Source organism: Moschus berezovskii, chromosome 17 (genome assembly GCF_049115385.1).
Source record: "Moschus berezovskii isolate FMDL1 chromosome 17, NW_MosBer_1.0, whole genome shotgun sequence".
In the NCBI taxonomy this organism is placed as follows: Eukaryota; Metazoa; Chordata; class Mammalia; order Artiodactyla; family Moschidae; genus Moschus; species Moschus berezovskii.
The window spans coordinates 62,791,308-62,935,486 of record NC_142476.1 but is presented as its reverse complement, the minus strand read 5'-3'; the positions used below and the strand labels follow the sequence as shown (position 1 = coordinate 62,935,486).

The window sequence follows — 144,179 nt, the reverse complement described above, 5'->3', positions numbered from 1 at the left end:
AGTAGTGGCTCCTGCAACCTGTCAGTGTAAACTGGACAGTCAGCTCGGCTGAGAAGGTTTCCCAGAAAATTTCTGCCCTGGGTCAGCCAGGGCGCCATTCAGATTCTGTTCTGGTTTCCCATTTGACAGAGCAGCCCCCAAAGTAGGAGGGCAGGCTTGACCATGGGCTCGTTTATACCGTCACACCCTGGTATCTACAGCTCCGGTGCTCATCAGCCCATCAGGCCGAGCTGAATGGTGCCAGGAGCCCTCACATAGAGTCCAATGAGGTGGGCTGAAGCCCCAGCCCCACCGCTTCCGAGGCTGGTCCCTCCTCTCTGAGTCTTAGTGGTGGGGAGAGCTAGAGATCGGTGAGTCATCGTCACCTGCCCCTCCCTCCACTGATGATGAGTCCCCTTTAAGGGAGAGGGACTAAAAAATGCCTCCCTGGTCACCTCCCTTTCCCTGCTTTCAAGATTTGAGAAAGGCAGAACACACCCGAAGTTTCTTTGACAAGCTGTTATTAGATTTCCTTTGTCAATTTCAAGTCTGTAAAGCAGACAGCAGTAGTAACTGTCATTTAGACAGGCTTTTTGCTTTTAGGATGCTGCTACCCCTATTATCTCATTTGAAACAGTCACATGATTCTATAAGAATAAATACTTATTCTATAAGTATTCTATAAGTAAGGGGGAAGGATCTGCAGTTCATGCGCGTGTGTGTGCTCAGTTGTGTTGGACTCTTTGGGCAAGAATACTGGAGTGGGTTGCCAATTCTTTCTCCAGGGGATCTTCCCAACCCAGGGACTGAACCAGGGTCTCTTGCATCTCTGCACTGGTAGGCGGGTTCCTTACCACTGTGCCACCTGGGAAACCCTGGAGCTTTACCTGGTCCCAGGTAATTGTGATGTTGCTTCACTTGTGTACTCATTGAATCTTTGCAGCTTCACACCTGGTCATTTGGACACCCTGATACTTGGCATCAGGAGCCCAATTTGTCAGATGAAGAAAATAAGATTCAGGGAGCTTAAGTGTTCTTGCTTGCTTCACTAATGGCCCTTTTTTGGTTGTTGGTTTTTGTTGTTTCAAAGAGGCAGATATAAATTAATTAGTGCTAAATGAAAGCAGCCTGCCCATGGCCACCCTGTGGACTCCTTGATCCCTGTGGTTCCGACCTGAAGCTGGGCAAGTGGGAAGAATCACTTATAGAAACAGTTTGTAAATAATTTCAGAGGAATTGCACCGTGTACTTGAATCTCTTGAAGGGCATCAAGGAGGATCCTATGTTTAATTCCCAACCAATCCTTCAGCGGCTGTTTCCTTGCCTCCCTAATTCCCTCCCAGATTCTCCTGGACTCCACGTTCAACACTCCCTTCCCAATCTTTGCTCTCACCCAGCTCAGGTGTCTTTTGCTCCCCTTTTCTCTTCTCTGTTTTGTATTCTTCTTGTCATTTACTTTTAAATTTTATACCTGCTGTAAGAGGTCTCTCAGACTTAGATTTATGGCATGTGTAACTGTGCATACATCAAAAGGAAAATAAAAATGCAAAAAACTCTTTAAGATACGTTTCAGGCATTGGGACTTCCCTGGTGGCACAGTGGTTAAGATCCCCTGCTTCCACTTCAGGGGTCATGGGTTCAATCCCTGACCAGGAAACTAAGACCCCACGTGCCTCATGGTGTGGCTAAAAAATAAATAAAAATTTGAGGAATAAAAGAGATATGTTCCAGGCAATGACAACTATGTCATCATTGCCACCTGCTAACAGCAGTTGTAGGACATTCCAGTGTCAGAATTAAACCCCTGTGACCCACCACCTTGCTGAAGACACAGAATCATTCCTGACACTATTGGAAGCCTCTGTGTTCACGTCTCCATCCTTCCCACCTCAGAAACAGGCATTCTACTGGATTTTGTGTTTATCATCCCGTCCTTTTCCCTACAGTTTTACCAAATATGTAGCCTACACAATGCATTGTTTGGTCTTGTTTTTGATCTGCTTCAAATTATATATATTCTTCTGTGACTTGCTGTTTCATTTCATTTTAAAACAACCCCAAGATATCATTCCGATACCACATACACAATTCACCCATTTAAAGTGTACATTTTTAGGAGACCCTGTTTTAAGCCCTGTTTTGGGAAGATCCCTGGGGAAGGGAATGGCTACCCACTCCAGTATTCTTGCCTGGAGAATTCCATGGACAGGGGAGCCTGGCGAGCTACTGTCCATGGTGTCGCAAGAATTGGTCAAGACTGAGCAACTAACACTTTTGCTTTTAAAAATAATAATTTTTAGTATATTCAAAGAAATATGCATCCATCACCACAATCAGTTTTAGAGTATTTTCATCAGCTCAGAATTAAGCTCTAGTTATCACTTTCCTTTCTCCCCAGCCCCAGCCTCAGCCCTAAGCAACCACTAATCTACTTTTGTCTCTAAGACAGAAAAAACACAGGATTTGCTTATTCTGGCCTTTCACATGAATGGAGTCATATAACATGAAGTCTTTCATAACTGACTTCTTTCACTTAGTGTGATGTTTCCAACATGCATCCATATCGTGGCAGTATCTCATTCCTTTTTACCACAAAATAATATTCCATGGTATGGATAAGCCACATTTTAAAAATCTATTTGTCCAGCGAAGAAGACTTGCTTTTTCAAATTGAAAATCATCCTGGAAGAAATGGACAGATTCTTAGAAAAGTTCACTCTTCCAAGACTGAACCAGGAAGAAACAGAAAGTATTAACAACCAATTACAAGCAATGAAATTGACTCTGTGATCAAAAATCTCCCCAAAAAACAAAAGCCCAGGACCAGATGGCTTCACAGGAGAATTCTATCAAACATTTAGAGAAGAGTTAATGCCTCTCCTTCTAAAACTCTTTCAAAAAATTGCAGAGGAAGGAACACTTCCAAACTCATCCCACGAGGCCACCATCACTCTGATACCAAAACCAGACAAAGACACACAGAAAAGAAAACTACAGGCCAATATCACTGATGAACACAGATGCAAAAATCCTCAACAGAATTTTAGCAAACAGGATTCAGCAACAAATCAAAAAGTTCATACACCATGATCAATTTGGGTTTATTCCAGGGATGCAAGGATTCTTCAATATACAAAAATCAATCAATGTGACATACTATATTAACAAATTGAAAGATAAAAACCATATGATAATCTCAATAGATGCAGAAAAAGCCTTTGACAAAATTCAGCATCCATTTATGATTAAGACTCTTCAAAAAATGGGCATAGAAGGAAGCTACCTCAACATATTAAAGGCCATATATGATAAGCCTACAGAAAACATTATTCTCAATGGTGAAAAACTGAAAGCATTCCCCCTAAGATCAGGAACAAGATAAGGGTGGCCACTTTCACCACTATTATTCAACATAGTCCTGGAAGTCCTAGCTACAGCAATCAGAGAAGAAAAAGAAATAATAGGAATCCAGATCAGAAAAGAAGTAAAGCGCTCACTGTTTGCAGATGACATGATACTGTACGCAGAAAACCCTAAAGATAGTATCAGAAAATTACAGGAGCTAATCAGTGAATTTAGCAAAGTTGCAGGATACAAAATCAATCCACAGAAATCACTTGAATTTCTATATACTAACAATGAAAAGTCAGAAAGACAAATTAAGGAATCAATCTCATTCTCCACTGCAACAAAAAGAATTAAATATGAGTTGACTCACTGGAAAAGACTCTGATGCTGGGAAAGGTTGGGGGCAGGAGGAGAAGGGGATGGTGGAGAATGAGATGGCTGGATGGCATCACCGACTCTGCGGACATGAGTTTGAGTGAACTCCGGGGGTTGGTGATGGACAGGGAAGCCTGGCGTGCTGTGATTCATGGGGTCGTGGAGAGTCGGACACGACTGAGCGACTGAACTGAACTGAACTGAACTGAAGGAGACAAAAGAACTGTACACAGAAATTATAAGACACTAATGAAAGAAATCAAAGACAACATAAACAGATGGAGAGATATTCCATGTTCCTGGGTAGGAAGAATCAATATTGTGAAAATGACTATACTACCAAATGTAATCTACAGATTCAATGTAATCCCTATCAAATTACCAATGGCATTTTTTACAGAACTAGAACCAAAAGTTTCACAATTCGTAAGGAAACACAAAAGACCATGAAAAGCCAAAGCAGTCTTGAGAAAGAACAATAGAGCTGGAGGAATCAAGCTTCCTGACTTCAGATTATACTACAAAGCTACAGTCATCAAGACAGTATGGCACTGGCACAAAAACAGAAATATAGACCAATGGAATAAGATAGAAAACCCAGAAATAAACCCATGCACTTATGGGTACCTTATTTTTGACAAAGGAGGCAAGAACATACAATGGGGCAAAGATAGCCTCTTCAATAAATGGTTCTGGGAAAACTGGACAGCTAAATGTAAAAGAACGAAATTAGAACACTTCCTAACACCATACACAAAGATAAACTCAAAATGGATTAAAAGACCTAAATGTAAGACCAGAAACTATAAAACTCTTAGAGGAAAACATAGGCAGAACACTCAATGACATAAATCAAAGCAAGATCCTCTATGACCCACCTCCTAGAGTAATGGAAATAAAAACAAAAATAAACAAGTGGGAGCTGATTAAACTTAAAAGCTTTTGCACAGCAAAGAAAACTATAAGCAAGGTGAAAAGACAACCCTCAGAATGGGAGAAAATAATAGAAAATGAAACAACTGACAAAAGATTAATTTCTAAAATATACAATCAGCTCATACAACTCAATGCCAGAAAAACAAACAATGCAATCAAAAAGTGGGAAAAAGACTTAAACAGATATTTCTCCAAAGAAGACATACATATGGCTAACAAACACATGAAAAGATGCTCAAAATCTCTCATTATTAGAGAAACGCAAATCAAAACTGCAATGAGATATCACCTCACACTGGTCAGAATGGCCCTCATTAAAAAGTCTACAAACAAATGCTGGAGAAGATGTGGAGAAAAGGGAATGCTCTTGCACTGTTGGTGAGAATGTAAATTGATACAGTCACTATGGAAGACAGTATGGAGATTCCTTAAAAAACTGGGAATAAAACCACCATATGACCCAGCAATGATCTCCTAGGCATATACCTTGAGGAAACCAAAATTGAAAAAGACACATGTATCCCATTGTTCATTGCAGCACTATTTACAATAGTTAGAACATGGAAGCAGCCTAGATGTCCACCAACAGATGAATGGATAAAGAAGTTGTGGTACATATACACAATGGAATATTACTCAGCCGTAAAATGGAATGCTTTTGAGTCAGTTCTGATAAGGTGGATGAACCTAGGACCTATTATACAGACTGAAGTGAGTCAGAGAGAAGAGAGAAAGATAAATATCGTATTCTAATGCACATATATGGAATCTAGAAAACTGGTATTGAAGAATTTATTTACAGGGAAGGGATGGAGTAACAGACATAGAGAATAGACTTATGGACATGGGGAGAGGGAAGGAGAGGGTGAGATGTATGGAAAGAGTAACATGGAAACTTACATTACTATATGTAAAATAGATAGCCAATGGGAACTTGCTGTATGGCTCAGGAAACTCAGACAGGGGCTCGATATCAACCTATAGGGGTGGGATGGGGTGGGAGAAGGGAGGGAGGTTCAAAAGGGACAGGATATGTGTATACCTATGGCTGATTCCAACCTAGATAATATATTAAAAAGCAGAGACATTACTTTGCCAGCAAAGGTCTATCTAGTAAAGGCTATGGTTTTTCCAGTGGTCATGTATGGATGTGAGAGTTGGACAGTGAAGAAAGCTGAGCGCCGAAGAATTGATGCTTTTGAACTGTGGTGCTGGAGAAGACTCTTGAGAGTCCCTTGGACTCCAAGAAGATCCAACCAGTCCATCCTAAAGGAGATCAATCCTGGGTGTTCATTGGAAGGACTGATGCTAAAGCTGAAACTCCAATACTTTGGCCACCTCATGCGATGAGTTGACTCACTGGAAAAGACTCTGATGCTGGGAGGGATTGGGGGCAGGAGGAGAAGGGGATGACCGAGAATGAGATGGCTGGATGGCATCACCGACTCGATGGACATGAGTTTGAGTGAACCCCGGGAGTTGGTGATGGACAAGGAGGCCTGGAGTGCTGTGATTCATGGGGTCGCAAAGTGTTGGACACGACTGAGCGACTGAACTGAACTGATGGCTGATTCATGTTGAGGTTTGACAGAAAACAACAAAATTCTGTAAAGCAATTATCCTTCAATAAAAAATAAATTTAAAAATTTGAACATCATGTGTTCAATATTTTTATTTTTTATTGAAGGATAATTGCTTTTGTTTTCATGTGTTCAATTTTTTAAATTTATTTTTTATTGAAGGATAATTGCTTTACAGAATTTTGTTGTTTTCTGTCAAAGCTCAACATGTGTGGGGCTTCCCTGGTGGCTCAGAGGTTAAAGCGTCTGCCTCCAGTGCGGGAGACCCGGGTTCGATCCCTGGGTTGGGAAGATCCCCTGGAGAAGGAAACGGTAACCCACTCCAGTATTCTTGCCTGGAGAATCCAATGGACGGAGAAGCCTGGTAGGCTTCACATCATGTGAGACTTGTCCACACAAATGTGTAAAGCTGCTATTAATTTCCACTGTAGCCTATATTCTCTGTGCATTAGATGGACATTGAAGCTCTTCTCAGTGCTTTGCTATTACAGATTATTTTGCTATAAAGATTCTTGTGGTTTCTCCTGGGGCACATATGTGAAGGTTTCTCCAGGGTATAATCCCAGGAGTGGAACTGTAGCAGACAGAACCTTCCATGGGCTTCCCTGGTAGCTCATCTGGTAAATAATCTGCCTGCAATGCAGGAGACCCTGGTTCAGTTCCTGGGTTGGAAAGATCTCCTGGAGGAGGGCATGGCAACACACTCGAGTATTCTTGCCAGGAGAATCCCATAGACAGAGGAGCTTAGTGGGCTATAGTCCATGGGGTTGCAAAGAATCGGACATGACTGAGCAACTAAGCCTACAGCACAGAACCTTCCATAATGATGGAAACGTTTGATTCTCAGTGACTGGTTGCCACATGTGACTTCTGAACACTCAAAATGTGGTTTGTGCAACTGAGCAGTTGAATTTTAAACTTTATCTAAGTTTCATTCATTTAGATTTAAATAGCCATTGATGGCTCGTGACTGCTGTATTGGAGGAGCAGCTGTCTAGATAGACTTCTTCCTTCTATTGCCAGCAAAGGCTGCTGGTTCTTCCTTCCTGCCCTGAATATCCTGAGGGAACATGAGTTCTGTTCTTGCTAAATCTGTGGGTTGAATGTCTAGGTTCAGGGACTTTCACAGAGAAGCAAAGGAAGAGGAGGGAGAGGAGGGGTCACGTGGTGGGCTACGACCTTCAGGCTGTGACTTGCAGCCCTAGCCCTGGGGAATCAAAGCCAGGAAGGAGTTGAGGCCAGGTGGACACTCCTGTGGTTCTGCTGAGCAGGGGTGCTGGGGTGGGCTCCGCTTCACGTTGGACTTTGGGGTCTCAGACACGGCCAACATCACAGAATCCATTCTGAGGGCACACTAGACTGTGGAACATGGGATTTCAAACAGAAGACAGCATCCCATTGCTTGTTATATAGTTAAGCTGGGATGAGAGAGTGGGAATCGGTTCTTCAGGGACACTTGTTTGAGCCCTGGTCTCCTCTTTGGCCTCCTGCTCTGGAGTCAGAGGTCACTGTGTCCTTGGTCTCAGATGTCACAGTACCGAGATCTCCAGCCCTAACTGCCATATGTGTCTCCCTGATGGCTTCTGGGTCACTCTTTCCACTACCTTAGCCATGACGTCACTTCTGTATTGTGTTCTGGGAATACTGTTTGGGTCTGAAGTTCCTAAGAAAGAGCTAACCTTGATGGATCTCTCTTCTTTTAAAAAAATTTCTTGGAGTACATTTGACTTACAATGTTGTGTCAGTTTCTTCAGTACAGTAAAGTGAATCAGTTATACACATACACATATCCACTCTTCTTCAGATTCTTTTCCCATATAGGTTATTACAATTAATGAGTATTGGTGGAAACGTAAATTGCTATAAAATTACAATATGATCCAGCAATCCAACTCCTGGCATGCAATTGGAGAAAACCATAACTTGAAATATCAATAACCTCAGATATGCAGATGACACCACCCTTCTGGCAGAAAGTGAAGAGGAACTAAAAAGCCCCTTGATGAAAGTGAAGGAGGAGAGTGAAAAAGTTGGCCTAAAACTCAACATTCAGAAAACAAAGATCATGGCATCTGGTCCCATCACTTCATGGGAAATAGATGGGGAAACAGTGGAAACAGTGTCAGACTTTATTTTTGGGGGGCTCCAAAATCGCTGCAATTAAAAGATGCTTACTCCTTGGAAGGAAAGTTATGACCAACCTAGACAGCATATTAAAAAGCAGAGACATTACTTTGCCAAGAAAGGTCCGTCTAGTCAAGGGTATGGTTTTTCCCGTGGTCATGTATGGATGTGAGAGTTGGATTGTGAAGAAAGCTGAGCGCCGAAGAATTGATGCTTTTGAACTGTGGTGTTGGAGAAGACTCTTGAGAGTCCCTTGGACTCCAAGAAGATCCAACCAGTCCATCCTAAAGGAGATCAATCCTGGGTGTTCATTGGAAGGACTGATGCTGAAGCTGAAACTCCAATACTTTGGCTACCTCATGCGAAGAGTTGACTCACTGGAAAAGACCCTGATGCTGGGAGGGATTGGGGGTAGGAGGAGAAGGGATGACAGAGGATGAGATGGCTGGATGGCACCACTGACTCGATGGACATGGGTTTGAGTAATCTCCAGGAGTTGGTGATGGACAGGGAGGCCTGGCGTGCTGCCATTCATGGGGTCGCAAAGAGTCAGACACGACTGAGCGACTGAACTGAACTGATAACTTGAAAGGATACTTGCACCCCAATGTTCATTCCAGCACTGTTTATAATAGCCAGGACACAGAAGCAACCCGATAGATCTCTTTCTTGCAGAACTTGCAGCCTCCTCGTGATTGTGTGACGTCCCTGATGCCTCTGTGGAGGGACCATGGTGGCTGCCCTGTGAGGGGGTGGCTGTGTTCTCTTTCTCCTGGGCTGCTGTAGCCTTTTTTCCTTTTGTCCCCTTAAGTGGGTCCACAGCTGGCTACAGGCTGGAGGGAAGATGATTTGAGGGTTGACTTGTCCCTTTCTTCCTCTTTCTTTCTTTACAGTGTTGTGTTAGTTTCATGGATATAACAGAGTGACTCAGTTACATATATATGTATATATATAAATTTTTTTCTTTTTCATATTCTTTTCCACTGTGTTTGTTACAAGACACTGAGTATAGTTCCCAGTGCTAAACGCCTGCTCCCTCTCACATCACCCGCCCTGTCCTGGGGACAAAAGATTCTCCTCCTCACAGGAGTTCTGTCCATCCCCCACCTCTCCTTTCCTTCTAAGCCTGTGGCTGTCAAGAGGAGTGGCTTGTGGTCACTATACAGACACAGTTATCCATATGTCATAGCAACTCTTGCTGATCTGGATCAATGGCCCTCAAACACAGGTGTTCTTTTTTTATTTTAATCTTTTTTTTTTTAATTTTGGACATGTATATAATGCTTTGTTTATATTTACTTATTTTTTTTGGCTGCATTGGATCTTTCATTGCGCTGTAAGGATTTTCTCTAGTTGCGGAGGGGGTGGGTGGCTCCTCTCTAGTTGCAGTGCGTAGGCTTCTCGTTGCAATGGCTTCTCTTTTTGGGGAGCACAAGCTCTAGGCACACGGGCTTCAGTAGTTGCACACAAGGGCTCATTAATTGTGGCTTGGGGGCCCTGGAGTATGTGGGCTTCAGTGGTTGCAGCTCGTGGGCTCTAGAGCTCTGGCTCAGTAATTGTGGCGCCCAGGCTTAATTGCTCCACGGAATAAACACCGCTGTTCTGCATCACTTTCCTCTGACAGCGTGGCCTCAGCTCCTCCCTGGACATGTTGGTCACGCCCACTGCATGACCATGTTCATCCTCTGCAGCCCTGGGGGACCTGCAGGGATACACACCTCTTATCCCTCAGATTCCAACAGCTGCTCTCCAGGGCAGGGTATAGACCAACCCCTGTCCCTGCATCCTCTCCCCGCACCACCCTCACCCCTCCACACACAAGGCCTCCACCACAGCCCACCCTTGAAGGGCAAGTGGATATTTTTCCTTCTCTTTCTGCAGACTGACTTAACCTCTCTCTTCCTGTCTGCCTCCTCTCCCGGGGCCTCTCTGGGCTTTCTTTGGCCCCCTCTCAGATTCCTTCTGCACCTCAGCAAGTCTTGGGTTAGACCTTTCATGGAGGATAATGATTTCAGTTAGCCATCCCAGGGCTTTCTCTGGGGCTTGGGGAGGGGGTTCAGTGAGGATTCCCTAATTTCTGTGGGAATTTATTCAAACTCAGGCGCCTTTGATTTCAACTGGTGGTCTCCTCATTGCCCTCACTGCCCCTGTACTCAGGGAGCCCTGCGGTGTGCTCAGCGCCGGGCAGAGAGGGAAGAAAGGGAGACCGAGTTTGAGGGAAAAAAATGGATCATTCCTGATCTTGAGAACTTGTAGTCTAACTGGGAACCCTCGATGAACACACAATAAAAGAATACAAATAAGAGTTACCTTTCTGTTTGTTTAGCACTTAGTGGTTTGCTGGGTATATCCATGTGATGCAGCTTGTCTCAGCCATTCCCCAGGATGTGCCCCTAACAGCCCAAGCACGGGACAACAGAGGATGGCGATTTGTTCTCAGGGGTCTGTGGTGTAGCTACATGTGGCCCGTGTGCAGCTTTGAAATCTCTCGGAAGTCTGGTATCATCTTAAATCATCTGGAGATTTCTCAATCCATTCCATACTAAGCCTGTGTTGACACCAATATAAAAACAACATGCTGACTGATTGTCCTTAGAGTGAAACAGAGGCACCCATTGATCCTGCCATTGGAGAGACAGGGACACCCCCAACTAACTTCAGCCCAACCTGGGGGATGCTCCCTGCTGTTGAGACTTGAGGGAGATAGGGCTGGTGATCTCCACCCTTGGGGCTCCCTGGGTGAAGTGTGATCCCTCTCTTGTAAACAGATGGGAGGGATCAGCCCAGTTTCCTGGCTCAGAAGTGGTGGGGCTGTGACTTCATTCCAGCTCTTTGGACTCTCCTGATCTGAGGCTCTTTGCACGTGCAACCGGCCTGAACAGCAGCGAGCTAGAGGTACAAAGCAAGAGCAGTCTTCTCTCTGCCTAGCAGTGGGGGTGCAGCAGGGGAATTTTTTTTTTCCCTGAGAGATGGGCAGTAAGTGACTTTTTCTTCCATGGTTAGAGCAGGTTGCAAAGACAAAGAACAAGCCCTCAGTAATTTAGTTTTGATCATCTTGAGAGTTGCCAGTGGACATTTAAAAAAAATAATTTTATAATTTATTTTTTCTGTGGCTGTGCTGGATCAGTTTTGAGTTTTCCAGCTGGCACAGTGGCAAAGAATCTGTCTGCCAAAGCAGGAGACCCAGAGATTCGGGATACATCCCTGAGTCAGACAGATCCCCTGGAGGGGAAAATGGCAACCCACTCCAGTGTTCTTGCCTGGAAAACTGTGCTGGGTCTTTGTTGCTTTTGTGGGCCTTTCTCTAGTTGTGGCGAGTGGGGGCTACTCTCTAGTGGTGCAAAAGCTTTTCATTGCGATGACTTCTCTTGTTTCAGAGCATGGGCTCCAGGGCACAAGGACTTCAGCAGTTTCAGCTCCTGGCTCTAAGGCACAGGCTCAATAGTTGTGGCACAGGGATTTAGTTGCTCTGAGGCCTGTGGGATCTTCCCATACCAGGGATTGAACCCATGTCTCCTGCATCGGCAGGCGATTTCTTTACCACTGAGCCACCAGGGGAGTCTACCAGTGGAACATTTGGAGGCTCAAGTGATAGCTGCAGGAGGGCATTCTTTTTCACTTCCCTCCCACCAACTCTGGTCTCCTGATTTTTATCCATTCTAGTTAACCCCCAGCCTCTGAAACACAATACAGCCCTGGGAGAGCCTTCTGTAGGGCCCCCAGCCTGTGGGCCCTAATGCCCCAGCTACACTGTCTGGATCCCACAACTGCCTCAGGTATGCTTCCAAGGTGAGGATTTGTACAGGGCCTTTGTACATCCTCTGCTTAGTCCACCCACCCAACTGACCATCACTCTCCATACCCTCTGTAAAATGTAGTCACCCACACACCATCAGCACCCTGCACAGTTTTGCTTCTGTGAGGGGAACTGCTGACTGAAACCATCCACCCTGGCCAGGCACCACTAACTATTTGCCAGAGTTGTCTTACCATAGGAGGTCCATGGAACTAACAAGCCACCATCAACTCGAAGAATTCAGAAAAGGTCAAAAGGAGATGCCAGCTCATCTGTCCTCCCAGAATCCTTCTTGCTGGAATCCATCTTGGCCAAGCAATGGGTGCACCACCAGGAAGGACCTTGAACCAGAATGATCAACCAGAGACAATTCAGAAGCTAATCCCGTCACCGAGACAGCAAGTCATGCGGCAGAGCAGTTCTTGTGGGTTCCCTTATCCTGCTGCTCCCCACCCAGACGCCCCTTCCCAATAAATTCTCTTGTTTTGTCAGCACATATGTCTCCTTGGATATTTCATTTCCAAGTATTAGGCAAGAGCCCACTTTCAGGCCCTGTAAAGGCCTTCCGGCAACCCTTTCATAGTTGACATGTAATTTTACTCAGGATTAGTTGTGCCCAAACCTGATTGTGACTTGTTGTGGCACTTTGCTTTTTTTCAATCACTAAGTCCTGTCCTACTCTTTGCAACCTCATGAACTGCAGTACACCGGCCTTCCCTGTCCTTCACAGTCTCCCAGAGTTTGCTCAAACTCAAATTCATGTCCATTGAATCAGTGATGCCATCCAACCATCTCATCCTCTGTTGTCCCCTTCTCCTCCTGCCCTCAATCTTTCTCAGCATCAGGGTCTTTTCGAATGAGTTGTCTCTTCACATCAGTTGGCCAAAGTATTGGAGCTTTAGTTTCAGTATCAGTCCTTTCAATGAATATTCAGAATTGATTTCCTTTAGGATTGACTGGTTTTGATCTCCTTGCAGTCCAAGGGACTCTCAAGAGTCTTCTCCAGAACCACATAATTATGGAATCTGATTATTATGTAAACTGATAAAACCTAAGTGCAAAAGATTTTCTTGGAAAATTAACCTAAATGCTTTGAAAGGATTTAATAAAGGCAAATCATATGAAACAATTTTAGATGGAGATGAGAAAAAAGATAGGGGGAAAGATATTGAAGAGCCAGGATTCTGAACTCAGATAGCCTCACAAGCATCTTTACCACTTCCCCTCACTTTAAAGAAGTGGAGACTGGAAATCCTCAGGGATGAATTACAGATATGTTTCCTGTGGGAAAGAAGACTCAGAACTCTCAAAGGCAGATCTACAAACACTGCCTTGACTCCATGGTAAAAAAAAAAAAGGAGGAATATTTTCGTGATTTACATAAAAATAAAATGTTTAAGGACAATTCATTTTAAGTAATTTCACTCTTTGACTGTTTTGATTAACACACTGGCTTCCAGGGTTGAGTGTGTTGGATGAGAGAGCTCTGATTCACTGCAGTTATGGGAGGATGTAGGGGTGCTGACTTGCCAGATCCCTGGACTTCAGAGAGTGACTTGCATGGGAGCCTGTGGAATCAGTGGTGCTATGACTAAGTCTTAAAGGAAGCTCAGCTCTGGGGGCCACGATTCTCATAGAGCCACCTTCCTTTCCTTCCTGCTTCTCATTGTGCAGGGTCTACTCCCACCTGCGCATGAGGAGCATCAAAGCAGGGACTAGGGATGGTTTTGCTCCCCGCTGCTCTCCATAGTGCTAGATTCTCAGCTAACATTGGCCCATGAATGAACACGTGAAAGGGTCTCAGGAACACCAGAGAAGTTCCTAGGTTACCTGTGCGTGTGTTTTAAGAAGGGCTTAATTTTTTTTTTCTTTAAGAGCAGTTTTAGGTGCACAGCAAAATGAGAGAAAGGTACAGAGAGTTCCCATATATGTCTGCTGCCCCATAGGCTTAGCCACCTCCCACCTCTTTGTCAATATCCCCCGCAGAGTGGTACATTTGTTGCAAACAACTGTTGGACCTACATAGACACATCATCGTGACCCAAAGTCCATAGTTTACATTAAGGTTCAGTCTTGGTTTTGTATATCCTATGGGTTTGAACCAATGTATAGTGACAGACACCCATCTGTATGGCATCATAAAGACTATTTTCACTGCCCTAAAAATTCTCTGTACTCTGTCTCTTACTGCTCCTAACCCCTGACCACTACTGGTCTTACTGTCTCCACAGTTTTGCCTTTCCCAGAATGTCAGTGAGTTCGAATCATATAGCATGTAGCCTTTTCAGATTGGCTCGTTAAAGTTCCTTTGTGTCCTTTCACAGCTCGATAGCCCCTTTTTTTTAAGTGTTGAATAATATTCCATTCTCTGGATGTTTATTTATGCATTCGCCTGCTGAAGGGCATCTTTGTTGCTTCCAGGTTTTGACAATTATAAATAAAGCAGTTTTACAGTGCTATAAACAATGTGCAAGTTTTTGTATGGGCATAAGTTTTCAACTCATTTGGGTAAATACCAAGGAGTGCAATTGCTAGATCATATGGTAAGAGTATGTTTAGTTTTGTAAGAAGCTGCCAAGCCGTCTTCCAAAGTGGCTGTACCACTTTGCATTTCCACCAGCGATGAATGAGATCATTCCTGTTGTTTTTATATTCTCACCAGCATTTGGTGTTGTCAGAGTTTCAGATATTGGCCCTTCTAATAGGTGTGTAGTGCTGTCCCATTATTGGTTTAATTTATACTTCCTTGATGGCATGTGAGGTAGAACATCTTTTAATACTCTCCTTTGCCATCTGTCTATTTTCTATGGTGAGGTATGCTTGTGCATGCAAAGTCTCTTCAGTTGTGTCCAATTCTTTTCAACCCTATAGACTGTAGCCTGCCAGGCTCCTCTGTCCATGGGATTCTCCAGGCAAGAATACTGGAGTGGGTTGCCATGCCCTCCTCCATGGGATCTTCCCGATCCAGAGACTGAACCCTTGTCTCTTGTATCTCCTGCATTTGCGGGGCAGATTCTTTACCACGAGGGCCACCTAGCCATAGGAAACTTTGTACAGTATGTAAATCAAAGAGCACAGTGCCTGGACACAGGAAATGTTTAGGAATCCAATAGATCTTGGTTTGCATTATCTCCCCATCTACTGGCTATGTGACTTTGGGTAAGTTACTGACTCTCAGTATAAATCTTAGTTTTTCACCTGCAAAATGGGAAAAACAGTAACAGTCTCACAGGATTATTGTGAGAAATAAATTTGAAAATTTAAATCACTTAGGGTAGAGCAGAGCTTCTCAACCTGGGCACTGTTAACATTTTGGGCCAGTTAATTCTGTATTGAGGGGGCAGTGCTGGGCATTCCCGGATGTTCAGCAGCACCCCTAAGCTTTACATAGTCAGTGCTAGAGAACCCCTCCACAGTGGTGAAAGCCGAAAATGTCCCCTGAACTTCCCTGGTGGTCAGGTGGGAACCCACCTGCTGATGCAGGGGACATGGGTTCGATCCCTGGGTTGGGAAGATCCCATATGCTGTGGGGCCACTAAACTGGTGCACGACGACTATGGAGCCCAGGAGCCACAACTACTGAAGCCTGGGCGCCCTCGAGCCCGTGTCCCGCAGCAAGAGACGCCCCCGCAATGAGAAGCCCACGCCCCACAGCTAGGGAGTAACTCCCCGCTCTCCACAACTAGAGAAAAGCCTGTGCAGCAACGAAGACCCAGTGCAGCCAAACAGAAAATAAATAAATAAAAACTTTTTAAAAGGACTCATTTTGGACTCACAGAAAGTGCTCAATAGACAGTAGCTATTATTATTTGCTGAATGAGTGGGCTGTTTAGGAGGAAAGTGGAGCGTGGTGCTTAAGCGCATGGGGTGCGGCCTCAGACTCTCTTGAGTTCTGATCCCAACTGTACCACCTACCAGCTCTGAGACCTCAAGCACATTATTTAACGTCTCTATGCCTCTGCTTCTCATCTGTAAAAGAGGGAAAATGTTATCTACTTTGTTGGGCTACTGTAAGAATTAGATGAGATTATCCGGATCCAGCATTTAGAATAGAGTCTGTCATATTGTAAGCCTCAGTGATAAGAAGAATCAGGATAATCACTATTCTTATTTACTATCTCTGAACAAGCAGTTGGGAATCAGAGTGTGAACACTGCTTGGGCATACAGTCCTCAGCCAGCCACCCAAAAATGAGGCATTTTACTCTCAATCCCAGCGCTGCAGGAAGTCTGTCCAGCTTGCCTCTTGTCTCAGTAGCTTCTCAGGGGCTTGCCCATGTCAAGTAATCGGTCACTGCATTTAGAAGGAGTCCATGTCATGGGCAGAATTTGCCCATACTGTTGTTTCCATCCTGCCTGGTCAGCCCTCTGCAGACGTAGTGCATGGGCAGAGGGCAGTCCGGTCCTCTAGACTTCCTGTATAGAGGTGCTTGAGGCCAGACATATGGCCAAAGAGGCCAGGATTCCATGGTTAATAATAAAGATGGGAGCACTAAATTTCCTTTGCAGGGTACTGACCTAGGCTCTATACACATGCTGGGAACTTGAACTCCTGTACCTCATCGTCACACAGGAATACAGACAAGAAGACATGGACAAGTACTCGCAGGACTGTGATCTCAGTATGCTGATGGCAGAGGCATGGGTGCTTGGCATGCATCTAGGAAAGTAGATAACCCCATTCTGGGGCAGGCTGTGTTAGGCAAGGTCTGGTTCACCTGCATAAAACAATAATACAGTGAATCCCTACATATGAGTGAGTTCTGCTCCAAGACAGCGTGTTCTTAAGTCCAGCAAAGTGAGCCAAGGTACCCAACTAACACAATTGGAATTGTTGTTTTTGTTCAGTTGCTAAGTCTTGTCCGACTCTTTGTAGCCCACCAGGTTCCTCTGTCCATGGGATTTTCCAGGCAAAAATACTGGAGTGGGTTGCTATATATTTCCTTCTGCAGGGGATCAAGGTGCAATTTCACTCACATTGACATTGACAGAGTGCATATTCATATCTTTGAAAGTTCAAAACTTGAAGGTGAAGGGGATTTACTGTATAGAAAATAATAGGGGTTCAGAAATTTTATTTCTCTCTTACTACAAAAGCAGTCTTGAGCTAGGCAGTCCAAGGTAACAGGATGTATCATCAGTTGTTAAGCCCCATTTCACAGCTTAAGTTTCCTTAACCCCAGCCATTGTTTAAAAACTAAACTTAATGTTAACTGACTTAAGTCCTATCCTAAACTTAACCCTACTTCTAATACTAACTTCAACCCAACCCTAACCCTATTCCTACTCTGACCTGAATCCTAAGCGAATCCTTCATGCTAACCCTACCCCATCTCAAACTCAACCTGAACTCCAACTCTAACCCCATCTTCCTCTTAACCCTAATCTCAACCTTAACTCTAACCCTGCCCTAATATTAACCTTAATTTTAACCTGAAACCCAATCACAACTCTAACCTTGTATTAGGTTCTCCAGAGAAACAGCCGATTTGAGTGTGTATATACAAAGAAATTTTCAGGAATTGCTCACATGATTATGGAGGTTGGCAAGTCCAACATTGGCAGGATGCAGACCCAGGAAGAGCTGATGTTGCAGCTCAAGTTCAAAGGCTGTCTGTTGGCAGAATTCTCTCTGGCTCAGGTGAGGTCAGTCTTGTTTTGGACAGACTGATTAGATGAGCCCCATCCACGCTGGTGCTTCCCAGGTAGCCCAGTGGTAAAGAATCTGCCTGACAATGCAGGAGAAATGTGGCTTTGATCCCTGGATCGATCCCTGGGTCAGGAAGATCCTCTGAAGTAGGAAATGACACCCTACTCCAATACTTTTGCCTGGAGAATCTCATGGGCAGAGGAGCCTGGCGGGCTATAGTTCCATGAGGCTGCAGAGAGTGGGACACGAGTTAGTGACTAAGCACAATGCACATATGATACCATACACCCACATTATGGAGGGCGATCTGTTTTACTAAAAACCCCTGATTTAAAGGTAAATCTCATGCAAAAACATTCAGGGTAATGTCTGACCACATTCCTAGGCACCACTACCCAGCCAAGTTAACACATAAAATTAACCATCATGAACTTCAACCCACATCCCAGCCCTAACCCTAATCTCCTTTGTAAAGAGTCCATTCTCCCTACCAAGCTGACTGTCTCTGCAATAGGCTGGATGACCAGACTCAAGGGGCCCACCCGGTGGGTGGAGGGGGTGGGGACACCCCCAGCCTCATGCAGCCAGCCTGCCTTGGCACAGGGGGTTATTAACGGCCAGCGGTGAGGGGAGGTGGGCAGAACCACAGCAGGAATGTTCTCAGACCCGGGCCCACCAGGCAGCATGAACATAGGAGGTATTTGCTGTACAGAGTGGTGTGACTTCAGAATGCTGTTTTACCATTTGGCCTTCATGTTGCATTTAAGTACAATTGTAGCAAATTAGGCTGATTTCTATTTCATAGGCTTAGATCTAATGGATTTTGAATACATATTCTCAATCTATGTAAATTATCTACTCTGGCCTCAAATCCAGCGATCTTTGTGAGAGGACTCTGGTGGGGTTTTTTGTTTTTCTCTTTTGAGGACTGTAATTTTTGTAGGAGGATTTTTTACCAGCTTCTGTTAGCACTGGCTCACTGGGCATGGACCCAAGAAAGATTCAAAGGAAGAATGAAAGAGCATTAGTGAAATTCATCAGAACGAGGGAACACTTTGTAGAGAGCAGAAGAAAAGCAATAGATGGCCCTGAATGCATATGAGTCAACACATGTGTTTTGGATACATGCAAAGAACTAGCATTGGCACTGCAGGAAATCAAATACAAGAGAGATGGCTACCAGGCATGGGGTGGGGAAACTGGAGAGGGGCAGCAGGACCAACACACAGATTGCTTCCTACTCCCTCATTCCGTGCTTGATCAGAAAAACCTTCCTGTGCGCTCTATGAAAAAAGGCAACTCCCCTGTATGAGTCTGGGTAGCCTGGGAAACAGGAGGTACATTCCATAGGGATTTTGAAGAGCATTAATGAAGAGTTAGGAGCAGGGAAAGGAAACTAACTAGTGACAATGAGGCACCCAGGGACAAGCATCACTGAGAAGCAGTTCCCAATCCCAGGCCTGAAGCGGTGGTAGGAAGGAATGAGAGTATCAGCATCTCACTGAAGCTAGAGTGGCCCGAGAGGCACTGTTGTCCTGAGCTGCCCCTGCCAGGGTTGAGGACAAGAAGAAGCTAAGAAGATGCTCTCACACGTCCCTCTTCTCCCATCAATGGTGTGTTGAATCCAGTTAATATTTCAGGGCCCACTGTATTCAGCTCTTTTAAGCTCTAATATTAAGCTAGTTTGAAATCTCTCAAGGTGGAGTATTTGCACCACAGAAATGAGCAAATGCTACAAATCAGGATGTTTTTCTTTGGTGAGCTGGCGGATAAACATTTGCTAGCACTCCACTGTCTCCTGCTTTCTCATCTCCTTTTTCTGCCTAAGCCAACAGGAAGGCAGAGGGTGGGGGAGCTTGGGTGAAAGAAACCCTATGGGCCAGTCCCTGGGGCATGGAACAGGGCTGGGAGGGAGGATGGTGCAGGAATTGTATGGGAGGAAGGGGCAGCAAACAGAGCATAAGCAGCACATCCTGGCTGTCACTTAAAAAAAAAAATTTGGCTGTGGGGGGTCTTCCTTGTGGGGTGAAGGGGCTTCTCTAGTTTCATCGCATGGACCTAGTTGCCCCATGGCATGTGGAATCTTATTTCCCCAATCAGGGATAGAAAGAACCTGCATCCCCTGCACTGGAAGTTGGATTCTTAACCACTGGACTACCAGGGAAGTCCCTCACTGTCATTTTTGATCCTCTTGTATACATGCATGCGTGCTAAGTCGATTCAGTCATGTCTGACTCCTTGCAACCCTATAGACTGCAGCCCTCCAGGCTTCTCTGTCCATGGGATTCTCCAGGCAAGAAGATTGGAGTGTGTTGTCATGCCCTCCTCCAGGGGATCTTCCCAACCCAGGAATTGAACCTGTGTCTCCGCATTGGTAGGCAGGCTCTTTACCACTAGTGCCACCTGGGAAGTCCATTGATCCTCCTATCCTGGCTCTAATTGTTTTAAGAAACTCATCACCACCTGCCATATTGCAGGCTCGCATTGACCCCTCTGGCTCTCTCACTAGAAGGGAAGCTCTTGGAGAGAAGGGATGCTGTTGGAGAGAAGGGATGCTGTTGGAGAGAAGGGACTTTGATTTCTTTTCTACCAAGTCTTTAGTACGTCAACAGCTAGCAGATTCTCAATAACCTTTCTAAAAAAATTTCAGATTATTTATTAATCAGTGTAAACCCCAACACAATACACCAACATGATTTTGTGAACTTAAGGGGATATATTTCCTGGCTAAGCAATAAATTGTGCAGATAGCTTCTGGAAGAACTTCATTCTAAGCAGCTTTATAGTGAAACATTTCATTTAGGAATCTGGACCTTCTTTCTTCAGGTTGCTGTAATCTACATTCATTGGGTGAAACTTGTATTGATCATTGGGACCCAGTTTGTCCCAGGGTTCTGGATTATTCTTTCTGTCCCAACTGACATCTGGATTGAGCAATGCCAGGTGCAGGACATCTGCTGCTGCTCCAGTATCTCCTGCTCCAGTAAATACGAGAACGGGAATCAAACGAGGATGCTATTTGGCCTGACCAATCATCTGAAAGTGAAAGTCGCTCAGTCGTGTCCGACTCTTTGTGACCCCATGGAATTTACAGTCCTTGGAATTCCCCAGGCCAGAATACTGGAGTGGGTAGCCTTCCCCTTCTCCAGGGGATCTTCTCAACCCAGGGGTCGAACCCAGGTCTCCCACATTGCAGGTGCATTCTTTACCAGCTGAGCCACAAGGGAAGCCCAAGAATACTGGAGTGGGTAGCCTTTTCCTTCTCCATCAGATCTTCTCAACCCAGGAATCAAACTGGGGTCTCCTGCATTGCAGGCAGATTCTTTACCAACTTAGCCGTGAGGGAAGACCAATCATCTAGTGGAGTCAATAACTTCGGTTGAATGAAAGCGTACATGGCAGAATTTAAGTGACTTAAGAGAAGTGCTGAGCTATGCAGAAGAGAGAGTCCACACAGTGTGGCATGTCAGGTACCTGTGCAATACCCCGGAGGAAAGGTCTAGCAGACGGTTGGAGAAACAGAGGTTGGAGTTGAAGATTTATCATTGTTGTTCAGTTGCAAAATTGTGTCTGACTCTTTGTGCCCATGGATTGCAACACACCAGGTTCTTCTGTCCTCCACTGTCTCCCAGAGTTTGCCCAAATTCACGTCCATTGAGTTGGTGATGTTATCTAAGTCACAATCTGATTATGTTCTATCAGATTGAGGGCTTAATTGTGGAGGACACCAGTCTGCTGATACCACTGGAAGAATGTCAGAGAAGGGGACAAATGCCAACAACACGCCCTGGAGAGGGGAAGGGAGAATGAAAGAAGCAGACAGAGAGAGCCCAGACAGGGAAACAGGAGAATGAGCATGAGGTGTGGAATCTAAGGAAGCGGCATGTCAGGGAGAAGGAGGTGAGCGATGCCCATGGAAACTGGCGTTTAGTTAACACGCAACCCATGTTTGTGCTGAATGAGGTCAAAGTGAAGCCTGAGAAATGGCTGCTAGACTGTTTAATGAGGAGTCACTTGTAACCAACACAAGACATTTTAATAAAGTGATAGATTTAGAAGCCAGATTCCAGTGAGTTGAGGGATGAATGGAAAATTTAAAAATTCAGTGTATAATGCTACAACACAGAAGAAACTTGAAAACATTCTAAGTGAAAAATATCAGTCATAAAAGACTGTAAATTGTGTGATTGCATATCTCTGTGAATATACCAATGAATTGTATACTTCAAATAGATGAATGTATTGTATGTGAATTATACGTTGGCAGAGATGCTATTTTAAAACATGCTATGCTCATATAACTGAATATCAAAAAACAGAACAAGCCAATCAAAAAAATGGGCAGAAGACCTAAATAGACATTTCTCCAGAGAAGACATACAGATGGCCAGTAGGCACATGAAAAGATGCTCAACATCATCATTAGAGAAATGCAAATCAAAACTACAATGAGGTATTACCTCACACTGATCAGAATGGCCATCATCAAAATGTCTACAAATAATAAATACTGGAAAGGGTGCGGAGAAAAGGGAACTCTTCTACACTACTGGTGCAGCCACTATGGAAAACAGTACGGAGGTTCCTTAAAACACTTAAAATAGAGAGTTACCATATGATCCAGCATTCCCACTTCTGGGTCTGTATCTGGAGAAAACTCTACTTAGATACATGTACCTCAGTGTTCATATCAGCACTGTTTACAACAGCCAAGATGTGGAAGCAACCCAAGTGTTTGAGAGGGTAACAGGCAGGAAGGCTAGGGATCTCCAAACGGAGGAAATAGGCTGCAAATATCATACATTTTTTATCTCTCCCTTAAGCGGCAGGAGGAAACAAACTACAAGTGTCAGATTTTTTTTTTCCTTCTCCATACAAAATTAAAAGGAGGTTTCTCTATGGAAATGCCTTTCTTAAGCTATGTTAATGAAACTATGTATTTGCTTTGGAATTTGTCTTTCTTCAAAACGGTTCCACCTAAGACTAACTTTTTTTTTTTCTCAAACCTTGGGCTGATAATAGCTTAACAAACCAGTATTCATATCAATTGTTTTATGGCTGGTGGATGACACACCTTGTGCCATCCTATCTCAAAAATACATATTATGGGAGAGGGGCCTGATGAAACTCTGTCAGCCTTGAGGTGTCTCTCTTATCTGATTAATAGCTTTCTAACAGACATAAAACAGCTTGCTAAAGACTAGCAGGGGGGCACTCTCTGTCCCCTTCTGATGTCTATGTCTCTGTTCCTTTTCATAGTTTAATAAAATTCTGATACACAAAAGCTCTTGAGTGATCAAGCCTGGTCCCTGGTCCCGAAGCTAAATCTTTGGAGATCACGAATCCAACACCATTCACCATAAGCTATCATGTTCATCAATAGATGAATGGATAAAGAAGATGTGATAAATATATACTTATATATGCCATAAAAAATGAAACATTGCCAAATGCAGCAACATTGATGGATCTAGAGATTATCATACTAAGTAAAGTAAGTCAGGCAGAAAAAAACAAATATCATATGATATCACTTACATGTGGAATCTAAAGTATGATACAGATGAACCTGTTTACAAAACAGAAACAGACTTACAGAGATAGAAAATAGATTTATGGATACCAAAGGGGAAAGGTGATTGATTAAGAATAAATCAGGAGTTTGGGATTAGCAGATACAAGGACCTACTGTATAGTACAGGCAACTATATTCAATATCTGGTAATAAACTATAATGGAAAAGAATATACACATATGCATATATATCTCAATCACTTTGTTGTACACCTGAAATTGACACATCCACATCGTAAATCAACTATACTTCAATAAAAAATAAATAAAAATTTATTATGAAATATTTTTGCTTACATACCCTGTATTTCATCTACTCTTAGGCACCATCATCAGAAGTATCTTTTTTTTTTTTTAATTGATCGTGCTGTGTCACATGCAGGATCTCAGTTCCCTGGACAGGATCTTAGTTCCCTGACCTGGGATTGAACTCACGCCCCCTGAAGTAGAAGCATGGAGTCTTAACCACTGGACATCCAGGGAAGTCCCAGAAGCATTATTGTTTTATACACCACAGAGAAAGATAACAACCTATCATGTAAAGTAAGGCACAAGGATATTTTTCTTACCACATTGATTGTGAGATGTACTTCAATTTCAGAGAGATTAAAAATTTTAAGATGTGTGCTTTAGAACCTGTGAAATAAGGTACATAGTATACATGTGTGGTTGCAGAGGAAGCAGGCATATATAGGCAATGTATATAGGTGTGTATAGGCAGGCTGGATACAGACAATGTACTAAACAAGTATAATAGTCTGAGTACCTGGGTACTCACTCTTGGTACAGTTCTAGCCCTTTCTTTTTTCTCCTCCTGTAGTGGTCACCATCTTGTCTTTTGTTTTTTTGTTTTGTAATGTGGTACAATATACATAACATAAAAGTTTCCACTCTAATCATTTTTAAATGTGCAATTCAGTGGCATTAAGAACATTCACATTGCTGTGCAACTCTTACCAGTATCCGTCTCCAGAACTTTTTCATGCACCCAAACTACAGCTAAATAAGCTGAGTTAAACAATGCCTCCTCATTCTTCTCTTCCCCAGCCCTGGTAACCACTGTTTTACTTTCTTTCTCTATAAATTTGGCTACTCTAGGTATTTGACATAAGTAGATTCATACAATGTTTGTTCTTTGGTGACTGGTTCACTTTTACTCAGCAAAATGTCATCCAGGTTCAATCTTGTTGTAGCCTGTGTCATAATTTTCTACTTTTTAAAGGCTGAATAATATTCTATTGCATGCTGACATCACATTTTACTATTTATTTATCTGTTCATCCATTGATGGATGTCTGGGTTGTTTTCACCTTTAGCTATAGTAAATAATGCTGTTATGAACACTAATACACAAATAGTTGAGTCTCTGCTTTTTTGTGTGTATATACCCAGAACTGAGAATTGCTGGATTAAATGTTATTCTACGTTTAATATTTTGAGGAATTGCTGTATGGTTTTCTGCAGTGGCTGCACTATTTTACATTTTCACCAGCAAATCACAAGGGTCCCAATTTCTCCATAACCAACATTTGTTTTTCTCTGAGTGCGTGTTTTAACAGCCATTCTAATTCTAATCAGGACTTCCATCCTGATTTTGAGTATGCAATTCTTTGGCTCTTCTTTATCATCGTACTAAATACACCTACCTCTAAATAATCCATTGTTCAATTTTGCAAGTTTTAAAACTTTACTTCATTTCCAGAAGAGTCAGGAGGGGTAGGATGTAAGTCACTGAGTGCAGGCCCCAGCAGCAGTGATTCCTGCCTTTTTGCAGGGAACTTGGAGAAGGAAATGGCAACCCACTCCAATATTCTTGCCTGGAGAATCCCATGGATGGAGGAGCCTGGTGGGCTACAGTCCATGGGATCGCAAAGAGTCGGACACGGCTGAGCGACTTCACTTCACTTCACTTGGAGGGGTGGCTTCTGGGGGCACGAGGCAGAAGGTGCCTCTCAGGATTCTCAGGTGGGGGCCTGAGACTCCTGTGTTTATTAGACCTGCAGCCTCACTCCCAGAGGCCTTTGCGGGATCTCCTGGAACTCAGAAAAGGCAGACGGGGAATGAAGATGCTCAGCTGCAGTGGGCTGAGGGATGGAGGGGAAGGGAAGTGCCGGCGTCCACAGCCGGAGTCTCTCACCACCGCGAAACACGACAGAGGAGCCGCTCCACCCACACGTGCCATCTGCCGCACGGTCACCCTTCCGCCTCGTTCTATTGATAGGCTTGGGGAGAGTGTTCCACCTCAGCACAAAACAAGTTGAGTCCAGTAAAAATCTGGACTCAAAAAATCTGGAGCTCAGTGTACTCAGAGTCTTACCATCAGGGGAGGAGTTAGGGCCAGGGCTTCTCGGCCCTTCCAGTGCGCCCCAGAGCCTAAGGGGTGGAGCTAGATGGGAAGGTCAAAGGCATCCTGAGACCAGGTGCTCAGGGGGGAAATGGCCCAAGCAGTATAGCTCAGTGGAGGGAGACAAGTTCAAATCCTGACTCTTCCACTTACCAGCTGTGTGACCTGTGGGAAGTTACTTTTCTGAGCCTTGCTTGTCTCAGCTGTAAAGTGGAGATTCCTATTCTATTTGCAGATCAATGTGAGGACTAAAAGAGATAATGTATGTGAATTCGCTAGTACAGTTCCTGCTGTATGTTGTTGTTTAGTCGCTAAGTTGTATCCAACTCGTTGCCACCCCCATGGACTATAGCCCGCCAGGCTCCTCTGTCCATGGGATTCTCCAGGCAAGAATACTGGAGTGGGTTGCCATTTCCTTCTTCAGGGGATCTTCCTGACCCAGGGATGGAACCCCCGTCTCCAGCTTTGGTAGGTGGATTCTTTACCGCTGAGCCACCAAGGAAGCCCTCCTGGTGTTTAGGAAGCACTTAATAAAAAATAATTCCGTTCCGTCGCTCAGTCGTGTCCGACTCTTTGCGACCCCATGGACTGTAGCCTACCAGGCTTCTCCGTCCATGGGATTCTCCAGGCAAGAATACTGGAGTGGGTTACCGTTTCCTTCTCCAGGGGATCTTCCCGACCCAGGGATCGAACCCATGTCTCCCGCATTGGAGGCAGACGCTTTAACCTCTGAGCCACCAGGGAAGCCCAAAAAATAATTACGTTCCTGTAATGGAATGCCACTCAGTAATATAAAGGTATGAACTACTAATACAAGCGGCAACCATACTTCCTGGGAGATGCTCCCCCGAGTCCATCCATGGTTCACGGACCGGCTGCAGGGCACTGCGGGATATCACCCCACCCCTTTGATCTGGCAGTTTCAAGCAGGTATGGGAGTTCTCTGGCCCTCCTTGCAGCTGTGCTTCACTTCTTTTGTTCATGTTTTGACATGCCTGTCGTGACCACGGCCACCCTGCTTTCATAGTGGTGGTCACTGCAACCATGATTCTAAGGCAAGAGGGCATCAGAGAGGGTGGGAGGCAGAAGGGACCTATCTGATTCAAGCTCATTTTTGCTCAAGGGAGAAGAGGCCCAAGAAGTGGGGAGCCACTCGTGGTCCATGGCTGGCTCATTCTGCTGCCTCCGCCAAGCAGAGGCTGAGCCCTCAGTGCTGTGTGCAAGTATGGACTCTGGGCTTCTTCCTTGAAGACTTCTGTGCAAACCCTTCTTTCCCTGGCTGGCCACTGTTCTCCCTGCACTGATTCTTGCCAGGTGGGAAGGACAGCTGGCCCCTTGTCGGGCTCAAGGGCTCATGTAAAGTCACTGGAGTGCTTCCGGAGTCATGTGTGTGTGTGTGTGTGTGTGTGTGTGTAGGGGTGCGGGACACAAGGAGGTTTGGAAGTCTGTCACAACCATGTTCCTAATCCCCAGAGGTCACAGGATCCCTGGCATAGAGCTTCTGCCGCAATCTCCAGGGCTGAGCATGCAGTCCTGAGGATGACCCACGGACTGATTTCGTCTGGTCCATGCAGCCATTGGTTTTTGTTCTAATTGCATTAGTTGCCAAATGGAAAAAAGGAGAGATTTTTAACAAAACTCCAGATTTGCAGCTTTTTTGACAAACTGGTAAATCTAGCATCACTACATCTGCCTTGTTGAAGGACAGTGGTTGTCTGGGGTTGAATCACAACTGCTTCTCTAATAATAGTGATAATAATGCTGATGATGATCTTAATAATAACAATAACTAACACTTGGGGAGCTCTGCTGATGTGCCAGGCATACTTTGCATGCAATTCATTTATCACGTCCCCCAGGACCAACTTTGCCTATTTAGAGTCTTGGCCTGACGCCTATAGGCTTCAGTTTGCAGCCCTGTTCCAGAGGAGGAGGAAGAGCTTGGAGGGAGGAGCCTGGGGCCCTAGTGCATCTTTCAGGCTGCCACCCTGGGCTAATGGGAGAGTGTATCTCCTTACTGCTGCACCAGCCCCTTTCTGGGTCCGTTTTAACCTCATTTCTGCCACTTGGCAGCAACCATCACACTTCACACTACCTCGTCCCACTGCCCACTGTTGCTTCCAAACCCCACCAACCTTTTTGATTTGGTTTTCAGGAGGGTGGAGGAGCACCTTGATCAGGGCCATGTCAACTTGTTAGATATAACAGCACCAGAAGACTCAGGGAGGGGGGAGGGCTTGTTGGGTGTTGGTTTATTACTTCAGGGAGCCTTGGGACATAAAGTCTTGATGAAATTTCCAGTTGGAATGTAGCCTTGATTTCTGCAAAGCATCTGATGAAATGCCTCAAGTCCTTACAGCCAAGCTGAAGAAATGTGGGCAAGTTGATGGTGGACTAAGTGGATTAAAAAAAATTATTTTTAATTGGAATATAGTTGATTTACAATGTTGTGTTAGTTTCAGGCAGGTGTACAGCAAAGTGAATCAGATATATATATATTGCAGGCAAATTCTTTATCATCTGAGCCATCAAGGAAGTCTATATATATTTATAGGCAGGAGACTGCCAGTAACTATCACTCTGATGGAGATCAAGTTCATCACGGTGCATTGTTATGGAGAAATGAAGTGTGTAGGCCAAGTGTTTTCCCCAGTTAAAACAGGTGTGTGCCCTTCTCATGGGCAAACACTAGACTCCATTGTCTCCTGGGTCAAAGGGAGATGGCAGGTGGAGGATAACAGGGTCTCAGTCCCCTATGGACACTCAGAGATTCAGCTGAAGCCAAGATAATCCCTGAATGAGGAGAAGAAAAGGAGAAACAATTGTGATGAAGCAAAGCAAACTGGAGTTAGAAGAGGAAGGGGACAGGGGAAGGTGGTGTTGACTATAAAGATGCAAAATATGAGAGTTGAGAGCTCAGTTTTATTTGGGGCAAAATGAAGACTGCAGTCTGGGAGACAGCACCTCAGATAGCTCTGAGAGACGATGCCAAAGAGGCAGTGGAGGAAGGTCAAAATATAAGATTTTGGTGAAGGGGGAGTTCAATGCACTTAATTGCTTACTTAACAAAAGATTTTCTGCTAGTCACGAGGAGCTGATGTCACCATGAAGGGATTCAGCGCTTTTCTAGATATGAAGAGATGCAAGGATTAGGATCATGAAATCAGTTCCTGAAAATATCTATCTGAAGACCTGTTCTACCAGTTTCCCTAAAGCACAGAGTGCCTCACTCACCACCCTGAACTCCTTGGAGGATGTTGAAATTCAACAGCTGCAGCAGCACAAGAATCAATCTCTGTAGAAGCAAATGGCAAATGCCCTTGGCAAGCACCAATTTGTAGTTGACAGTGATGGGGAGGGAATGAGGGAGGCATGGAGGGTCTCTCTAGCCTTGCCCTTTTATGGGGGGAGGACGTCTTACAAGGTGACAAATGGGGACCTCCAGGGGGCTGGCAGTGTTCCAGAAGTGACTGCTGGGGCTGCAGAGGAAGGAGTGGGTGACTGTGACAAGGGAAGCTGCGGGCATTGCCCCTCACATCCACTGGAATGTAGAAGTTTAACACCAAACAATTCCCAACCCCTCAGCGTGGACGTGGCTGCTGCCGGTGTACTTCCTGCAGTCTGGGAGCAGCTCTGGCTCTGGCTGAAGGGGCTGGAAGCCTGTTTCTCTCCTGAGAGCTCAGGAGAACTGTGTGCCTGTTTACTCTCATATATTAAGAAGGACTAGTGGAATATTTTACCTGGAGTGGGAAGTGGAATTTTTCTCTGGAGCTCCAGTCTCTGGGTTCTTGGTATGCAGCAGAAGCTCAATAAGTGCTGAGAAAGGAAAAGAATGAAGTCTGAGTGGGAGTGAGTACTAGCAGCTCAGAGGGACTTGGAAGCCTGTTCTGAAGGTGGTGAGGGCAGGAGGAGCCTCCCATGGAGCCAGCCTCACCCCTTGAACAGGTCACACAGCCCTCTTACAGTTACCCAGGTAATATGTACACATGGTTACAAAGATCAAGTGGTACAAGGCTTATCATGAGAGCGATAAATCCCTGCCCTTTCCTGTCCCACTCCCCACTCCTCAGAGGCAACACTAGCAGTAAAAGGACCTCCCCTCAGAGATCATCTTTAAAAATATTTAGGAGTCCCTTGGACTGCAAGGAGATCCAACCAGTCCATCCGAAAGGAAGTCAGTCCTGAATATTCATTGGAAGGACTGATGTTGAAGCTGAAACTCCAATACTTTGGCCACCTGATGTGAAGAACTGACTCATTTGAAAAGACCCTGATGCTGGGAAAGATTGAAGGTGGGAGGAGAAGGGGATGACAGAGGATGAGATGGTTGGATGGCATCACCGACTCAGTGGACATGAGTTTGAATAAACTCCGGGAGTTGGTGATGGACAGGAGTGCTGTGGTCCATGGGGTCACAAAGAGTTGGACACGACTGGGCGACTGAACTGAACTGAATCGTTACTATTTTTCAATTAATTTTTGGCTATGCTAGGTCTTTGCTGCTGTGCTCAGGCTTTCTCCAGTTGCGATGCGTGGGCTTCTCAGTGTGGTGGCTTCTCTTATTGCACAGCATGGGCTCTAGAGTCCACGGGCTCTAGGGTGCACGGACTTCGGTAGTTGCAGCACGGAGCCTCAGTAGTTGTGACACAAGAGCTCAGTTGCCCCTCAGCATGTGGGGTCTTCTCAGACCAGGGATCGAACCTGTGTCCCCTGTCTTGGCAGGTGGATTCCTAGCCACTGAACCACCAGGGAAGTCCAGCCTTCAGAGATATTTATTGCAGCATTAGAAATATCTAACTTCACAAGAGAAAAGCGTTGGAAATGACCTAACCATCCATCAAAGGGTCAACGAACGCTATACCACAGCAGAAAAATCAATGAAGAACCTCTTTATGTACCAACTTAAACTGATCGCAGGATATATGAAGCGTAAAAAGAGATACAGGCATGTTTGTATAGCATGCTACCAGTTACGCAAAAAAAGGGAAAAAAAGATATATATGTATCATCATTTTTATAGAATGCTTAGGAAAGACCTGGTACCTTTGAGTAGAGCGCTGAGAGTGAGGAATAAATTGTGCATGTGTGCATGTATTATATACACAGAATCATTTGTTAGGTTTTGAGTGAAACTGGTTATATTTTTTTGCCTCCCAGGGAAGAGATCGTGTTGGCTAGGAAATGGGTGGGAGGCATTCATTCATCCTCTTTTATGTAATTTGCATGACTTGCTTATCAAAAAACATTTAAGGACCTCTTTGTGGTGGATAGAATTTAGGGTGATCCCAATGGTCCCAGCCTGCTGGAGTTCACATCTCCTGCCTCCCATGGCAAGGTGATGGGAGATTACTCCCATGATTATGCTGTGTTATATAAGACTCTTGGCAGTCTGGAGTCAGAGTCTCTGTTTATGGGTTTGATAGAGTCAGTGGCCATGTTGGAGAAGCCCTCATGGTAAGGAACTGTGACCTCTAGGGACTTTAGGTGGCTTAGAAGCCTGAGGATGACTGCCAGCTAAGAGCCAATAAAAAGCAGTGGTTTTCGGTCATACAACCACAGGAAATTAATCCTGCCAGCAACCTAAATAAGTTTGGAAGATGATTCTTTCTTAGTCAAGTTTCAGATAAAACACAGTTCCAGCTGATGCCTTGATTTCAGCTTAGTGAAACTCTATAGAAGATTCATGTCCAGACTCCTGACCCAAGGGAATTGTGAGATAACAAACATGTTGTTTTAAACTGTTAAGTTTATGGTGATTTGTTATACAGCAATAGAAAACAAATATACTCTTTGAGTTGTTTCTTCTAGTATTTATCTTCATATATGTAAGTAATGTGCTTATATTTCTTTCCTTGATCTACCAAATTTAGAATTTATCCACTGATGTTCTGATATGGCAAAGATTTCTTCTCTTCTCATGCCCTTCCTTCCCCCTCCCCTTGCAGGATAATGGCTTCGATACTTCCAGTTAATATCGGTAGTCAGTGTTTAATTATTGTACTGTGTAAATATTGTTTATAGCAGATCAAGTAATATGCACTGATTATATTTCCTATCTTCCTTTGTTTATCCTGGGATTAGAAATAACCTCATTTAAAAATTTTACCTAGTGCTTTTTTCGATGGAATGGCCACTCCAGGCGCTACAGCAATAAGTGCCTTGGCTTGGCTGCCTTGGCCACCAAGGGCAGCTGCCCTGACTGCTCCGTGGGTTGCTTGGAGGTGAGAAACTATGTTTAATGGATATTCATTCATCATGACTTAGAAAGATGGAATGCTTTCAGGCCATTCTTATTGGAAAAAGACAGTGAACCTTTAAAGCCAAAAGTACAGACAATAGTTTCAGGTGGTACTACAGTTTTGCTCTATTCCCAAAAATGATTTGACGAAGCAAGGTTTTTAAAGAAATTTAAAAGAATGTTTTTAAAAAGCTACACAGTAAAATGTACACCCCTAACTCAGGAGAGCCCTGTTTCCTGTCACTGGCCTATATTGCCACACCTGGCTGTAGTTAGCCTCTGAATACAGCTGCATTCTGCTAGCCCAAATCCTGCCATGGGGATCAACTGAGATTAATCTCTGGGATGCAAGGATAGTTTGTTGTTGCTCTTCAGTCACTCAGTCATGTCCGATTCTTTGCGACACCATAGTCTGCAGCATGCCAGGTTTCCCTGTCAACTGCAGCACAGTTGGCTTCCCTGTTTGTCACTATTTCCTGGAGTTTGCTCAGACTCAACGTCCATTGAGATGATGATGCCATCCAACCATTTCATCCTCTATCGCCCCCTTCTCTTCCTGCCCTCAATCTTTCCTAGCATCAGGATAGCTTAGCATACACAAATTAATCAATGTAATATGCCACGTTAACAAACTGAAGAATAAAAAACATATGAACATCTCAAGAGATGTATAAAAACCTTTTGACAAAATTGACATCGATTTATAATAAAAATTCTCAACAACATGCATACAGAGGGAACATACCTCAATGTAATAAAGTCTGTATAAGACAAGCACACAGTGACTACCATACTCAAAGGTGAACAGCTGAAGGCATTTCTTTTAAGATCAGGAACAAGACACAGATGCCTGCTCTCATCGGTTTTATTCAACATCATATTGAAAGTCCTAGTCACAGCAATCAGACAAGAGAAAGAAATAAAAGGAATCCAAACTGGAAGGGAAGAAGTAGAACTGTCACTGTTTTTAGGTGGCATGATATTATATACAGAAAATCCTAGAGACACCACCAAAAAAAGCTACTGCTGCTGCTGCTGTTAAGTCTCTTCAGTCGTCTCCGACTCTGTGCGACCCTACAGACGGCAGCCCACCAGGCTCCCCCGTCCCTGGGATTCTCCAGGCAAGAACACTGGAGTGGGTTGCCATTTCACAAAGCTACTAGAACTCCTCAATTAATTTGGTAAAGTTGCAGGATACAGAATTAATGTACATAAATCTGTTGTAGTTCAATCCTCTAACAATGAACTATCAGAAAGAGAAATTAAGAAAACAATCCCACTTATAAAATACTATATTATTAAAATAACTTTATTTTTGTAATTATATTTTGAAATCAAGAAGTATGATTCCTCCTGCTGTATTCTTCTTTCTGAATATCACATTGTGTGTTCTGGGTCTTTTATGGTTTTCTATGAGTTTTAACATTCATTTTTTAATTTCTGTAAAAATTGCCAGTATGGTTTTTGATGGAGATAGCATTGAATCACTTTGGGCAGTATGGACATTTTAATAGTATGAAGTTTTTCAATACCTGAACACAAAATGTGTTTTCCTTTATTTCTGTCTCCTTACATTGAAGGGGAGATTGAAGCTGTAATTCTAGGGGAAAAAATCTGGCCTTTGAGGTGACATAAATCTTACTCAAATCCCAGCTCTACCAACTAGTATTTGTCAGTGAGTATTTGTCAGAGCTTGGGCCAATTGTCTTAGCCGCAATTCTCCTTTTTGTAAAACAAGGATAATAATAACTAAAAAGGATTTAGATGAATAAATTGAGATATTACTTGCCAATGCATGCAAAGTAGTATAGTGCTTGACATACAGCAGGCAGTAGATATTATTATCATAGTTCAACAGATGTTTTCAATGCCATTTATCTGTGTATAAATACCTGCTACTCAAAGTATGACCCACAGACAGCAGCATCCACCAAGGGACTTGTTTACAATGCAGTATCTCAGGTCCCATGCCAGAACTACTGACTCAGAGGCTACGTTTTATGCTAAGTGTTTCATCTGCATATTGAACTTGGATAAGCACTGGTCTGCAAGGAGATCCAACCAGTCCATTCTAAAAGAGATCAATCCTGGGTGTTCATTAGAAGGACTGATGCTAAAGCTGAAACTCCAATACTTTGGCCACCTCATGCGAAGAGTTGACTCGCTGGAAAAGACTCTGATCCTGGGAGGGATTGGGGGCGGGAGGAGAAGGGGACGACAGAGAATGAGATGGCTAGATGGCATCACCAACTCGATGGACATGAGTTTGAGTAAACTCCGGGAGTTGGTGATGGACAGGGAGGCCTGGCGTGCTGTGATTCACGGGGTCGCAAAGAGTCGGACACGACTGAGAGACTGAACTGAACTGAAACCACCTTAGATTACAAGTGGGGTTCCTGTTTATATATTTATTGTTTCCCTTATAAAAAAAAAATCCATTTATCTTCTTTCTCCCATTCTGGACATGTAAATGCTTAGGACGATATTATCAGGTAAAAATGTTCATTTTGATGAAGAAGCATTCACCATGGCTGTGAAGAAACTTGAATCTGTGGAATGAAATTGGATGGAAAATGTATAAATTGAATGTAAATTAGCTGTCTGCCTCTATTAAAATATACCTGCTTTATTATCCACCCCCTAAAAAAATTCACCTACTTTTCTATGCACCTTGCTCCTTCGGTTCTGGCAAATGCTTAACAGCATAATTTCTGACCGGTGAGACCTATCATTTAATATATCGATCCCATTTCCCCCCTGGTGGTCTCCCTCCTGGAGCAGCTCTTCCTCCTGCTCCAAACCATAAACTTGCTCTCCAGCCTGCTGCACAGCTGTCATCCAGGGCCTTGTATTCATTGCTCTTCTCAGTCCCAGCTCTGCTGTTTCCTTGGGCCCATACCTTCTTTCTTGATTTGCAGCCTCATTTTTATGGAGTACATTCTCCAGCAGCTTCTTATGACAGAGTACATGGGAGGCCAATTTGGTTGAGTCTGTTTGCATCTGAAAAATCTTTTTTTCCTGCCCTCCCACTCCCTGAGAGGGGCTGAACATAGAATCCAGACTGAAAATCTTTTCACCCTGAGGGTGCTAAAGGCACTGTTTCCTTATCTCCTGGTTTCTAGTGCTGCTGAGAAATGGGTGCCATTCTGATTCCCGTTTCTCTTATTATTGTATCCTATTTCAGCTTTCACGTCCAAACTTTTTGGATCTTCTCTTTATCTTTGGTGTTCTGACATTTCAAAATTGGTTGTAGGTATTTTTTTCACTTGTAATGGTAAACTCTCAATTGGCCCTTTCAGTATGGAAATTTATTTCCTTCTGTTCTAGGAGTATTTGTATAGATATTTTAAAATTATTTCCTCCCACTTGTCTTCTTTATCGCTTCTTTGATTCTTTAAATTTTTAAAAAGTCTCATTTGCCCAGTTTTCTCCGTCTTTTAGTTTTCTTTTCTGGAAAGTTTCCCTTTATTGAATTTTAATTTCAACTACTGTGTATATTTTTAATCTCCAAGAATTTTTTCTTGTTTTCTGATTATTTCATTTGCCATAAGGGCAATGTCTGCTCTTGCTTTTCAGAATTTTCACTAGAATTTGTTTTGAATTGCCGTCTGGTCCTTGCCTCATCTCTGAGATGCTCTGGTACCTACCCTAGGCCTGCTTTTGTTTTGATCTCTTTTTCATGTCCGAGTCTTTCCTCAACTCTTTCCTCCGCTAATCCTTGATTATCTGTTCATATTTCCAAAAGGCTCTATAAAGTGGATTGAAAGTTCTAAATGCTTGGGTGGAGCGTGAAGACCAGTGGGGCTTTTTACATTGGAAATTGCCAAATGTCAGTATTTAGAGATCTTTTTCTCTGGGGTAGTTCAGCTATTTGGGAGGAGAATCCTCTAATCACTTGCTTGGGAGCAGGATGTGTGTAGCCGGACCTGAAAATGGACCCAGAAACCCACTGTGCAGTGTTTAGACTGCCGTTCTGAGCCTCTCTCCACCATCGCTTTGCCTGGTCTCTCCAAATTTGGAAATTTCCCTCTGCTTCACCAGAGAAGGAGCCTTGGACATCTTGCTCGGGTAGGGGTGAACAAATCATGGGACCTGCCCAGCTGTACGGGGCAAAGGAGGGTATCTGGAGAGTCTTGCTCAGTGTAGATGCACACACCAACCTCCTCTTCCCAACCCCACTCTTGCACACAGTTTTCTGTCCCTGTTTTCTCCACGTGCTAAGCATCCCCAGTTTTCTGCTGGGCAAATGTGTTCGCTTCTCATCTGGAACCTCCTTTGCAGGCATCTCAGCTTCTATCTTCCTCTGCTAATTTTCCTTCTCTATCTGCTTTCTGTCTTCTAAACTTTGTCAAAAATCTGTCTATAATTGTCTCCTCTCAAATCCTCTAAGTCTTTGGGTTTATACTTTCAAAAAAGGCATTTGCTTTCATTTCAGTGGGGTTTTCGGAGAAAGACTGGATAAACATTTGTAGTCGTGTTTGGGAGGAAACACATTTCTTGTTCCTTGGCCTGGGTTCCAGGGCTTCTCTGTCAACTCGTGGTAGCCAAGCTCTGGGGGGGTTCAGGATAGCTGCTGGCCCAGGACCAGAGTTCTCCCTTGCCTTCTGGATGGTATCCTGTCTTTGGAGTCTCACGTCAGAAAGTTAGAAGCTGGAAGAAATAAAATACCTCCTCTGCTCCCACCCTGGGGACATTGTGACATTGTTCAGCAGAAGCCAGAAACCTTTCTCTGTCAGGGCCACTTTTAGGTACCCTTTTGTCCCATGGCAATGACTAGGCTGCTTGGGAATGTCCTAGCTTGGACTTAGGGTGGCAGGTGGAGCCGGACAGGGGAAGATGGCCCCAGAGCAGGTGATATGAGGGATCCTGGCAGCAGGTGGTAATGAGGCTGGCAAGGCAGGAAGCTGATGGCCCTCAAACACTCAGCTGTCACAGAAAGGCAGGGGTCCCAGACAGCAGGTACTTGGTACTGAGTCAGGCACGACCAGCAGGCAGGGCCAGCCATTTGGGCCGACAAACAGTTGTTCCTGAGGAGGTCCAACCTCTGGGAGCCAGCTTTAGCTAGAGGACTGAGGTTAGAGTTGGGTGAAGTGGGATGCCTGTTCCCAGGGGATGGCTCAAGGCATGGATGCTGAGGCAGATTGTGTTAACAGAAGGGACAATTCTTGAGACTGAAGCTATAGGAGGGGGAGGGACAAGGCGATGAGAGATGAGGGTCCTGGAATCCGAGCTGAAATAACAGCAAGTCAGACAATCAGGTCTCTTTGGGACAGACCATTCCTGGGCACATGTCTGTCATGACCTGGGAGGTGAGGTCAGGTGGGTACAAGGCCATGGGAGCCAGTAATTACAGAGGAGTCTCATTCACCAGCAGGATCTGGATGCAATCGAATTTGTTCCTTGCAGCGGACCATCCTCCAAGTGGGAGCAGACTTTGACCTCTCACTAGCTCTGCAGCAGAGCAAACAGGTGGGAGACACACTGTCCTCTGCCTGTCAGCCCCTTGAGCAAGCTCCATGGGGCATGCCCCTGGGGTGGGTTTGAGCCCTGTCCCTCCCCACTGCACCCCCGGGGGCGGTCCCACCCAGGTCCTGCCACCCACCCGCTGCCCCAGTTACGGGGCTGAGCCCAGCGAGTTCCACGATTTCACTCTTTGTCTCCCTCTCCCCATAGATCCTTCCGTTACCACATGAGTCCTGGCAACACCCATGACTGCAGGACCCCCAAGCCATAATTGATAATCCCTTTCAGCAGGTTTCACTGCCCTTAGGACCTCAGAGCAACAGAAAAGTAAAAGGATGATCCCCTTCAGTGATGCTTGGATGAGGGGAGGGAGACCCTGGGTTTCAGCTTTCCTGAGCTCAGTGGTGGCCCTGAGAGCCGGCCCTGGCCCAGCCCACCACGTCTCCTACACGTGGGGGGTGGTGAGTCGCCTCTGAAGCCCCCTCATGGGCACAAGCTGGGGGAGGAAGCCTCAAAGGGAAAGACTGAGAGGAACGTCATCACCAGGCCCTGCTGGGCGCGTCAGTACATCCTGCAATTCTATAATCAGACCGGCTCTGTTATTTCCTTTGATTAAACTTCTGTTTCCCCTCAGCCCACTGGATCCATCTTTCACTTATTTAATTCCAACTGTAATAAAAAATCTATTGAACTGTACACGAACACAATATGAGGCTGGGAAGCAAACAGCAGGCCTGGAAGGGTGGTGATGAGCAGAGAGGAATCCACAGGGCTTTGTCATCTTTATATGCTCTGGTGCAGAGCATATGAAGTCTGATCACACTTTGACTCAGAATGCGGGGATGAGAGACGTACAAGTACAAGCTGGGGGCTTGGGGCGGGGGCATGGGAGAGACCTTCGAGGACCTTGCTGACAGCAAAGTGTTGTCCTTTTCCTCAGTCACAGCTCCCCTCCTTACAGCTTGGCTTGTAGGTCCTGGGCCTCCACCCAGCCTGCAGGCCACATACCAGTCCCTGTGAAACAGGTCTCAGGCCCCTTATAGTATTCATATCTTCAGACTGAAATTACATGCTCTTGAGAGTCCCTTGGACTGCAAGGAGATCAAACCAGTCAATCTTAAAGGAAATCACCCCTGAATATTCATCGGAAGGACTGATGCTGAAGCTGAAACTCCAATACTTTGGCCGCCTGATGTGAAGAGCCAACTTATTGGAAAAGACTCTGATACTGGGAAAGACTAAGGGTAGGAAGAGAAAGGGGTGACAGAGGAAGAGATAGTTGGATGTCATCACTGACTCAATGGACATGAGTTTGAGCAAACTCCAGGAGATAGTGAAGGACAGGGAAGGCTGGCATGCTGCGATCCATGGGGTCGCAGAGTCAGACATGACTGAGCCACTGAACAACAACGACAACAACACGTGCTCTGACCCACCTCCCAAGCCTCTAACCAAATTGTCCTTACTCTTTCAGCTTCTGTCTTTGAGGCTTGTTTCTCTGTCTGGCCTTGCCCTACACACATAGACCCACATTCATAGCTGATGTTCCAGCTTTGACTTCCTAAGTGTTTGGTCCCTTCTGGGCCACCATAGACTTCTTCCCTGGACCATTCTTCCAACCCTCCTGGTCCACCAGAATCCCGTGGTTGGTTCAGGCATGCTTGACTGTTGCCCAACCTGGTTATGGGGGTCTCTGAAGGAGTGATGGCTGCCTTGGTCAACTCTTTGCCTTAGGGGCCACCCTTCTGTGTTGGCAGAGCCTGACACCCTGCCATTCCCCACCAGATGCAGCTTCCCTAGGGGATCTGGGTAAGAAGTACTGTTTTATTCCAGGGGCCTAGGAAATGCTGGAGATGCCCTCTCAGACCAGCAGTTCCCATAAGAGGACAGAACCCAAAGGAGAATTCCCAAATGATGAAAAGTAGTATGCACAGGAATGGACCCAGCATCGACCAAGCCCCGGTCCTCCTCTGGAGTAGGACCTGGAGGCCCCATGCAGGGCCAGGCATTAACCCTGAGATCGTGGGATTAGGGGAAGCTCTGGGGTTCCCATAGGGGCTCCTGACCCATCAGGGTGTTGGGGTCCAGGCAGAAGACATCAGCGCAGAAGCTATTTGCCAACATGTGTGAATATATTTCAACATTTTACCAACAGGTACAGCTGTACCGGTGCATACCAGCTGGTTAGCAGTCCTGGTTGGTTCTGCTGAATGACAGTTGGGTAGAAAAACAGGCCTCAATTATAAGATTCCTCTGTGGAGGCAGATGCTTTGTCTGAAGCTTTGAAGCCATGTTTCCTCAAGGCTTCCCCAGGGAGTGGTTACGTTGCTGACCTCAGGTTTCTGGTCTTGCCCCTGTTTGTTCTTTCTGAGAGGGGTGGGGGTGTGAAGGGAGAGGTACATCAGAGTCAAAAACTCAGGTTCTGGGGTCAGACTACCCTGGGTTTGACTGCTGTATCATAAGCTGTGTGACCTTGGGAAAGTTGCTTAACCCCTCTGAGTCTAAAACATGAGACTTAGAACACCTCTCTCCCTAGTGGGTCCATAAGGGTTCATCATGTTAAAAGTTGGTATGGAGTCAGTGCTTGATTAATGGTAACTAATATTATTTAAAAACTTTTTTTATTTATTTCTGGCTGCAGTCTTTGTTGCTGTGTGCAAGCTTTCTCTAGTTGTGGTGAGTAGGGTCTACTCTTTGTTGTAGCATGGTGGTTTCCCACTGTAGTGGCTTCTCCTGTTGCAGAGCACGGGCTTAGTTGCCCCAAGGCACGTGGGATTTTCTCATACCAGGGACTGAACTCACATCTTCTGCATTGGCAGACTGATTCTTAACCACTGGACCACCAGGGAAGCCCAGTAACTAACACTATTGTTATTAATAGGACTCTGATGGATCAAGCTGACAGGTTACCCCCTGCCCAACCTGATCATGCTTATATTCAGGCCCAGCAACTCCTGTCAGCTTGCCACATTGCACTGTGCTAGACCCTAGGCTTCAGAAATGAACACTACAGGTTACATACTAAGTGCTATGCAGAGCTTAAATAAATGAACGAGGTACTGGCCATTCACCCCCTCGTTCCCCTCACAGCAACCCCTCTGCTATCTTGCGTTGGGATACCCCTGCCTATCATGGTTTATGACCCTCGTTCCCACATAGAGGCCTAGAAGGAGGAGGACCCATGTCACACATGGCGGGTGCCTACACTAAAAGGCAAGGAGCTGTTGGCACAGAGGGGTCTTTGACCCTCTCGAAGGTGATCCATCCTCAGGGAGAGTGGGCTCATCACGGCTAAGGCAGGGGGTGGTACAGCAGGGTTCCTGAGCACAAGCCAAGGACAGGCCACTAGTATTTGGGTAGGATGGGGGCTAGCCTGGGGGTGGGGGTGAGCAGGCTTTCTCTGCCCTGAGGACAAGAGGTCTATGATTCTTTGGGTGACAGCCAGACATTCACTACATGGAACAGGCTCTGTCCGTGGGATTCTCCAGGCAGAATACTGGAGTGGGTTGCCATTTACTCCTTCAGGAAAGTGAAGTCGCTCAGTTGTATTTGACTCTTTGCAACCCCATGGAGACCTTCCCAAGCCAGGGATCAAACCGGTGTTTTCTGTGTCTCCTGCATTGCAGGCAGATTCTTTACCCGCTGAGTCATGGGGGAAGCTGTTTCAAACGGACATTTACGTTAGAGTTGATTTTTTTTTTCTTTTTTTAAAGAGTTTTTCAAATGCATGCACTTTAGGGGACCATCTCATCTGTCTTCCCATCTACCTACCTATCTGAGGTTCAAGGAGGGATCATGACTCAGATCTGGTCACCCTGCTGAAACTGACAGGGTACGATCTGCCACGTCTGAAAGAATAAAAACCCTATTCCTGGCAGCACTGCACTTATAAACTCAATGTTGTTGGTAATAGGGATGCGAAGACTTCTCGAACCTTTGAAATGGAGATCATTACTTGATTTTCTAATACTGATAATTTGTAAAACAGTATTTGTACCCATTGCCTGAGGCTGGTGTCACAAGTCGACCACATCATGTTAGAGACGCCCTCATCACGGCCTGCCTGCCCACCTGTGTCCTGGGTGTGGCGCACGTGCAGGAAGGCAGGCGAGATGGTCCACGTGTTCACAGAGCCGGTCTGCTTCTCCCGTGAGGAATGTAAATAGATGAGGCTGCATTTTCTACTTGTCAAGCTCTAAAGCTTAATTGGGCCAGAAATACTCTTTTGGTTCTTGATTCTTGGAGACAGATCTCAGCCTTCACTAAGCATCTGTGGTGCCCGGAAGGGACGAGTAAAGTTCTGTGGGCTGGAGGCTTTGAGAAGGAGATTTTTACCCCTGTGCCAATTATGTGCATGGCGTTTGGTTTTCTTTGTCTGAACCATCACGTCTGAACCTCTGGCCCTGGGGCTGACATTCTGTGCACATCTTAGTCCCCAGCATGGCTACTGCTGTGTCCCAAAGGGAAGTCAATGATTGAAGCCTGGTCCTGCAGGCATTAGAGTGAAGCGGGGGCTCAGAGCTGAGGAGGCCTCCAGAGGCAGGTGAGGGGAGACCTGAAGAGGTGATGATCTTGGATCTTGCAGGGAGGTGGGGGCAAAAGCGGAGACATGAGCACGGAGGCATGGGGTTACCTGTGGAGGTCTCACTATGTATTGCAATGATCAGGGTGGACCCTGATCCTGCCGTCTGAGAGGGGAGACAGGCGGATAGCAAACTCATAGACTTGGTGGTGTCTGGTGGTGAAGTGGGCTTTGAAGAAAAATAAAAGAAGGTAATGGGAGAGAGAGGGAGTAGGAAGCTGGTTCGGAGGGGGCAGAAATAGTGGCAGGCCTGAAGGGGGCTGCCAGACTAGCAAGGTGTTTGGAGGACAGGGGAGAGGGCGGTTAGCAGGCTGTAGTTCTGGGAATGGGATATAGGCTGGAGAGTTATGGGCTTGACAGGCATTGTGGGGTCCTTACTGATGTTACCCACAGGCCAGGGAGGTTAATGCCAGGTGTTTGGATGAGCCCTCTAGTCTGTGAAGGAACTGTTACTTTATTCCACCCAAACCCTCCAAGTCAGCCCAGAGGTGTCCATCTATGACAGCATCCAGTGAGCCCACCACTATTTAATGGAGGAGGGACCTGAACCCAGAGAAGGGAAGTGACTCACTCAAGGCCATTGGCTCAGAGAGCTGCTTTGCCCCGGGGCTGGGAGGAAAGGCGCTGCTGGCCTGGCTCATCTTAAGAAGGTGGGGAGAGAGGGGAGTGGCTGTCTTAGGGCCTGGGGACAGTTCTGCATGGGGGTACACCTTGGTGTTGCTTGGGGTGAGCTTCTCCATTGGACAAGAGGACCTTCCCCAGTCACCTGCCCTCTGCCCTTTGCCTTCCTTAATTGTTGCCTTTTCCTCTTCTCTCTAAAGCCCCTTCCTGCATTTCCCACCTGAGGGCCCATGGGTATGGTATGATGGGTCCAACACGTGACTGGATTCCCTTGGCCCTTCTGTGAGGAAACTCCCAGATTCTGGGACTTTTCTGAAGGGAGGGTCTGCCAGGAAACACCAGCCCTACCCTGGGCCAAGGAGGAGCCTGTCCCTGGAGAGTCTGCAGCCCTGCGTGAATGGTACAGAGTTCCAGGGGTGTGCATATTCCCGGCAGGTAGAGGATCGGACTTTTTATTAACTCCCACGGGGGCCATTGAACAGAGGACCGACTCTGGTAGAAATTGCCAGTGTCTTGAAGGGCCTATTAATGCTGCCACAGGCCAAAGACAGGCAGTCACTGGTGTTGTAGCTGCCCACTGGGGTGATCCTTCAATCCACATGAAAGTCGCAAAGCCTCTCCTTTGAGACATTCATTAGCCTTCCATTAATGTAAGACAGAAGCTCACCCTGGAGCGAGCAGGGTTCACTCCAGATCTGAAGCCTGTCCCTCACCCACACGCGAAGGGCCCAGCGAATCATGACAAGGTCTCAGTCCTTCCTTATCAAAACAGCCAGATAACTGAACGCCAAACTTAAAGGGCCTTCGGAGGTTCGTTTACATCTTAGGCCTGTCACTGGAGAGTCCCATCACCGTGGGCCCAGCCGCGCCTTCGGCTTTATCCCCGCTCCTCACTGTAGCCTCACTCCAGCAAGCAGACAGCCCTCCTGTGCAGCAGCTCAGGGCTTTAATTAGCAGCTCTGGAACTAATTAACCTGATGGAGATGGCAAGGTTTCCCTAAGAATTATCCTTAGCGGGGTATCTGAGGCGAGCGGTGCTGCTGGGTGACCTCTCTGTCCCCAAGAAGAGGACCTTGCTTGCCAGTGCAGGCAGCTGGGGTGTGAGTGGGGAAGAGAAACCAATATGTGGTTCCTAAGTAGGCTTCAGTTCACACCCCAGGCAGCCCTGGGGTTGTGAGCGGCTGGGGGACGAAACAATGAATCAAGTCGCCATTGAGAAGGGCAGTGAGCCCTACTCAGAAACGACATGGGGAGGCGGAGGCCGATGGCAGAGCCTCAGCCACCTCTGCTCTGGGAGGAAGCCGGCCAGCTCACTCAGCCCTTCTTTCTCTTTAGCTCACCCCAGGGCTGTACTCTCAGGACCCCGGTCTCCCGGGGTGCAGGGCAGAGGGAGCAGGAGCCCGAGATTCTGTCTCCTGTGGACAGAGGTGCAGCTCACGTTCTTTCCCACCGGCTCCCGCCCCAGCAACCCAGACTGGAAGAGGCTGTGCGGCGGGAACGGGATAGGGCCTCTGAAGACATTAATGGTTAAAGGCATAGAAGTGGGAATGGGGAAAAGGAAAAGGGCAGGACAATGAAAGGACGGGGTGTGCGTGAGACCACACCCTCCCGCCCCGACTTTCGCGAGCACTCCAACACGCACACGCACGCACCTGTGCACGCACTGCATACACGGGTGTGCACACGCGCACGCACTGAGATACAGAGGGGGGGAAGGGAGGAGTGCGAGAAAAGCCGGGAGGATGGAAGGCAGTATGACGGGCTAAACATTCGTTCCTCAGCAGCCACTCAAGCTCTAAAATCACAGCAAATGTGGCCCCTTCATCAGTGCTTTTGAAATATGACTGTAATCCCAGGGACAGGGGAGCCTGGTGGGCTGCCGTCTATGGGGTCGCACAGAATCGGACACGACTGAAGTGACTTAGCAGCAGCAGCAAACATCAAGAGTCTTCTAGGCTGGTCTGCTAAGAGCTGGGTAAAAGAGAGCTGCCCATTTGCAGTCTTTCTGGGGGAGAATTGTCCCTGGAGAGCTAAAGTAAGTCCTTTACATTCGAACAAGTTCCCATCTGAGTCCAACTTGTTTGTAAGTCCAACAAAATTACCTTAGATACCCAACTAACACAATCTACTTTATAATATGGTACTGTAATAGGTTTATAATCCTTTTCACACAAATAATACATAAAAACAAACACAAAAAATAAAACATTTAAAATTTTACAGCACAGTACCTTGAAAAGTCAGTACAGTAACAGTTACATCACTGATGCTTTATTCTTGCTTCCAGACATCCTAGGCTTGAAATAAAGGTACTGTACTCTGTACAATACTGTATAGTAAAGTACACAAAAGCACAGCCACTTGAAGAGGTTGCATATATGTGACAATGTACGCCAGACTCGTGAACTAACTTACTTGATTGGACATGCATCTTTGAAAGTTCTCAACTTGAAGGTTTGTATATAGGAAGTTTATTGTATGTTGAGTGCTGAACAAGTGAGGCTTAATCAACTAAAAACATGACTTGTGCATTGAACAATAGCTTGTCTGTTTGCATTTTAATATTTTTGGCATTTAGTTTTGAATTAGAGATTTATTTTTCAATTGAATTCTAAAGAAAGGTTTGAGTTTAGGTAGTTTCCTTGGGCTGGGAGAGCCTGGGTCATTTCCCTCATTATCACGATACTGCAGGTGTCTCAAAACCAAGGACAGGGTTGGGGTGTTAGGGGGGCGGCTGGGTTGAGTGTTCCCTGTCACCACTTTAGGGTTCAGGTCATTGGTGGCCCCAGAATTTGAAAAGGGAAGGGGAATCACCTCATTTAGAATTACCTCCACTTTCTCTCATCTTGCAGCCAGGTAATTTAATCCCCCCCAATTATTTCATCTCTTAGAATACTGTCAGCATGGGAATTCCAAACAGCTTCTCATCTTACAAATAGAGATCCCGCATCACTTAGGCAACCAGCCTTATTGCTCAGATGAGGTGTGCCAAATCTCTTCCGGGCTGACTGGAGGGCATTTCTACTCTTTCAAAAAAATCTGGGAGTATATAGGGATGCTGCATGTGCAAGAAGCTATGTGAATAAATCATAAGAGATTGCAGTTTACAAATGTAATAAACACAGATTATTACATACATTTTCAGTTCAGTTCAGTCACTCAGTCGTGTCCGACTCTTTGTGACCCCATGAATCACAGAATGCCAGGCCTCCCTGTCCATCACCAACTCCTGGAGTTCACTCAAACTCATGTCCATCAAGTCAGTGATGCTATCCAGCCATCTCATCCTCTGTCGTCCCCGACTCCTCCCACCCCCAATCCTTCCTAGCATCAGACTCTTTTCCAGTGAGTCAACTCGACGCATGAGGTGGCCAAAGTATTGGAGTTTCAGCTTTAGCATCAGTCCTTCCAATGAACACCCAGGGTTGATCTCCTTTAGAATGGACTGGTTGGATCTCCTTGCAGTCCAAGGGACTCTCAAGAGTCTTCTCCAGCACCACAGTTCAAAAGCATCAATTCTTTGGCAATCAGCTTTCTTCACAGTCCAACTCTCACATCCATACCTGACCACGGGAAAAACCATAGCCTTGACTAGACGGACCTTTGTTGGCAAAGTAATGTCTTTGCTTTTTAATATGCTATCTAGGTTGGTCATAACTTTCCTTCCAAGGAGTAAGCGTCTTTTAATTTCCTGGCTGCAATCAGCATCTGAAGTGATTTTGGAGCCCCCAAAAAATAAAGTCTGACACTGTTTCCACTGTTTCCCCATCTATTTCCCATGAAGTGATGGGACCAGATGCCATGATCTTAGTTTTCTGAATGTTGAGCTTCAAGCCAAACTTTTCACATACATTTTAAATAAATACAAATACATTTACAAATGTAATAAAAAACGCTAGTTAAAACTAGGGTTGGGACAAGTCTGTATGGGATGCTTTCATGCTCCACCATGCATCCTCAATTACTCCAAACAGGAAGAGATGTACACTTACATGTCACACAGGAAGGTCTTGCCTACTTTACTTTCTAGCGGAAAGAAGACAATTTCTCTTCACTGAAGGACAGTCAAGCCAATCAAAGACTGCACCAGTCCAACCAATGAGAATCCTCCATACTTTGGACTCCTGGCTCCTCCAGTGTACTCTTTGGTTATTACAGTCTCTTCTAAACTTCTGGTTTCTATATAAAAGCAAGTTCCGCTTCTTTGTTCTCTGGATTTGTCTGTGGTTCGCCATAGTTTGTATATCCAAGTTGCAGTTCCTCTGGTTGTTTGTGAATAAGCTCATTTTTCCTGGTGAAATAACTGGCTACTGTATTATTAAATGGGACAAAAGCAATGCAACAACATTAGTCTAATACGTATTCAATGATATGTGTGTGTGTGTGTGTGTGTGAGCGTAATATAAAATTTCATGTGTTTAGTTCAGTACTTTAACCTTCACCCTAGGGGTCATTTAGCCTCCTTCACAGGCTCCTGTCATGCCCTACCCTCTGGGCTTGATCTGTCTTGTCCTGGGTTGGGGCATGTCCAGAGCTTGGATGCCAGTGTAGGGACCCCCTCCAAACTGGATCTGGGTTCTGGAACATGCCCCTGCTCTTCCTGAGCTCAGGGGTCTCTTGTAAGGTGAGTTAGTAGTTAATTTTCATTATTGATGAAATTGTCTGATGACCTTGTTGTGTGGCAGTCCCAGGGCAGAAGCCTTTCTGTTTGTTTGTTTTTTAACTAATTTATCTTTTAATTGAAGGTTAATTGCTTTACAGAATTTTGTTGTTTTCTGTCAAACCTCAACATGAATCAGCCATAGGTGTACATATGTCCCCTCACTTTTGAATGGGAGGAAGGCTTTCTTCACTATTGCCAGTCCCTTGTTTTGTCCTCAAACACCCCTCCTGTCCCCTCCTCAGTCCTGAGACCCTGTGGCCAGTGGGGGACGGGTTTCTTCCCTACGGATGTCTGAATGTCGCCTTATCTCCTGGAGGCAACCCCGTGCCTATTCATCTACACCCATTTGCAGTGACATTATCTTCAGTTTTTGGGGATATGCCTGCTTGCCTGGGCTCTTCTCTGTGCTCAGCAGCTGAGCTGGGCTTCTTTTCTCTGCCTGTGCTTTGACCACTGGGCCTAGTCCAGTCCTCTTGGGTGGTACCTGATCCAGCTTTTGTGAGTCCTTCCTTCCCAGAGAATTAGATGCCACCTTCTTCATGCCTGAGTCTGCAACTCGGGTCTGATGATGTTGACGATGGCAACTACCACTGTGCATACATCTATTCTTTTTTTATTCTCTTATGAAAAAACTTTAAAAGAGAGAGACTAGTAACAAACAGCCGTGTGTTCATTACCTGACTTCAACAGTCATCAACTCATGGACAATCTTGTTTTTACTCTATTGACTTTGGTTGCTTCCTCATTTGTTTACTGGCATATTTTAAAACAAATCCTAGGTGTCATGACATTTCAGTCATAAATAATTTGTCATTTTGAACTGACTTTATTTTTATTCAGACACTAAGTTGTGTCTGACTCTTGCGACCCCATGGACTTCTCCTCTTGCATTCAATCTTTCCCAGCATCAGAATCTTTTCCAATGAGTTGTCTCTTTGTATCAGGTGGCCAAAGCATTGGAGCTTCAGCTTCAGCATCAGTCCTTCCAATGAATATTTGGGGTTGATTTCCTTTAAGATTGACTAGTTTGATCTCCTTGCAGTCCAAGGGACTCTCAAGAGTCTTCTCCAGCACCACAATTTAAAAGCATCAGTTCTTCGGTGCTCAGCTTTCCTTATGGTCTAATTCTCACATCTGTACATGACTATGGAATAAGCATAGCTTTGACTATATGAACCTTTGTCAACAAAGTGATGTCTTTGCTTTTTAATATGCTGTCTAGGTTTGTCATAGCTTTCCTCCCATAGCGTCTTTTAATTTCATGGCTGCAGTCACCATTCAGTTATTTCAGAGCTCAAGAAAATAAAAGCTGTCACTGCTTCCACTTTTTTTCTTTACATTTGCCATGAAGTGATGGGACTGGATACCATGATCTTAGTTTTTTTCAGAGAGATAATTATATATAAGAGACTTTATACATACATATAAAAATATATCCATCATGTCCTTGTCATAGCTAGCATAGTTAATTACCTTTCTACAATTATCTTTAACCAGTTGGTTTGTCCAAATCAGGAGCCACATGGTCTGCATATTCGTTCATTTAGTTAAGTCTCCTTCAGTTCAGTTCAGTTCAGTCGCTCAGTCGTGTCTGACTCTTAGCGACCCCATGAATCATAGCACGCCAGGCCTCCCTGTCCATCACCAACTCCCGGAGTTCACTCAAACTCATGTCCACAGAGTCGGTGATGCCATCCAGCCATCTCATTCTCTGTCGTCCCTGTCTCCTCCCGCCCCCAATCCCTCCTAGCATCAGAGTCTTTTCCAGTGAGTCAACTCGTCACATGAGGTGGCCAAAGTATTGGAGTTTCAGCTTTAGCATCAGTCCTTCCAATGAACACCCAGGATTGGTCTCCTTTAGAATAGACTGGTTGGATCTCCTTGCAGTCCAAGGGGCTCTCAAGAGTCTTCTCCAGCACCACAGTTCAAAAGCATCAATTCTTTGGCGATCAGCTTTCTTCACAGTCCAGCTCTCACATCCATACATGACCACGGGAAAAACCATAGCCTTGACTAGACGGACCTTGGTTGGCAAAGTAATAGATGCCTCCAATCCTCTGTCTGTGACAACCCCTCTTTCCTCCCTTCCATGCTTTTGATTTGCGAGAGAACCTGGGTGATTTGTTGAGTAGAACGCTCCTTATTCTAGATTGGGATGAATGCTTCCTTATGATGTCATTTAATTTGTTCTCCCATATTCTGTATTTTCTATAAACTGTTATTTATTCTAGAAACTTGATTCATTTCAGGCAATGATGTATCAAGGACAGAGAATCATTAGGAACAGACAGCTGGGAGGAAAGGGATGTTTTATCACTGACATTGTTTCAAATCACAGGTGTCTGGCAGTAACAAAAAACAGACTGACTTTTAGTTGGTTTTATTATTGGTTTAAAATTCTCTTCAAAGTAACATTGCATACAGGTGGACGCTTGCCTCTCCCAACCTCTTCTTTGACAGGCCACTGGATTCCTTTTTTAAGGCAAGAATATTTCGAAGGTGGTGATCCACACTTAAAATTGCATGACTGCATTAAGGCATGGGGTCTGGTTCGTTTCTTTGTTACCAAGTGGTTTCAAGTGGTACAACCTGACTGTTGTAGCCACTCAGATTATTTGTAAGGGTTGTGAAGTAGTGACTTTTCAATTTTATCATCTCTTCTGATTTATTATCTATTACCTTCTGTAAAGAATCTGAGTAAGGAGTTGGTGCCTTGAAAGTGAAAACGTGAGTCGCTCAGTTGTGTCTGAGTCCTTGTGATCCAATGGACAGTAACCCGCCAGACTCTGTGCATGGAATTCTCCAGGCCAGAATGCTGGAGTGGGTAGCTCTTCCCTTTTCCAGGGGATCTTCCCAACCCAGAGATCAGACCCAGGTCTCCTGCATTGCAGGCTGATTCTTTACTATCTGAGCCACTAGGAAAGCTCAAGAATACTGGAGTGGGTAGCCATGCCCTTCTCCAGGTGATCTTCCCGACTCAGGGATTGAACCCCAGTCTCCTGCATTGCAGGCACACTCTACCATCTGAGTCACCAGGGAAGCTCTGTGCTGGATTAGAGAGGCAACAGATTCTTTGTTGCTCTCCCCCTTGAGAGATGAAGTGTCTTCCCACTCCCCTTGAACTTGAGTTGATCCTGTGACTGTCTTAACCAATAGAATGCAGGGGAAGTGACCCTCTGCCAGTTTTAGGCCTTTAAGGACTAGCAACTTTCATTTCCTCTTTGGCACATTCACCCCTGGGATTTAGGATTCAGTTGCCAAAATAAAAGTCCAAACCAGTCATGTGGAGACTGAGAAGTCCAAGCCCCTCATCCATCCCGCCAACACACCAGACATACGAGTGTGGGATATCTTTGACCATTCAGCTCAGCAGCCATTTGACTGTAGCATCAGGAGAATCTACCTCTCTCCCCTCCACACCCCCAGCCCAGAAAAAAAATACAGAAGAATCGCTCAGTGAACTCACAGATTCATGAGAGATAATCTAATATTTGTTGATGTGTTAAACCATTAAGTTTTGGGAGGCTTTGTTGTACATTAGTAGATAACCTCCTTGGAAGGAAAGTTATGACCGACCTAGATAGCATATTAAAAAGCAGAGACATTACTTTGCCAACAAAGGTCCGTATAGTCAAGGCTATGGTTTTTCCAGTAGTCATGTATGGATGTGTGAGTTGGACCATAAAGAAAACTGAGCACTGAAGAATTGATGCTTTTGAACTGTGGTGTTGGAGAAGACTGTTGAGAGTCCTTGGACTGCAAGGAGATCCAACCAGTCCATTCTAAAGGAGATCAGTCCTGGGTGTTCATTGGAAGGACTTGTGTTGAAGCTGAAACTCCAATACTTTGACCACCTGATGCGAAGAGCTGACTCATTTGAAAAGACCCTGATGCTGGGAGGGATTGAAGGCAGGAGGAGAAGGGGACAACAGAGGATGAGATGGTTGGATGGCATCACCAACTCAATGGACATGAGTTTGGGTAAACTCCAGGAGTTGGTGATGGACAGGGAGGTGTGCTGCAGTTCATGGGTTTCCAAAGAGTCGGACATGACTGAGTGATTGAACTGAACTGAACTGAGTAGATAACCAAAATATCTTTTTCACACAGAGGAAGCATTCTAGCTATGCTACTCTGCACCTTGATTTAAGCACTTACTGATTGCTGTGCATGCATGCTCAGTCGTTCAGTCATGTCTGACTCTTTGTGATCCCCATGAACTGTGTCCCACCAGGCTCCTCTGTTCATGGGATTTCCCAGGCAAGAATACTGGAGTGGGTTGCCATTCCCTTCTCCAGGGAATCGTCCCAACTCAGAGATCAATCCCACATCTCCTGCATTGGCAGGTGGGTTCTTTACCACTAAGTCACCTGGGAAGCCCGATGAATCCTAGAAATCACTATGTATCACTTACATTGATTCTTATCTCTGTGATGACTCAACTTGTGTATGGAGATCTGAGATTCCAAAAGGGTGAATGACCTGCCCAAGGCTGCACAGCTATTGTATTAGTTTGCTAGGGCTGCCATGACAAAATACCCACCAACCTGGGTGACTAACCAACGGCAATTTGTTTTCTCACAGTTGCAGAGGCTGGAAGCCCAAGTCTGAGGTGTCAGCAGGTTTGCTTTCTCCTGAGTACTCTCCCCTTGCCTTGCAGATGACCGCTTTTCCCCATGGTCTTTCCTGTGCGTGGGCACATCCCTGGTGTCGGTGTGTGTCCAACCTCCTCTTCTTATAAGGAAATCAGTCATATTGGATTCGGGCTTAAACTAATGACCTCATTTTAACTGAATCACCGCCTTAACGGCCTTGCCTCAAACACAGTTACTTTCTGGGGAACTGGAGGTTGGGAGTTCAACAGGTGAATTTTGAGGGGGACATAAAAATCTGTCCAAGAATTTGTGACCATCTTCAGTCTGCCACATTGGGTTTACACTTGCACATTTGCATAACACCTTTGCTTTTTGTGAGGCTATTGGAGATATTAGAGAATGAAATGGTAATCTCTCAAAGTAATATGATTGTGATAGAAAATAAGTCAAATAATAAATAAAGAATTGATTTGGAAAGTATGGGAAGAGAGAGTGAGAGACACTCCCCTAACCATACGATAATAGTTTAAGGGAATGAATTTCAGGGAAAACTTAGCTGGGAGGTTAAGAAGGACAGTTCTTTTCCTGAGAATATCTCTATGCTGTGATAATTGCCATTTTACTTAACACCTATTTACCTCTATCCTCTTAAATCAGAAGAAAGTAAAAGGTGTTAAGTGGGGCATACGTGTTCCCCAAAATATTAATGTCAGTTGTCTCTGAGTAGTCAAACTATGGGTAAATTCTTTCTTTTTAAAACTTTCCTGCCTGTACTTTTCCATGCTTTCTCTGAGTATTTCCTTCTTTTATAAGGGAAAAAAATAAACATCACAGACGTGTTTTGAGGCTGATGAGACCATTCCCTTTCCCATTCTTTTGTGCTGATGAAGTCTGCAGAGAGAACCACAAATAGCACCTGGCCCACAGCGTATCATAAAACCCCAGGGCAAGGGGTGGCTGTGGTGACAGGGAGTCCTGGTCAGGAAACCAGGGCCGTGACGGATGCTTTCATGGAGGGAGCCAGTCATGCTTGTCCAGCACAAAGCAGCCTTGGCCATCCCAGGGAGGGTGTCCAGGGCCCCTTGCTTTGTGGCAACTCAGGGCAGCTCGCGGCCAGGGCATGGCATGTCCACTGAGCTGCCAAACGTTAACTGGCTTCGCCCCCCGCAGCCAGCCTGCCTTCCCACCCTCAGAGCTGCCTCAGTTTCCTTAAACTACCCTGACACCTGAATCTACTTCTTGTTTTCATAGGAATTCAAGATGCGGGGTTTTATTTGCTTGACGTTTTCTCCCTCCCTTCCTTCTTTCCTTCCCTCTTTCCCCTGTTCCCACTTCCCTTTCTCCCTTTCTCCTTTTTTCTAGTGGGGAAGGAGGGAAAGGGGGAAGGAGAATGGGCAAGCGGACAAAGCACAAACGCTTTCTCTGTAGGGAGCGGGCACCTAACCTTATTATCCCTCTGACCTGGTGCTCAGACATCCCTTAGGGTCTTGTCGAGAGAGCTTCCCTGTGTTTAATCCAGAGCAGGGGCTGGCTGGCCTGTGTGACTTTCCACGTGGGAGTCAGGAGGGGTCCCATGTGATGGCGCGGCAGCCTGTCCGGCTCAGGGCTGTGCAGCCAGAACAGGAAAGGAGCAAAGGCAGGGTTGCTGTGCTGGGAGGCACCAGGTGCACAGGATTTCTTATTTTTGAACTTCGCAGCTGGACCTCACTCTGCCCTGAGGGGCTCCTGGAGCCCACCTGCTCACTGCCGGGAGCAGTGGAGGGGCTGGGCTGGGAGGATGAGCAGAGCATACTGATGCAGGCGAGGCCCTGCCGGAGGGGAAAGCTGGCCACAAGATGCTCCTGCCAGCTGTGAGAGTGATGCCTTGCTCCTGAGTGGTGCTGCCCGGCCACCAAGGGCTCTCACATTGGGCTGCCTGCCCAGAAGCAAATCCAGAAAGTTCTGTTTGAATGACAACATGAGTGCACCCACCAGGAGTCCGCAACTCATGATGTCTTTGATGTAAAAATTTTCTAAGAAACTTGGGAACCTCTCAGGCTGTGTAGAAAGCACGGGCCACACACCTGCTGGCTCTTGGGCCTCTTGGGAGCCACATCCTGGGTCGTGAGGCAAGGTCGTGGCAGCATAGCTGTGCTGGAGGCACCGTGGTCCATGGACTCTGAGGCATGAGAGCAAGCAGGGAAGGTGCTGGAGGAGTGGAGCCGGGCAAACCCATCCAGCTCTTTCTAAAGGGAAAAAGATGGATTTTAACATCTACATTGAATATGATGTCAAGTCACAAGAAAATACTACCAAATATTGCTTAGTTGATTTTTTAAAAGTACTTAGTGGGTAAAAATCAGTCCTCTCTAGGAACCACTAATTAATAAAAATAAATATTCAAAGACTTCTGTGTAAAGATATTAAAGCCAGATTACAACATCTTCCTTTTCCAAAACTGATACCAAACCCAAAGATTTTATCAGGAATGAAAATCATGGGCCCAGTTCACTCATGAATACAGATACGAGAACACTAAACAAAATATTGGCAAATAAAATACCAACAGGGCATTAAAAAATGCCACATTTAGTTGGGTATAATCCCAGATGTTAGGGATGTCTTTTTTACTGGAACATGGCATACACAATTTATCATATTAACAGATTAAAAGAGAAAAACCATCTAATCATCTCAAGGAGTGCAATAGATTTAGCTTTGATGAATTTAACCACTTTCATGTTAATAACTGTTTCTAAAGTAAAGACAATTTTTTTCCTGCAAATAAATATCCATGAAAACTGAACAGATAAAATCCTAATATAGGAAATATAAGAAGCACTTCCTTTTAAATTGAAGTATTGTTGATTCATAATGTTGTGTTAATTTTTGCTGTATAGCAAAGTCACTGAGTCCACTTCTTAAACATCTCTCAGAGCTGCCCTCCCCAGCTTCTCCCCCTTGCCCCTCCTACTCAGGGCCATATCATCTTTTACCTGGATTGTTGCATGATCTCTTACCAGACTTGCTGGCCTCTAGTTTCTGCCTTTATACTCTCTTCCCTGTGTTGCCATCTGAAATTTTTAAAAATTTATTTTCTTTAATATACTTACTGGTGCCATTGGGTCTTAGCTGCAGTCCACGGGGTCTTGCTGCATCATCTCAGCTCTTTTCTTGTGGTTCATGGACTCTAGTTGTGGCACGCAGGCTGAGTTGCTTTGAGGCATGTGGAATCTTCCCAGACCAGGGATCCAACCCTCATCCCCTGCCTAACAAGGTGGACTCTTAACCATTGGACTACCAGGGAAGTCCCACCATCTGAATGTTTTTAAAATGTGCATCTGGTTAAGGACCATCTGCATCTATGGAGTGGGATGCATTGTTGGGAAACATGCTGGGAAAACACTACAGTTCACAGCAGAAGGAAAGAGTCCTGTATATAATGGAATATTACTCAACCATAAAAAAGAATGAAATAATGCTACTTGCAGTAACATGAGTGGACCTAGAGATTATCAAATTAAGTGAAGTGAGTTAGACAAATATCATAAGATATAATTTACACGCGGAATTTTAAAAAATGGTACCGAAAAATGGTATACTTACAGAACAGAAATAGATTCACAGACAGAAATCAAACTTATATGGTTGCTAAAGGGGAAATGGGGCAGGGAGGGATAAATTAGGAGCTCGGGATTAGCAGACACACTCTACTGTATAAACAACAAGGACCTACTATAGAGCACAGGGAACGACACTCACTCTCTTGTACCAGCCTTTGATGAGAAAAAAAGACACACCAAGATTGTCAATAGGGAGCTCTCAGAGGAAAGTCAAGGAGAAACCTCCTATCTTGCTTGAGAAGTTCAGAGACTGACCTGTGATTTCATAGCCCTTTCTTTTCTACCTCCCCATTTGCTGTTTCCATCGGCCTCCCTGATGGCTCAGCAGGGAAAGGATTTGACTGCAATGCAGGAGACACAGGAGATATGGGTTCAATCCCTGAGTCAGGAAGGTCCCCTGGAGAATGAGATGGAAACCCACCCCAGTATTCTTGCCTGGAAAACCCCAAGGACAGAGGAGCCTGGTGGGGTACAGCCCCAAGGGTCTCAAAGAGTCGGACACGACTGAGCTTGCAGGCACGTCTTTGCAGCTTGTTTCTGAGACATTCAATTCTAGTTAACCTTTCTGCTGGGTGAAGGAAAAGTGAGAAAAATGGTGGGGGCGGGGGAAAGAATTAAGTTAATGAAGATCAGTTAACTAGTATAGCCATGATTAGAGGGGCTTTAGAAGAGTTACTGTAGTGGCTATTGCTGGATGTGGAAAGCTGGAGGGTTCCAGTCCCAGCTTTGCCATGGACTCTATGGCCACCAGATGCGAAAAGCCCACTTGTTGGAAAAGACCCTGGTGCTGGGAAAGATTGAAGGCAAAAGGAGAAGGAGTTGACAGAAGATAAGCTGGCTAGATAGCATCACTGACTCAATGGACATGAATTTGAGCAAACTGTGGGAAATAGTGGAGAGAGGAGCCTGGCATGCTGCAGTCCATGGGGTCGCAAAGAGTCGGACAAGACTTAGCAACTGAACAGCTACAGCTGTGGTCTTAGGAGGGTGCTCACTCACTACTGTGTCCCCTCAGATACTCGGCCCTTCCTTGCATCATCAGTGAGTCCATGAGAAATGAGCCTATAGATGGCTGTTACAGTTTTCCTGTGAGGATGTTTTTGAAGCTTTACTTTCAAAAGCAAAGCATTTGGAAAAAAAGTTTGACTCTTATTTTTTTAGTAAAAATATCATAACATGCCTGGGTCTGGGACTCAGAGCAGAGAGTGACTGCAGTTGCTCACAGGGATCTTTTCCAGGTAAGGAAATGACCTAAAATCCAGTCGTGGTGACGGGTGCACAATTGTTACTCAAAGCCACTGAATAGAATGTAAATGATACTTCTACAAAGCAGTTAAAAATGATGACAAAATTCTGGAACCATCTACTCTAAATAACCCGGTTGCCTTACAGATAAGGCAGTTTGTGGCAGGCTTTCTGGGCAGGCAGTGCGAGCAGACTGTGAAAGAGCTGGTCAGTTATCCCAGTAAGGGAGGAGGCGTGAATTGCTCTGGCACATGAAGCATGTGGTTAAATGGGACCAAAGAGGTAAAAACCAGGAAGAGGGCCTTTAGGAGGTTTTGATGGGATAAGGGATCCAAATGCAGACAAGAAAGCCAAGCTCGTCACGTGAGGGGCTGGAGACAGAAAAAGGAGGACAGGGCAGGTCACACACAGTCCATGGAGAATCAGGAAAGGCAGGGCTGGGGGACACATGCGTGGCTTAGACAGTCCCTCTTCCTCAGCACCTGGTGACCCAGCTGGAACAGATAGGCCCAGAGTGGCCACGGGGAGGGTCACAGAGTCACTGGCCATTTGGAGTGCCTGCAAGTCTGGGCTTCAAAACAGGAGGGACCAACACAACATGCCTGTGTGCTAAGTTGCTTCAGTCATGTCCAACTCTACAACCGTATGGACTGTAGCCCACCAAGCTCCTTTGTCCATGGGAATCTCCAGGCTAGAATACTGGAGTGAGTTGCCATGCCCTCCTCCAGGGGATCATCCCAACCCAGGGATCGAACTCACATCTGTTATGTCTCCCACATTGGCAGGCGGGTTCTTTACCACTAGCAGCAGCTGGGAAGCCCAACCAATGTAATATTTTAAAGCAATTACCTTCCAATTAAAAAAAAAAATGGGAGGATAAGGTTTTGCCACTTACCAGCTAGTAAGTGGAAAACCAGGATTTGGATTCTAGAGGTATGGTTCTTGACCTTGGCCTTCAACCTCAACCCCATGTTGTCTGTCTTACTAGACAGGAGACCAAAGCTCAGAGTGGCTGACTGAGCTGCCCAAGGTCACACAGTAGAAAGTGGTAGAACTGAGATCGAAACCCAAGTCCTGCAGCCCCTTTGCTGGGGCTGATCCCACTAGTCTCATCTTGCCCAGGCCAAGGAGGACACGAGGACTTGGCTCATCCTGCTTTCCTCCCGGCAGGACTCTGGCTGCCTGAAGGGGACCATGGCGCTGAGAGGGAGGGTCGTTCTTCCAGCTGCAGTCAGGGAGCTGGGGAGGGGGTGAAGAAACCCTTGTCAACATGGCTCTCTATAAAGAGGAGACTTAAATCTCCTTTAAATCCCCCTTTTGGCGTGCTAGTAATTTCCTCAGCAGGAAATGGCTTGACAGGTGCCTGTTCAGCATCTGAAAAGACTGCCAGCTACCTGACCAAGGAGAGAGCCTAGGCTAGTTCAACCAGGGAAAAGCCTTCAATTTCCCTCGTCCAGGCTGTCCTTTCTCTTATTTACTTGAAGAATTCTCATTCCCTTATTTAGCGTGACAACACACACTGACTACATTCTAGAGTCAATGTTCAGTCATGGCGTGACGTTCACACTTAGCCTGGAACTGGCGAGGGTTCCCAGCCAAGGGTACCAGTGTTGGGCACAGCACTCCCCTCTCCTGGGTGTTCTGGGAAGACAAATGGGGCAGTGTGTGAGGAAGGCCTTGGACAACCCCACAGGATCCAGAGAGCAGTGTTATCATCCCCGCTTCATATGCGGGTCATGATTTGTCTCTTGCTCATCCTCATGTCCGGAGAAGGCAATGGCAAGCCACTCCAGTACTCTTGCCTAGAAAACCCCATGGATGGAGGAGCCTGGTAGGCTGCAATCCGTAGGGTCTCTAGGGGTCGGACACGACTGAGCGACTTCACTTTCACTTTTCACTTTCATACATTGGAGAAGGAAATGACAACCCACTCCAGTGTTCTTGCCTGGAGAATCCCAGGGACGGGGGAGCCTGGTGGGCTTCCGTCTATGGGGTCACACAGAGTCGGACACGACTGAAGTGACTTAGCAGCAGCAGCAGCATCCTCATGTCCCTGGTACCTGACGCAGCACACCTGGAACCTCTATGAGTGAAGCAGAGTGGCCAATGGGAGAGGCTGGTGCAGGGAGATGCCCCCACCTCATTCATACTCCAGAGCAGCTCAACGGCTGTCTCTTGGGCTACATACGCTGCTCAGTTGGCACCGAAACAGAGAAAATTCATCCCTGCTCTCTGCATTCTAAAACCCTATGTCGGGAGATGAAACTCAAAATGCAGGCCATTCAGTCCTTTACAGGGAAGTTTCCATGGTGACGGCAGTGCTTGCTGAGTCGGGGCAGCCTGCCTGCCTGGAGCAGGCCTGAGTCTCACCTGCGATAACAAGGGCCCCCTGTCCTCTCTCTACTAGGGCAGGTGTTCACGTGTTTCCAAGTCTCTTGTCTCCTACTCCACACACTGAATAGCAGTTAAGACTGTGAATTTCCCTACAGAGTCAAGAGCTGGGGAAAGGGTGGCACTAACCTTGAGAGACAGGCGTGCCTCCATACACCCTCGACTCCCGGGCTCTTGCTCCTGCGCCACCTTCAACACCATGTGACCCGGGTGGAGCCAGGGGTTGTTCAGCCTTTTCTTCTGTGATGTGATCTCAGGGAGATGTGTCAACATAGTTTTCACATGTTTCTCTCCTCTAGCCCACCCCTCTGGGATACGAGTGAGCTCTGTGGATAAGAACTGGCCCTTTGGGGTCTGAATGGTCTCATCTGAACCCTGGAAGTGTCAGATGCAACGTTAGTAAATTGTAATTACACTGTATTTCCCTCCCCACCCTCCCTCCCCACCATCCTCCCTTCCCACCCTCCTCCCTCCTCTTTAGTCTCCCCGCTTCCCCATGCCCAACCTTCCTTCCCATCTCCCTTTCCTATCCTACTGGCTCCAGGTGGCCCAGACCTTCCACTTCTGCCCACTGACCTCCCAGTCTCTTAGAAGTGAGGTCCTGGGAGTCTCTTCGTCTTTCTCCTGGGTGTTTGAACCCTAGTCCATCCTCAAATGAAGAAGAAGCTAAGGGAGGAGAGTGAACAGACCAGGCTGGTACCTGGCCAGGCAGCCCACCAAATTATAAAGAAATCTCTCAAGGTGCCCGCCCCTCAACCCTAACTCAATTACGCTTCTTTCTCTTGCCCTTCCCCACCATCTCCTGTCACAACGTGCCCTGTCTGCAGGCTCTCTTGCTGGTCATTAATTCCGCAGGGGCCAGCTCAGCACCCCTCTCTCAGGGATGTTTGTTCTGTGAGTCTAGTTGCTTTCAGTTCCTGCCTTACGTGGTCTAAGAAGATTAAATGAGATGTTGCTTATTGGATGCCAGCTCAGGGTTAGGGAATGGAGCCTGGCACTCAGTGGACAGGAGCTCTCACTATTTGGCATCCTCTTTACAGGTGGGTTTAAAGCTTTGGTGGAAGAGCATGTCTCAGGCCACCCTGCCACGCCCCCCACCCTGGCCAAGGGCCAGGAAGCCCCCCTTGAAGACCGTTTTGGGGATGGAGGCTGAAAGAGAAGCGAAGGGCCATGGGGCTGGGGGACACGGGGCAAAGGCAGACACAGACAGGATGCCCGAGATGGACTTGAGCTGCTCTGTCTCATCGTGGCTCTGTGTGACCTCTGAGCACTGTATCTTCTTCATCTGTAGAAAAAGCAGATAATACCTACTTCACATTGTTGTCTAGACAGAGACTTAACGAGATGACAATGAGAAAGCACCAGGCATGAAACCGATGTCTGAAGTCCAGCTTTTAAACTTCTTCTCTGAGGGGAAGATTTTAGAGAAGACACGAGCCAGAGGACACCCTCAGCAATTTCTCCAGCCCCAGGGGATCCCCCAGCCCACGTGGAGACCCCACACAGGAGAGGGTGGCAAAGCAAAGGCCAGAGCCCTGAGTGAGGACCAGGGTGGCCCCCAACTTGGAAATTCACAGCCTCCTCTCACGTCATGACTGCTCAGCTGTCTCTTGTTCAGGTCTTGTCCACTCTGTAATGATTGGCTGCTCCAGCCTCTCCATTATTATATCCCACTTCACAGCTGAGCAAACTGAGGCACAGAGAAATTAAGTAACTTGCAACTAGTAATTGGCAGAGCTGGGATTCAACCAAGGCTGTCTGATTTCAGCATTGACGATCTTAACCACTATGATATTTTGCCTCTGCTTAAAGAAAAAAAGAAAAGGCTAAAAAGAAATTCCCTTTTCCCGGCTTCATCCTCGAGTCACATTTCCTCCTCTGACTTTCCTACTGGTTCTCTCAGCAGAGGCTGGCTGAACTTTCCCTCCTCCAGGCTTTGCAGTTTGGGGACAACCCATGACCTCTGGAGAAGTATATGGCAACCCACTCCAATATTCTTGCCTGGAGAATCCCAGGGACGGAGGAGCCTTGCAGGCTACAGTCTGGGGTCGCAAAGAATCGGACACAACTGAGTAACTGACAACCAACGACCAACGTGACTTTCCTGAATCAACTCCCCTGAAGGATATTCAAAGTCTTTTAAAGTCTGCAAACTGCAAAACCCAATGGTTATGCTCAGTTCTCATCCTTCCCAAGGAAGTGGCATCTTCTTTGCCTCACCCAGCATTGTGTAAAAGAGCTTGTTGGACTCTGAGAACATGCCCACATGCTTTCTGGAATATTCTTGCTGCTATCCCTTCCCATGCATCCCTCACTCTCTTCAGCATGGTGTTTTCTCTGGAGGACTATGTCCTAAGAAGCCCTTGGGCTTGCTCTGGCCCCCAGAGACCCTGCCCCAGCTGACCAGCAAGGACAGTATAAGTTGTGGTTCCCAGTGCTGGAGTGGAAAACTGCTGCTTTTCCTGTTTCCATGACATCAGAGTCATCACAGACTAAACTCCTTCTCCTCTTCATCCCCCTCCTCCTCCTCCTCTTTCTTCTTTAGCATCCTGGGATATATTTACTCAGAACAGAGTGGTTTCTTTCTATCCTTATCTCCTCCTTGAGCTTTCCCTTTTGTTTGTCAGTTTCAAAATAATGAATTAGTTTATTACCATCCTCAACGGATAACCAATGAGTTTTTCTTTTTAAAAAGATATCACTACAGACTCTGACTGACTGACTGACAGACTCAAAGACTTAAATATATTTTACCTGTTTCAATCTCTCAAGGTCACTATCCTTACTGACACACACTGTTGTGTCTCTGGCCAGGGAGAGCCTGTCAGCCTGGCTTCCAAGTCCTTCAACCCTGGCTCTCGTGGTCTTTGATCCCTTCCTCGTCTGCTGTGACAAGTTGCTAGAGGCTGCCTCATTTTCAGGGGCCTCTTCTGCCAGTGATGGTGGGAGGTGCCTAATTGAGTTTTCAGAAGAGTTCCTTACAACATTCTTTCCTGATGGCAGGGAGAAAGGATTGAAAGGTGGGAAGAAAATCTCTTTTGTGATTGAAGAAAATCTCTTTTGTGATTTACTCAGGAGATTAAAGCTGCGTTCCTTTGGGTTGGAGGAGGGGCCAGAGCTGATGCTAGGAGGGGTTGGTCCAGAAGGAGGTGAGGAAGTTTCCCCAAGGAAGGGGAGGGGGTGTATTTGGGGATTTCTGAGGGTGGCAGGGAGCAAGGCCTGCTCCCCTTGGAGTCTGGGCGCTGTCAACCTCTGCAGGGGAGGCTCATGGTTGCAAGAGGCTGTTGACAGTGAGCTGTGGATCTCGATTTCTCCATGAGCATCCTTGTTCCCAGGCTTTGCTGGGCAGAGATGAAGCTGCCCATGGACCATGCCAGCCTGGCAGTGGGAATCTCAGATACACTACCTCAATGGAAAGCTAGAGTTCTTGCTGGTTTTCTGCAAGTTCTGTTCTCTAATTTTTTGCCTCCCTTGGGAAAGGGAGGTTGGTGACATAACCCTGGAAATGGGCTCAGAGCTACATTGAATAGAAGTCATGAGGGCAGTCATCTGTGTCCAGGTCTCCAACTTTGAAGACACACTCTTTGACTTAGGACATTTTGTTTCTGAGAAATGGAACATTTCCTGCCATATCAGAAAACAAAGGATGTCACACGCCTGCGTTCATGCTAAGTCACTTTAGTCATGTCCGATTCTTTGTGACCCTAAGGGTGCATCAGCAATTGCAGCCACCACAGAAGGTGAGCTGGTGAGCCCTGGGAGGAACTCAGGAAGGAAAGAAGCCCTGCTATCTAGCAGCCATCAAACTTAGCCATTCCCCATGGCAAGCCCCGAGGAAGCTCAGAATGTGAAAATCACAGGATACTGGCCCCAGATAGTTGAGGTGCATATCCAAGGGATGATTTCAGTGAGTCTAGACTCTTGCATCTTCCATATCTGTTAGGACTTGTGATGCTGCAACAACAAAACCAATAAGTAGTTTGAATACGGCATTTATTTCTCTTGCATGTGAAAGAAAGTACATGGGAGGCTACATGGGAGGCTCTCCAGGGCTGGCCCAGCTGCCTCATAGTTGTCAGTGACCCAGACTCCTTTTAACTTCCTATTCTACTATTCTCAGCAGCTGGTTTTCATCCTCACATTTGCTTGATGCTAAAAAATGGCTGCTGGTATTCCAGCCATCAGGTACCTGTTCTAGGCAGGTCCTCAGTGAGACAGAATTCCTTCCAAGAATCTGTAGAAACTTCCATTTATAGCTCATTATTCATTACTAGTGACAAGGGAGTGTTTTAGCTGGACACGTTGCACGCCATGACAAAGTGATAGTCTAATCATAAGGACGTGACGGGTGGATATTGGACAGGAACTTGTAATCTTTGCCACTCAATATTCTTTCTCTGTTCAGCTATTCTATTGACCCTTTGTTCTCAGCTTAGGTAGAGCTTCTTTAGGTGTCAGCCTTCTTCTAGGTGCTTCCCTAACCCCAACTCACCTGTTACCACAGCACATTGCATCTGCTGGTTCACCTGTCAGGCTTTCCCCTCGAACAGAGAGTTCTGGGAAGGCAGGGACTATCGGTGCTCAAATAATGCTTATGGAGTGAATGCATGGAGGTTGAGGAAGCGTTCGTTCTAGAACATTTTACACTGATTTCCCCTATTCAGAATGCTGTTATAATCCCCAATTGATCTTGCTGTTTTTTCCACTTCCAAGTCATTACCACAACATGTACCCAAATTGCTTTTTTTTTTTAAAGAGAAGGCATTTCTTCCCAAACCACTGGGGATGGCACATGATTTGCACTTTCACAGCTTTGGAAAGAAACTGGTGTATCCAAAACAACATTCAGTCCTGGCTGGATGGCAGTTTGGAGGGTAATAAAATGAAAAGCAATTTATAAGTGGCAAAGAATTTGAGCCGAAACTTAATTCCATTTTGTGCAGAAAACCAAGCTGTTCTGCATTATTTGTCATCCAGCCAGGGATCTCTGACTTGCTCAAACCAAAGGCTCCTACTTCCTCCCCTTCCCTGACTGGTTCCTTCTAATTTAATTCCAAGTGGCAGGACTCCCAGTATTCCCAGTGAAGATGCTTGTTATCTCGTAGCTGAGCCAGCTGGTCTCTGTTCTTTGTAAATGTCTGACCTGGGATGAAGAGCCTTGGCTATTCTATCTCAGAAACTTACTCCCAGAAAAAGCCTATTGGTGGTTTTCAGTTACCTCTTACTGCATAACAACTGCTCCAAAAAGTAGTGGCTTAAAGGAATGATTTTTATTTCTCATGGTTCCACGGGTTGGCTAAGCCCATCTAGGCAGTACTAATCCGTGCGTGCTGTTTAGGTCACTCATGTGTTGGCACTTAGCTGGACACCCACTATGGCTGGAACATCCAAAATGGTGTCCTGTCCTCCAGAACTTCTCTCCTCACGGCCTTGCGTCATTCAGTAACCTATGTTGTGCTTCCATCAGCGTGGTAGCTGGCTTCTAAGAAGGAACTTTGTAAGAAGGCAAGCCCCAGTTTGCAAGCACTAATCAAACCTCATGTGGCTAATATCTCAATTGGTCAAAGCAAGTCACATGGCCAATCTGAGAGTCAGGGAGACAAGATATACAGGCCACGGATACTGGGAGACGTGGTTCCTTGGGCCACCAATGCACCAGTCTATACAGAATTCTCTGAGGAGAGTGGTGAAGGAGAGGAACAGACTGGCCTGAGTGAGCTATGTTCCTCTTAGTAAAGGTTACATAACTTATTCTTTGAGTTCCAGATGCAGGGCCATTGGGGGAGTGGTACAGGGAGACCAATTGGAGTTTTAATAGGAGCTGCCCAACAGGGAGATGCCTGACTTGTGAGATAGTGAGCTTCCCATCATGGGAGGTGTCCAAAGAGAGTCTGGCGGGGATGTATAGTGAATTCTTTCCTGAGTTGGGAGCTGGACTAAGTAATCATATGCTTCCTTTCAACTCTGAATCTATTTAAAACTGTCCTTGGCAGGTCAGGAAGAACATTTGTCTCATCGATAACAAGTTCAGGTGTCAGGCCACCTGTGAGGCAGGTGAGGGGACAGGGATCATAATCTTCCACATGAAAAATATATTTTTTTTAAATTGAAGTATAGTTGATTTACAATGTTGTATTAATCTCTGCTGTGTGGTAAAGTGATTCACTTACATATGTGTGTGTATGTGTACATTCTTTTCTCATATTCTTTTCTATTATGGTTTATCCCAGGAGACTGGATATAGTTCCCTGTGCTATACAGTAGGCTCTTGTGTTTATCCACTCTAAATGGATAAATGGATAGCTTTTATCTGCTTACCTCAAACTCCCAGTTCAGCCTGCTCCCTCCCTACTCCCCCTTGGTAATCACAAGTCTGTTCTCTATGTTTGTGAGTCTGTTTCTGTTTTGTAGATATGTTCATTTCTGCCATATTTTAGATTCTACATTTAAGTGATATCATATGGTATTTGTCTTTCTCTTCCTGACTTACTTCACTTAATATGATAATCTCTAGTTGCATCCATGTTGCTGCAAATGGCATTATTTTGTTCTTTTTTATGTTGAGCAGTATCCCATTGTATATGTATACTACCTCTTCTTTTCCATCCATTTGCTGATGGACATTTAGGTTGTTTCTATGTTCTGACTGTTGTGAATAGTGGTGTCATGAACATAGGGTGCATATATTTTTTGAATTATAGTTTTGTCCGGGTATATGCCCAGAAGTTGGATTGCTGGCTTATATGGTAATTCTATTTTTAGTTTTCTGAGGAACCTCTAGAGTACTTTCCACAGTGGCTTACAGCTTGCATTCCCACCAGGTGGAAAATATCTTGCTGCTGCTGCTGCTGCTAAGTCACTTCAGTCATGTTCAACTCTGTGCGAGCCCAGAAACGACAGCCCACCAGACTCCTCTGTCCCTGGGATTCTCCAGGCAAGAACACTGGAGTGGGTTGCCATTTCCTTCTCCAATGCATGAGAGTGAAAAGTGAAAGTGAATTCGCTCAGTCGTGTCTGGCTCTTCGCGACCTCATGAACTGCAGCCCACCAGGCTCCTCTGTCCATGGGATTTTCCAGGCAAGAGTACTGGAGTGGGTTGCCATTTCCTTCTCCAGGAAAATGTCTTAGTGGTTGTTTATTTAGGGACTCAGTCTTTATGGACTGGGAACGTTCTTTGTGTTTACTGATTGACAGTGGTCCTGGGGATGAGAGGGTGGAACTTCCTGTCCTGGCCAGCCCTGCAGAAGACAAACAGGAAGTCCTGACCCGGTCCTGGGCAGGAGGGTCTAAACAAACTTCCAAGAAGCTCCTCAGCTGAAGTTGGGGAGGGGACAGGACTGTGCATGGCCTCTACCCACTCACCTCCCTTCACTCAACCAGAGTTGCTCCATTTTTGTGTACTTGCAGACTGAGTTTTCTTGTATGATTTTGTGTATGTGTGTGAAGAAAGGATTCTAAGGCTAAGAAAATAAAAGCTTTAAAATCACTCAGAGAGATCTCATCCATAAGAAATATGAAGTCAGGTCAAGGGCAATGTCGCCTGTGGGGACACAGGATGGGGAGGTGCCATGTATAGGGTCTGGCGTGGGAAGCAGGTGTCACAGGTCTTTGCCATGGAGGGAGGGAGGGAGGCAGCTGAGGCAGCTCCAGAACCACGGCTGAGGGTACAGTCTTGGTGACTCACCCAGGGGTTAGTACCAGGGGGACTTACCCAGGGGTGGCCTTGTGTCTACCTAAAGGTGGTGTGAGGTCTCAGGTGACAGAGCCCCAGGCCAGCAACACTAGGAAGACCACTCCCTGGGAGCACGGACACAGAGGGAGGCCACTGGCCTGGGAGCAGGCCTGCCTTGGAGAATCTGTAGCTCCCCCTGAGCCCCTAGCACCTCCCTCCCTGGGTGAGCCTGGCAGTGCGGGCACTTTACCTCAGAGCATTTGACTTTCCCTCAGGGCAAGAGGTATTGGCGGTGTGACTCCGGGGGACAATCTCCTCATAGCAGATTCAGGCAAGGGTCCTTAGTGGGGCAGGCCCCACAGACACGGTCCCTTTCCATCTCAAGTTAAAAATAGAGTGGGGCCAGGAAGGTGATCAGGGTTGAATATTTTGGCCCAAGCAGGCACTTCTTGGAGTGTTATATTTGGAGGCTGTCTTCAGCTCAAAGACATTTCCCTCCGTGATATTAATTTTCTGTCAACCATCACAGATCACACAAGTTTAGCAAGATGAACAACACACACTATTCTATCACAATGTTCATGGCTCAGGAGTCTGCATGTGGCCTAACTGGGTCCTTTGCTCAGGGGCCCATTGGGCTGCAACCCAGGTGTTGGCTGGCCTCATTCTCCTGTAGAGGATCAACTGGGGAAGAACCCACTTCCAAGTTCACTTGAACTGTTGGCAAGGGTTATTTCCTTGCGTGAGATGATCAAGGCTTCCTGCTTTTTGCTGACTTTGCAGCCTGCAGGCCCTAGAAGGTCAGCTCCTGCCACGGCGGCCTTGTCAACATGGTCACTGACCACCCCCCAGGCTGCAGGGAGAACTTCTCACCTCGGGCAGGGCCCGTCCCCCTTAAAGGGTTTCTGCCTGATTAAGTCAGGTTCACCCAGGACAGTCTTCCTTTTATTCAGCATCAACTGATTTGAGACCTTAGTTCCCTCTACAAAATCCCTTCACCTTTGCTTATACCTTGAGCTAGAATAAGTCACAGTTCTCATCCAGGCCCAGAGAGTGTCAACAGCAGGGGGCGGGAATCATGGCGGCCACCCTGGAGTGTGTCCCCTACACCCTCTTTTGGAAACCCCATGCTCCATGACTTAGCTTGCTGAGACCCATAATCTCTCCACCCTCAACCCTGCTGCTGCTACTAAGTCGCTTCAGTCATGTCCGACTCTGTGCGACCCCATAGACAGCAGCCCACCAGGCTCCCCCATCCCTGGGATTCTCCAGGCAAGAACACTGGAATGGGTTGCCATTTCCTTCTCCACCCCCAACCCTACGCCCCTCCCCAAACATGCCCAACTCCAGACCTGCTCTTCTCAGCTGGTAATCAAAGACTCAGCCCTCATTTTAGTCCAGCACAACTTTTCTCCCTGCTGCCCGACCAGGCATCAATGATCAGATCAAAGATGAGAGTCCCCCAAAGATGACTCAAGGCCTTTTATTTGTCCAGGGATCTGGACAAAGATCCCTAAGAAGTGGCTTGTGATGGACATTTTAGGGACCCATGACTGATGAGTGAGAAAGATGGTTTATTGAGATGCCAGGAAGGTCACTCTTAATTACTCTGCTTAGATCACCACCTACTTACTACTTTATAGGGTCATCTCTTATAGGGTTCTAGGGTCACGTCTCCCTCCTTCCACCTCTCGAGGGGACAATGGGCATGATAAATCCCCTGGACTTGTGAGCATTTATTTTGGAACTAGGATGACTAGCACTAACTGGTATCTGTCCCTCCTAGAAAGTGTCAGTAATGATAATAGTAATAAATATAATTTATCGAGCACTTGCTATGTGCAGGCCTTGTGCTAAGCCTTCTCTCTGCAGCCCTCGGGGCAACCTTATGAGGTGAATACTATTATTGGCTCCGTGGAAACAGAGTCTCTGAGAGTCTGTCTCTTGCTGTGAGTTGCACAGTTGGTAGGTGACAGAGGTAGGGTTGTCCTTCCCTGGAATGTCCAACTCCAGAGCCCATGCGACAGTGCCTCTCAGGGACCCTAGCATGTCCCTTCCTGGTATCTGGTGTGTGTGTGTGCACACCTCAAAGGTGTGTGTGTGAGCCTCCCCTGGGGCTCTCCAAGGCTCCCCCGGGACCCTGGGAGAGTGGGGGTGGGGAATAGGGTCCAGGCCTGAGGACCTCCTGGGGGTGCTCTTTGTAGCTTAATAGCCCCTACAGCCCTCTGAAGCCTCAGAGGCAGTGCCATAGGTGCTGGGTGGTTTAGGGAGAAACAAAGCAACCTATGCCCAGGAACTAAGTGCAGAGGAAGACCAGCCTGTGGTGCCTGCCAGAACAACAGAACTTCTTGTCCCCAGGTGTCATTACAGGAAGCGTGAGAGCAGGCAACTGTGCAAAGCAGCCGGGGAGGGGCCCCTCGAAAGGGAAAAGAGGGGATTAGGGAGTGGGAGCCAGCTGGGCTGCTGGTGAGGGGCTGCTGGGCTTGTCCTCCCAGGTTTAGGGCTGAGGGAATTCAGCTGATGGGCATGGAAGCAGCTCAGTAGAAGACCCAGGGTCTCTGCCTGGCATCACGTGTGCGAGGTTTGAGGGTGTTCAGGACTGACAGTGCCTGCCCGCTAGGTTGCCTGGACTTTGGGGTTGTGTTCCTCTGTTTTGTTTCCTCGTCTGTTACTCTCTTCGTTGTGAGTGTAAGCGCACACGATTCACCCTTTGCCCTGGCTCAGCTCACCTTTTAGGTGAAAGGCAAGATCTCTCCACCTCTGTCTCACCTTTCCTCTCCCAAACCCTCCTCTCTTTCCTTCTCTCTCTTCTTCCCTTTTTCTCTTTTGATTGCTCCCGGTTTCTCATCCTTTAGCGAGTCATCAGTCCTAGGACTCCCACTGCTTCCGAAAAGACATCAGTGAATTGGGGGACGCCTGGGACAGCTGAATAATAAAAACTGCATGTGGATATATGAGTTGATCAGCGCCTGAATGAGTAGGCGATTCAATTCACATTGATTGAACACCCAGGATGCGCCAGCCTCTGTGTATGGGTGTGGGAGGGTATTGCAAGGAAGAGGAGTTGCGGGTGGGGTGGGGGAGGTGAAGGCTACAGAAGTCTAAGCTTGATGGTGAGGAACCTCACAGGAGGTGGGGAGAAAGGTCAGCATCCCTGCCTGGACCAAGTGCTCTGGCGCCAACCCCACACGGGCCCCTGGAAAGAAAGGAGAGGCAGATGGATCTTCAGTTTCCAAGGCATCTCCACCACCTGTCACCCTAGCACCCCTCCCCCATCTTTGGTTTCCACTGTCACGCTCACTGCTGCCTACCATCTCCTTCTGATTCTGTCAAAAATAGCCAAAATCCAGGGTAGAGTTTCCAGACTAGTTAGGGGACTGACACTTCTCAAAAAGACCCCCTCTCTCCCACTTTACCCAAGTGGAGGGAGAGAAACCCCAGGAAACTAAAGGAGGGAGAAATTACCCAGACCCACAGGAGGACAGAGGATGCGTAGTAAGATGGGAGCTCTGGAAGATTCTTACCCATCTTGGAGACGCCCTTTTTCTGTGACCTTCAGGATCTTGACCTCCAGCTCAAGGTCGGAGGTCTGATCTGGCCCTCACACCCTCAGCCTTGGGGACAGGGGGGAGGGGCATAGCAACAAGGCAGGTCATCTGTGGTTGGGGCCTGGCTGGACAGACCATAGGAGAGGAGATGCAAGGTGTTTTGAGGTAACCCCATTTTTCCTGTCAGTCAATTTGATTCATTGCTCAGATCTTCAGATGTAATTACAGAGAAATGCAAACCTAATCCCCACCAGGTTTCCTCAGGAGAGCTGATATATACATTGATTACAACTTAACAGATTTATTAGGAGCTGAGTGAAGCCAGCCTGTTACAGTGGGAGACAGAAAAGAATAACAGCCTAAAATCCAGGGGAGGGAAGATGGGTTAGGCTGGAAAGAGACAGACAGGCAGTGAAGAGAATCTGAGGAGAAGAAACCTGGGCTGGTGGGGGAGAGGAAGAAGCAGGTGAAATTTAGTGACTATGGGGAGAAAGCTTTGAGGACCAATCTAGTCCAGCACATTATTCAACTTTTCTGAGTCACAGTGTCTTCATCTGTCATATAGGTACAATTAATACCTCCCTCCGGAGAAGGCAATGGCAAGCCACTCCAGTACTCTTGCCTGGAAAATCCCATGGACGTAGAAGCCTGGTAGGCTGCAGTCCATGGGGTCGCTACGAGTCAGACATGACTGAGCGACTTCACTTTCACTTTTCACTTTCACACATTGGAGAAGGAAATGGCAACCCACTCCAGTGTTCTTGCCTGGAGAATCCCAGGGACGGGGGAGCCTGGTGGGCTGCCGTCTATGGGGTCACACAGAGTCGGACACGACTGAAGTGACTTAGCAGCAGCAGCAGCAGCAATACCTCCCTCACAAGATGGCTGTGATGGTAAAATGAGATTGTGTATGTGAAATTGGGGAGTATGGGGCCAGATGCATAGAAGGGGGTGCCACAGGGAGTGGGGTAGAAGGAAGAGGGAGGAATCAGGAAAGTAGAAGGATGGAGAACAGAGAGAAGGTTACAAGAAAGAGAAAACTGGAAGAAATGGATTCCAGGGTTACTAACATAACTGCCATGGAAGAGATGGTTGCATGCCCCCAACATCCATGCACGCCTTCTCCCATAAGAATAAACTTCTAATTTTTGACCAGAATAAAATTTCCCAGCTTCCCTTGTTGTTAGGTGAGGCCATGAGAAAAAATGGGGCCAATGGATTAAGTGGAAGTGATCAATGCTGGCCTAGGTGATGCCTTTGAAAGCAGCAGGGATGCTCATCCCCATTCCTCTTCCCCCAGCTGGGGCACCATCCCCAACCCTGTGGACCAGGAAACACGGCAGAGCATCAAGATGGAAGGATCCTGGGTCCCTGACTCTGTGGACACCACATGAGCATAACCAGTCTTGATGACTCTGGGGAACTGAGCTACTTTACTGACACAGAATTTTATAAAAGAGGGAAGTAAACGAATATCTTGGTTAAGCCACTGGGTGTTGCATCTTTTAAACATTCAGCTCAATCCTATTCTAACTCAGTGCTGTCCAAACTTTCTGGGATGAGGAAAACGTTCTCCAACCACATCACCCAGGTGGCCGTTGAGCACCTGAAATGAGGCTAGTGCAGCTGAGAAATGGAAGTTTCATCTTTGCTGAATTTTAACTAGCTTTAAGTAGCCAAATAATAGCAAGGAGAGATAAGAAAGCCTTCCTCAGTGATCAATGCAAAGAAATAGAGGAAAACAACAGAACAGGAAAAACAAGAGATCTCTTCAAGAAAATTAGAGATACCAAGGGAACATTTCATGCAAAGATGGGCTCGATAAAGGACAGAAATGGTATGGACCTAACAGAAGCAGAAGATATTAAGAAGAGGTGGCAAGAATACACAGAAGAACTATACAAAAAAGATCTTCACGACCAAGATAATCACGATGGCGTGATCACTGACCTAGAGCCAGACATCTTGGAATGTGAAGTCCAGTGGGCCTTAGAAAGCATCACTATGAACAAAGCTAGTGGAGGTGATGGAATTCCAGTTGAGTTATTTAAAATCCTGAAAGATAATGCTGTGAAAGTGCTGCACTCAATATGCCAGAAAATTTGGAAAACTCAGCAGTGGCCACAGGACTGGAAAAGGTCAGTCTTCATTCCAATCCCAAAGAAAGGCAATGCCAAAGAATGCTCAAACTACCACACAATTGCACTCATCTCACACGTTAGTAAAGTCATGCTCAAAATTCTCCAAGCCAGGCTTCAGCAATGTGTGAACTGTGAACTTCCAGATGTTCAAGCAGGTTTTAGAAAAGGCAGAGGCACCAGAGATCAAATTGCCAACATCCACTGGATCATGGAGAAAGCAAGAGAGTTCCAGAAAAACATCTATTTCTGCTTCATTGACTATGCCAAAGCCTTTGACTGTGTGGATCACAATAAACTGTGGAAAATTCTGAAAGAAATGGGAATCCCAGACCACCTGACCTGCCTCTTGAGAAACCTGTATGCAGGTCAGGAAGCAACAGTTAGAACTGGACATGGAACAACAGACTGGTTTCAAATAGGAAAAGGAGTACATCAAGGTTGTATATTGTCACCCTGCTTATTTAACTTATATGCAGAGTACATCATGAGGAACGCTGGGCTGGAAGAAGCACAAGCTGGAATCAAGATTGCCGGGAGAAATATCAATAACCTTAGATATGCAGATGACACCACACTTATGGCAGAAAGTAAAGAGGAACTAAAAAGCCTCTTGATGAAAAAGGAGAGTGAAAAAGTTGGCTTGAAGCTCAACGTTCAGAAAACAAAGATCATGGCACCTGGTCCCATCACTTCATGGGAAATACATGGGGAAACAGTGTCAGACTTTAATTTTTTGGGCTCTAAAATCACTGTGGATGCTGATTGCAGCCATGAAATTAAAAGACGCTTACTCCTTGGAAGGAAAGTTATGACCAACCTAGATAGCATATTAAAAAGCAGAGACATTACTTTGCCAACCAAGGTCCATCTAGCTAAGGCTATGGTTTTTCCAGTGTTCATGTATGGATGTGAGAGTTGGACTGTGAAGAAAGCTGATCACCAAAGAATTGATGCTTTTGAACTGTGGTGCTGGAGAAGACTCTTGAGAGTCCCTTGGACTGCAAGGAGATCAAACCAGTCCATTCTAGAGGAGATCAATCCTGGGTGTTCATTGGAAGGACTGATGCTAAAGCTGAAACTCCAATACTTTGGCCACCTCATGCGACGAGTTGACTCACTGGAAAAGAGTCTGATGCTGGGAGGGATTGGGGGCGGGAGAAGAAGGGGACGACAGAGAGTGAGATGGCTGGATGGCATCACCGACTCGATGGACATGAGTTTGAGTGAACTCCGGGAGTTGGTGATGGACAGGGAGGCCTGGCGTGCTGTGGTTCATGGGGTCGCAGAGTCGGACACGACTGAGCTACTGAACTGAAGTAGCCACAGGTAGCTGCTGCTCCTATTTAAGCAGGATGTTAGTTGTTTCGTGTCTGAGGTGGGCTCCAGGTTGCTCAGTCATCTCTGGAGAAACCCTTTTACCTTTACAACTACTTCCCCATGTACAGAAGAGGTCCCTGGGGTAGGGTTATCTCTTACTCTTGTGGTTCAGAATTTGGCCCATTGTTCAGCGTGCAGAAGTCTGGGAGTGCTTGGTTATTAAGAGGATGTAGATCTGCCTACTTTTAGATCAGGAAGGCCTTTGCTAGCTCTTCTGGTCTCATCTTAACAGCATTCTGCATTTTTCTTAGTAACCTGGCCTGCAGTACAGCCTGACCAACTTTAGAAAACTGTTAAAGTGTTTGCACAAGAAATAGGACTTGCCAAGGTAAAACTCTGGCTACAAGTGTCTGCTGAGGACTCTTAAAGAGATACAGCAGTCTCCTTAGGACCTCCTTGATGGCCCAGTAGTTGAAACTCCACGCTTCCAATATAGAGAGTGTGGGTTTTATCCTTGGTGGGGGAACTAAGATACCACATTCTGTGTGGTGTGGCCATTTTTTTTTTTAAAGAGAGATAGCAATCTGTCCCCTCCCCCAGTCTTGCTTGAGTTAATCTTAACATGTTTTTTTTTTTCAGATCATTGAGACTCTAAATTCAATTATGGTAATAATTCTTTCCTTGATCCTTAAAGACTATGTAGGGCAAGGAGCAAGATTGTTTAACAGTAATTCTGAGTTCCAGGTCCTTCTTTCCCCACTTGGAGATGCTGTACCCAAGCTCACATTCCCACCTGGGGGATAAGTAGCTTCTGCCATGCTTTACCCTTCCCTATGAGAGGGTGACTTCCTAAGAGCACTAGGTTTCCAAATTTTGTAAACGGTCTCCAAATCTAGACAACCTGGTCTGGTTATCCCTCCATGGTCAGAGTTGCTACTGTTACCCTATTAAATATAAAGAATACCCATGATGGGGTGGACCCTTCCACTAGAACAAGAACCCTCACCGGATTCCAGCAGAGAACACTGCTTCCAGCATGGGAAGATGGGAGAGTGGGGAAGCCCATGCCTCCACTTCTCTGTTTGACCTCGGCATTACAAACATTCCTTTTCTCTCATTACGTTCCTTTGCAAACATTATACCATTATGGCTTCAGGGGAGGAGTAGGGAGGGCAAATGTCACGTTAGGAAGGAGGATGAGAAGTTCCATCCACAGAGGAAGGAGGGAAGTGATCCACCTGATCCCAAGACTTGAAATAATACTGCTATTCCATGCCTGGTCTTTTAGAGTAAGAAAGGTGGGCGTGGAAATTCTTATTCAATAAACGGGTAAATGGAGGCACAGAGAGATGACCTGCTCTGATTGAGAGCACACAGTTGGGTAGAAGTGCAGTTATGAGTAGAAGCCAGGCTGGGCTCTGTCTTTCAGACCACACTTCACAGGAGTGTATTGTGCCTGGGAAAAGCAACAACAAGAAGTGTCAGTGGAAGTCAGCATGTGGATGGAAGTTCAAACACATGACTCATGTAGATCAAGATCAGTGATTTAGAAGGCTCATCACCAAGAATTCACTAACCATCTTTGTGGTAGACTGTGGTCACTACAGCTATGATTGTCCAATAGGCATCTCCAGACACCTGTTCTGGTTACAGTAGCACCTCTTTTAGGGGGAGGTGCTTCTACCCACTCTTTAAGGCTTGCTTGGGGCTATCAATCACAGAATCCTACTTCTCACAAGCCTGGTCAAATTTAACACAGTTTCCTGGCAACAGTGATTAATCCAAGAGGTGGGCCAATCAGAACCCCTTCTCTGTGGGAAGGAAAGAAGTCTCTTTCTGCTTGGCCTGACCGGGAAGATGTGAATCTAAAGTGTTCAGAGGCCATCTTCCTCACCACATGGGAAGCACCAGCCTACAGAATGAAGTCACCACACACAGAGGGAAGCAGAGCTGAGAGATGGAGGGGGTGGGAAATTGATTAGATGACTCACTGTTATGGTTTGAGCCCTTCTCTGGACTTCCCAGACTTGCAATCCCATTGTATCAGTTGGGGTTCAACCAGAGAAGTAGAACCAGCAGAATCACAGATGACTGATAGATTAAGGATGTAAATATGGATTTATTACAAGGAATTGGCTTGCACAGCTATAGGGACTGGCTAAGCAAATCTGGTAGATGCAGGTTCAACCCCTGGGTCAGGAAGATCCCCTCGAGGAAGAAATGGCAACTCACTCCAGTATTCTTGCCTGGGAAATCCCATGGGCAGAGGAGACTGGCAGGCTACAGTCCATACAGTTGCAAAGAGTGGGACATGACTGAGTACACACAAGCAAATCTAAAGTCCAGGCAGACAGGGAGAGAAGATCACAAGCAAGAGCTGAACCTTGATGTTCTCAGGTTTCAGTCACAGAGGAAGATCTAGAAGGAGGGAGAGCAACTGCTGAGCTAACAGACACGGTGTTTCTCCCTCAGATAAGGCCTAAACCTAACAGTCACTGTGAGTTTCTTCCTCAGATAAGGCCTTAAAGCACTTGTAATTGATGAAGTCAGGCCCACCCAGGACACTCTCTCATAGATTAACTTAAGGTTGACTGATTAGGGACTTTAATCACATATGCAGAATTCCTTTATCACAACACCTAGATTAACATTTGATGAAATACCTCAGAGAAAGCGCGTGTATGGTATAAAGTGGCCACTGACGGCTTTTGTCCTTCAGTTCTTGAGAGAGATCATCACCTTTAGTCCACTCAGTTCAGTTCAGTTCAGTCGCTCAGTCGTGTCCGACTCTCCATGACCCCATGAATCACAGCACGCCAGGCCTCCTTGTCCATCACCAACTCCTGGAGTTCACTCAAACTCATGTCCATCGAGTCGGTGATGCCATCCAGCCATCTCATTCTCTGTCGTCCCCTTCTCCTCCTGCCCCCAATCCCTCCCAGCATCAGAGTCTTTTCCAGTGAGTCAACTTGTCGCATGAGGTGGCCAAAGTATTGGAGTTTCAGCTTTAGTATCAGTCCTTCCAATGAACACCCAGGACTGATCTCCATTAGGATGGACTGGTTGGATCTCCTTGTAGTCCAAAGGACTCTCAAGAGTCTTCTCCAACACCACAGTTTAAAAGCATCGATCAGGTTTCTTCACAGTCCACTCTAAATGGAAACAGAAACGGAATTCTGGAAGCTGAAATTCAGCTTTACCAAATTCATATATCAAAAAGCCATCATACCCATAAACTCCTTGTCTTCCCTGTAAGCTAAATTTGAGTTAGGATTTTCTATTTTTGCTGTTTAGTGGCTAAGGCGTGTCTGACTGTGACCCCATGGGCTGTAGCCTGCCAGGCTCCTGTGTTGATGGGATTTCCCTGGCAAGAATACTGGAATGAGTTGACCTTTCCTTTTCTAGGGGATCTTCCCAACCCTGGGATTGAACCCTTGTCAGCTTGGCAGGCAGATTCTTTACTGTTGAGCCACCAGGGTACTCCTGGGAATGAAAGGCTCCTGACTCAGTGGCCATTTATTGAGTAGCTTGCACATATTTTCTTCCTTAATCCTGAGACATACACCAATGAGATAAGTATTACTTACAATTGTGGAGACTGAGGCTCAGAGAGGTTAAGAAATCATTCAGACACTGAGCTCCAAATAAGGTCTGTCTTTCTACTGCCAAAGCTACAATGTAATCTTTGCCAAAAGTAGCCATCCTGGTTGATATATGAATTCCTTGTACAGTTTGGAAGCTGACTTAAGCAAAAAAAAAAAAACTTTTTGGCTAAAAAGAGGTCCAAAGCTGGAGTACTTTATTCAGCTGATGACAGAACAAGGCCAAACAACAGATTTTATCTTTATGACCCAATGCCTGGCCCAGATATATTTGGCTGATGCAATCAACTGATTTGATTTTTTTCTGTTGTTATATTTGTGTCTGATTTTTGGGGGAGATAATGTTCTAAGGGTTTAACCTTTTTGGAGACCTCTTCCTACGTGAAATAACTTAGATCTTAAACTCTGCTTCAAATACAAGTTGTGGTCACAATGTCAAACAGAAAAATCCCTTGCAAGAGGGATTAAGAAAAAAGAGAAATGCACAAATATCAGGACTGAAAGAGGAGACATCATCACAGATTTCACAGGCATTAAAAAGACAATAAAAGAATATCATGAATGATTTTATCCTGGCAGACTCAACAGTTTAAATGAAATGGACAAATTCCTTGAAAAGAGACACAGTGGGTGAGATGTTAGAGCTGGGATTCCAGGGAGCTGAACCTCCTAACTGCCAAAGCCCACAGGTAATTTTGAGCCTTCCTTGGTCCTTCCATGGCATTTGACACCGCTGACCACTCCTCCTTAAAAATCTTCCTTTTTGGCTTCCATGAAACGTTCCTAGTGTTTCTTCTTTAAAAACCTTCTCCTTCCTCCTTCCTTTCTGCTTAATTTCAGTAACTTCTGATGGCTCTCCTAGGCCCTCCACTCTTCTTATTCCACGTCTGTTTTACTCCAAGAGTCTGGGCTCATTGAAATTATTCCCTTGTTATGTGTCTTCACAATCCAGGGCCAGTATCTCGCTTTTTCTTGATCCTGAATCCTCAGGGCACACCATCAGGTGGCTGCAGTAGCTGACCACTTGATGGAGATCAGCATTTGTTGTTGACTGAAATGGCAGGCAACATTTTTTTTTGGCCCACAACCCCCTAGAATCCATCCTCCACAAGGTTGACTGAGCGGTCCTTCCACCAAACCGTGTCTCATTTGTTGCTGCTGTTGTTTGGTCTCTAATTCATGTCTGACTCTTTGGTCTGCAGCACGCCAAGCTTTCCTATCCTTCACTATCTCCTGGAGTTTGTTCAAACGCATCTCCATTGAGTCAGTGAGGCTATTTAACCATCTTACCCTCTGCTGCTCCCTTCTCCTCTACCCTCAATCTTTCCCAGCATCAGAGTTTTTTCCAATGAGTCAGCTCTTAGCATCAGGTGGCCAAAGTACTGGAGCTTCAGCTTTAGCAACAGTCCTTCTAATGAATATTCAGGGTTGATTTCCTTTAGGATTGACTGGTTTGATCTCCTTGCTGTCCAAGGGACTCTCAAGAGTCTTCTCCAGCACCACAGTTCTAAAGCATCTATTCTTTGGCACTCAGCATTCTTTATCGTTCAACTCTCACATCCATACATGACTACTGGAAAAACCATAGCTTTGACTATACAGATCTTTGTCAGCATATCTCATTAGGGTGGCTTTAAAATCAGGGCTCAAATTCTTGACGTTATTCCACTGAGAGGTGGGGTATCCTCCATTTGAATCTAAGCAGGTTTGTGACAGCTTCGACTAATACAGCCCACAGAACTGATGCTGTGTGATTTCTGATGTTAGGGCAGAAGGTCCATGCCGCTTCCTCTGGTCCTGCCATGGCCTCTCTGGGGAAGTTTCCTCTCAGAAACCAGGCTCCACATTGTGAAAAGTCCAAGTCATGTAGAAAGGCCCTGTGTAGGGGCCCTACAGAACAGTCCCAGCAGAGCCAGCTGTCAAGATATCAGAGTTGAGGATCCTTTTGGAAGTGGATCCTCTAGCCATGGCTATTCCAGCTGTCACTGTTTGAGTCCTCTCAGCTCCAGACATATTTTAAAGCAATGAAGAGCTGTCTCAGCTCTGTTCTGCCCAATCTGATCCAAAGAATCTGTCATCATAATAAAACAGCTGTGTCTGGGGGTAGTTTGTTACAAAGTAACTGTAACACTCAGGTCATGCCACATGCCTGCTTAGAATGTTGCACTGATTCCATACATTCCAAATCGTTCCTGGATCATTACTTAGTTCTTGCCCATCCCACCACCACCATCTCCAGCCCCTGCCCACACCAGTCCCAGTCCTGCCATACTTCTATTTCTGGAACGTTCCTACAAGTCTAGGTTTCCATGCCTTTGTACATGCTGTTGCTCTACCCACATATCTTTCTGACATCCAGATATTAAGCACACCATCTAGAAAATTGGGAGATGTAAATCCATTTCCCTCCCTGAAATCCTTTCAGTGGCCCTAAAACCATTCAGGTACTCTGTGAAAAAATGTTCAGAGAATGCTTACTTAACCTCTCTGTGTACCAATGGCCCCACTGGTACAATAGGGTAATAAATAATACAGGATAGAGTGTAGTAAGGCTTAACTGAGTTAAAATGTGTAAAGTGCTTAGTGCCTGGTAGAGGGCTTGGATAAATGTGTTTGTTTGAAATAAAATAAATGTCCTGCAAGCAGTTAACTGTAGTCATTTCACAAGTGTCATCCACGATCACCTTCTTTGGGAGACCCTCTGACGCCTTCCCTCTCTAGCTGGTTTCACAGATGGATCCATGTCTTCTCACCACTTTCTGCTTACCGCAGCTACAGCATTCATCACCATCTATAATTCTGTCCTTGGAGTTGTTAGTATCTGTCAGTTCACCTATTAGACCCTTGAAGTCAGGGGCTGGATTTTACCTCTCTCCAGAATCCAAGTCATATTAGACCTCTGATAAATGCATATTAAACTGAATATTGATTTGAATCACAGTAACTCAAGCCCATAAAAGGTTTGATGAGTTCTTTTGAGTCATACAGGTAGTTAGTGGTCAGACAGACACAAGTATTTCAGTTTTGTTTACTTATGATTGCCAGGCCTAACTAGTTTTGTGCTGACTAGTATCACCACTATCCCCTGCTGACCATCCGCTTTTAAAATTATTTTATTCAGGGATTTCCCTGGTGGTGGTCCAGTGGCTAACACTCCTTCTTCCCAATGCAGGGGCCCGAGTTCCCTCCCTGGTCAGAGAACTAGAGTCCACATTCCGAAACCTAAGATTCGCTCCCCTTCGGCCAGCCCTCCCCGCCCCCCGCCCACCGCCCACCCCCCTCTCGGCCCCCGCCCCACTGCAACTAAGATCTGCCCCAGCCAAATAAATATTTTTTAAAAATAAAATAATTTAATTCAGATACCCCCAATATAATACACGGTTTTTTAGTATCCTTCCCCAGAGTCTCTGGGCTGTTTGGGGATTATTCAATCACCATTTTTTATGGAGAAAGAGGGTTGCTGGGAAGGAAGTGGATTTGCATCCTTCCAATTATTCAGACGATATGATGAATATCAGGATAATTCTGATGCCTTGAATCCCTCCCTAACGTAAGTGACGGTTGCTTTCATCCCTTCAGTTTTTCCAGGTGTGGAGGTGAAGGCGGCGATATTCAGAAACTCTGATTAAATACGGGGCCTCCTGTTAACCGCTTGTACACGGCTGGCCAAATCCTTCTGCTTCTACCAACTGCTGCATCGTCAACACCAGAGGGCGCTGTGTCTTCGTTGGCTTCTTAACCACCAGGCCAGCTCACAAAAAACCCAGGTTTTCCCCAGAACTGCTGGGGACAGTTCCCAACATCCCCCCTTTCGAGCAACAGGCTCATTTCTTTTAGTTTTCGCGACTCTCTCTCTCTGTGTATGTGTGTGTGTGTGTGCAAGGAAGGGTTCCATTTTAACTAGCCTCATGGAGACCTGTTTGAATAGCTGGGTCTCCTGCTTTCAGCTCGATCGATCCTAAAATCGCTTTTTCACTGACCTGAAATCCATTCAAATCAGAATGAATTTAAAGCACAGGAGGCAGCAGGCACGGAGGGTTCGTTGCTTCCATCTCCCTAGCGTTAAAACGCAACCTCCAGATTAGAAGAGTCAGTCTCGAAGCCTTTCCCCTCGGGGCCAGCCAAACGCACGCGCCCAATTCACGGTGTCCTCGGCGGAGGTCCCCGCCCCGTTCACCTGTCTGGGGCATGAGAGGTGTGTCCATGCCTCCCAGTGTCTGGACAGCCAGCTCCCTCCGCAGTCCGCATCTACTTGCTTCCCTCCGCCCAGACTTGTAAGTGGTATTTGGGGGGCGGGGGGATGTGGGGGAGTGGAAGGGAGGGCGGGGAAGGGGCCTCGCGGGGAGGGGCGTCGGAGCGCTGTCACCGGGTGTCACGCCGGCCTCCCCGCCCTCCGCCGGGGGTGTGGGAGCGCAGCCGGGCGCGCGGCAGAGGGCCGGGCGCGTGGGGACGCGGGCGTGCGGGGTTCCGGGCGAGCCGCGCCGCACCCGGAGCGCGCTGGCCGCCTGAGCTCAGCGCGGATCCCAGTGCCCGGGAAGCCGCCCGCCCCCCACGCCCTGAGCATTGGGCGGCAGCCCCAGCCGCGGCAGCCCGGCTCCCGGGGAGGGGAGCGCGCCGGGCCATGGAGCCTTCGCACAAGGACGCCGAGACGGCGGCGGCGGCGGCGGCCGTGGCGGCGGCAGAGCGGGGGGCGTCCTCGTCCAGCGGGGTGGTGGTGCAAGTCCGCGAGAAGAAGGGCCCCCTGCGCGCCGCCATCCCCTACATGCCCTTCCCGGTGGCCGTCATCTGCCTCTTCCTCAACACTTTCGTGCCGGGACTGGGTAAGACGCGACGGCCACGACCCCTTGCGCCCCGGGCCCCGGGAGCTGAGGGCGGCAGCGGAGGGGTCGGGGAGGGACCCTCGGGCCGCGCCCACGGGCAGCGAGTGCCGCGCCGGCGCTCCCAGCGCCCTCTGGCAGGTGGCAGAAGCGCGTGGAGGGGGCGCCCGGAGGGAGGCGCGGGGCTCCCTGACACTCCTTTCACCCTCTCCGACCTGGGAGCCAGGTGATCCGGCCTCGAGGAGCCGGAAACTGGGACGGGAATGTTGGGGTCTGCCGGCAAGCCGCCCGGGCGGCTCTCTCTGCCCGGAGATAATCCTGCCTCTTCTCTCCGCCGTGCGCGCCCTCCCACGAGCTCCATCCTCCGAGGGGCGCGGGGCCCCAGCAAGGCCAGCGTTGGGGCCGCCGGTGGGGATGACCAAGCTCCTGGGCATTGGAGAAGTCGGTCGAGCTGGGGAAAAAGGGAGACGAGTTGGGCCAGAAGACACCCCGCAGCCCCGCCTGCGTTCGCGCGGTGAGGGGCGTGTTGGGGCGGGAGCTTTTTAGCCAGAGTCTCCTCCACCGCCTTCCGGCGTGCCGGCGATTCCACCAGCACCCCCGCAGGACGCCGAGGAGAAGAGGGACGATTTTATTAGTTTAGATGCCTGTGGGTTTGAACCGCACTTGGCCAGAGCTGCTGACCCCATAACTGCCCCCATCGCTTCCGTTCCTGAGAACGTGGAGTGCCCTCGGGTGTAATTCTGTGTCGGACTTTGGCGGCCTGGACGGTCCCTGATGGCACCTGTGTCCCAAATTTTAAAACAGAGGCCCATCACAGAGATAGGAGTGCCTAGTGGGGGCATAAAGGGAGGAAATGCGAAGTTTTCTTGACCCTCCCTCTCCTAACCCCACACCCAAATCTGTCTGCATCCCCTCCCGGCTCACTGCCAGCTTGCCAACTTGGCACCGACTGTTCTTCCGAGTTAAGAGCACCCCACCCCCCAATTCCGCGCGGGACTGGAGAGGCAGGCACCTCTGTGCCCAGGAGAAAAGCTTGCCGCCGCAAGGCTCCAAGTTCCCAAGAACAGAGGTCAGCTAGAAGTGGCTTTCTGTTTTGCTTTGGCCTTTCTCACGGCCCCGCTCTTAACCAGCTTTTCGGCGGCTTCTGGGGTGCTGATAGGGAAGATCACACCCACCCACGCAGGTCGGGTTCACTTTCCCCTTCCTGCCCCCTAGGGGGAGGTGGGGGGGATGCTGCTGGAGAAGTGTATGTGTCTGAGCAGAAAGCTAGGTGGCCTTCAGTTGGGCGTCCCCTGGTTGGTGTGGTCTGGCCGGCTCTCTGTGCACATTGTGAGAAAGCAAGCCGAGGCTAATTTAGCTGTGTCAAAAATTCCCACCTTCTGGAGTGAAAAACACACTGCCTGTCCATCTCTCTGGGGATGTGAAGATCACCGGCAGGGATGTGTCTTGATTCTCCTTTTCTTAAAGTGGTGAAGTAAATGCCATCTTATGGTCTTTGAGGAAAGAAGCTCATTGGTGCCAGGTGAGCAAAGCTACACCGAGTCTCTGCTGGGTCAGGCCACAGCCCCTGTTCATCTGGGCACCTCCTGGGTCTGCCTCACTAGGTCCCTTTCCCACCCTTAGGCCCGCTGCCACACCCCCTGCCCTCCTGCCAACTCCTCCCACCTTCCCCCTAGTTTTTCCGTCTGTACATAAGTGGCTGGGTGAAAAAGAATCTACCTACCAATGCAGGAGGCACAGTAGATGAGGTTCCATCCCTGGGTTGGAAAGATACCTGGAGGAGGAAATGGAAACCCACTCCAGTATTCTTTACTAGAGAATCCCATGGACAGAGGACCCTGGCCAGCTACAGTCTAGAGGATCACAAAGGGTCAGACATGACTGAGCATGCTTGTCTGTGCCTCTTATAACATTTTATTGCTGTTATTGTTAGATCAGAATCCTATGGGATTTTTGTAAGAAACCTTTCTAAGAAGCCAGAATAAAAGAAAAAGAAAAAAAAAGCAAACTACAAAAGTAATAAAACAGGCTGAGGTGAGCCATGGGTACACAGACTTCTGAATTTTCAGTGATTGAAAATCCAGGCATTTTATTGTTTTGTATTGGCTGTCATTGTACAACTGACTGGGTGCATGGCCCCCTGCCTCCCACCCCCACCCCCCACCCACACACACACTGAAGGGAGTTCTTGATCCTTGCTGGTATTTTTCATCTGTCAGTCAGGGATGCCTGTCCCTCCGGGATGCTGGGAGGATAAAATGAGATTACATAAAGCTCGGGGTCTGGCCATTAGAGAATGTTCTGGAGACCGTGGGTCCCTCTTGCTCTTTGACCCTCTGCAGAGCTGAGCACTGGTCCCATCTCTGGTGTATGGGGGGGAGGTGCCCTCTGGGACCTTTCTTCTGAGTATTTATTGACCTCTCTGCTTCCCTTGACCTGCAGTGGAATCCTGGACAACAGAACAGCACAGGCAAAATCTCCAGGCTTTTTTTTTTTCCACTCCCCCGCAACTGACCCTGTTGGCCCCAGGACTTAGAAAATTTTCCCTTAGAAGTGGATTTGGGATCCACTTCTCCAGGTCCTCCAGCTTATCTGATGCTCCTGTGAAAACTGAATATTCATGTCTGGCCCTGCCCTTTGAGGAAATGAAGCTTCTTTTAATCTGTTCACTCTTTCATTCCACAAACACACAGCACCCACTGCGTGCCCCGCACTGGGGATTTGATGATGAATAAATCAGTCAAGATGTCATAGATTGTTGAGGAAAATTGATGCAAATGTTGTTTAAACTTGTTATTGCTATAATGGCAGCAGAAACAGTATTTGAGCAGTAATTGATTCTTGGGCTGGGATGGGAGTTCAGAGGATGCCTCCCAGAAGGAGCAGTATAAGGTTAGACCCTGCTAAGAGTTTCCATCATGTGGCTCCAAGCACTCGCCATCCTCACATCACTCCTGCTCTCTGGAAACTGGTAGCGGCATGGGCCCAAAGAGCTCTTCTTTTTTCTGGAAACTTCCTTACCTACAAGTGTTCTCCTCATTCGCAAATGGGATGGGAGTGCCAGTGTTGGGCTGAATGAAGGCACCATTTTTCTCTGACAGCATTTCAGGTTCATCCAGTCTGCAGGACCCACCGTGGAGAAACCCAGTCCTTACAATTCCCTGGTCCAAGCAGAAGGGCTGTTGGGGTAACATACCATCAGAGGGATGTTTCCTGTCTTGGGGAGTCAGTAGGAAGGGGAAGTGATTTACGGTCATTCTGGATCCTCACTGGAACAATACAAAATGAATTTGAAAAATGGATGATGGTAGTTTCCTGTTCAGTGAAACTGCTAACAAAGACCATGGCCACTGCTTTCACAGTCCAACAGGTATATCATTTATAAGTATACACAATTGCTCAAACATGTAGTGGAAGTTCACTGTTATGCCCCAAAGTGGCCAAAGGGTTTATCTATTTGTTATGAGAAAAACTATACTTTCATATTTGAAAATTGTTTCTATCTTGATTGACTTGGTGAAATGAAAATGTTGATAGCTCTGTGGCAGGGAAAGTGGGACAGAGGAGAACTTTCACTGACTGTTAACTATTCCATCAGATTAATGCTGGCTATTAATCTACTGTTGAATATTCATAAATAATTAATCCCCCCTAATATACTGCCTTGGAGAAGGAAATGGCAACCCACTCCAGTGTTCTTGCCTGGAGAATCCCAGGGAGGGTGGAGCCTGGTGGGCTGCCGCCTATGGGGTCGCATAGAGTCGGGCACGACTGAAGTGACTTAGCAGCAGCAGCAGCAATATACTGCCTGCTCTTTGGCACTCAGCTAAGATCTCCTTTCCCTGGTCAGCACATCACAGGCTGTCTCAGCTTCTCTCTCCTTCCTTTAAGTCTGAGCCTCTAGCTGATGATGACTCATGCCTTACCTTGTGGCATCTTTTGTATTGTTACCTTTTTATTACTGTTACAAGAGTTTATTCTTTGTCTATCCAAGTAGATTGTAAGTTCCTTAGAGCAGGAACCATTTAAAGTCTCTACTTGATATAGTATACTATTTATAGAATGCACACTGACCAACTAGAATTATATTCCTTGAATAGGCATTAGAGTGTGAGGCCTTTATTTTATATAGAAGTGAGGCAGTCCCAAGGGTGAAAGAACCAAGGAAGTTGACATCCTAGTCAGTCTTTTTAAGGAAATCATTTGAGGATGTATCTCAGCAAAGCAAGAGAGTAAACCAGAAAAGAAGGTATGAGATCCAGGAAATAGTGTAAGCAACCCAGGATAAAACTGTTCAGCAAGCCTGTAGAGCAATCAGTCTTCATTACTTAGGAGGGTAGAAGCTCCAGGGATGAGGTTTCTGAGGAAGACGGGAGAAGGGAACATTCCACAGAGTAGAGAGTATTATTGGTACACTGTAAGAGATTAAAGTGGTGACACAAAACAGAAAGCAAGAAAAACAGAAGGCAATTAGTAACTGCAGTAAAGACAAAAATCTATGTAAAAGTATTAAGATTTCCAAATGAAGCAACCTACCCAATTATATCAGGAGGTCAGTTCAGTTCTGTTCAGTTGCTCAGTCGTGTCCGACTCTCCGCGACCCCATGCATCACAGCACGCCAGGCCTCAGGCTTCAAAAAGAATAGAAGATTCCAAACACCAAATGAAAAAGAATTTGAGGATATTAGAGATATGATGTAGAAGGCAGATGTTTCTTCTATCAGCAATTTAAAAAAAGAAAAAATAACAACTTTGGGAAAAACAAAAAACACTGTATTAAAGGGATAGCTTAACCAGGAAGCAAATCAAACTGTGACCTGGTTTTAGGCTAGTGGTGGAATATAAGAAAGGCTCTTTTGAGTGCATAGAGTCTGTCTGTGAACAGTGGTGCACAATATGGGTCTCTTTGATTCTGTAGTGAAGAGTATTTGCTTAGTCATAATGATATAAATGCATCTCAGTGGTTTTTGACTTCTAAAACCAACCACAGGCAAAGCACTGAAGACTCCTTAATAAAAGCTATAAAGGTGGATGTAAGATTTTTTCCCTTGGCAATATAAAATTTTAAAAAAACAGCTTATAGAAATTGACAGGTAAATTGTGATAGAATAAATTGTTATTTCCATTTATCCACTGAAAGATAAGCTATGACTTTATGGATAAGCTATGATCAACCTAGACAGCATATTAAAAAGCAGAGACATTATTTTACCCACAACATATTAAAAAGCAGAGACAGTACTTTGCCAACAAAGGTCCGTCTAGTCAAAGCTATGGTTTTTCCAGTAGTCATGTATGGATGTGAGAGTTGGACTATATAGAAAGCTGAGCACTGAAGAATTGATGCTTTTGAACTGTGGTGTTGGAGAAGACTCTTGAGAGTCCCTTGGACTGCAAGGAGATCCAACCAATCAATCCTAAAGGAAATCAGTCCTAAATATTCATTGGAAGGACTGATGCTGAAGCTGAAACTCCAGTACTTTGGCCACCTGATGCGAAGAACTGACTCATTGGAAAAGACCTTGATGCTGGGAAAGATTGAAGGTGGGAGAAGGGGATGACAGAGGATGAGTTGGTTGGACAGCATCACCGACTCGATGAACGTGAATTTGAGTAAGCTCTGGGAATTGGCGATGGAGAGGGAAGCCTGCCTGCAGTCCATGGGGTCGCAAAGAGTCAGACAAAACTGAGCAACTGAACTGAAAGATGATGTCACATACCCACTTAAATGCCGTGATTCCTGTGGGAGGAGACTGTTTCCTTCCCTGCCCAACATTATCAGGCTTGGCCATATGACTCGTTTTGGCCAGCTGAGTGAGTGGAAGTGACATATGCTGGGCCTGAGCAGACATTTTCAGAGGCATTGAAAGGTTCTGCCGTTGTTCTTTTCTTTCTCTCGTGAGAATGGCAGGTGTCAGGTGTGCTCTTCTACCTGATTCTCAGAATAAAGAGGACGACGGAAGCAGGGCATGACATGTCACATGAGTGAGAAATAAACCGGGTTTCTGCTGTTGTGTTAGCGTTGTGATCTCCCAGCGCCACCTACCACACTGACTAATGTGTAGCGGGTAGGGTAGAGGTGTGAATACCCTCCTCATGTGAAGTAAGTGATCAAGGCATGCTGTCTGAAGTTGATAGACCAAGAAATACAGGCTACCAAGGAAGTCAGCAGATGCACTGAAACAGTAATGTATCAGGACACGGGGTCTTGTTGAGATAAGAGTGGAAAGGAATGAGGAATGACACAAGTAAGCTAGCTCTTACGCATCATAACGAAAGTCAATAAATGACATCTATAGTTGATGAGACAGAAAACGCAATACAAGCATACTCTGGAGATTAGGAAAACACCAGAAGAGTTGCCACTCTTTCTGATATCATCGATTTTCTTTTGTTGAATGACTCTTTCTTAACACACAGACATACTGAAATTGTCTCTCCTCCTTTTAAGATAGGCTCTCTTGATCCTACCCTCACCTCTGCCCATTGCCCATCTCTCTGTTCCCCTTTATTGTGCAGTTCCCTGGAAGGGTTGTCTAGATTTGTTGCCATCAATCCCCCTTCAGTCCACTCTAAGCATGTTTTTACCTCCATCACTTGCCTAAACTGTGCTTATCAGGATCACCGGTCTCCTCCAAATTTGCTGAATCCAGTGGTCAGTTCTGTCTTCATCTTCCCAGACTTTGCAGTTACATTGGACTCAATTTCTCACTCCCTCCTTGAAAACACTGTGCTTACTTGGCTTCTGGAACACAACACTCCCTAGTTTTCTTTATACCTTGAGAATCCGTCTCCGTTTCCTTTGCTCATTTCATCAGCTTTTAAACTTGGGAGTTCCCCAGGCACTCAATCTTCTTGATCCTGATTTTCTCTTTGATCTTGTTCTCTTTTCCGCCCCCACTCACCCCTCTGATGTTCCCGCTCAGTCTCCTGGCTTTAAATTAAATCCTCATGATGATGACTCCCAGATCCAGATCTCCAGCTCAGACTCTCCCCTGACCTCCAGACTCTTACATCCAACTGACTTCTTCTCAACATCTCTCCTTGAAAACCAAAGGGCATCATAGGCTTAACTTATCCAAAGCCAGCCTTCTGATTTTCTTTCCCAGATCTACTTCTCCCTCATCTTTCCCCATCTCAGCAATGGCATCCTTCCAGTAGCTCAGGCCAGAGTCTGGGATTCATCCTTGACTCCTCTTTTTCTCACACCCCACGCCCAGTCTGTCAGGAAATACTTGGCTCTGCTTTCAAAATATAGTCAGTCTCTGATCACTTCTGCCTACCTTGTGTCTGCCTTGCTGGTCCAATCCTCCATCTTCTCCAGAATGCAATGGCCTCTTAATGGGCTGCTTGCCTTTACTGACCTTGGTCATGGTCTGTCCTCAGTATGGCAATAAGAGTGATCCTTTTAAAAACCCACATGAGTCAGTTCCTGTCACTTGGAAACCCTTCAATGGCTCTCATCTCATTCGAGTAAACGCTCATGTCCTCATGATGACCCACCAGACCCTAGGCCAGAAATTTTCAAAAGAAATACAACATAAGCCACAAGTGTAAGCTAAGATTTTCTAGTACCTATGTTATAAAAAAGAAAAAGGTGAAATTAACTTTATTAGTATACTGTACTTAACTGAGTATATCCAAAATTTTATCCTTCAATGCGTATCAGTATAAAGATTATTGACAAGATATTTTATGCTTCTTTTTGTGTGTAGTAGGTTCTCAAAAATCTGTTGTGAATTTTACACTGGCATTGAATCTCAGTTTGGACTAACCCCGTTCAAGTACCCACTAGCCACAGTGGCCATCATATTGGATAACACAGCACCACTGTGGTGTGGGGGACAGCATCCCTCCACTGTCTTTCTGATTTCATCTCCTCTCCTTCTTGCTTATGTACTCCAGCCCACTGGCCTCTTCATTATTTCCTGACTATGTTGGAAGCATCTTCTCACCTCAAGGCTTTTGCATGTGCTGGAGTACTTGTTTTATAGACATCTATGTGGGTTCCCAACCAAGGTCCGTCTAGTCAAGGCTATGGTTTTTCCCGTGGTCATGTATGGCTGTGAGAGTTGGACTGTGAAGAAAGCTGATTGCCGAAGAATTGATGCTTTTGAACTGTGGTGTTGGAGAAGACTCTTGAGAGTCCCTTGGACTGCAAGGAGATCCAGCCAGTCCATTCTACAGGAGATCAATCCTGGGTGATCATTGGAAGGACTGAAGCTGAAACTCCAATACTTTGGCCACCTCATGTGACGAGTTGACTCACTGGAAAAGAGTCTGATGCTGGGAGGGATTGAGGGTGGGAGGAGACGGGGACGACAGAGAATGAGATGGCTGGATGGCATCACCGACTCGATGGACATGAGTTTGAGTGAACTCCGGGAGTTGGTGGTGGACAGGGAGACCTGGCGTGCTGTGATTCATGGGGTCGCAGAGAGTCGGACACGACTGAGCGACTGAACTGACTGACTGACTGACTGATGTGGGTTCCTTGTTCATATCCTTTACCTTTGCTCAAATGTCACCAGCTCACTGAGGCCTATACATAACACATACCATGGACCCGGTGGCTTTAAGGAGAGGAATTGTCAAAGATCAAGGTGTTAGCAGCACTGGTTTCTCCTGAATTCTCTCTCCTTGGCTTGTAGGTGACCAGTTTTTCCGTGTGTGTTCACAGGATCTTCCTTTTGTGTGTCTTTGTGTCCACATCTCTCGTCTTACTAGGATACCAGTCATGTTGAGTTAGAGCCCATCCTAAAAACCTCAATTTCAGTTATTTACGTCTTTAAAGACGTTATCTCCAAACACAGTCATGTGTGGAGACACTGGGAGGTAGGACTTCTGAGGGGACACTGTTCAGCCCATAACACCCTCCAGATGATCTTAAGATTGTGGCTTTCTCCATCCTCCCCAGACTTCCTTTCTTTGGTGAATTTGTGTTCCTTAAGAGCACTGTCTCTGTCAGACATGCAGTGTGCAGGGGCCGCATCTCTTTGACTTTGCATCTCAGCTGGAGCGCAGACCTGCCAACAGCAGGAGCGGCATGCTGTAGAAGGTACCGAGCCAGTTCTCCTCTGCTCAGCACACTCCTGGGTCTACACTTGAGTCTGACACCAACTTCCTCAGGGTCACCTGCTGACTGACCGTGTCTGCTCCCCACAGCAGCTCCAATTCTTGCAACATCTCAGAAGAAACGTGGATGCAATTCATGTTATTGAACCTGACCTGGTCACTCCTCAAAGTGTCACTGCCCAGGCTGTGACACCCCACTCATGAAAGGAGACGTTCCACTGGAGACTCGCTGAACAGGTGTCACTTGACACAGTGACTTTTATACATTGGCTTGTAAGTGGTCCTGCAATGTACAGGTCGAGGGGGAGGGTAAATACAGCGGGTGACCTAGAAGGCACTGGACTAAGTCACATCTCTAGTGCGTCAGATTCACAAAACCCCAGGGAGTTAGGAGGCCCCAGAGCTAGATCTGGTTCTTCACATGTGTGTGGTTCTGAGCCCCTTCCTCTCTGAGCCTGTTTCCCCATCTGGAAATAACCCCTGCTCTACCATCTCACAAGGCTGTCATGTTCTGTTTAACCACGAAGCACTCCATGGTCAGAAAGGGGGTTATCACTACCAGTTAACATGAACAAAATTTCTTTTGTTTCCAAGAGCAGTCCTGGAGTTTTCCTCTCAGTGTCATTAGGGCGGGCAGCAGAGCCCTAAGCAGGGTAGGCTTTTTCAACCTCTGGTCCCACGTAGCTCAGAGCCAAGACCTGGGACCTCCTGCTGGACCTTGCCTGGCTCTCACACACTTGACATGCTGGAGGCGAGGGAGGAACAGTGCCTGGCCTCCAGGGCTTGGTTTACCATTTATGAGAAGGTTCTGCCATTATAACCCCCAAACCCTGGGCCTCTGCGAGGAACATGTCTCTGAGGACAACTTTACTGTTTGCTAAGAGGCTGTGGGAGCATCAGGTTGGTGCGTGAGTGTGCATGCAAGTGTATGCACACACAGGTACACACACAAATGCCCCATAAGTTTTACCTGTCATTATCTTACTATAAAAGTTGGGCAGTTCTTAGGTTTGTGCTTGAACTTCCCAGCTCATGAGTCCAGGGAAACCATTCATTCATCTTGGAGGCCATATTGGTGGTTTGTAGCCTTGAAACCCCATCACCCGGGCTTGGCCTTGGTAGAGTGTATTTTTATTGACGTATAGCAGATTTATAATATTATATTAGTTTCAGGTGTACAAAATAGTGATTCAGTGTATTTATAGATCATACTCCATTTAAAATCATTACAAAGTGTTGGCTGTATTCCCTGTGCTGTACAATACATCCTTGTAGCTTATTTTATACATAGCAGTTTGTATCTCTTAATCCCCTGCCCCTGTCTTGCCCCTCTCCCTTTCCCACTCTCCACTAATAACCACTAGTTTGTTCCCTCTGTGTTTCAGTTTTGTTATATTCATTTCTTTTTTTAGATTCCACATATAAGTGATAATGATACAGTATTTATCTTTGACGTTTCACTAAGCATAATAACCTTTGGGTCAATCCACACTGTTGAAAATGACAGTTTCATTTTCAAAATTAATTTTATTAAAGTATAGTTGATTTACAATGTTGTGTTAATTTCTGCTGTATAGCAAAATGATTCAGTTATATTCTTTTTCACATTCTTTTCCATTATGGTTTATCAGAAGATATTGAATATAGTTCTCTGTGCTATACAGCAGGACCTTGTTGTTTATCCATCGTATATTTAATAGTTTGTATCTGCTAATCCCAAACTCCCAAGCCTCTGCACACCCCTCCAGGAAACCACAAGTCTGCTCTCTGTCTGGTGGATTTGTTTGATAGATCTGTCATTTGTGTCATAGTTTAGATTCCACATATAAGTGATAGCGTATGTTATTTGTTGTTCTCTTTCTTACCTACTTCGCTTGGTATGATAATCTCTAGGTCCATCCATGTTGCTGCAAATGGCATATTTCATTCTTTTCTCATGGGCGAGTAATATTCCATCATATATATGTATATATACCACATCTTCTTCATCCATTTGTCTGTTGATGGATACTTACTTATATGTGTTTATTTTATGAAAGGTCTTAAGTTCATTGAATTTATTTTATGAAAGGTCTTCAGTTCATTGAATAAGTCATTTTTCTTGAAAAGAATAAAATGATATGAGACTAGGGCTGTCCTAGAACCTGGAATGTGTAGGGTCCGTAGCCAGGCCTTCTGTAGGCTTTGATCTTCACTGACTGAGAAGTTTAACCCTAAAGCTGAGAATGGTTTGGTGTTTGCGGAAAAGAGCCTGTCACTTGTCCTGAAACTTCGGTAAAGAAAACGGTCCACCTTTCCCAGGGTCAGGAAGCTTTAGGGCCATCTGACCACTTCATTTTACAGAGAACAGGCCTCCTCTAGGACCTAAGGCTCTTACCCACATCCTCACATCACTTTCCCAGCCCCAGGCCTTCCTGCCCACCCTGGTGCCTGGAGCTTGTGTATGTGTGTGCACACGCACGCTCACACGCATGCTCAGTTGTGTCCAACTCTTTGCAACCCCATGGACTATAACCTACCAGACTCCTTTGTCTATGGAATTTTCCAGGCAAGAATACTAGAGTGGGTTGTCATTTTCTTCTCCAGGAGATCTCAACCCAGGGATCAAACACATGTCTCCAGAGTCTCCTGCATTGGCAGACAAATTCTTTACCGCTATAACACCTGGGAAGCCCTATACTAGAGGGTCAATTACTTATTTATCAAATTAAATGAGTGTGCAGGTATTATAAAGACTTGATGAGGACTGCAGGGGACAACATATGACTCATCAGTGACCACATCCAGTCCCATCACCTGGAGTCCCTTCTTCTCACTGCCCCAGCCTTTCCCCCTCATAAGCTTTACTGAGATATAGCTACATACCATAAATATCACTTTCAGCATGTGCAGCTCGGTGGTTTTTAGCAAATTCAGAGCCTCTTGCTCCTTTCCCTGCCCTGCCTTCCAGTCTCAGCATTTGGCCACTTTCTGTTCAGAACCTTGGGAGCTTCCGGTGACAGGAACACCTTCAGGCAGGTGCTTCTGAGGAAGGGAGATTGTTGGGGCACCTTTTGGTCATGACTGCCTCCAAGTTCTGCTAGTCAGGGATCCGTGTCTCAGAAGGCGAGGCCCAGATGGGCGAGACGCAAGCCACCTGGAGGCTTCCGGAACAAACATTGTTTGGGAGGTTGTCATGTTTTATTTTCTGTTTTGTTTTAAAAAGAAACATCTCACCAGGAAGGAAAACTTTCTCAGTGAAAACACAAAAACATGGCACCGGTGGTATGAGTTGAAACGTGGGCCATTTCTGAGGTGGAAATGTCCCCTCTCCCTGGGGACACATGGGCTCTGGCCCTGGTCATGGACATTGCATGGGCCTGAGAAGAGTCACCCTTCGGCCAGGTGCAGAAAGGCACGCCCGTAGCACCTCAGACGGATGTGGGTCTTCCTGGGCTACAGCTCAATGCGCCTATGGTTTTAATAGAATTTCTATGTTAGCAGATTAAGCCCATCTCTGCCCATGGCTCAGCCCTGCCAATTTCTTTCTGCTTCTCTGAAACCTGCAGTAGGTCTCTATTGTCCATGGACTAAGTTCACATTCCACATTGGACCCACCAGGATTCAACAAACTTCGCTTCTTCTTTCCCTCCCTTTAATTTAGTCGAACCGAAGCACATGGTTTTATGGTGACCCTCTGGACCCCTGCCTGGAGCATCCTCCCGCACCATCAGGTCTAAATCCTGCCCACTTCCCAGGCCTATCTCCAAGGCCCTGCTCTTCCAAGCCCTTCTTGACCATTCCCATGTGGGGTGCTCCTCCTTCCTGGGACTGTCAGGCCATTTAGGACATTTCTCTTGTTTCCCTTAAATTCTGTTCTTCTGTTGTCTTAATCTTTGTACTGGAATCATCTCCTGGAAGGGTGGGGCCGTGCTATATCACCTTCCACCTCGCACAGCACCTGGCAGGGTCCAGTAGGCACTTGTCAGAGGGGAGATGAGTGTGCAGCTGGCTTCTGGTTGTGAAGGTGGGGTTAAGAGCACATCCTTACTCCCTTAACCTAGCAAGTGGGTCCCTTACCCAAGGGGCACGGGCACTCATGTCAGTTCTTTGCCTTCCTGACTCAGGAGGAAGGGGTTCAGTTCCCAGGTCTGAGACGGGACTAGAGGAGGGCTGTGCCACAGCAAGTGTGTCTCTTGAGTGTCCTTGGTGTTTCAGCTACTCAGGAGCGGGATGTGGGGCAGAGGCAGGATGTTAGCCTCCCCATCTCTGGGCCAGAGGGCTCGCTCTGTGGCAGATTCATTGAGGACAGCTACCATGAGACTAGGAAGAGCCGGGTCAACAGCCAACAACGGCTAAGTGTGGGTGGGGATGGAGGGGGGAGCAGTGGAGGCAATCAATCTTAGTAAACCATTTTAATAAAGATTTGTTTGGGCAATAGCCATCAAATTAAATCTAGGGGGATATTTTGATGAGAAGCAGGACATCTGCATGATCTTAAAGTGTTTCTCCACAGAATGCTTCTTAATTGCAAGGGGAAGAATCATACAGTGGAGAAACCAGACAGCCTCTTGGCTGGGTGAACAAAATAACATTACCTAGACCTTGAAAACCTACTAGAAGAAAGAAGTCAGTCACCAAGGACCATGCACTATGTGATTCCCTTTGTATGATATGTCCAGAATAGGCCAATCTGTAGATTCAGGAAATCGTTGTGGGGGAGGAGTGATGTGGTTGGGAGGTCAGGGGGAATAATTGGTAATGAGTATAGGGTTTCTTTTGGGAGTGACAAAAACATTCTAAAATTGATCAGTGGTGATGGTGGCACCACCTGAATATGCTGAAAGGCATTGCATGATTAAATGGGTGAATGCCACGGTACGTGACATGTCTCAATAAAGCTGTTTAAAAAATCAGCATCATCAAGGATGGACAGACAGACATTGCATGCCTCTGGACGTGATATCCTGAGAGGGCCACAACATTACTTTTGTGGTATTCTAACCAGGGGTGCGTAATCTGAATCTATTCATGAGGAAATATCAGATAAGCCCCAAGTTGAGGGACATTCTACACAATACCTGTCATGTGGTATCCTCACAATATCATCATTGTGAAAGATTAAAGGATACAAAAAAGCATGATCATTAAATATAAAATATAATCTTAAGGGTATTGGATTCTGTACTGGAGGGAAAAAGATAACCAATGAGGACATTAGTGGGACAATTGACAAAATTGGAATATGGACTGTAGATGAGAAAAAAACATCGTATCCATATTATGTTTCCTAAAATTGGCAACAGTGCTGTGGAAACATAAGAGAATATTTTGTCTTTGGAGACACACTGAAGTATTAAGGAATAAAAAACCATGATGTATGCAGCCTGTTTACAAATGGTTCAGAGTGAAAGATAATAATATGTAAAGGTAAAGACAGAGAAGGACAAAATAAATCTAGTCCAGTGTTTAAAAACTGGCCATCTGGGTAAAGGGTAGACAGGATTTTTCTGTATTAGTCTTGAAACTTTTCTGTTAGGTTTGAAAGTATTTTAAAATAAGAAGTTAAAAATTATACGGTGAAAAGTCAAACGTTTTGAACCCATACAGGTATAGCAACTGCACCTAAATCCAAGTGGCTACACCCAATGTAAGTGCTTTCCTATCGCTTGAGGTCTACCAGCTCTACCTCAGTCAGGGACCACCTGGGGCCATGGGAAAAAGAGTCATGGTACAAGGTGGCATTGGCTTGCAGGGCCCAGACGCCCAAGAGGGATTTTCTCAGGAATGCCAAACATTAAAACCCCAAGGTGGTGAGGAAGCTTACTGCAGCCATTTGGAAGTGTGAGCCATTTCTCTGCTCCATCAGCACATCTATTGAGAAATACAGGCTTGATTATAATGAAGTGAGTTTCTGGGCAGGCTGGGGCCAGTGGGCGGTGCACATAACTGGCCTGCCTTGCAGTGGCTGGTTGAGACTGTCCCGGCTGCCTTCCCAGCCTTCCCTGGGGGCCCATCAGGCATCTGAATGCTTCAGCCAGAGCTGGAGTAGGTCCCAATGCTGCAGAGCTATTTTGGAGAAGTCTTTCTGGTATTGGTAAGTCCTGTTTTTGACATCTCAGTGTGAAGTCCAAGAATCACTTGTGGACCTCAAAGAAACCAGCCTCAAGCCGACAATCAATGATTGCACCATGCTGGGAGGGCATGGGAGAGCCGCCCTTTGGCCTGGGCTGCTCTGAGAGGTCATATGGATTGAACGTAGAAGTGGAAGCTTTCCAGGGATTGCACTGTGGCCTGACTCAGGGAGGAGAAAAATAAACATAACCATCTTAGGCCCTATAGCTGGGGTTCTGTGGTTTGAGGCAGAAAGGGGGACAAGCGGCTGATACACCAAAACTCCCACGTTGGGCGTGGCCAGGTTTGCAAGGTCTGGGGCCTCAGTGCCTGTGGCTGGACTCTGAGTCCATTCTGAGGAGAGGTGCCTAACCCTGGGGCTTGGCAATCGGTCTGGGGTAAAGGAAAACAAAGAAAAGCCATGACCTTGGCAAGATCCCTGATTGCTTGGGCCCACACTTGGATGGGATGGCAGTGTGTTTTATTTTCCCTGCCAGCTTATCCTCTGAGCTTAATGCAGAACCTCCCACAAGGTACCATCAGTGTTCTTGAGTGGGTTCCCCTGAGGACTGAGAGCTGGTCTTCCCCGTGCCAGGATGTAAGGACTTGGAGGTAGACTCACGCACTCCTTAAAGGTAGACCCAGGAAGGAAGGAGTGAACAGTTATGTCTCCCCAGTGCTGTTTGTGTCCCATCATTTCATATTCTGCGTGGAGTCCCTCACCCACCACCCCTAGGCATCAGGGCATTGGCACTGCCACCAACGATGGGGGAGACGCACGTGGTTCTTACTGTAAGTCTGGAGATGGTGAACACAGACTGGAGGGAGAGGATAGGGTTGACGGGTAGAATATGCATTAAAATCGAGAATTTATTTACTCTTTTGGACTACCTGGCCTACCCGTCACTCAGACTTTGGGAGTTTTTAATCTATTGCATGCCCAACATAGTCAAAGCTGTGGTTTTTCCAGTAGTCATGTATAGATGTAAGAGTTGGACCATAAAGAAGGCCGAGTGCTGAGGAATTGATGCTTTCAAACTGTGGTATTGGAGAAGACTCTTGAGAGTCCCTTGGACTGCAAGGACATCCAACCAGTCAATCCTAAAGAAAGTCAACCCTTAATATTCATTGAAAGGACTGATGCTGAAGCTGAAGCTCCAATATTTGGCCACCTGATGCGAAGAACCTGATTCATTGGAAAAGACCCTGATGCTGGGAAAGATTGAAGGCAAAAGGAGAAGGGGGAGGCAGAGGATGAGATGGTTAGATAGCATCACCGACTCAATGGACATGAATTTGAGCAAACTCCAAGAGATAGTGGAAGACAGAGGAGCCTGGCGTGCTGCAGTCCATGGGGTCACAGGGTCAGACATGACTTAGCGATTGAACACCAACAAATCTATCACATGGGTTACTCTTATCTCCTCAACTACTTCTCTTTTGTGTCCTCTAGAGTGTGGCCCAGCCCACAGCATGGAGCAGGATCCCAGCCACACCTGCTGACTGATGATGAGCTGGGAAGAAGCATGGCCCCTGCCAGGCTGCGATCCCAAGTCCTGGCTTCTGGTTCCAGATCTGTGTAACAGCACCCTTGGCCCAATGGTGTTCCCCCACCGCCATGGGCCCCACTTTGTACTCATCCAAAGGAAAGTGATTATTGTTCTTGCCTCCTTGTTTGTGCTGAGATAGTTAATGAAATAAGATCAAGCTCCCACGACCATGTCCCTGTCAGTCAGGAAGTGAATGGGGGCTCTGTTCCAGCAGCCTGTCTGGCTCATCTCTCTCCTGCCACCTGACTCATCTCCTGCTTTCTTGCTCGGAGGGCCTGAGTGAGGCTTGCCCTTGCTGAGGGGGGCAGGAGAGGAGTCTACCCGCTCCTCTTCCCCCACCCGCCATCCATTCTCCACCCATCCCTGGCCTGGAGGCTGACCTCCATGTGACCTCACCTGCTCCAGGTGTGTCGGCCAATGGGAGGCATTGGCAGGGGTCAGAGGAAGAGAGGGGTTGGGTGTTGGCCTTTCCAGCTCCTTCTGGCTTGGCTGTGACTGCAGCTTCAGTCCAGCACTCCCTCTTCCTGCACCCAGCCCTCTCCAGACTCAGACAACACCCCGCTTCCTGCTCCTTCTGTTGCAAAACATCAGCATTTCACTCTCCCCGTTGGCTCTCCTGGTCCTGCCCAGACCCTCTGTCAATAGCCCTCGACCCCGACTGGCACAGAGCCCCCCACCTGGGCTGTGGGAACCTGAACCACCAGCTTGGCACCACTGCCGCCTCTGTCTACACCCCACTCCCCCCACAGCCCAGTTTTGCTAAGAAGTTGGTTTCTAACACAGTCTTCCTCCTGGAAGCTCTGGAACAGCCAGTACACGAAGCCAGAAAAACGTGGGCGTACAGCTTCCAAATGGCTCTCCTGCTCGTGAGATGCCACATTCCTGAGAGTGCCGGGGGTGGGCGTGGGCTGGGGGCGGGAGGGGGGGGAGGACTGACACGGTGCTGAGCGGCACCCCCCCAGCCCCCGCACCCCGGGGCCAGGAATCTTCCTTCTGTGTTTTCCTTTATGGGATTCATCAACAGACAGCAGCCCCAGCTCCTCCCTTGACAGTCGGGCCCCGGCTCAGAGATCTCTGGGCTGCCCCTCCTTCCCCAGCGGCAGAAGCCACGGTTCTACCTTCCCCTCACCCCCACCTCCCACCCCTCCTGCCCTCGGTCCCCTCGGTCCCCTCGGTCCCCTCGGTCCCCTCGGCATTCTCTGGTTGCTGGAAGCATCATCGCTGCCTCCGGAACCACCGCCCTCCTTCACCCTGGAGCCTTGGCCACTCAGCCTGCTTGCTCTTTCCCTCTTTTCCGGATGTGAGTCTGAATACCATCCGCCTTTTAAAAACCATTCACAAGAAACTTTTTGCTATTTCTCTGTCTTTATGATCACTTTGGAAGATGCAGCGTCAGGCCAGGCTGTTGTAACAGCTATTTTACCTTACTGTCCTGTGTCCTGTGAAAGTCGTTCAGTCGTGTCCAACTCTTTGTGACCCCATGGATGGTAGCCCGCCAAGTTCCTCTGTCCGTGGAATTCTCCAGGCCAGGATACTGGAGTGGGTAGTGATTCCCTTCTCCACCTTACGCTTCACGGAGAGCTAATCACCACCTGAATCCAGTGTGTGTTCTGCTCTGGAGGACCCATCATTTTGCTTTTTGCGCCCCCACCCCTCACAATTTCCTTTGTCTATCCCTGCTCCCCTCCACCACACTTTGGAGGATGAGGCCAGCTAAAGAAAGAAGTTGTCAGGTACATGGTTTGATTGTTCTTCCTCCACTCTCAAAAAGAACCTCCACTGTTTGAGTTGTTAAAACCCTCAGTGATTCCTTGTTATGAGAAGAGTCATCAAAATACGCCTATTGCATTTTAAGTCTTTACAAAAGACACCAAAAATTAGTGCATCATCTACTTAAAAGGATCCCCTCTGATAGCCATACCAATTACATTTTTAAAAAGAAAAAAGATTTTGGTTGGGTACCTCTGAATCTGGTGTTTTTTTTTTTCCCTCCTCCTCTGTGATTTGTGTGCAGACTTTTGAGAAACAGGTTTTATAATAGAGATTCAGCCAGGCTAAATCACAGCGGCAGAAGCTTATGCAACTGTTAAAAACCTATGAGTTAAAAATGGAATAGTCTTGCAGAGTGGGGAAGGTAATAATATCAGTGATGTGAAAATAGAAAGTAAGAAATTAGTGTTTCAGCAATTCAGATCTGTTACCGACATTTTTCTGTACCCGAAGATCTTGGTGTTATTTTCTCGACTATATCCAAGGTGCAACCTCTTATTAGAAAAATCAAACTTTGCTCTCACAGATCCAACCCTCTGTCCCCAGTTAATCCAAGATCAGGAGCACTTTCTACAGACATTAGGCTATCATGTCACAAAACACATTTGGGATTTGTTAGAATCTGTGTGTTCACTAATGCCCATAAAGGAACAGATTTTAGATTTTTATGAGTGGGTTTTGTTAATTTGCTATTTTAAAAATACTTGTGAGACCTTTACAGTTGCCATGGCGATACAATTTCCATAAACATGATTTTTGTGGAGATTTTTGCACATTGAAGGCTGAGGTTGATATGGCTTGGGGAAAGTAGGAGGTGAATTTGGCAGCCACCCGTGGCTGCTCCCTCAAATGCTACAAATCTGATTCCAAGAATCCATGTGATGGCAGAGACCTGGGTCTCTAAACAATGTGATTGACTTGAGAGGCTTCTGGGAAGTGGACGTGATTAGCGGAAAAGGAGGCCAGTCTGCTCTCCAGATGAAACCAGTGCAGAGCTGGACTGTGGGCATGGTCTCCGCTAGTTAATGGTCCTGTCCAGGTTGCCCTGACCTGCAGTCTCTCTAAATGTGGATTTCATAAAACTTTTAAGAACTAGACACTCTGGAGCTGCCCACGGAATGGTAAAGAGCCTGAGGGCTCTTTTATTCCTTTTAATCAGATTTGTTAAAAATAAAAAATGCCATTTAATGCACAATACTGTTAAAATGCTGAAGTCTGTAATGGAAAATAATAGGAAATCAAAACTAAGCAATATTCCTGTTAAACAAAAGAAGAACATTTTGAACCAGAAATAGTTTTATAGTCATCTTGAACACTAGCAGTTAAGGAAAAGCAGATTTAATTAGAAGAAGAGGTAGAGGGTCCCAGTGGCACCCAACTTTTTACCGATAATGCTAGATATTTGTTCAGCTCACAAATGGAGGGGCTTCTCAATGAAACTTCATCTCCCAGAAAATGAAATATACAAAGCCATCGAGGGAGAATCAGAATGGATAAGAGAGGATTTTCTAGAAACTAAAAATATTTTGGAAGAGAAATGACCAGTAAGAGGAGTTAAAAGTGGAAGTGTGTCAGTGTGAGATGAATTCCACTGAGGGCTCTCTAGTGAGTAGGCTGGCCACTCGGTGCCAGGAGCTGCCTAATCGAGCACCTGGACACAGCCGAGGGGTTTGAATCATACAGAATTATGAATCATAAGATATTATGAATTACTAGAAAGCCATTGTGTTGACTGTTATTATTTATGTAGTGCCGGAAATACGAACAGGGCCACCCAAGGGACGTGCCAGACTCCCTGTCTGGCAGAGTGCTGATCTCCATTCCTTGAAAGTCGAACTGTGATACCCAGAGGGGGCTGTGTCTGCTCATCCAGTGTGTGCACACGTGAGCCTGCACGGTGGTGCCCCCAATGTGCAGAGGACAAGGGCATGTCCAAATTTGCACAGGATGGAAAGGTGCAGAGCCCCACCTACACCACTCATCATCTCCCCCCTCACCCAGAGGACCGTCTGTGTACAGACTGGAGACAGCAGCTGCTGCTATCTTGTTGTTAAGGGTGTTTATTGAAAAAGAATGTGAAGGAGAGATGTGAGGCACCCTTTGGTGCTTCTAGAGTAAGCGAGGATTGGGCCAAAGCTCGTTCTGGGGGTGACCTGGGCTGGGTCCACCTGTGGATGCCAGGCGGAGAGCTGGTACCTTTGTGGCTGGGACTTTCCTGTTGGGTGCCTGGGATGTGTCTGGCCGTCAGGCATGGGTGGGGTGACTTGTTTAGGGCCAGGGGACTCTCCTGCAGTGGTGCCTTCCAGGACTGCCCAGAGGGCTTCCCAGGCATTCTTATTTGCCCTGATATAGCCCAGAGGAATTTGGCAAAGAGAGCTGCTGGAAAGTGGCTCACTGCCCTGTGCAGAATAGGAATCAGAACCAGGATGGTGCCCGGAGCACTGTTCCAGCCTCTTCCCTTAGCACATATTTAATTTAGAGTTTTTTTTTTTTTTTTCCTTTTCTTTTAACAATGCATCAGTAGCAGGCAGCATGGCGGGGGCTGGTGGGCGGCTCGGAGAGGGTAGGAGCCTGCTGAGCCAAGAACCCAGCAGCCACGGGACCGGAGCCTTTCTGCCCGTGGCCCCCTCTAGCGGCAGCTGCCCTGCTGTGGGGCGGAGGCCCAGGCGCGCACTGCAGTGGGGAGCTTTGCCCTGGGGCATTGACATCTGAGATGCTCAGGGTGCAGGAAGGCCAGGCTGGCCCTTACTCTCCCTGCCAGGAATGGGAAGATTTCGCTCTCAGGGTGCGAAAAATAAATTAGAAGCAGAACCACCTGCTACACTGCCCAGAAATGGGGATGTGGGAGGGAGAGGCACTCTTTGGGTTTGGGAACAAGAAGGGCATTTAATGATGGGGAGTTGGGGATCCCCAATTTTTTGGGTGTGCTTTCCTGAATCCTGGTGATCCTTTTCGGGGTATTGCTTCTTTTTCTTTCTGAGGGCCAAGATTCCACTCTACCATGTGATAGCTGTGTGACATTGACCAAGTTACTTAATGGCTTGTGCCTCAGTTTCTTCATCTGTAAAATGGGGATAATAATAGTACTGACTTTGTAGAAGATGAAATGAGCTATTACACATGAAGTCTTAGAACTGTGCTTGGAACACAGTGAGGATTACATTTTCCCCCAAGCTATAAAGGGATTAATGTCTTTTACCTCTCCTTGTCTTCTATGTCCCAACCTTTGGTAACTACCATTCTACTCTCTGTTAGTAGGAATTTGGCTTTTAGTTTTTTTATGATTCTGTGCATAAGTGAGACCACACAATATTTGCTTTCCTGTGTCTGGCTTATTTCACTCAGCATAGTGCCTTCGTGTTCCATCCATGTTGTCACAAATGGCAGGATTTCCTTCTTTTTTAAAGGCTCAATAACATTTACATATATGTGAATATATATATGACATTTTCTCATCTATTCACTCAATTGACAGACATTTAGGCTATTTTCATATCTTGACTATTATACTGTGATGAATATGAGAATGCAGCTATCTCTTTGGGATAATGATTTTATTTCCTTCCGATAAAAACAGTGAAGTGGAATTGCTGGACCATATGGTAGTCCTATTTTTAATTTTTTGAGGAGCCTTCATACTGTTATCCATAGTGACTGCACCAATTTATATTTCCACCAAGAGTGATGGAGGGTTCCCTTTTCTTCACACCCTCTCCAACACTTGTTTTCTCCTGTCTTCATGATAACAGCCATTCTGACAGGTGTGAGGTGATATCTCATTGATTTGCATTTTCCTGATAATTAGGGATGTTCAGCACTTTTTGCTGTACCTGCTGGCCATTTGTTTGTCTTCTTTGGAGAAATTTTTATTTAGTTTTTTTTGGCCTATTTTTAAATTGCTTAACAAAATAAATATTATTGTCCTTGGAATTTGTACTGGAATGAAGCCAGTCCTCCCATTCCAGTACTGAGAGGACCAATGCTGTGTGAGCCAGCAGGGCCTCTAGACTGTGTGCCTATTGAACACAGGACCAGTCTTCACTCAGCTCTGCCCTCTGGGGCTGGTATAATGCCCGGCTCCCAGCAGGTCCTCAGTAATTTAATATCAGAACAGCCAGCTGGTGACATGGCTGGTGCATGGTCTTATACAGTGGTTCTTCAACTTCAGGGTGTATCAGAAACCCTGGAAAGCTTGTTAGCTGTCACATCCCAACTCTTGTCCCCAGAGAGTTTATGTTAGTATTAGTAGGAGTCGGGTGGGGCTGCAGAAGTTGCATTTTTAAAACAGAAACCCATTTGATGAACTCCTGGGCAGCCTCAATCTGTGGTGTCCCCAGACCCAGGCCTGGGGGAGAAGAAGGGAACCAGGGGCGACCATTACCAGCAGGGCCTGCCTGCGGGACCTCCCTGCCTTTGGGGCTGGGAGGGGAAGGTGGTGTCCCTCTCTGGAGCCCTTGCTCTGCACTGGCTGGTGGACACACCTGGTAAGACTGGAGCCTTCCAGGGAGAGAGGTTGTGGTTGAACTATGTCTAAAGCTTATTTAACTTGGAACCACTCTGCAGGAAATGGTAAGGTCAGGGGTTTCTAGAAATCCTAAAAGGAGCCCCCAGGATGTAGGCGGGTATGTGGGTCCCTCAAGGCGTCTCTGCACGTCAGGGCCCCGTTTGTCCCCTCAACCTGTGCTGATCCCCTCCAAGGAGACCTTCCTTCCCCAGCCGCCAGTTCGCAGGCTGCAGGCAGCTTTGGCCAGGGTGGCGTCTTCCTTTCTGCCCAGGACCACCACCCCGGGCACTGAAAGCGGCTCCCCTGTTTGGGTCATGGGAGCAGCTCAAAGGGTTATCCTTGAGACTCAAAATGAAGCCTTTGGAAAACAGCTGCTAGTTGAATCTAAGTGGCCCCGAGAAGAGACACCCTGGAGTCGAGCGAGGAGGAATGTGCTTTTACGGGGCTGTGTGTTTAAAGATACCTCTGGGGTTTGTTTCTTAGCAACAGGGCTCATCCAGAACATGCTGGCAGTGTCGGAACATCCAACGATGCCCACAAGCACCGGAGGAAACACAATAAAAATCTGTAGAGTACGCAAGGGAAGTCTGAGCGTAGCGCCTCTAGTGGGTAGAGCAACTCGGAGCCTGGAACACATGGAGCAGCCCTTGGTTTCGATTGGAGAGCTCCCAGGGAGAAAAGTTCCTACCCAGGGACACCAAGCCACCTTCCTCCAGGCCTCTTCCTTCCAGGCAGTGGAACAAACATCACCTGGAGGGCTCTCCTCTCCTCACACCTCCCGCCTTCCCTGCCACCTGGAGACCCAGCATCCAGTCAAATGGCCTTCTATAGTTTGTAATTGGAGAGTGGCAGATTTGCGCCTGGAGGGGATATTAGACCCAGATCCAGGGGTTCTGAAACCACTGGACCCTTTAGCAGTCTGGTGAAACCTTTGATTCTTTCTCAAAATAATTGTAATACACTTTCAGTACACAGACTTATAAAGAAAACAATGATATTAGAAGCAGTGATCAAAATATTAAAAATAGATCTGTGTAGAGAAACAACATGCTTCTGTATTAATACACTAAATAAGAAGATCCAGCAGTGAGGCTAATAAGGGCTATAACTTTGAAATAGTAATAACTGTCAGTGATAGTTTGAGAAATCTACTTCTCAGCCTCAGTGTGGTATGGAAATATCCATGATTTCAATTGGTGATGAAGACCAGGTTCTGCTAATATTATTTTAGCTGTCACCTACATTTATAATGAAAGGAAATGCTAAAATTAAGTTAAAGGTTAGTGAAAATAAAGAAGTAAGTTTTTCCAGTCCTAGTTCATGGATCCCCAGAGGGTTTGTAGCCTCCAGTTCACCCCTGAGAACCTCTTCCCTTTCTAATCTGCCTACTTTGCCCTTCTGTGCAGCAAGACACTGTTGAATAAACATAGCCAATAAGTGAGTGTTGATGTCATGGCGGTGTTAGGGCTGCTGAGAACCTGTGACCTGTGTCATCAAGGAGGCTGGAGCCCTCACTTTCCTCTACTGAGGGGCATTTGTAACACAGGTGTCCCGGGTCAAGGTCATTGAGGTGTAATTTGACCTTGGAAAGAGGAAAACTTTTGACTATGAGATTCTTGAGGGACAGGTATGGGGCTTTTTTCAGTTTTCTCTAATATTCACTATATGCATTTAACAGTTTTGAATATGTGTGTATGAAGTGACAAACATTTAGTCACTCAAATAAATCCTAGGTCTGCAGTGCTGGTCTATGAAGCTGGGTTTCAGTTCTCCAGGGGATCTTCTTCTCCAGTGAATCCTCCTGACTCAGGGATCAAACCTGTGTCTCTTGCATTGGCAGGCGGGTCCTTTACCAGCTGAGCCATTGGGGAGGCCCCTGGGTTTCAGTGGAAACCAGGAAAACCAAGGTGGGGAGGTTGACAGCACTGTGTGGCCAGGTGCCACCAGGAGATGGAGAACAGAGCCAGTCAGGAGGCACCGGGAGCAGACCCTGCCCCACGGCAGAGCCCCCAACACCTCGGGGTCAGAGCGGCAGGTGGTCTCTCTTGAGCTGTGCCCAGTGCACAGGCCTATAGGTGGGTCAGGTGGGCAGGGAAACCTCTCCGTGTTCCCAGAGTCCCTGAGTCAGCCACTGGGCAGAGTTCCTGGGGCCTAGGCACTCTCTGCCAGCCACAGGGAAAACCCACATGTATGTGACCCCACCAACCTCTGAGCAAATGTGCAAAAGCACTCCTCCCAACCCCAGTGGTTCTGCCCCATCGCTGAGCAGGAAAGTCATGGGCCCCATGGTGTCGGTTCTGCCAGAACAGCTTTCTTCAGTTTCACAGGACCAGGGCCACCAAAGTTAGGGCCACCTGAAAGGGTTCTTGGGGAACATGCCGTCCAAGCATCTCAATTTACAGACTCAGACACCAAGGCTCAGACGTGAGAGGGACTCTCCCAGGCTGTGGGGCAGTGGCAGGAGGCAGGGAGAGAGCCCAAGTTCCCCTGACTGTGATCCCTGAGCAGTGTGGTGTGACCACATCTTCCTTCTCTTGCCCCACAGGGATGCAGGACGGAGGTCAGGCCTGAGTCCTGGGCCTTTTGCGGATTATAAAGTTCAGCTTGTTGTTTTAGTACAACTGTCTGAGAGTCAGTTCAGCACCCCAACAATGTTACGTGGACAGTTCTGATAAGGTGATCTGGGTTGCCAGCTTGGTTACTTATTGCATCCTGAGGTTCTTCCAAGTGGTGCTTCAGCCCTCCATTCCTGACTCTGCTCTTCCTAACCTCATGCAGGTCAGTTAAATTCTTTGTGCCTCAGTTCCAACAACTTGACGTTACTAGTTAGTACCTACTTCATAGACTTAGTGTCATACGTGAGGTAATCCACATAGAGCTCCTGGAACACATGGTGGTGGGTTTCTCTCTTTCAATCAGAAGTATCAAAAAGCCAACTCAGCTGGCTTAAGAAGAAGAGAAAATGTATTGCCTCGTGGAACTGTGGAATCTTGTGCTGCAGTGGATTTCAGGCCTTGTTGGGTCCGGGTGCTCAAAGATGTTCTCAAGACTCGGTTTCTCTTCCCCACTCTTGGCCCTAATTCCATTCCTATGTTTGATTGTTCGGTGGGTTCTTTCTACATGGTTCAGTTCAGTTCAGTTCAGTCGCTCAGTCGTGTCCGACTCTCCGTGACCCCTTGAATCACAGCACGCCAGGCATCCCTGTCTATCACCAACTCCCGGAGTTCACTCAAACTCATGTCCACAGAGTCGGTGATGCCATCCAGCCATCTCATTCTCTGTTGTCCCCTTCTCCTCCAGCCCCAAACCTTTCCCAGCATCAGAGTCTTTTCCAGTGAGTCAACTCGTCGCATGAGCTCCCAGGTGTTCCACATTGATGTCTTTTACACTAGCAAGTCCAGTCAAAAGAGGGCTTTTTCCTCCCAATTGGTCCAGGAATCTCCTGGAACTGAATCTCATGGACGTGGTTTGAGTCATGTGCCCATCTCTGTGGTCCAGGGAGTAGAATGTCTGGATGGCCCAGGTCTGTATCATGCTTCTGCCTTGGGAGTTGGGTGTTGGGGGGAAGGTTAGTCCCATCCTAACTGCAAGGCTTGAGTGTGGGAGAGAGGAAGGTCCCAGAGGAAGCAGTGGGCACTATTTCCAGAAGAACTGATGTGAGGTAGGTAAAAATTACAGATGAGCAGACAGGTGAGGGATGTGGCGACCTCACAGAAACATGTTCATCCAGGGGTGCGAGGGTGGGGACGTTACCACTTGCGACACTCAGAATGGAGAGAGCTGAGTGGAGGAAGGGGCCACAGCGGCTGCAGCCGACTTGCAGGCCGAGCCAAAGGACAAAGTGTTAGAGAAACTGCCCCTGATGCAAACCCGAGGCGAGGTTGAGGCGTTTCCTTGGGGAGTTACTCATGTCGGTGCGTAGATTTGGGTCCATGAGTCCAGTTCCTGTCTACTAGTCTGTGCCCTGTGTGACAGGAAGCACCTTTCCGGAGGAGCTATGGGGCAGGCCGCCAGTGGGGTGTGCTTCAGAAATCTGTTATGGAGTCTGAAGACTAAACATCCCCAGGGCTGCACCTGAGCTGGGGCTGTGAGAGGACTCCTGAAGCCCAGAGCGGGTAGGAGTCAGGCTCTGACAGTGAATGAATCAGAGCAATGGAAGCGGGCACCAGGGTGGGTATCAGGGGACCCTGGGGCTGCAGACCTCATTTGGGAAGGCCTGCCGGGCACTCACAGGGGATAAGCTCACAGAACCGGTGTGGACGGTCACCCCCCCCCCCCCAACCATGTTATGAGCAGGGTGGAGAGTGTGCCAGGCCTGGCGCAGGCGAGCCCCGGGTGAGGGTGAGCACTGTGCCCTACCCCATTGCACACAGGCTGGGGAGATGCAGGAAGGGGAGCAGGAAGTTAGCAAGCACCCCGGCTGGGAGCTGAGGGTTCTCAGAGAGACAGATTGGCCTGGCCTGGGTCTCTCACAGGCCCCTCTCCAGCCCCCACCCCAGCAGAGCACCCAGTGTGGGTAGCACGAGAGAGAGGCATGACAGAAGAGGGCCAGGCCCCTGAACTCAGCAGCCAGGCCTTGCTGGCCCTTGGGTAGCAAAGTAGGGGATGGCTAAGAGGCACCAGGGAAGTTTGGGGCAGCGGCCTTGGGCCAGCCTCCACCTACACCACCCCTGCTGGGGAGAACAGAATGGGGATTCCTGGGAGTCCATCAGATACAAGGTTTCCCAAAGTGCTAGTTCCGAAGGAAAAAAGCAACCAGCTGTTTCTATAGAACTGTATGCCTTAGTCACTCACCCGTTTTCCAGTGGCTAGTTTGAACTTCCAAAATATCAGAGGCAACTACATTGTGACCACAGATTCGGCCTTTCACATCTGCAGAGCCTTCTTGCCCTAATAGGCAATGTCTGGTGGTGAGCTCTCTCCCCAGAGCCCGCCTGGGAGCTGGCCTGGGGCCAAGTCCCGCCCCCCAGCTCCTGGGCTGCCCACTCCATCATCCTTCTGCTTGTTTAGACTGGGAAAGAGAACCTCCTGCTGAGGATGCAAAGCCCCAGATAAGACTCCCTCCACATAATGACTTCTGCTCCCAGAAATCCATGAGCTGCGGAAGCAACTCTGTCTGACCCCGAGCTTCTCTCCTTGGCTTGGGAGTCAGACGGGGATCACCAGAAAAGAACACGACTCCTCTCCCAGCCACCCCTGGCAGGTAGATTGATGGTCGCTTCTTGCTCCAGGCCTCAGAAGCACGTCATTAAAGGGAGTGACATACCGTCTCCTGGAGCCTCTGAGTAGGGTGACTGTAGGGGAAGAATTAGAGGGACTGAGCTGTACTAGGGGGCAGGGGGGCAGGCCGTGTGTTCTGGGGTCCCCAAGCTATGGGTGCCCCTATCTAGGGGCCCTCATGTTGGCATTCACATGCTGCCTCCCTGTGGGTTGGGCCTCATTAATCAGCATGGCATTCAAATCAGAGAAGAAAAAGGGATTCTTCCTGTATGCCCAAAGCCGTGATGAAGTTAAATCGTGGCAAGATTACAGAGGATCAAAGCTCCCGAGTGGTTGCTCTGTGGGGTGTGAACGTCCCTGGTAAAGACTCAATTCTCACTAAGGCTGCCAGCGACTAGTGAGTTAGTAGACATCCAGAGGCACTTTTCTTGTTCTGGTAAAATATCCGTAATATAAGATTGACTATATTAACTATTTTTACATGTACAACCCTGTGGCGGTAAGTATATTCACGATACCGTGCAGCCTTCACCGCTCTCCGTCTTTATCATCTGAAAGCAAAACTCCGTCTCCATTCAACATTTCCTCCCCATTCCCGCTCCCTCACCCCCTGGTAACCTCTGTTCTACTCTGTGTCTCTGGATGAAATCATACCATATTTGTCCTTTTGTGACTGGGCTTCCTTGGTGGCTGAGATGGTAAAGAATCTGCCTGTCATGCAGAAGACCCGGGTTCGATCCCTGGGTCGGGAAGGTCCTCTGGAGAAGGGAATGGCTACCCACTCCAGTGTTCTTGCCTGGAGAATCCCATGGACATAGGAGCCTGGCAGGCTGTCACCAGACAGGGGTCACCAAGAGTTGGACACCACAGAGCGACTAACACATTCAACTTAGCATAATGTCGTCAAGGTTTATCTATGTCATATCACGTGTCAGCATTTCCTTCCTTTTTAAGACTGAATAACGTTCCACTGTGAATACTCCACATTTTGTGCCTCCATTCATCAGTGATGGACACTTGGGCAGGACATTTTTGAAACGCAGTGGCTGTCCTGAGGGACTCTTTAGACATCTGGCTATGACATTGCACCCCGGTGGTCTCTGGGGTTGATTTGGAGCATCTGGCTGCCTGGGAGGAGGTATGCCCAGTGGTGAAGAGGAGAGAGGCCCACTGCTCCCAGGTAAAGGCCCAGTGTGATGGGCAGGGAGGTTGACCCCCAGCATCCTTTCCACCAAGATGACTCATTCAAGCCAGTTTTATGACTCCAACCTCTTATGGGTGACTGGTTCAGAAATCGACAGGTGACTCAATGATCATTAATCAGGGAAATGTTTCCTCATGTCTGAAACAGGACTACAGGAAGAGGCTCTCTTTTATTCTTGGAGACATTGTCATGTCTGGATTGAGATTCCTGGAACTGCTGCAGCCATCTGGGTATGGCCTCGGGTTGAAGTGTGGCCGTGCAGAGATGGGAAGAGCCTTGAGGACACAACTGAACTGCTTTGGACTTCTTATCATTTGCGATGATGTCACTCAGGCTAGTTGAGTTGGTTTTGTGTCACATTCAGCCCAAAGCAAATCAAGAGGTACCATCTCTGGTATATGAGACGTTACTCAACTAGACTTTCGAAGTGGTTATCTTTGGAAACAAAGCATACAGGGAAATTTACAAGCCTCAAGAATGACATGAGCCTGCCATTAACTGTAGACATAGATATACTGTAGCAAATAACTGCCTGTGATTTGTACCTCCGCCAGTTGCCCTGTCCACCCACTGTGATATCCCCAGGACCTTGGCTGGTGTGCCTGCCATTCTGTCAGCCTGGGTTCGATCCCTGGGTTAGGAAGATACCCTGGAGAAGGGGATGGTTACCCACTCCAGTATTCTTACTTGGAGAATTCCATGGACAGAGGAGCCTGGTGTGCTTCTCTTCATTTGCACCTGCTTCTTCCAACCCTGTGGAGGTGGGCTGGATCACTGCAACAGGTAATGTCCTGGGTTTTGGAGTGCAGGATAAACCTGACTCTGTGCTGATCTGACCTCTAGAGATGAGATTGGTGATGCTAAAGTTGGCAACTGCCCTTCAGCGTCCAAATGTCCAGGCGCCTGTCTCTGCTGATGAAGCATAGGAAAGGGACATAAGGGAACAGGACTGCATTTTTAACCAACACTTTGTGCTCTGCTTTGGGACACCATTGCCTTTGGGGGGGTGGCTGGGAAATGCAATAAGTTCTTCTGTGTTTATGGGTGATTCTCTTGTCCTGCATGCCATCGATCTCTGTGGGGTGGCTGCTGCTCAGAACAAGCTCATTCCCAGGGATCTGCTCTTAAGGTCAGCAGCACATTAATTTTTTTTTTTTAATTTCAAATCACTCCCAGAAAGCGCACTCAAAGAGGGTGAAATTCATTTCTGGAAAGAGCCAATTTGCAGCCAAGTGAAGAAGGGAATAAAGTGAGTGATGGAGCTGAGTATTCTGACTTCTCTCAGGGAGAACTGTGACCAGAACCCATGAGTCTGAATCCTGATGTGGATTCTAGGGGTCTGCTGCTGCAGAGTTTGTGCCCTGACAGTGTGGGTGCAAGAGTCACAGCCTTGCAGGGAAGGAAACACGTACTTTGGGGCTATGTGGAATGGTTGTTCACATATCTTGAAATGTTCCTGGCATTTCATTGCGGGGAGGGGACTGTGGTCCCCTAAATCCTTTAAGGACATTTTCCCTGATGTGTGTTTGGGTCTGTTTGTGTTCACTTTGGGGGTGTGGGGTGTTCTGGGACATAAAGTCCTTATGCTGCTCATGTAGCTCCTTCTCAAGAGGGCTTTGGTCTCTTGTTGTCAGGTTGTCCCCCGCGGGCTTCTGTCCTTTCCCTGTCCTGTTCTCAGACCCTGATGGGTCTCCAGGAAGAATGGGAAGATACTTCATGAACTGCACAGCCCCCCAAGAAGCTGGGTCATTTCTGTTTCAGAAGGCAAAGTGATTAAGTATCCTGGGGACTGAATCCTGCAGGTGCCAAAGATAAGAACATCAATAATAATAACCACCCCAAGAGTGGAAGGGTGCTTAGAGAGGAGAAGTGCTGACCGAGGTCCTGCAGTGAATGCTAAGTGCCCAAGCAGGGCTGAAAGACCACAGTGTGACTCTGCTCTCCTTTACCACTTGGCCTTTCCTAAGGAGTTTGGAGCACGTGTAGGCAGCTGCTTTGTCTTCCCAGGACCTCAACCTGTCTCTTATCCATAGGGGCTGTGAAAAGCAGATCTGTCTCCTCGGCCTGTGTAACCATCAGCTTCTCAGCTAAGGCAGTCCCGCGAGGGCTCTGCTTTAATGTGAGCTGTGTACAGACTGCAGAAGCAGGTCAGGGTGTGGGATGGGAGCCCAGTGGAGATGGACCTACCTGTAAGCTAACCACCCAGGCTTGCCCTCAAGCAGCTCATGGTTCATTCAAGGTCAACCACATGACCCCTGAGAAAAGACAGGAGGGCAGCAGAAACAGCAGAAATCCACAAACACACCTTGCTCAGTTCCTTAGACACATGTCTTTGGGCCTTAGTTGGTGCCTCTGTGGAGATCTATTTATGTAATAAATTCTTACTAAAGGTCTGCCACATGCCAGGCATTGTACCAGTGCCTGGAAGATACAGGGGAGAAAAATGCAAACCCTATTTCTAGTGTACTGATAGTTAGAGCACTTTCATAGCACTTACTGGGAGCACCAAAGAATTGATGCTTTCAAACTGTGGTGCTGGAGAAGACTCTTGAGAGCCCCTTGCACAGCAAGGAGATCTAACCAGTCAATCCTAAAGGAAATCAACCCTGAATATTCATTGGACGGACTGATGCTGAAGCTGAAATGCCAGTACTTTGGCCACCTGATGTGAAGAACCGCCTCATTGGCAAAGACCCTGATGCTGGGAAAGATTGAAGGCAGGAGGAGAAGGGGGCGACAGAGGATGAGATGGTTGGATGGCATCACCGACTCTGTGGACATGAGTTTGAGTGTACTCCAGGATTTGGAGATGGACAGGGAGGCCTGGCGTGCTGTGATTCATGGGGTCGCGGAGAGTTGGACATGACTGAGCGACTGAACTGAACTGAAGTGAAGTTATTAAAACACAAAATAACATACAAAACATTTCTATTACCCCAGGCCTCTTCCAGTCCATATTCACCTACCCACACCTGCTGCAATTACCATTCTGGTGTCCATCACCAGAATCATACAGCATGGGTTTGAGCAAACTCTGGGAAATAGTAAAGGACAAGAAAGCCAGGCATGCTGCAGTCCATGGTATCGCAAAGAGTCACACATGACTAAGGGACTGAACAACAAAAATGAGTGGGTGCCCTGCACTGTTCTAAGCACCAAAAGCTTCCTGTAAAGTTGATGACAACACAGGAGAGATAGAGATTATTGCTCTCATTTTCAGATGAAACCGAGGCCAAGAGAGGTTAAGAGATTGTCCAGGGTCACACTGGTGGTGAGGGGCAGAGCCACGGCTCAGACCCAAGGAGGCTGGGTTCAGAGAGAGTCAGCTTTCTTACCTTTTGTCTACACCCTTCAGAATGCTCGTAGCTTGCGCAGGGGGAGAGTGTACCTTCCTAGGGTCACTCTCCACCCAGGAATTGTCCTCCATTCAGATTCGTCAGATACTTGAGTACCTTCTATGAGCCGATTATGCTTCTAGGCAATATAGAGACCTCAAAGGTGGACTAGATGAGGCTGGGGCCCCTGAAGGCCTTTCACTGTGGTGAGAGAGCTACATGCAAGTAGTACATAGTGGCAGTCAGAGGCCCGTGGGGGCCCGGGTGGAGCATGGGCTGGCACCCCTGTGCTCCGAGCTGGAGTGCCCGGGGAGATTGTACAGCAAGAGGGAGTGTAAGCAGAGAAGATGGTGGGGGAGGACGGACAGCCAGGTAGTGGGCGGGTAAAGAATAGGAAACCAGCAAGATCAGATGAGAAGAGGTGGCCGGTGGGTAGGAAGCACAGCATGTGGGGAGGAGCCAGTGCTGCAGGGCTTGCCACCCATTAGTGAGTTCCCTGCTGAGCCTGGCCTGGCCCCCTCCGGTCACAGTGGCTTGGGCAGAGCCTTCTCTGGACTGATCATGGCCAGTCTCCTGGTTGGTAACATAGACGTCCCCTCCACAGCTGCTGAGGTTTCTCTGAGATTCCACTGAAATCTCATTTCCATTTTCAACCCACTAGCTCCTGCCTTCGGAGAAGGCAATGGCAAGCCACTCCAGTACTATTGCCTAGAAAATCCCATGGATGGAGGAGCCTGGTAGGCTGCAGTCCGTGGGGTCGCTAAGGGTCGGACACGACTGAGCGACTTCACTTTCACTTTTCACTTTCCACTTTCACACATTGGAGAAGGAAATGGCAACCCACTCCAGTGTTCTTGCCTGGAGAATCCCAGGGACGGGGGAGCCTGGTGGGCTTCCGTCTATGGGGTCACACAGAGTCGGACACGACTGAAGTGACTTAGCAGCAGCAGCAGCTCCTGCCTTTCCCTCCCTCCCCACTCACTTGTCTGCCCCATTGAGCATCACAGCTTCCGTGTCCCTTCCCCGTGGCCCCCTCAGCTGAGTCAGCCTACAACCACCATAGAAGTTCCCAACCTTCTCTTGGAAGCTCTGGTCCCAGGGGTGCCACTGCAGCCCCACTTATACCAAAGCTGCAGCTGGGACGACTATGTGACCTCCTGCACTGTAGGGGTCAGGTCCAAGCCTCCCGGACCTATAGGAAGGCCTCCATCAGGCCAGCTGGTTTAAATTCTTGGCCCTTTCCTAAAATAAGTATATTTATCAAGTCCATTGTGCTCTTTGCCCCTTTAAGAAACTAGCAAGTGGTGCAAAGTGCAGCCCCCAAGGTGGTCTCTCTAGAAAACGATCCATGGGGAGCCAAACCAATTCTGTCTGGCTCCTGCTTTCTGGAAAGGCTTTCTCAGGTCCTAGGAAAGGGTCTGCAGCCAAAACCCGAGTCCATCCCCTTCCTCCTGTTCTCTTGATGGAGTGGAGGGTCTCCAGTCCTCCAGCCTCTCATCCCCCTTTCCTGGTGGCCACTGGGTTTCTGAAAACAGGCCCAGTTGGTGTTTAGCTAGCTTTTGCTGTATAAGAAGCCTCCCCTAGATGTAGTGGCTTAAAACAGCAGCCTGTGGGTTGTGATGTGGGCTGGGTTCAGGAGGGCCGCATGGCGGGAGCCTCCTCCATGTGGTCACTTCCCCCAACAGATGGGCTGGGCCTGTTCATGTGGTGCCTGGACAGAGCTGAACGAGAGCAAGTGCAGGCGCCTGTGGTTCTTGCTCTCGGCTCGCAACTGGTATGATGCCACTTCTAGCACATGTATCGGCCTGTGAAAGTCACAAGGCCAGTCTGGATTCAAAGGGTGGGGAAACAGGTTCTTTTCATGGGAGGAGTTGCAAAGCACATTGCAAAGGACATGGGTTCAGAGAGAATTGGGGCCCCTCCACCGCTGAGGTTTCTCTGAGATTCCACTGAAATCTCATTTCCATTTTCAACCCCCTGACTCCTGCCTTCTGCAGTTGACTACAGTTGGTTGTGCGTGTGTTAGTTGCTCCCAGTCGTGTCTGATTCTTTGCGACTCCATGGACTATAGCCCACTGGGCTCCTCTGTCCAAGGAATTCTCCAAGCAAGAATGCTGGAATGAGTTGCCATTCCCTTTGCCAGGGGATCTTCCCAACCCAGGGATCAAACCTAGGTCACCTGCATTGCAGACAGATTCTTTACTATCTGAGCCACGAGGGAAGCCCAACTACAGTTGGTTAATGCACTTTTACTCTAAGTCCTGTCTGTTAAATGAGGATAAAGGTGTGGATTGTTGTGGGAATCAGGTGAGGTAATACACTAAAATGTTAATCTCTAATGCATGCTTGATACATTATAGATCCATCATCAGAGCCATAGTAATGAGTGTTGGAGGGTTGGGAAGGGATCAGTCTTTAGACACCGAGCACACGTCTGGCCGAAAGGAAAGTAGAGGCAGTTCTCTCTTCTTCCTCACCCGTGCTTGCTAGTCTGTGCCTGTCCACCTGGAATGGTCCTCAGGGACACCTCACTGGCCCCTTCCTCTCTCTTTCCCCAAGGCCTTGTGGTCACCATAGCCCTCCTCTCTGCCTCGGACTCAGCCTGTCATCCCTCAATGGGAGGAAGGAAAAGAGACATTAGTTCTGTGTCCAGGAGGCACAGAAGTCAGATGGCCCTGCTACAGGGCCCAAGAGCCTTTCTCGTCCTAGGCTGCCGCCTCCAGTTGTGTGGGTCAAAGGTGATACCACACGTGGCTGGCAGCTCTATGCTTTGATAATAACGTGTTCTGTTGGCCAGCCGCAGAGCACAGTTTAAGACGAAGGAATGTAGACCTCCACCCCTTGATGGAAGAGTGTCAAAGAATTTGGGGCTACCTTTTGAAATCACACCTTCATTTCAAAAAAGATGGTCCAATTTGTCATTTCTCTGCTGGATTTTGTAACACATTTCTCCTCTGTTGGTGAACATCGTGGACAATTTACCAGCCCCATATTACCCTCTTTTCACTCCCCACCCCCAAACTAAGATTTTCACTCAGGAATCCACACCCCAATGCAATTTGGGCATTATAAAGAAAGCTGACCCTACTTCTGGCTCCAGGGGTGAGCCCAATTGCTTAAGACAGTAAGTACCTTCCATCTTCTGCCAAATCGTTGGTTCAAAGGCGGGCGTGTGACAGTCCACTCTGGGTAAATCTCAGGACTCTTGATTGGAATACTAGGACAGAAATGTTCTGTCTTCACTGGACAAGTGGTATGTGGATGTGAAAATTGGAACTGCTACGATCATTTTGTCACTATGAAAGAAGTTGGTCTTGAGGTAAAGTTGATGCCATGGAAGACAGAGAGGTGGAAGACATTGGGTCTGTGTTGAATCACTGAGTCATGGAATCAAACTAATCCTGAATTCTTATTAATATTAATACAGTGAACAGTGGTAAGGACTTAGTGTGTTCCAGGCAGTTTAAATGCATAATTTCTATTAAGCGTTACAAGGAGCCTGGGTAAGGGTATTATTATAACTCCTACCTTACAGATGAAGAAATAGGTCAACAAATTTTTGATGAGGAGATAGGCCTCTGGAGGCAGAGTAATTTGCCCACGTCCCCACAGCCAGTAAAGGATAATCAGGAATCGCGCTCAGTAGTCTGACCCTCGAGCCCACTGTTTCTAACCACTGCCCACACTGCCGTCCTGAACTTTTCTGATTATGTGAGCCAATGACTCCCTTTGTCATTTGAGCCTATTGAGTTGCTTACTTCCAAAATGAAGAACCGCAGCAGATACCCTCTCTCTGCAGGCGTGGCATGCTCCCATGACACGAGCTGTAACGTCAGCCCTGCGTGGAGAGAGCCGACCTGAGCCCAGCCCCAGGAGCTCCAGCAGGAAGCTGTCCCTGGCACGAAGCACACACTGGGGCCACTCCGCAAGGCTCGGCTCCAGGAAGGAGCAGGTGTGTCTGACTGCCGGGCCTATGGGGAGGCCCCAGCCAGACAGGGAGCACCTGAGCACCAGACCCAAACAGGCCTCCTGCTGCCCTACCTCCTCCTCCTTGGCCCTCTGGGAGCCTGGGGCACCAGTTCAGCCCAGCCACCCCCTTTCCCACGGTTACTGTCATGTGACTGCTGAGTCCACCATGGCTTCTCCAGGTCTCTTGGGACTGGAGTCCTTTCCTGGCTTCCAAGCAGGAACCCTCAGCTTCCTCCTTCTCCTCCCACCTCCAACAGGTGAGCCCGACCCTCCCATCTAAGAGCCCGGCTTTGCCAGCTTCACTGGGAAAGATGCTCTAGGACTGGGGGCTGCATTCCACAGATGTTCCTGGATGTTCAGGGGCTTTTATCACAGCCCAGGGGTGGTCACACAGCATCATCTCTTTTCTGTGTTAGGTGTCTGTATGCTACCTGTCCTCTGGTTTGATTGACTGCAATGTGATTTTCTCTGTCACCGATCATGTTACCGAAGGGAGTATGTGAGGTCTGGCTGCTTGCTGCTCAAAAGTCAATAAACAAGCCAGGTTGGTGGAAAGGAAAGTTTGCTTTACTTCAGATGCTGGCAGCTGAGTAGGGTGTAGAGGATGGTGGACATCTGTCCAAAGGCCGATTCTCCCTGCACACTGCCCTCCCGCCACCTGCCACAGCAACCAGCAGGGCAAGAGGTTTTATAGACAGAAGTGGAAGGGGAGACTACATGCAGAAACAGTAGTCATCTCTGACCATCATCTTCAAAGTGATCATCAGTGGTCTGACCAGTGTCATCTTGATTATTTTAGATACAGTTAAGCTTCAGTTCCAGGGTCCACTTGTTCCCATTTTTTCTGAGGCCAGTTCTCAGAATTGTATCAGCCTATGTCATGAGTACAGTCTGGTCATCACGTAGTTAACTTCCCCTCCTGGTGTCTTAGTATCTGTAAGACAGCCCACAGGATATGGCTCAGAATATTAGCTATAGCCCTTGAGAACTGAAGGTCCTTGACTGTGTGTCATGACTACGTTATTATTGGTTAGTCTCCTTTAACTGTTTTCTTTGTTCCGCATTTCTCACTTCTCTGGTTAAACTTACTCTTTGACTTAAATGTTCCACAGACAAAAGGCAGGTAGAGGATATGGAGGGGGTGCAAGGACCCTGCCCCGTTTCAGTAAGATGCTGTTTGGTGGGCAACAGAGTCGGATCTTAACAGGTGCCTGAAACTTTTTCTAACTGAAGAAAGGATTTGTTTCTATTTATTTATTTTGGCTGTGCTAGATTTTCGTTGCTGTGTGTGGGCTCTTCTCTAGTTGCAGCAACCAGAGGTTACTCTTCATTGAGGTGCTCCGACTTCTCATTGCAGTGACTTCTCTTGTTTCAGAGCACAGACTATCAGCACGTGGGCTTCAGTAGCTACAGCACATGGGCTCAGGAGTAGTGGTATCTTCCCATACCGGGAATCCAACCTGGGTCCTCTGTATTGGCAGGTGGCTTCTTATTCACTGAGCCACCACTGAAGTCCCAAGAGAATTTGTTTTTGAAAGTAGAGAAAAAGTAACCTCAAATTCTTCCATTGGCTTTCTTGGTGGCTCAGACCGTAAAGAATCCACCTGCAATGCGGGAGACCTGGGTTCGATCTCTGGGTTGGAAAGATCCCCTGGAGGAGGGCATGGCAACCCACTTCAGTAGTCTTGCCTGGAAAACCCCCATGGACAGAGGAGCCTAGTGGGCTACAGTCCATGGGGTCTTAAAGAGTCCGACACGACTGAGCAACTAAGCACAATTCTGCCACGGCAAAACAATTCCCATCTGCTTAATACGCTCCAATCCTTGTCCACAGATGTAAATATTTTTAAATAGTCTGCTGTACAGTATACATACTATTTTTGTAGTCTCACTTAAAGCACTTGTCTGGCTTGCTGCAGAGTCATCATAATTGTAATTTTACTGGCCGCATAGTACTGTGACATATGGATGCATACAGAGCCTCCGTCTCCATGAGGCTGACATAGTGAACTCAGCAGTTATAATAAATCGTGTTTTAAGGTGGAATGAAGAGTAGTACCATTGGCTAAAAGCCACTAGGAGAGCAGGATTCATTGAGATTTTCAGCTTCACTCATATTCAAGAATAACTCTTTGTTCGTCAGGATTCTGCTCTGGCATCACCTCCTGGGGAAGATTCTCTGGGTCTCCCTGCTTGGGGTGAAGGATCTCCCCTTGCTCCCATGAGGGCTCCTTGTGTTCTGTGTACTTTACGTGCTCGAATTCAGTCCTCACATCCCTATGAGGCAGGCTACTATCCTTACCTTAATTTCACAGATGGAGAAACTGAAGCCTAAAGAGGTTCAGTCACTTGTCAGGATCTCTTAGCTTCTGCGGGGGGTGGGGGTGGCGGTGCAGCCATTCTGGCTTCAGAGCCCCTTTTATAATGTGGGGTCCCCCTCCCTCTGCCCTCTCCCCCAGGACTGACCTCACAGACTGTTATCATGACTTCTGTCTCTCCCCACCTTGTGAGATTCTTCAGGGCTGGGACACTCCTGTTTGCTTGGTGCACGTGGTGTTAGCCCAGTTCTTGGCACCCAGCAGGTGCTTCATAAATGCTGCCTGAATACATGGAGGAAACGAGTGGATGAAATGAATCGGTATGATTTTAAGGAAGGGGCGACTTTGCACCCAGGAATGCGTGCCTCCAGGCCTGGGTGTTCTGATGGGGGGTGTTCTACCACCACCTACAGTGCACAGGTCAGGGGTCCCCAAGGCCTCTGCTGCCGAGGGCTTCAGGCAGGATGCCAGGCTGAGGTGCTCTCCCTCCTGCCCCGTCTGGGGAGCCACCACTCGGGGCACCTGGGTCAGCTCCCCCAGCATCCCGGTGATGAGCGCCCTTGGGTGCTGGCACACCTGGCCTCCCACTCACGTGGGTGCCACAGGCCCAGGGCAGCCTCGTCCTCTCACTTGACTCAATGAGGAGAGAGTGACTCCAATTCAACAATCTCAATGCGAGCAAATGGCAGCCGCTACAAAGATGTTATTTGTCATTTGGGTGATCGAATGAGGGTCGGCTGTGAGCCCAGAGGCCTTGCCCATGTGGATGAGATGCCCACTGGGTTCGGGGGTGGATGCTGGGCTCTGGTTCCCGAGTCTGTTGCTGCAGCAGTGTCCCTAGAGCAGTGCCTCGGGTTTCACCTCACTGCAGGTTCTCACTGCAGTGATCTCAGAAGGGCTCCTCGGCAGCTGTGACCTTGGGCAGAGCCCCTCTCTGTTTTTAATCTCAGTGTCTACCCATCCATGGAAATTGCATCTTGTCAGGTTGCAAATTCTGAAGAGATGGAAGCTGTGTTGTCTCCTCCAGCAAATGTCACTGCTGTGGCCCTTGCCCATCCGTCCACCTGATTGACCACCCTGAACGCTGGTCCTTCTGGAAGGCACGAGGGACAAAGCTCGGTCCCCTGGGGCCTCCGTGCCAGCCTGGGCTCCTTGCCCTGGTCAGCACACAGCCGCCCTCCTGGTCCCATCCCCACTTCCTCAGTTTATCCTCTGCCATTTAAGTCAGAATCTGTTGTGACAGGGCTCAAAATTGAGGAACTCAGAAATTGCCCGTGGTTGTGTTTCTGCTCAGGCTGAAGATCTTAGGGAAAGCCTGAGGACCCTGAGAGTCCAAGGGGTCCAGTTCAGTCATGCAGCTTGTCCAGGGCTGGGAGTGTGTCTTGGAGCACGTCAAGGATCTGGCAGGGGAAGCTGAGGGCAGAGGAGATTTGCTAACAAGCACAGGGAGGCTGATGCAGTGCCCAGTGCCATTAAAATTAATTATCAGTTGGAGTCAACCAGCCCCTCACCCGCATCAGCCTGATGTCACAGTGGCGGCCATAAGAGGGACAGAGGAGGGAGCTGGTCTCGTTATCTCTGTCCTCAAAGGAAGGATGACAGATTTATTACTGGTAGCCATGAGGGCTCCCTGTTCTCCTTTCTTTAAACCATGGAGCCTTTTCTGTTGGAAAATCTAAGGCCCCATAGTGGTTGCAGTCTCGAACCAGGACTGTTGCTGCGGAGGTCCCACTTGTAAACCCCCTTATCCACCCGAAGGCTTCTTCCTGGCTGCCTTTCCCCGAGCGCCTCAATCCTTGAATCCCTCAGTGACTCCTCAGAGTTTGCCTGAGGCCCAGGGAGGAATACAGAGTGGCTGTCCTGGTCGTTTCTGACTAGGGAGAGGGGAGAGCAGAGGCACCGGGTGTGGGGTAGCAGTTGGGGCTAAGGGCAAAGTGGTCCTGGGTACCTTACGCCTTCTCTTTACTGGGGGGACAGAAAGCTCACCTGTCCACCCTTCATTATTTTTCTTCCTTGAAATTGATGCTCAGAAAGGTTTTAAGTTGTAATAAACTCACTTTCCCATCTCTAATTGGTCAGAGATGGATAGAATGTCTGCTCAGAGCTGCTGACAAACAGGAGCAAACACCCATGACTGCACTGAAATGATGTACTTCCAATTTATAAGCCACCTTCTGATGAGCTGCTGCCACCTCATCAGGGGTCTTTGTGCTGTCTGGAATGGTGAGAACAGTTCACAAAGCCTTTGGCCACAAGTCCAGGATCGATGGGGCAAAGACACTGGCAGATTATTTTTTTAATGTATTTTTATTTTGGTTGTATTGAGATATAACTGACATATAGTATTGTATAATGATTTGACTTACACACATCATGAAATGAACATCCATCCTCTCATAAAGAAACAAAATTAAAGAAATAGGAAAAAAAATTTCCCTTTGTGATGAGAACTCTTGGGATTTCTTCTCTCCACAACTTTCATATATAACATGTTGTTGTTTAGTCGCTAAGTTGTGTCCAACTCTGCAATCCCATGGATTGTAGCCCACCAGGCTCCTCTGTCCATGGGATTTTCCAGGCCAGAATACTGGAGTGGGTTGCCGTTTCCTTCTCTTCCTGGCGATCTTCCTGACCTGGAGAATGAAACCTGCTTCTCCTGCATCGGCAGGTGGATTTTGTACCACTGAGCCACCTGGGAAGCCCCATATATAACATAGTGAAAGTGAAGTCGCTCAGTTGTGTCTGACTCTTTGCAACCCCATGGACTGTAGCCTACCAGGCTCCTCAGTCCATGGAATTTTCCAGGCAAGAATACTGGAGTGTGTTGCCATTTCCTTCTCCAGATATATAACATAGAGCAGGGTTAATTCTATTTATCACATTGTACATTGCATCCCTAACACTTACTTATCTTATAACTGACCGGAGTTTGGTACCTTTTGACTACTTTCATCCAGTTCCACCTTCTCCCACCCTGTCTCTGGTAACCACAAATCCCATCTCTTTTTCTGTGAATGTGTTTGTTTTTGAAGTATAATTGACCTATAACGCTATGTCAGTTCCTGTTACACAACATAGTGATTTGATATTTCTTACATTTAAAAATGATCGTGATAAGTCTAGTTACCATCTGTTGCCATATAAAGATATTATATAATTATTGACTGTATTACCTACAATGTACATTTCATACCAGTGACTCATTTTGCAACTAGAAGTTTGTACCTCTTAATCTCCCTCACCTATTTCTCTCCTCCCCCTCTGGCAACCACCAGTTTGTTCTCTGTATTTTTGACTCTGTCTCTGTTTTGTTATGTTCATTCATTTGTTTTGTTTTTTTAGATTATACATATAAGTGAAATCACATAGTATTTGGCTTTTCTGACTTATTTTACTTAGCATTAATACCCTCTAGGTTTATTCATATTGTTGCAAATGGCAAGATTTCATTCTCTTTTTATGGCTGAGTAATATTCAATTTATCCATTCCTTATCTATTCATCTATTAGTGGACACCTAGGTTGCTTCTTTACCTTGGCTATTGTAAATAATGCTGCAATGAACATAGACTATATCTTTTCTAATTAGTATTTTCATTTTCTTCAGATAAATACTCATAAGTGGAAATGCTAGATCATATGGTAGTTCTATTTTTAATTTTTTGAGGATCTTCCATACAGTCTTTCACGGTGGCTGCACCAATTTGCCTTCTCACAAAAAGTTCATGAGTGTTGCCTTTTCTCCACATCCTCACCAGCACTTGTGTTTTTTTTTTTTTTTTTGATGATAGCCATTCTGACAAGTGTGAGGTGATATCTCATTGTGGTTTTGATTTGCGTTTCCCTGATGGTTAGTGATGTTGAGCATCTTTACGTGTGCCTGTTGCCCATCTGTATATCTTCTTTGGAAGTCCATCTGTCCAGGAATTTCCCAGATAAGAATACTAAAGTGGGTTGCCATTTCCTGACCCAGGGATCGAACCCACATCTCCTGCATTGGCAGGTGGGTTCTTTATCACTGAGCCACCAGGGAAGCCGTACTTTGAAACTATCCTATTCTGTCTTCCTAGGGTTTTTGTCCAGTTTCCAGTTGAAATGATTGCATAATGATGAAAACTTGATGACCAGACCGGCTGAATTAGAATCTCAGTATTGTTTGACCCAGGAAGATGTATTTTTAGCACAGTTTCCATTGCTGCTTATGCCATCCACCACCAGGTTTGAGAAATGGAATCTTATAGAACTGAGTTTGACCCTGAACGTGATCTCCCATTTATCTCATTCTGTCTCTGAGTTGGACACAGTTAGCAGTGGGATGTGTTCTGTAAGATGTGGCTTGTCCTTTCATTAGTCTGTGAAGTCCAGACCAAGGCTTCCCTTACATTTCCTTCTTGAGGCTCACATTCGAAGTTTTGCTAAGAGCTGTGCTCAACCAACCCTCCCTGGAAGAGTGATGGAGGGCATCCAGGTGTAAGTCTCAGCTACTGATGAGCAGCACATCTTAATGACCACAGAGCCAGCTGAAGGTGATGCCTGGATTCCAACTGGACTTCCTGGCCTCCGTCCCAGGGGAGCACATTTTCTCTGGAGCAGCTGCTTCAGAGGAAAGCTCTACCCTTCTCCCCGCTCTGACCCTCCCCATCCCCCTCTCACCTGCCTTAAGCTCAGAACCTTCCACTACTCCCTTGTGAGTCAAGAGAAAACCTGAGCCTGAAGGGACTCGGGTAGGATGATTGCAGCCCGCAGGCTCCATCCTGACGGGAGACTGCCAGCTCGCTTTGCCTTGCTTCTCCTCCTCCTGTCGCCAGCACCTCCCCAGAACCCTTTGGGACATCCAGGATGGAAGTGAAAGAGTCCTTCCTCTCCCACTGCCTGCTCCTGGAGCCTCAGCCCTAGCTCCTTGGGGAAGCCAGTGACCTCAGCAGAGCCCTGGTGGCCAGAGGAGGCTGTGGCTTCAAAACCCTCTGGCGTCTTTGCTGTAAGTCTCTATGGGGTGGGGGCAGGGTCCTCCTCAGGCTTCCCCCGCCCCTCTCTCTCCCTTGGGGTCATGTAGGACACAGAATGCATATGTCTGCACCTAGGTTTCAGGTGTCTTTCAGCACGCTGATTATGGTAGTTGACAGTTCAGTTCATTACCATCATTTTCTTTTGTGCCAGTTAGTGTTTGCCTGGACCTTGTTGCAGAGAAGGCAATGGCACCCCACTCCAGTACTCTTGCCTGGAAAATCCCATGGACAGCGGAGCCTGGTGGGCTGCAGTCCATGGGGTCGCTAAGAGTCGGACACGACTGAGCAACTTCACTTTCACGCATTGGAGAAGGAAATGGCAACCCACTCCAGTGTTCTTGCCTGGAGAATCCCAGGGACGGCGGAGCCTGGTGGGCTGCCATCTATGGGGTCGCACAGAGTCGGACACGACTGAAGTGACTTAGCAGCAGCAGCAGCAGGACCTTGTTGCTGTTTAATCAATCATGTGCGACTCTTTGTGACCTCATGGACTATAGCCAGCCAGGCTCCTCTGTCCTATGGGATTCTCCAGGCAAGAATACTAGAGTGGGTTGTCATTTCCTTCTCCTGGGAATCTTCCCAACCCATGGATCGATCCTGCATCACCTACATTACACGTGGGTTCTTTACCATTGAGCCACCAGGGAAGCCCTGATTGGAACTTGGCCCCTGCCAGAAACATTGTGGCCAGGCCTCTGCCTCTCCTGTGGAGGACAGCTTCCCTGACTCAGCTCTAAGTCTTGTAGGGGATGCTATGGGACAGAGTAAAAGGCCAGAATTGTGGGCTAATTTCCTACAAGGTTGTGTGGTTTTCTGGTTCTCTATCTGGGAGGCCAATCTCTCCACCTATCAGAGAAAGATTCTCAAGCCTGATTGTGCATTAGAATCATTTGGGGGAATGTTTCTTTTCTGTTTTCGAACAAGCAGTCCTTGGACTCAGACCTGTGCCTCTGGTGGCCTGGAGGTACCCTGCAACCTGTATTTGTATAAACCTCAGTTCAGTTCTTCAGTCGCTCAGTTGTATCTGAACCTTTGCGACCCCATGGACTGCAGCATGCCAGGCTTCCCTGTCCATCACCAACTCCCAGAACTTGCTCAAACTCATGACCATAGAGTCAATGATGCCATCCAACCATCTCATCCTCTGTTGCCCCCTTCTCCTCTTGCCTTCAATCTTTCCCAGCATCAACGTCTTTTCCAATGAGTCAGTTCTTTGCATCATGTGGGCAAAGTATTGGAGTTTCAGCTTCAGCATCAGTCCTTCCAATGAATATTCAGGACTGATTTCCTTTAGGATAGACTGGTTTGATCACCTTGTAGTCCAAGGGACTCTTAAGAGTCTTCTCCAACACCACAGTTCAAAAGCATCAATTCTTCAGCACTCAGCTTTCTTTATAGTCCAACCCTCACATCCATATATGACTACCGGAAAAACCATAGCTTTGACTAGATAGACCTTTGTTGACAAAGTAATGTCTCTGCTTGTTAATATGCTGTCTAGATTGGTCATAGCTTTTCTTCCAAGGAGTAAGTGTCTTTTAATTTCATGGCTTCAGTCAACATCTGCAGTGGTTTTGGAGCCCCCGAAAATAAAATCTGTCACTGTTTCCATTGTTTCCCCATCTATTTGCCATGAAGTGATGGGACTGGATGCCATGATCTTTTTTGAATGTTGAGTTTTAAGACAACTTTTTCACTCTCCTCTTTCACTTTCATCAAGAGGCTCTTTAGTTTGTCTTCGCTTTCTGCCATAAGGGTGGTGTCATCTGCGTATCTGAGGTTATTGATATTTCTGCTGGCAATCTTGATTCCAACTTGTGCTTCATCCAGCCCAGTATTTCGCATGATGTACTCTGCATTGAAGTTAAATAAGCAGGGTGACAATATACAGCCTTGACATACTCCTTTCCCAGTTTGGAAATAAATTTCCCCATTTGGAAATAAATAAACCTCAGTTGGAGAATTCTAATGTGCGAACCAGTTTGGAAAATCTGCAGTAGATCCCCCCACCCCTCACCTTCTTTAGAAACTTGCTACCCGCTTCTCTGGTCTGGTTATATCCTCATCCTCTCCCTCCCAGCTGGCTTCTCCTCAGCAGCCAGACAAGCTTGAGTTTCTCCCAAGGACTTTGGAGATAGGGGTCCTCTCCCGTGTGCTCGAATCCTCACCTTTTTCTCTCCCTGAAACTCTGATATCCTGCTCCCTGCTCTCAGCCCCTCAGCTTCTCAGAGTCTCCCTGAGGCCACTGGTGACGTAACTGGACCTGGGACCTGCCTGTCCCCACTGTGTCTCTGCAGCAGGTGACCTGCCCACCAGCTCCTCTTCCCTGAGACTCCTCTGTGTCTGGGACACACACTGTCACCTCTCTCTGATCGGCCCCCCTCTGTCCCCTCTGTGGTCTTGCTGTCCCCTGGGTCTTTCCTGGAATTCCACCCCCTCCTCAGTGACCTGATTCACTTTGATGACTTCCGCTACCTGCAAGCGACCCTCCTGAGCCTGTCTCCAGCTTGGCTCTGCTCAGCCCATGGGTACTGCCCTCACTGGGTTCCCCACCTGGTTTGTGGCTCCACACTTACCACATAGTGTGGGAAACCAGATACCCAGACCCAACTGTGCCCCCTTCTCCCTTCTCCGAAATGAACAGGCCCCTCAATCCCCAGGACACCCCCTCCTCCTCCTGGAGGTCCTTCTCTCCCCTGCACCCACTACCATGCCTCCCTGCCCACCTCATCTCCTCTCACCTCCCAGACTCTGCCTTATCCCTTCTGCCTCGTCCTCCCCTTGGGGGTCACAACCCTGACCTGTGATTCCCCACTGAAACCAGCCTTCCCAGGGGCTGCCTGGTTGCCTGGAAGAGGAAGCCAGGCCCATAGCAAGGCCCTCAGGGCCCCCTCCAGTCTGACAGCTGCCCACCTCCAGCCCCGTTTTTCATCCCTGCCCCGCACGCGGCACCCTGTGCTCCGCTCCCTGTACCCTCAAAGTCTCCTGCCGCCCTCTGGGCTTCTGGATGAACATTCTAGGTTGTCTTTGGGATGTTCTTCTCCTCCTCCCCTTGACTATTGCCCACTGGCTTTCTATACCTTTCCCTTCATCACGTTTTCTTCTGTGAAGTCTTTCCTGACAAACCAGACTGGATTTGTCACTGTTCTTTCTGGAACCCAGTATCCCCACCAGAGTGTGAGCTCCCCGCAAGGGACCCAGCCAAGCCTCCACCCCCAGCCTGCACCCTCTGTTCCAGGGCCCGGCACTGGCTCGGGGTTGGTGCTCATGGAATAATCTAGAACTAATTGGTTGCTGCTGGGAGTGGGGGGCTCTTTCTTTAGCAAGTAAGACTCATTTAAAATAATACCTTTTCATATGCAACTGTGCTAAAATCATTTTTTAAATTTCCTGTTGAGTAGATTAAAACGATGTTTATATATTATAAATCCATTCACTTAATGCTTACCTTCTATAGCATGTGCAGGCATGTGTGCCAAGTCGCTTCAGTTATGTCCAACTTTGCAGCACTATGGACTGTAACCCATGAGGCTCCTCTGTCCATGGGATTCTCTAGGCAAGAATATTGGAGTGGGTTGTCATGCCCCCCTCCAGGAAATCTTCCCAACCCAGGGATCCAACCCACATCTCTTGTCTCCTACATTGGCAGGTGGATTCTTTACCACTAGTGCCACCTGGGAAGCCCTTCTGTGGCATATATTACCTTATATGGCAAAAGGGATGACATCACCGACTCAATGGACATGAGTCTGAGGAAACTCCAGGAGATGGTGAAGGACAGGGCAGCCTGGTGCGCTGTCAGTCCATGGGGGTCACAAAGTGTTGGACATGACTGAGTGACTGAACAAAAACAACAAATGGCTAAAGGGACCTATCACCATGGTTTCCTAGTAAATGAAATTATTTATCCACATTAATAACTAATTCGTAATTTATCCAGATTGATGCAACTGCAGGTAATATATGTACATATTGTACAAGTTGGTATGTGACTAATGTGCTTTTATTTTTATATATGTCTTAGTTTGTCAATGTGGGTAAAAGAATAGTGTCCAAAAGTCCCTCCCACATCACACCCATGTTGTCTTTTAAATAAAATGTGGGTCAGCCCAGCTTCCCCAGCAGATAAGCCTTCCTCTTTGCTGATGTTTCCTGTCCCCAGAGCAGCAGGCTGGCTAGGCCTCCCTGCCTCCATGGCAAGCAACTAGATGCATGAAGAGGCTCACTGGCTTCTAATCAGTTTGGTAATTCTGGTGATATTCTGTTTTTGGGCAGAGGATGGATTAGATGATCTTTTAACTAAGAATCTCTGAGTTCAGGGGTTTCCTTATGCTCAAATTTTTCATATCAGATACATGTTAGGCTGAGCCATATAAAATTGCTGTTATTCAGCTACTCTGACCTACCAAGATGGCGATTCCTTATGGTTCAGTCTAGTAAGAACTTGTTCCCATTTCCTAGGCAGGATGACCATGGCGAGGCCACAGCTACAAAGAGACAGGGGGTTACAGAACCTCAGCCAGATCCCACTGAGTCAGGACACTATCGGCCAGGGTCAGGGCACCGTCTGCTCCTATGAAGGACATTGGCCAGGGCAGGGGTGGGGGCATGCGGAGAGGTTCAAGAGTATTTTGAAAATCATTAAGGATGAAGTTTCTTTCCTTGTTCCCTCCAACTCTTTTTATTGTAGTAAACTACACAGAATGTGAAATTTACCATCTTATCCATTCTCAAGTGCGCAATTCATGGGCATTCAGTTCAGTTTAGTTCAGTCGCTCAGTTGTGTCCGACTCTTTGCGACCCCATGAATCACAGCACGCCAGGCCTCCCTGTCCATCACCAACTCCCGGAGTTCACTCAAACTCATGTCCATCGAGTCGGTGATGCCATCCAGCCATCTCATTCTCTGTCGTCCTCTTCTCCTCCTGCCCCCAATCCTTCCCAGCATCAGACTCTTTTCCAGTGAGTCAGCTCGTCGCATGAGGTGGCCAAACTATTGGAGTTTCAGCTTTAGCATCAGTCCTTCCAGTGAACACCCAGGACTGATCTCCACATCCAAACTGCTGTGCACCCATCACCACCATCTGTCTCCAGAACTCTTTCATCTTACAATACTGAGACTCTGTACACATTAAACAATAGCTCCTCATAACCTCCTCCCCCTGACTTTGGCAACCAGCATCTTATTTCCTATTCCTATGATTCTGACCACTCTAGGTAACTCATATAAGTGAAATAATACATTTGTTCTTTTGTAACTGGCTTATTTCATTTAACGTAATGTCATCAGGGCTCATCTGTGTTGTAGCACGTGTCAGAATTTCCTCCCTTTTTAAGGATGTATACTATTCCATGATATGTATAGATCATATTTTGCTTGTCCATTCATCCATCTATAGACACTTGGGTTGCCACCATGTTTCAGCTCTTGTGAATAATACTGCAGTGGACATAGGCATGCCAATATGTCTTTGAGACCTTACTTTCAATTCTTTTGGGTATATACCCAGAAGTAGAATTCCTGGGCTATATGGCAACTTTATTTTCAATTTTATTGAGGAAGGGCCATACTGTTTTTGTTCATTTTTAATGTAAGGCTGGAACACCCGAGACTGAAAAGAGCTCAGGTTTCCACTGTGGACAAATCTAGGTTTAAATCTGGGCTCTACGTTGTGGACAAGTCATTTAGCCTCTTTGATCTTTGGTTTCCCCATCTGTAAAGTGGGGATACTAATAACCATCATGAGCTGCCATAGGAATTAGAGGCAGTGTGAGTAGGAGAGGGAGGTAGCGTGTTGCAATGCACTCTAGGGAGGCAGTAAATGGCACCTGTGTTAATTTTACTTAGTATTTCCCCCACATGCTCCTGTTCATCTTCTACCGTCTTTCCGCTTTGGCAGTGGTTTTTAAATGGTGTCATCTAGTGTTTATCTCATGTCTCACAGCATGATACATAAGCAGAGGCGATGGATGGTGACGTACATGTTCTAATGGTCCCTATGTCCTAGTTCCTTCCATGTCCACTGCTAAGCCCTGAATTCATGTCTGCATCATTTTTCAGTTCTCCTTTCTCCAAGTTTGTCTTTCTCATCAGACAGTGGTGGGGTCAATGCCTACCCATGCGTGAGACCTTGGACAAGATACTTAATCCTTTTTTTAAAATTAATTAATTTGTTTATTTTTGGCTGTGCTGGGTCTTTGTTGCTGTCCCGGCTCTGTCACTGGTTATGGCGAGTGGGAGCTACTCCTTAGTTGCCAGGCACAGGCTTCTCATTGCAGTGGCTTCTCTTGTTGCGGAGCACTCAGGCTCTGGAGCTCAGGCTCAGTAGCGTGGCACCCAGGCTTTGTTGCTCAGAGGCATGTGGGATCTTCCCAGACCAGGAAGCAAACCTGTGTCTTCTGCATTGGCTGGAGGATTCTTAACCACTGGACCACCAGGAAAGTCTGAGATACTTAATTCTTGACTCCTGAGTGTGTGTGCGCGCTTTAAAATGTAGGTTTTGTTATTATTAATAGTGAGGGATGGTGAGGTCAACAGATCAGGAAATGACAGCCATTGAAAAGATAGTTTGTTCCTCACAGTCCCTAAGAAGGGAGGGCATACCACATTTGGAGATGCCTGTGTGGAAGGACCAGGGACCATCAGGAGGCAGAGGATATTACGGGGAGACACGAGCAGGAGACTTTGCTGTGAGTTCCATGGGAAGGAATGTCAAGACAGGTCAAGCAGGCTTAGGATGGGCTAGTGTTCCCCAGGGTGTAGCAACTGCCTGAGCTGTCTGGTGCCTGGCTCTGAGTGATTAGGGCAGAAGAGAGTGACCCAGAGGGTGAGAGTCTATAAAAGAGCAGTCTGGGTATGCATTCTCGATTGTTTGTCTTGCATAAGGAAGTCATTTGCTATCCCTAAGAATTGGCTAGCCCTGGGAGGGGGATCTCTACAGAGTCAGCAAGTCTCTAGATACCAAAGCATCAGAAACACCAGGTTAATGCAGTATGTAAGATAGTGTGATAGACAGAATGATGCCCACCCCCAGAGATGTCCATGTCCTGATTCCAGAACCTGCAAAGATGCTACCTTACATAAAAAGGAAGGACTTTTCAGATGTGACTAATTCAAGGATCTTAAAAATATGGGGCTTACCCTGGATTATCCAGTGGGCACAGGATAATCAGAAGGGTCCCTCCAAGAGGGAGACAGGAGGATCATAGTCAGAAGGAGAAGATGGAAGGATGGAAGCCGAGGTCTGAGAGGAGAGAAGATGTACAGCTCCTGGCTTTGATGATAAAGGAAGGGGCCATTAGCCAAGGAATGTGGGAAACCTTGAGAAACTGGAAAAGGCAAGGAAACCATTGTTCCCAGAGCCTCCAGAAAGGAGCCAGCCCCGAGGACCCATTTCAGACTTCTGACTTCCAGCATTGTGTTGCTTTAAGTCACTAAGTTTGCAGTAACTTGTTACAGCAGCCATAGGGAACTTATACAGGTAAGAGGAAGGCCAACTAACTTGCAGGGTTGTTACGGGGCTCAGAGCCTGTGTAGAAAAAAGCCTGGCTTGAGAAAAGTGTCAATAAAAATGTAATGATATTATTAATACCTGCAGGGCTCTGGGAAGTTTGGGATGAAGTAAGGATCATGGACACACCCACCACGTTGCTTTGTGCCTTGTGGCTGCTCTGAAAATCTCAGGCTGTCTTTCTCTCCTCTTACAGGTCTGGGGTGTTTGGGAAAGCCCCTTGAAGGAAGGGTTCTGGGAGATGCATCCTAGCCTGAGCTTACTCCCCTCTGCAGGCACCGTGGTCAGTGTGTGTGCTGGGGGTCATTTCCTGAATTTACCCTCTGAGTGGCTTCCCTGTCCCCTCAACGACTCCAGCTCCTACCTCTGAACTCTTAGGCCCTAAGGAGCTTTGTCACACGAGGTTGGTGTCCTTTCCACCTGCTGCCTGTTGTCCTTTCAAGTGGCTGCACTGTGGCTCCTTAATGGCAGGAATGGATTGTTAGATGACATCTGTGTTCCCCTGAGGCCTCAGGACTGTGCAGGGTCCTTGGCCGCCCAGGGCCATGCCTCCTCCAGGCTGGTACATTGGCATCTCTAGCATGGGCACCAGTTGTCTGAGCAGCAAAGTGCTGGACATGAGTTGTTCCTCTCGGAGCTCCCGGAGGGCGAGCTGCTGGGCCCCCAGCTCATGATGGGCACATGTGCCGCTGTCTCCCAGCGCCCTCCAAAGGCTGTCCCCTCCGGCCTCTCACAGGGACGTTCGTCTCGGCCTTCACCGTGCTGTGTGGCGCCCGCACGGACCTCCCGGACAGGCACGTGTGCTGTGTCTTCTGGCTGAACATCGCCGCGGCCCTCATCCAGATCCTCACCGCCATCGTCATGGTGGGCTGGATCATGAGCATCTTCTGGGGCATGGACATGGTCATCCTCGCCAGTGAGTAGCTGCTGGCGCCCCACCTCCCTGTGGGGCTGGGGCTGGGGCTGGGCCGGGATGCGGGCAGCAGGGCTGGAGGAGAGGTGGGGGCCAGGATGGGCCGGGCGTTTGCTTGTGATCCTGTTGGGGGCCAGGTGGGGGCTTTGCAGGGAGATCTGCACGGCTGGGCCTGCTGCTCCCCCAGGGGCTCACTGGTGTCCGTGGCCGCCTGGCCTAGGGGACTCTCCCTGCGTGCCCAGCCCTGGGGCCTGCAGGGTATCACGAGAGCACCAGGCAGAGACGTGAGCCACAGGTCATGAATAAGGAAGGGAGAGAGTGCCTGTTCAGCTCAGACAAACCAGGCATCACGTTTGTCAAGGAAACAGCCTGGTTGACAACACCGGGGTAGCAAGGCTATGGGCCCATGAGAGCTCAGTCCCTTGTGCCTCCATCATGCCATTTCCAGAAAGAAGGAAAAGGCCACCGGGCATACTTGTGCTCAGGAAACCCTGTAACTGCTTTTTATTTAACAGCCAGAACAGCATAATTTCAACTTCTTTTAAAGTAAGTTCTTTGTTCCTTGATGCTAAAGCCTTCCTCTTCCTGATTTGTATTCAGCAGACCTTCACCAGTCACTTAACACAAACTTGATCCCGACACGAAACTGCCGAAGAAGACTTGATTAACATTTTAAAAATAACCCAGCGAGATCTTAAGACAGACACCTATTTTAAGCAGCCGCGCTCGTCACCCCGGGCCCCCGTGCAGGTCCGTGTATTGTCACACGTTCTGTCTACCTCATTAGGCCAAAGCTCCTCACTCACATGCAGCACGTCCTCACAGCCCTTTGCCCTTCTCCCCACACCCCACGCTCCTCCTGTCCCCCACACCTGACAAGACCATTTGCAGGTGGAGTGCCTGTGCCAGAGGTGAACTGCGTCAGGGAAGAACAGCAGGGGCAAGAGGGGAAGCCCAAGGTTCAGGGGGCTCTAGAATGATCTAGAATGATTCCTAGTTGACTCAGTCTGAGTTCAGAATCCTGTGAGCATCCAAGACCCAAGGCTTATTCAGATACCAGGGCCCAGCAAGGTTAGGGTCAGTGACCAATCAAACCACCAGGCCAGAGAAAAGGCAGGTTCCTGAGCCTGAGCGAGCCCAGCAGAGCTGGTGGATTGGTTAGGCAGGCTGGTGGAAGCAGCTCCTTTCCCTCCCGGGGTGCTGGACTGCCAGGGCATCTCAGAATTAGAGCCAGGAGACAGGGGTGGCCAGAGAACGGGGAGGGGAACACTGGGCAGGGGGAACATCAGGGGAAGCTGAGGAACAGTTGGAAGATGTCCAATCCCTCCTGGGGACAGCTGCTCCCAGGGCAGGGGCTGCCCATCAGCAAGGGGGTCGGTGAGCCCGCAGAGCAGGCAGAGACAGAGGCAGGTGCATCCAGCTCCCTCAGGGGAGCTCCTCCCTTGGGAAAGGTCCATGAACCACTTCCATTTGTGGGGAGTGGGGCAGAGTATCGCTGATAAGACAGACGTGCTGCCAGTCTTTCTTGAGTCTGGAGAAGCCAAGTCTGACCATTTCCCAGAGGGAGTTAAGTGCTTCTCTGAGAGGCCTGTTCCCAACTAGAACCTGGAAGGGGCCCTCTGCTCTCAGAGGCTTCCTCAGTGGCTGATGGAAAGCCTGGGAAGGCTGCCCCATCTCCGCCCGGTATGAGCCCCGGACCCCTCTAACTGAGTCATCTCCTCGTCACACAGATGTTGGGCCAGGCACTGGGGCATGTTAGTGAGGAGACTTTCTGTTATAGCAGCACAAAACTGTGTCACAATAAATGTGTTGATGCCTAACCTGTTGCCTAGAGCTTTCTGGTATTCTCTTTTTGGGTCACGCTTGATACCAGACCCCACAGGGCCTGTATCTTAGAGATAACTTCAAGAACTCCCCTTTATCACCTCCTAGCGGAGAAGGCAATGGCACCCCACTCCCGTACTCTTGCCTGGAAAATCCCATGGACGGAGGAGCCTGGTGGGCTGCAGTCCATGGGGTCGCTAAGAGTCCAACACGACTGAGCAACTTCACTTCTACTTTTTGCTTTCATGCATTGGAGAAGGAAATGGCAACCCACTCCATTGTTCTTGCCTGGAGAATCTCAGGGACGGGGGAGCCTGGTGGGCTGCCGTCTATGGGGTCGTACAGAGTCAGACACGACTGAAGCACCTTAGCAGCAGCAGCAGCAGAGGAGGAAACAGAGACCCGAGAAGGGCAGATGGGAGCCTATTGCTTCCTCACCTTTCACCACCCTAGCTGTTGACTCCACATCAACCCCTCTCTCACGGCTGGTGTGGGGGCCATAGTTGGGCTACAGGCTACTCAAGTGCTGGAACCCACCGCCCCTCCCTTCCTGCCCCCTTCCTCCCCGCCCACTCCTTCACAGTAGGTCACCTCCTTGGTTTCAGGAGTGCTGTCTCTGTGTCAGACTTTTTAGAACACTGTTTGGGGGATGGACTTGAGGGCCGCACCAGAAAACCCACCACCCCTCACTGCTACCCGCTTATCCCGCCTAGGCACCAGACTTACTCACCCATCTCAGCAACGGGTACCTTTGCCCCTTTTTCCAGAAAGTAAACCCACCTGCAAAGGATCAATAATTGCCGCTGTTGAGATGGTGCTGTGGGCTGAGATCACCCCAAGCAACAGTGGAGTGTGCATGTCTCAGGAATACTACATTGAAGAGAGTAGTCACAATGGACTGTCCTAGCACAATGTCTGCCCTAGTAAATAGTTGGACAAGGGGCTGTTGTTTCTCGTGTCACTCCAACCTCTTCCTGTAAAAATGAAGGAGACTTTCTAATTGTAACAACACAGGGTAATGTTTTTTTACCTAGCATTGCGTGAGTGTCACCAAGAAATGTACCATGGGGAAGGATAGATTGGGAGTTTGGAATTGACATGTATATACTACTAGATTTAAAATAGATTACCAACAAGGACCTACTATAAAGAATTTATCAATTAAAACAATAACAACAAAAGAAACATACCATCAAGTAAAACCTCCTAAGGGGGAAATCAGAGAACTCTAAATCAAAGTAGCAGTTAAAATCAGGAACTTGCAAGGTTGCTGCTCTGTTTATATTAATAAAAATAATCAGTAAGTTAACAATAGCCTGTATTGGTTGTGGGTCAGTAAATACTTGGTAATTGTACAGGAGCCTTTTTCAGCTGCCATACCCATGGCAGACATTGCTAATCTATCTTGACACTTTCTGCTGAATAGTCTTACCCGTTTTCAACACAGGGCTTCAGGCAGTCACTACTCATGGATCCAAGATGTCTACAAGATAAAAGTCTGTTTGCCATTCCCTGCCTGAGTCTTTCCCAAAGCATTAGGTTTTATATATGTGACTCCTGTCCACAAAAAATGTGAACCCCATGGCTTAGACAGGGGCCAGGATGGGTCACTTCAACATCTTTAGGTTGCCACAGTCAAACCTGTCCTGTAGCTGTCCCTCCTTGGAGCATCCAGAATTCATCTTGAGGCAAAGATGGGTTGGGGCAGAAGAAGAGTGAGGGGCAGAAGGTGAGCAGAAGAGCGACCTTGGCTGAGATTCGGAGGAAAGAGGAGAGAGCTTCTTGGTGGTGTCTCACGGAGTGTGACCCCCCAGGGAGGGGAGAATGCTCTGCACTCCTGAACCGAAGCCCACACACCCTCTGGGGCTGCCCACTGGCCGCAGTGGCTGGTCACTGTGCGTGCAGACTGAAGACCCCTTCCATCTCCCAATCCCCACCATGCAGCCTCTCCCTTTTTATATTTCAGGCAGTCCCTCTGTTACCGACCGGGGTTCTTGGCCTCTTTAATCAGTAGAAACTGATAAGAAGCCAGATGAGAAATCAGGCAAGGTTTTATTGGGGGCCCCTGTTGCAGCAGAGGGGAGTGAGACCAAATAACAGGTTCCCTTGGTTGCTCCCTGAGCAGAAAGGTGAACTGATTCCTTATAGGGGATGAAGGTAGGGGCAGGTCCAGGGGTCTGGCTGGAGGGGTGCCTTAGGTGGTGCTGTGGGCAGGGGACACGCATGATACCCTGCTTTTGCTCCAGGCTCTTCAGAAGTGACAGTTGGTCCTTTTGGTCTTTTTGTGTCTTCCTGTCCATAATCTGCCCCTACAGCTCATGCACGTGCATGCACTTATTTTTGATCCCTCATAGTGTCTTTGTATTTTGTCGCTCAAAGAGGGTTTGTCCAGGTGCAAGCACTGCAGCAAAGGGTCCCAGGTGCCAGGTCCCAGCTTGTCTCATGTCTGGCTTCTTTTTTTAGACTGTTTTCTCTTTCTCTTTTTCTCCTCTTCCTCATGCTGCCTCGTATTCCCGTGTTTCTCCGCAGTTTCCCAAGGTGAGTCTATTGGGGTATGCACAGGTCTCATGCCCGGGCTGCCTGGGCCCTCCCCTTCAGTGCCCTTCGCCCACCTCACACTGCTGCCCTCCCAGTCCCCTGCCTACCTCCCCACTTCCCACCCACAAACACCCCCTTTCCCAGTTGGCCAACAAGCTTCTATTTTTAGTTTTTTATTTTGGAAAATATCTAAACATAGATGCAAATAGAAGGCCTAGTATAGTGAGCCTCTAAACGCCTATACCACCTTCAACCATCATCCACTCATGGCCGCTCTGTTTTCTTCTACTACTGCCTGCGTCTGCCTCCACCCCCTACGCCTTAACTTGATAAGTAACCTGGTAAATAAAGGGAAAAAAAACAAACACAAGTCCACTGATGCTCCTGTGTGGGCTGAGTTACCAGCTAATAGGGGTAACTACTCAGCAAACCCAGATGAAAATTTCACCCTTAAATATCTCAGTAGATGTCTTTTTTTAAAAAAAGGAACCACAGTACATTTTCACGCTCAGATAAACTAGCATCAGTTCCTTAATATCAACAGTGATCAAGTTTTTCTCATATGTTCATAGTCACCACCAAGGCTTTAAAGGCTCGAAGCCAGCAGCCACCTTGGCCTGTGTCACAGATGTCCAACTGATGGAGCATGCCAGCTTGGCTCTTCCCTTCTATATGCTGTCTTCCTTTTCTCTTCCTTCCTCCTCTCCGTCCACACGTACCAGATGCCCATCACTTGGGAAAGGCTTCCTGGCACCTTCTCCCAAGGCGCCACGTCAGGAAATGCAGCAGGCCAGTCTGCTGGGGCCACGTTTGTACAGTGGCTTCAAGGGTGTGGATTCAAGAGCACACTCATAACCTTTCAACCCCCAGCAGGTCTGTAACAGAAATCCTCCTCTCGTATCTCCCCGACTAAACCCCTAAATCCACTCTCTTCATTCATCCCCTTGTTTCCCATTAAGAAGCCAACACCCTTGGGAAAAGATGGACCACAGCTGTGGCAGTCATTCACACATCTGTGTGAATAAGTTCTAGCATATTCGAGTCCGGGAGCACCGCCTGGAGAAATGGTGAGGGAAGTGGGTGTCTGACCATCTGTTCTCTGCTTCTCCCTCACAGGCTACAAGGAGCAGGGCATCCCACAGCAGCTGTGAGCCCGGGCGAGCCGCTGAGAAGCCCGGTGCCCAGGAGGGCCACGTCAGGCAGCGGCCGGCCCGGGGTCTTCACGTGTTCTCTTCTGCCGCTTCCTGGGTTTGGAGTGGAAAGAAGGGGATTTGAGAATACTATTTATTTTCAAACGCACCTGCTTTTCTCAGCAGGCTCTGAGAGCTGCCAGCTCCTCCTGCTGCTCCAGAGAGTCCTGTAGCACAGACGCCCAAAGGGCATCTGGGTTGGGTGGGGAGTGGGGTGGAGGCGGGAATGCTGACGCAAGAAGCTGGAGCGCCCCAGGCTCGGGCCGCCTCGCCTCGTCTGCTGCCCATCATGAGGGCATGTGGGGCGGCCAGGCCAGGCAGCAGTGACCCCGTCCAGGCGAGCAGGGCTCGTCAAGGGGCAGGACTGCGGTGGACAGCTCCTCCGGGCCCCTGTGGGTGTGGTCTCCTGGGGGCAACACCCGGGCGTGAGTAAGGATAGACAGATTCCTGCCCAGTGTGGAAAAGCCTGCTGTGCCCTCAGCTGTCAGTGGGGACGGGTCCCTGCGGGTGTCTGCTTGCCCCCTGGCCGCCCCCATCTCCTCACCACTGAAGTCTCCAGGTCTGGGCAGATCTGACCTTCGTTTCCCTGGGAAGGAAGGCAGTGGCTCCATTCCTGGGGCAAAACTGCTGGAATTGCCAGATGTTCACGTACAAGTTCACCAACCCAGGTCCACGTGGGCAGCCTTCCCCATTATACTCAACACTGTCTGAGGCCTGCACTCCTTCCTCTGAAATCCTTAGGGCCAACAGGTCTCTGACTTCACACATTTTAGATCTGAGGAAGAGAAGAAGAAACGTTCGCCATCCATTTCATGACAGCCTGGCGGAGTCTGGACCTGCTCACACCGTGAAACACGGGACCATTTCTGCAGAGGAACATGTGAATAATCAGATTTATTAGGATCAATAAAACTGTAAATAGCTTCGCCTCACTACAGGTCAGATTTTGCCACTAAATATGTAAGGGGAGAAAACTCACCATTTGAGAGCTTTAGGGGTTTTAGAATTGCAAAATAAAAATAATTGCAGGTGGTGGTGGACCCCTCTCTGAAAATCCTTCTTCTGCAAAAATCCTGCAAACAGAGGCATTCGGGAGACCTTGCTGGTGTTACACGGGGATTTCTCCTGTCGCAAAGGGCCGATCAGGGCCTTTGCGACACCTAAGTGATTGTTACAGAATCACAACCACCGGAAGATGTCTGATTCGAGATCAATCAGCAATTAAGAGAAAGGAGATCTAAATGGCAGTGACAAGGCAGACTTTCACATGTCTGCTCTCTTTTCATTTTCATTCTAATGTAGGAGTTAAAATGTGGGACTGGCCCAAAGCCAAGTTCTAGCCTCACTGGACTGTGTGCCATTGGGTGTGTTTCTCTCCAAGGGGCTTTCCCTATCTATCAGGGAGTCAGTCAGAATTTGGCCAGGGATGGAAGAGTGGCCTGTGGTGCTAGTGGGAAAGAATCCACCTGCCAATGCAGGAGACAGAGACGCAGTTTCGATCCCTGAGTTGGGAGAATCCCCTGGAGGAGGACACGGCAACCTACTCTAGTATTGCCTGGAGAATCCCATAGACTGGGGGCTATGGTCCATAGGGTCACGGAGATTTGGACATGACTGAAGCAAAGCAGCACAGAAGAGTGGCCTTTTCTGGTGGTTTTCCCCTTAATGGATGGAAAGGCTTGGGGAACCGGCAGCTGGGTAGGCCCCTCGCTCCACCACAGCACTTTTGGGGGCCACTGTGTGCTTAGGCTGTGTTCCTAAACTCTCCACCTGGGGCAGTGGCCCACCCACCCCATCCACTGAACTTTCTAGTTACAGGCCTCCTGGGAGGTGGGTCTCGGGTTCCCTGTAGCCTGGACAGCAAACTGGCATCCTTGAAGAAATGGAATTCCCTTAGCCACTTGCTGCCCCCACCTCCACCCCAGGCCCCAACTCAGAGGTGGGTTCTCTGCTCCTCGGCCTGATCCTACCCGCCTCCCACCACCCCATCCATCCCTTAGTTCTGATGAGCTGCCTGGGGCCAGGTTGCGCGCTCTGGACACCTGGCAGTGTCTGTCTCTTACTCCTCCTTTCTTCCTGGCCCCAGCCCAAGCCTTTGCAGCTTCTTTCATGTTTGGAAGCCTCTGTGTTGTCAAGGCGTGGGCTTGGATTTTGGCTTTATCCAGAAAGTCAGAACCTTCCGCTGTGAGAAGACAGCATCCCCCAGACCAAGAGGAGAGCAGGCTGGCGGCTGGTTGCTCTCGAGGAAGTGGCGTTGGAGCGCGGAGCCTCCCCTGGAGTCGGATAAAAACAGCTCCAGTGGAGGGAAGGAAGGCCAGCCCACAGCCCGACACCCCCCAGATAGCTCCCCCGAGTTCGCAATGACAGATGTCAGGTGGGGGCAGCACCCATAGGGAGAGGTGGGTCTTATTTTCCTGGCATGGCTGGGGGTGGCTGCTGAGTGGGGTAGAGAAGAGCTAGCAATTAATGTCTCATGTTTAGTGACACAATTCAGACACGGGGGAAGTTTTCTTGAGTGACAGGTGTCACCACGAGTCCCAGTGTGGGCTGGCTTCATGCAGGGGTGTGTGTGCCTGGAAGGACATTTCCCATCCTACGCTCCCTTCCCCAGATCTTCCCTCGCCTGTGGCTGCTTCTCCCAACTTGAGAACACACCAGCCTTGGGAGGCAGGCCCTTTCCAGGTAGACCACCACCCATCTTCTGAACAATGAGTCTGTGAGGACTGCCCAGCAGGCGGATCAGCTCAAAATAACTTCTAAGTGAGGCCACAGTCCCAGCATCGTCATTGTCATTAGCTAAGGAACAGTGGCCAGTGTACTCCAAGTCCTCTGAGCTGGCCGCTCAGGTTGTTAGCTTGTCCAGTTGCCAAGTCGTGTCTGACTCTTTGCAACCTTGTGGACTGCAACACGCCAGACTTCCCTGTCCTTCACCATCTCCTGGAGTTTGCTCAGTCATGTCCACTGACTGTTAGATGGCCGGAGTTAATCTATGCAGCACCGACCAGCTGAAAAGCAGGAACCTTGTACGAGCAAGTGCTTGGTTGACACCCAACACTTTGGTTGGGTCTTGTCTCAAGGGTGATGGTCCAGAAACCCCAGGGAGCTTTTCAGGTCCAGCCATCGATCAGTTAGAATTCCGTAGGACATTCCTAGGCCGTGGGTGCTCGGGACAGGGATCACAGGCACGCAGAGAACGTCACAGTGAATGAGAAACTTGGATCAGAGCGGCAATTCCCTCGGGCCAGAGCAGGATCCTACAGCCAGCATGAGCCACCTGGCGGCCAGGGAGTGTCCTGTGGACAGTGGAGACAGTCCCCCCTGGATCTTAAGATCTGAGTCCCAGACAAGACTTCGGGAAGGGCGGGGTTCCTGTGAGAGCCACAGGGACAGATGGCTCCTGGCTCCAGTCCGGCACCCCTCCTGCCTTCTGTGATGCTGGGTCAACAGGCAGGAGCCACCCCGCTGTGGCCTCGAAGCCAGCCTCTGGCTGCACGTGAGGGGAGGGGAGGAAGGGACACAGCAGCCTCCTGTTGCTGCCCTGGACCCACGGGTCCGCACACTTGACAAGGACAGCCTCCAGACGCTGGGCCCTTGCCAGGCACTGTGTGGTGCATTTTGATCCCCTGTGACCCTTACCTAGTGGTGGGGGTGGGGTGAAATATCAGTATGCTGGGTCTTCAAACATCAGAACTGAGGCACCAAGAGAGAAGGCCACGGGTCCCCCATCACACGCTCATGGCATGGAGCTGACTTCAGTGGCCAAGAGGGAGTCCTCGGCAGGGGGAACGGTGCCTGGCCCTCTCAGCAGGAAGAGGGCGCCACCCTGCGGCCACCATCCCAGGGGGCCCACAGACCCATGCTCCTTCTTGAAGGCAGGCCTGAAGGGCGCCCCGAATGGCAGTGGAAGAGAACAGTGGGCCTGAGATGAGGGGCTGCCTGGTCCTAACATGCAGGGCCT

General features: G+C 47.5%; 1 protein-coding gene and 1 pseudogene across 1 annotated transcript; one reads left to right on the top strand and one right to left on the bottom strand.

Moving 5' to 3' along the window:
• Nucleotides 1-20,586: 20,586 nt before the first annotated feature.
• LOC148775179 (cytochrome c oxidase subunit FA4 pseudogene) lies at nt 20,587-20,823 on the bottom strand (annotated as a pseudogene).
• Nucleotides 20,824-81,803: 60,980 nt separating this feature from the next.
• Nucleotides 81,804-141,300, top strand: STUM (stum, mechanosensory transduction mediator homolog). Its single transcript, XM_055419781.2, has 3 exons — nt 81,804-82,205; nt 134,493-134,672; nt 140,148-141,300. Exons 1-3 carry the CDS (start codon nt 82,007-82,009, stop codon nt 140,180-140,182), a joined length of 414 nt encoding a protein of 137 aa, XP_055275756.1. The 5' UTR covers nt 81,804-82,006; the 3' UTR covers nt 140,183-141,300.
• Nucleotides 141,301-144,179: the final 2,879 nt, after the last annotated feature.

Bases quoted from the DNA above. Each gene is read 5' to 3' on its own strand.
- STUM (XM_055419781.2), top strand. From the start codon at position 82,007: ATGGAGCCTTCGCACAAGGACGCCGAGACGGCGGCGGCGGCGGCGGCC. The intron at 82,206-134,492 runs GTAAGACGCGAC...GGCCTCTCACAG, and splicing joins CACTTTCGTGCCGGGACTGG to GGACGTTCGTCTCGGCCTTC. The intron at 134,673-140,147 runs GTGAGTAGCTGC...TCTCCCTCACAG, and splicing joins GGACATGGTCATCCTCGCCA to GCTACAAGGAGCAGGGCATC.